This window comes from Schistocerca serialis, unplaced genomic scaffold, assembly GCF_023864345.2.
Source record: "Schistocerca serialis cubense isolate TAMUIC-IGC-003099 unplaced genomic scaffold, iqSchSeri2.2 HiC_scaffold_1402, whole genome shotgun sequence".
NCBI classification, from domain to species: Eukaryota; Metazoa; Arthropoda; class Insecta; order Orthoptera; family Acrididae; genus Schistocerca; species Schistocerca serialis.
In genome coordinates, this window is record NW_026047628.1 from 656532 (window position 1) to 800710 (window position 144179).

Here is a 144179-nt window from a genome sequence, read left to right on the forward strand (position 1 = left end):
GGCGAGCATTAAATTCCACTTAGTTAAGGACCAAACCAATGATATAGGATTTAATAACCAATATCAATTAAGTTAGTTAGTTATTGAGTTAGTTACGTGTTCCATTTATCAATAGCACGGAAAAACCATTATGATGTGGAATGTGTCAAATACACAAGAAATGCCCACAGGAAACAAGTTGCTTTTTTTGTTTACATTATAGTGTTTACATTACCTAAATATTTCTGTTATCTACCCCATTCCCTTAAATGGCACAAAATGCATATATTATATCTCCAGATTTATTTACTCATATTCAAGAATTCATCTATGGTATAGAGGGAGTTGTCAAGGAGTTATGATTTCAATTTGTTTTTGAAACTATTACTGCTGTCTGTCAGACATTTTATTTCATCTGGTAATTTATTGAAAAGTTTTATAGCTGCAAATAGGTTAAGGACAGTGTAGGTCTTTCTTTTTTCTGGTATTGTAATCATGAATGTCACTGTTGATTTTAAACTGGCCCATGTTGCTGAGAAAAAATTTCATTACTGAGTAAATGTACTATGAAGCAGTTGTAAGAATCCCTAACCTTTTAAACAGATGCCTACAAGATGTGTGACTATGAACCCCACACATTATTTTAACTACTTTCTTTTGACCAATGAATACCTTTTGCCTAAGTGTTGAGTTGCCCCAGAATATTATTCTGTATGACATCAGAGAGTGGAACTATGCAAAGTATGTTAGCTTACTAATTTCTACATCCTCAAAATTGGCAATTATTCTGACTGCAAAAGTTGCTGAACCTAGTCGCTTTATGAGATCCAAAACACGAATTTTCCAATTAAGATTATCATCTATATGTACACCCAAAAACTTAGCATGCTCTACCCTGGCTACAGACTTCTTTTGATGTGTTATGTTTATTGAAGGAATTAAACTTTTCGCAGCAGAAAATTGGATGTACTGTGTATTTTCGAAGTTCAGAGGAAACCCATTCACAGAATACCAATTAATAACTTTTCAAAAGACCTTATTTGTATCATTTTCTATTGGACTTTCCTTTACTGGATTAATAATTATGCTTGTATCACCAGCAAACAGTGTCAGTTCAACATCTTGTTTCACATAAGAAGGGAGATCATTCACACATATCAAGAACAGGAGGAGACCCATGATCAAACCTTGTGGAACACCTAATGTAATTTCATTCCAGTTAGATGAAGTGGCAAACTCCTTCCAATCACTAGAAGCATACAGGGAGACTTTTTGCTTCCTGTTCTGTAGATATGACTTAAACCACTCATATGCTTTTCCATTTATACCATAGAATTGTAATTTCTCTAACATAAAGTCATGGTTCACACAATCAAATGCTTTGGATAAGTCACAGAATATTCCTACTGGTGACATTTTACTATTTAAACACTCTATTATGTAGACAGTGAAACTGCATATTGCTGTCTCAGTGGAACAGCAGTTCTGGAATCCAAACTGTGACTTACTAAGTATCCCATTACTGTTGAGATGGCTAACCACTCTTGAGTACATTACTTTCTCAAACATTTTTGAAAATGCTGTAAGCTAGGATACTAGCCAGTAATGATTGGCATCTGTGGTTTCCCCCTTTTGTAGAGAGGCCTGACAATGGATATATCTTAACCTGTCTGGAAAAATTCCCTGAGTCAGTGATGCATTACATATGGGACTCAAAATATCAGATGTAATTGCTCCAAATTGTTTTGATGTCGTCTACTCTTACAGAATATTTATTTTTCAATGATTTAATAATTTTCCTTATTTCACAAGAGTTTGTTAGATGAAACCTAATCTGACTGAAATTTATCAAAACTGACTCTTCCATGTGCTGCCTGGCTTTTTCTTTTGAACTATTCTCACCAATTTTTTCTCCCACGCTTAAGAAGTGATTGTTAAATACATTGGCTACCTGTGTAATGTTGGTTACGATGGTCTCATTCTCTTTATCAGTAATACTACCAACCCCACTGGTTAGTTTTCCTGTCTCCCTTCTAACAAGATTCCATATTGATTTAATTTTATTGCTGGAGTTGTTAATTTGTTCTCTAACATATATATTTCTTGATTTCCTTACAACTATTCTCAGTGTTTTACAATAATTTTTATAGTGTAAAACTACTTCTTGCTGTCTCATACAGTTTTCTTTTTCTTTCTGAAGACACATTAATACCTACAATAATCCAAGGTTTCTTTAAAAATATTGTGGTGTTACATTTAGTAATTTTCTTTGGAAAACAATGTTCAAAAAGGGATATAAATGTATAAGGAAATATGCTGCATTTATCATTAGCATTTGGATCATTATATATATCTTCCCAGTTTACATTTCCCAAACTTTCTCTGAAGTGATCTATAGCTACCGGGTTGAGCACCCTCACACTTTTACTTAATGGTTTCTGAAGTGTACACCCTGTTATGTTTTGTAAGTTAATCAGTTGTGCATCATGGTCAGATAATCCATTTACTACAGGGAAAGCATGTGTTTGTTCTACATCCTCTTGCTGTACAAATACATTATCTATTAGAGTACTACTGTCGAGATAAAGTATATCAATCTCATTCTTATTTTCGAGATCATCTAAATACACTATCAGCTCACCTACTTTTTTTTATTCCTCTGATATTTTGGTGAAGTTGATATCATCCTTAGCTTTATCCTTATTTGCTGTGCATGAAGTTTCTTTTCTTCTATTTTCCTTGGTTGTTGTCTGTCTGGAAATTGACTTTAACTTAAAAAAACCTGTCTGCCTTGGTCGCAGTAACCACAGGGATCACCCCTTGTGTGACTGTGGCCCCCCTTACAGTATCTGCTAATAGAGAAGCTAATTTATCTTCCCCCTTCCTAATAAGGTGCAGGCCATGTGTAGTGTAGCCCCACCTACCAATAGCATCAACTGGACCAACACTCATGTGAGACTTTGCCGGTGACTGGAGCATCCTGTTCAGTTCAGTGTTAACATGCAAAACCCAGGGCTGATCATAGCGCTGAAATACCTCCAAAAACCCAACATTCGTGTGCCCAGTTTCTGCTCCTATTTTATCCAGGTCACTCCTAATACTATACTCTGGATTCATAGCCAGGCTGCTTACTGCTCCCCCAACTATAATTACCTGATTTTCCTTCTCAAAGTCCTTGCATAGCTGACATAAGTTTTTTGTCACCTGGCTAAGGCTAGCACTCAGTTTCACAAAACTTATGACCTGGTACTCTGTCCCTAATTTCTCCTGTAGCTGTTGGCCCACACCCCTCCCATAAGCAGAATTTTTCTTTTCCTATTCTGGTTTGATACCGACCTGTCTTTTTTCTTTAAGCTAATATTCTGCTTCAACCTACATTCAACTAAATCTGAATGAGGCCCTTCCTCCACTAATTCAGGTAGCAAGCCAAACTGATATCCTAACTGAATTTTATAAGTTTTATCAACTGTTTCCCTTTTTCGCCCTTTGCTTGCTACCTTTTACCACCACCCAGAGTCCTTTTCCTCCCTTAGCTTACAGAATTCCAAATTCATGATTTCTAATTCAGCCTTATGGGCACAAATCTTTGCCGCCAGTTCCGCGATTTTTCTATCCTTTCTATCCTCTCTACGTAACCTACACTGCCATGGAAGAGTCTCATCATCTATCCTTGTTTCCTCTCCGCTACACTCTCCCCAATGAAACCACAACCTACAGTCTATATAGAACACTCCCTGTTTCAAATTTCTACGGCAACCACCACACTTGTCACAAATGGTTTGATAGTAAAACGTGACACAAAAGCAGAAAATAACTTCAACAGCACAATAGGTTTTAACCTGTCCGAGTATGTAACTAAACACAAATGTAAACAAACTTATAAACTTGGCTCAGAAACTTTTAATCAACCACACAAATTCTGGATGAGAGACATGAATTAATTTAACTTTGAAGAGCTAAGTCTAGTCAAAAACAAATACCTACACTCGAACGAAATTTACGCCAAAATATGTAAACAACAATGCAACTGCCGGGCTTCACAAAATATTTCCTTTTCGATGTAATTACGTTTAGAAAAGCAAAACCTTCAATACATAGATTAGATAAGAAGTAAATGCACTAGTCTAAAATGTAATATTAACTAAATTAGCTCTTATTTCAATATTAATCGCTTAACTTAGTGAGAGCTTCATACACGCACATCTGCCTGGCTACAGGGCTGTCAACCTAAGTACATGAAATAAGATTTAATAAAACAATGAAAGTGTTACAGTTGTCTTAATGAGATTATTATGGATATATAATCAGTTTGTAATGTATCCTTCAATAACTTCGTAATTTTAACTTTTATACTACAAACTGCAGAGAATATAGGAAAAGTAATAAATCTTATTAATATTATTGAGCTAGACCTCCTTTTGTATCGAAATAACCAGCCAGCCTTGGATGATCCACGCATCTGATGCAGTGTTACAGCCTTTCATGATCTGCGAGGCTAGACCTTCACAACTGGTAACAACATTTGCTGGCCCCAATGCTGTCATTCTGAACCACAATACTCCATCACTGTCCACTGGCATCACCATTGCACCAGATTAGCCACTGCCCAGCTGATGTATCTTGGCAGCCCTCATGATGTCCCTGCTGGCTCAGCACATGGTCAGTACACCTGTTGCCTCGGCACCACCAGACCACTGTATCAGTGCATCATTACAGTTGGCTGCGTGTATTTCTACAACAGCCAAAATTGGCCAATTCGAACTCTAAATTATTGTACTATTATTTGTCACTTCTTAAATACTTTAGTTTTCTATTCCTGTCCACTTTATTTACTGCATTTTGGAAATTATTTGTTTCCCCTATTAGAACGTTGCATCCTTTAGCAAGAGCCACCGGTCCAAAGGAGCATTTTCAAACATCAAACTACTACTTTTGTAATTTTGAAATAATTAGCCTACTGTTATGGAGGGGGAGTGAAGTGTGTGTGGTAGATAGATAGACCGAGTGGGGAACACTTTATGAAATGTTTCACTTCAGAGCTGTGGCTAGTCAGTGGCTAGTTCTGTATCAGTTACCGCTGTATATGCCTTGTTCACATTCATACACTTCTGACAGTGAGGATACTGATGGGGAGACACTTCCGAGAAGCATCCTTAGTGAGGAAAACCTAGAAAACCATCCAGCAACCAATGAGACCGCTGTTAATGGTCACATGGGACCATAGGGCATAGCTGGGATAAATTTGGCTCACTATTGGCAACCAGCTGTCAGTCTGATCAGAGGTGTGCTTCTATCCCATTCTCCAGCACTATGCCCCTCAGTCTTTTAGTGGCCTCAGAAGTAAAGTTCTGATGCAAATAGCAGTTAGTTGCTTTAAATTACTCCTCATTGTTGTTTTTTTAAACAATATGCTTGATTACACTTACTCCTGGATCCACAACCTACAACTGACTTGTCCTTGACAATTCTTATACAACAGTTTATTCTGTAGTGATTAGCTTAGGTTATTATTTTAATAGGTGCAGTTACACTCTTTAATTTATGGCTATGTACAGTGTTTATGTAGACTCAGTTCTTTGGGTGGTTTTCCACACAACCACTGAATATGTTTATTTTCTGCTTACATCTCGTGTACCAGAGAAACACCATATGACCCATCCTTAGCTGACGCCTATAGATATTCAGTCCATATTGTGTACCTTTTTTTAACATGTTACTACAAATTTTACTGTTTCTTAGATATTCATAATATGTATAGTCGCCACACTTTGTAGTACATTTTCAGATTCATTGGAAATGGAAAATAATATTTAATACAATTGTATGTGAATGTTGTCTATTATGAATAACCCATACAGCAGTTGTGGATGTACTATCATGGGAAAGATGAAATACAATGTAATCATATCACTACAAAGTGTCACAGCTGAAGTGTAGCAACACAGAACAGTGCCAATCAATTATAACTATCTCCCATTGTTACACATATGATGAAACATACTAAACCACTTTCAACAATAACAAATAGGTAGGAAATCAAAATTAAAAACAATCGTTCTGAAATTGAAACTGAAGCATAAGTACAATTTTCCAAAAACCTCATGTATATTTACCACAAATTAAGAAAAATACCCACAATGGAAACATCTTTGAATATAACACACGAAATATTTAATGCTCACTTTCTGAGCTCTCCCAAGTGTTGTTCTTGTGTATACATATAACTGGAATCAAATCATAACACCTAATGTTTATTTACATATTTCTTTTTTTTTAGAACTTACGCAGTATTAGATGCAGAACAAGTAATTAAGAGCTTTGGTGGATAACACCTATATTATCTCTGAATTATGTACAGAGCTTTGTGAAACAAAAATATTTCACAAAAAATATAGCTATTGTGCACTAGTGTAAATGGCAACCAAGCATGATGAATTTCTTAGATTACACATTTCTGCATCTGACCCATTTACATGAAGATGCACTGATGGGCAAAAATGTGATGAACACTGTTGATGAGGAGAATGAACGCCATGTTGTATGCACATGATGCAGTAAGCAGATTACAAGTATATAAGCAGACCACAGATTTACACTTTTTGTTCTATCAGTAAGATGAGCCTCGAACATGTAAATTTAATGATGTAAGTGACTTTAGCAAAGGGCAAGTTAAAGTGGCATTGCAGTTGGGAACTAGCACCTCAAAAGTGGTGAAGTTGGTACAATGGATCTATGCTACTGTTGTGAACATCTGAGGAAAGTGGCTGAAAGGTAATAAGTCCATAACATTATGAAAAGATGTAATACATCAATACTTCTTCACAAAGAATGGAGGTCAGAAGCTTGCCTGCTCTGTAAAGCTGGAGATGTGGCAATATGTGGCACATCTAATGACAGAAAACAACGCTGGGGCAGCCATGCACGTTTTGAAACCCACAGTTCAATGTACATTGTTGAATGTGTGGCTCTGGAACATATGGTCACTGTATGTTTCCATACTGATCCACCAAAATGTTCACCTGCAACTGCAGTGGGCAAGGGATCATTGACACTGGAGTGAAGGTCATTTCAAATGTTAACTGTCAGGATGGGTGACATTTCCTGTTACACCAGGTCAGTTGCACATACAGATATGCTATCATCTAAATGAATGGAACCAAATAGAGGGCCCATTATGCTATGGGGGCAGTCACTTTGGCTCCTGTGGGACACCTGTTAGCAACAGAAGGCATCATGACAGTTGCAGACTACATGACATTTATTGCAACTGCATGGATTCCTTCATTCCTGAAGGCATCATGACAGTTGCAGACTACTTGACATTTATTGCAACTGCATGGATTCCTTCATTCCTGGTGTGCTCTCCCATAGTGGAGGCATCTTTCAGCGGGATAATTGTCCATGTCACATGTGCATGGTCTGAGTAGCATGGTAACTAACACTGATGTCTTGAACCATACCATTTAGCTAATCTGAACGTGTGGAATACAACTGGTGCAACATACACCCAGAAACATGTAAATGGTGTGTCAAGTCCATATCATGTAGAATTGTCAAAGTACTGTATTCCAAAGGTGGCCGAACATGCTATTAAGCAGGTTCTTATATTTGTTATGTTTACTAACGCAGGATTAGTACCAACAGAACATAAATGTACACACTATTAATGACACACCAAGTCTCTTGAGAAAACATATCTGAGTACAATAATTGTTATAATCATGTTTCTCCAGTATTGAGCCTCAATGAAGCAAGTGCCATGAATATATTTTTACTGTCACTGTTTCTAAAATACAGAGTTACAAGTACTACATGATGACTTCGTTTGGAATATTAAGCAGCAAGTCATCACATTTCCTTGGACTTATACTGAATATTGCAAGATACTTTTGATTACTGACAAATGTAAGGATTTATCACAATTCACAATCTTCTTGTCGCAAGATCAATAGGAAAAAGCAGCAGTGCTAATGGCAAAAACACATTTGATTCGTGTTTCTTGAGTATTTGGTAATACCATTTCTTGACATCTGGAGCTACAGATATGAACTTTTTGTCACATTATCTGTTAGCGCTCTATAGTACACATCATAACAAATTTTTTTACAATTCTACCAGATTTTAAAGTTATTTCACCGAAAGTACAATTTATTGTCCCCTGGTACATACATTATTTTATAGGCCTTGAGGGCACCAACCACGAAAACCTATTTGCGTAAACTAACACATACTTACATTTTCTTTCTGATGTGAAGTAATGCATGTGTCTTGAGAGTATCTAAGTAAGTGAAACTTTTGTCACAGATACCACATTTGTGAGGTCCACTTCAAGTGTGTTCAAATGCATGTGTCTTGAAATCACCTGATGTAGCAAAACATTCCCCACAGATCTCACATTTGTGAGGTTTCTTTCCAGTGTGAATTAATAATGGTTTGTTAAGATTGCCTAATATGGTAAAGGATTTCCCACAAATCTCACATTTGCGAGGTTTCTTTCCAGTGTGAATTAATACATGTTTCTTGAGATCATCTAACATAGTAAAAGTTTTCCCACAAATCTCACATTTGTGAGGTTTATTTCCAGTGTGAAATAATAAATGTCTCTTGCGATGATCTGCCCTAGCAAAGGATTTCCCACAAATCTCACATTTGTGAGGTTTATTTCCAGTGTGAATTAAAGTGTGTTCCTTCAGATAGCATGACAACGCAAAAGCTTTCCCACACATCTCACATTTGTGAGGTTTCTTTCCAGTGTGAATTAATAAATGTTTGTTAAGATTGCCTAATATGGTAAAGGATTTCCCACAAATCTCACATTTGTGAGGTTTCTTTCCAGTGTGAATTAATACATGTTTCTTGAGATCACCTAACATAGTAAAAGATTTCCCACAAATCTCACATTTGTGAGGTTTCTTTCCAGTGTGAATTAATAAGTGTGTGTTAAGATTACCTAATATAGTAAAAGATTTCCCACAAATCTCACATTTGTGAGGTTTATTTCCAGTGTGAGATAATGTGTGTGTCTTGCAATGATCTGCCCTAGCAAAAGATTTCCCACAAATCTCACATTTGTGAGGTTTATTTCCAGTGTGAATTAATAAATGTTTGTTAAGATTGATTAATATAGTAAAAGGTTTCCCACAAATCTCACATTTGTGAGGTTTATTTCCGGTGTGAAGTAATGTGTGTGTCTTGCGATGATCTGCCCTAGCAAAAGATTTCCCACAAATCTCACATTTGTAAAGTATCTTTCCAGTGTGAATTATTATGTGTCTCTTGAGATTGTCTGCCCTTACAAAAGATTTCCCACAAATCTCACATTTGTGAGGTTTCTTTCCAGTGTGAATTAATCCATGTTTCTTGAGAGCGCCTAACACGGTAAAAGATTTCCCACAAATCTCACATTTGTGAGGTTGCTTTCCAGTGTGAATTAATACGTGTTTCTTGAGATGGCTTGACATAGTAAAACATTTCCCACAAATCTCGCACATGTAAGGTTTCTTTCCAGTGTGAATTAATGTGTGAGCCTTTAGGTAACGTGACTGCGCAAACCATTTCTCACAAATATCACATTTGTGAAGTCTTTTCCCAGTATGAATGGAAACATGTCTCTCGAGATCACCTGACCTAGGAAACAATTTGCCACAAATACCACATCTGTCGGTTCTGTTTGCAGTAAGTAGATCAGCCTGGGCACTGGCATTAACAGCTATAGACAATGTTCCATAATTACTTGTTTTCTCTCTATCATTTGTCATATGTGTGTTACATATGTCATTAGAGGGCTTCTTTGAATCTTTCCAAGTTTCCTTACATGAAGACTGCTCATTGTGTTCTGTGACAGAAACTTCTGGCTCGCTATCCAACGAGGTAGTGGTTTGATGCTCTTCACTATGTCCATATTTTTCATGACTGTCAGCAGTTAAAACTTGACGATTCTCACTCATTCTTATATGCTTTCTCAAGCCAATATTACTGTGAAATACCTCACCACACCACTTACAAACATACAAATGTGGTTGCGTTCCATCATTGTGCATAAACACATGCATTATGAGTCTGTATTTTGAAGGAAAGCTCTGTTGGCAGAAATTGCAGCTATATACATGTAATTCCTTTTCCCTCGTACTACAGTCAAATTGGGTGGAAACTGAGCATTCCTTATCAATAGTCACATCTTCTGTATTGGTACTGAACCCATGTGTTGACTTCTCCATGTCTATCACCAACTCATCCTGGACCAGTCTATGGTGACAAGTTTCTTCACATGATATGCTGCAACTCCCACCAGTAGTCTGAGTAAATCTGAAGAGTGAGGAGGTTACTATTAAATATTGAGATATACAACAAAGAAACAATATTTGAGTGACCATAAATCCAGTACTATAGGCCACAAGTCATAAAAGTGCATAAGAATTGACATATTCAGTAACTGTTACTGATTTAAAATTATAATATTCCACCAGAAGTAAAGAACTGATCAGGTAAAAGTGGTTTAAAACGAAAATAACCAAAGGAAATTCAATAATGATTATTCTGAGTCACTGCCGATTTGATCGGAAATTTTTAGATTAGAACTAAAATACTTCACTTTCACCTGTTACAATCTTTTTTAAAATACAGTGCTACAAGTCAATAGTCTACAACAATTTATGAAATGTATAAAAAAATGAATGTTACATGTTTTAATTCAAAATTTTTAGGTTCAAGGTATTTCAGATTTATTTAAGAGAAATAATTTCTAAATGTTCCTCTCCCATTATGTTAGCTCTGTAAGGGCATTCTCCTTGTTTTGCCAACACTTTCACCTCTAGAAATGGTAAATTTATTTCACCTGGTAAACAATTTTTTTGTTTGATTCCAAATAAATCAATTACTAGTGCAAGCATCAATATTTTCATTAGTTACCTACAATGGATGTTGATCAGCTGGACAATGACTGTTCATGAACAAGAATCAATGTGACAGTAATCAAGGGAACAAATTTGCATACTGATGAATGAATGTGAATGACACACTTGCAGATGGTTTTAGTCTAAAACTGTTTTTGACAGTGCAACTTATATGAAGCCTTCCACAAATGGAAACATTGTCTGAACAGATGGAAATGGTTGCAAATTTGCCAGTACACTTGGAGTGAGCCTTGTTGAAAATTTTTACATCTTCCCAACATCTGGTCTCCTGGCATTGCAGAACACCATTGCCTGAAGGACACACACATAAATGGTCACATCATCACCCATTAAATACTGAAGGGTAACACTACATACTGAGTGGCAGTGATAACAGCTGATGCATGAGCTACACCTGTAGTATCTGGGTTTCATTATTATACCTGCAGTTAAACCCTTTCCCACAGAAAAGAACTGTAATGCTTTTCAGGTCCCCAGTATGTACATGGATCGATATGAAAGATTACAAACTACTGAAGGTGTGCAGGCTACAGAGTTTTCTTTTGTTCTGACTGTACCTTTTCATTTTTTTTGCATTGTGTTGAGTATATAGTATTGTTTGGCATGGTATCTGGTAAATTTCGAGTGTTTTTGAACAATTAATTGGATCACACGATTTTTTTAAAATGTAACTGGTATCATGGTGTGTCAGATTCCAGAAGTTGACAACTGAATCACTAAATATTGTAAATTTTATAACTCAATAATTTACAACTTGTATTTTCATAAACATGTAAGTGAAGTAACTGAACACTAATAATGATAAAACATCAGAAAAATATGCAAATAAGATTTCAAACAAATACCTTTCTGTTTGTCAAACTACTAGAAATAAAACTTACAGTTAAAATTTTACAATATGCCAGTCAACCATAAACCTACCAGAATAAGAAACAGAATTTCTGGAAAGCTTTAGCACTAAATAAATTTTGAGGTTTTTATTTATCAATTGCTTTAGAGACCACCATGTAAGCATTGTGTAGATACTGCGTGCTTGTGTCATATCCCTAATCTTTACTGTAAAGCATTTTGTGTGGCAGGTACATTGATAAACTATTCATCTACATCTACACGATTACTCTGCTATTCACAATAAATTGCCTCGCAGATGGTTCAATGAAGCACTTTCAAACTCACTCTCTACCATTCCACTGTCGAACGGCGCGCAGGAAAAAGGGGCACTTAAATTTTTCTGTGCGAGCCCTGATATCTCTTATTTTATCGTGATGATCGTTTTTCCCTGTGTAAGTGGGTGCCAACAGAATGTTTTCCCAATCGAAGGAGAAAACTGGTGATTGAAATTTCATGAGAAGATCCTGTCGCAACGAAAAACGCCTTTGTTTTCATGATTACCACTCCAATTCACACACCATGTCTCTGACACTATGTCCCCTATTTCGCGATTATACAAAACGAGCTGCCGTTTTTTGTACTTTTTCAGTGTCATCCGTCAGTCCCACCTGACGCAGATCCCACACCACACAGCAATACTCCAGAAAAGGGTGGACAAGCGTGGTGTAAGAAGTCTCTCTAGTAGACCTGTTGCACCTTCTAAGTGTTCTGGCAATGAATTGCAGTCTTTGGTTTGCTCTCTTGTTGTTGTCTTCAGTCCTGAGACTAGTTTGATGCAGCTCTCCATGCTACTCTATCCTGTGCAAGCTTCTTCATCTCCCAGTACCTACTGCAACCTACATCCTTCTGAATCTGCTAGTGTATTCATCTCTTGGTCTCCCTCTACAATTTTTACCCTCCACGCAGCCCTCCAATGCTAAATTTGTGATCCCTTGATGCCTCAGAACATGTCCTACCAACCAGTCCTTCTTGTCAAGTTGTGCCACAAACTTCTCTTCTCCCCAATCCTATTCAATACTTCCTCATTAGTTACGTGATCTACCCATCTAATCTTCAGCATTCTTCCATAGCACCACATTTCGAAAGCTTCTATTCTATTTTTGTCCATACTATTTATCCTCCATGTTTCACTTCCATACATGGCTACACTCCATACAAATACTTTCAGAAACGACTTCCTGGCACTTAAATCTATACTCGATGTTCATACATTTCTCTTCTTCAGAAACGCTTTCCTAGCCATTGCCAGTCTACATTTTATATCCTATCTACTTCGTCCATCGTCAGTTATTTTTCCCCCCAAATAGAAAACTCACCTACTACTTTAAGTGGCTCATCAGCTAATCTAATTCCCTCAGCATCACCCGACTACATTCCATTATCCTAGTTTTGCTTTTGTTGATGTTCATCTTATATCCTCCTTTCAAGACTCTGTCCATTCTGTTCAGCTGCTCTTCCAAGTCCTTTGCTGTCTCCGACAGAATTACAATGTCATCAGCGAACCTGAAAGTTTTTATTTCTTCTCCATGGATTTTAATACCTACTCCGAATTTTTCTTTTGTTTCCTTTACTGCTAGCTCAATATACAGATTGAATAACATCGGGGAGAGGCTACAACCCTGTCTCACTCCCTTCCCCAACCACTGCTTACCTTTCATGCCCCTCGACTCTTATAACTGCCATCTGATTTGTGTACAAAATGTAAACAGAATTCTACTCCCTGTATTTTACCCCTGCCACCTTTAGAATTTGAAAGAGAGTATTCCAGTCAACATTGTCAAATGCTTTCTCTAAGTCTACAAATGCTAGAAACATAGGTTTGCCTTTCCTGAATCTTTCTTCTAAGATAAGACAGAGTCAGTATTCCTCACGTGTTTCAATATTTCTACGGAATCCAAACTGATCTTCTCAGAGGCCGACCTGAAACAGTTTTTCCATTCATCTATAAAGAATTCGCGTAAGTATTTTGCAGCTGTGACTTATTGAACTGATAGTTCGGTAATTTTCACATCTGTCAACGCCTGCTTTCTTTGGGCTTCGAATTATTATATTCTTCTTGAAGTTTGAAGGTATTTCGCCTGTTTCATACATCTTGCTCACCAGGTGGTAGAGTTTTGTCAGGACTGGCTCTTCCAAGGCCATCAGTAGTTCTGATGGAATGTTGTCCACTCCTGGGGCCTTGTTTTGACTCAGGTCTTTCAGTGCTCTGTCAAACTCTTTATGCAGTATCGTATCTCCCATTTCATCTTCATCTACATCCTCTTCCATTTCCATAATATTGTCCTCAAGCACATCGCCCTTGTATAGACTCTCTATACAAGGTGTTACAAAAAGGTACGGCCAAACTTTCAGGAAACATTCCTCTCACACAAATAAAGGAACAGTGTTATGTGGACATGTGTCCGGAAACGCTTAATTTCCATGTTAGAGCTCATTTTAGTTTCGTCAGTATGTACTGTACTTCCTCGATTCACCGCCAGTTGGCCCAATTGAAGGAAGGTAATGTTGACTTCAGTGCTTGTATTGACATGCGACTCATTGCTCTACAGTACTAGCATCAAGCACATCAGTACATAGCATCAACAGGTTAGTGTTCATCACGAACGTGGTTTTGCAGTCAGTGCAATGTTTACAAATGTGGAGTTCGCAGATGCCCAATTGATGTATGGATTAGCACGGGGCAATAGCCATGGCATGGTACGTTTGTATCGAGACAGATTTCCAGAACGAAGGTGTCCAAGCGGGATGACGTTCGAAGCAATGGATCAGCGTCTTAGGGAGCACGGAACATTCCAGCCTATGACTCGCGACTGGGGAAGACCTAGAACGACGAGGAGAATGGATGAGGCAATTCTTTGTGCGGTTGACGATAACTCTAATGTCAGCGTCAGAGACGTTGTGCTGTACAAGGCAACGTTGACCACGTCACTGAATGGAGAGCGCTACGGGAGAACCAGTTGTTTCTGTACCACGTACAGCGTGTGCAGGCACTATCAGCAGTTGATTGGCCTCCACAGGTACACTTCTGCGAATGGTTCATCCAACAATGTGTCAGTCCTCATTTCAGTGCAAATGTTCTCTTTACGGATGAGGCTTCATTTCAACGTGATCAAATTGTAAATTTTCACATGTGTGGGCTGACGAGAATCCGCACGCAATTGTGAAATCACTTCATCAACACAGATTTTCTGTGAACATTTGGTCAGGCATTGTTGGTGATGTCTTGATTGGGCCCCATGTTCTTCCACCTACGCTCAATGGAGCACGTTATCATGATTTCATACGGGATACTATACCTGTGCTGCTACAAGATGTGCCTTTACAAGTATGACACAACATGTGGTTCATGTACGATGGAGCTCTTGCACATTTCAGTCCAAGTGTTTGTACACTTCTCAACAACAGATTCGGTGAGCGATGGATTGGTAGAGGCAGACCAATTCCATGGCTTCCACGCTCCCCTGACCTCAACCGTCTTGACTTTTTATTAATGGGGGCATTTGAAAACTCTTGTCTACGCAACCCTGGTACCAAATGTGGAGACTCTTCATGCTCATATTGTGGATGGCTGTGATGGAATCCCTGATGCGCTGATGCATCCCTGGAGAATGGCGTATTCTATGCGATGGAGGGTGGATGCATGTATCCCCGCTAACGGAGGACGTTTTGAACATTTCCTGTAACAAAGTGTTTGAAGTCACGCTGGTATGTTCTGATTCTGTTTGTTTCCATTCCATGATTAATGTGATTTGAAAAGAAGTAATAAAATGAGCTCTAACATGGAAAGTAAGCGTTCTACATCTACATCTACATTGATACTCCGCAATCCACCTAACGGTGTGTGGCGGAGGGCACTTTACGTGCCACTGTCATTACCTCCCTTTCCTGTTCCAGTCGCGTATGGTTCGCGGGAAGAACGACTGTCTGAAAGCCTCCGTGCGCGCTCTAATCTCTCTAATTTTACTTTCGTGATCTCCTCGGGAGGTATAAGTAGGGGGAAGCAATATATTCGATACCTCATCCAGAAACGCACCCTCTCGAAACCTGGCGAGCAAGCTACACTGCGATGCAGAGCGCCTCTCTTGCAGAGTCTGCCACTTGAGTTTATTAAACATCTCTGTAACGCTATCACGGTTACCAAATAAACCTGTGACGAAACGCGCCGCTCTTCTTTGGATCTTCTCTATCTCCTCCGTCAGACCGATCTGGTACGGATCCCACACTGATGAGCAATACTCAAGTATAGGTCGAACGAGTGTTTTGTAAGCCACCTCCTTTGTTGATGGACTACATTTTCTAAGCACTCTCCCAATGAATCTCAACCTGGTACCCGCCTTACCGACAATTAATTTTATATGATCATTCCACTTCAAATCGTTCCGCACGCATACTCCCAGATATTTTACAGAAGTAACTGCTACCAGTGTTTGTTCCGCTATCATATAATCATACAATAAAGGATCCTTCTTTCTATGAATTCGCAATACATTACATTTGTCTATGTTAAGGGTCAGTTGCCACTACCTGCACCTAGTGCCTATCCGCTGCAGATCTTCCTGCATTTCGCTACAATTTTCTAATGCTGCAACTTCTCTGTATACTACAGCATCATCCGCGAAAAGCCGCATGGAACTTCCGACACTATCTACTAAGTCATTTATATATATTGTGAAAAGCAATGGTCCCATAACACTCCCCTGTGGCACGCCAGAGGTTACTTTAACGTCTGTAGACGTCTCTCCATTGATAACAACATGCAGTGTTCTGTTTGCTAAAAACTCTTCAATCCAGCCACACAACTGGTCTGATATTCCGTAGGCTCTTACTTTGTTTATCAGGCGACAGTGCGGAACTGTATCGAACGCCTTCCGGAAGTCAAGAAAAATAGCATCTACCTGGGAGCCTGTATCTAATGTTTTCTGGGTCTCATGAACAAATAAGGCGAGTTGGGTCTCACACGATCGCTGTTTCCGGAATCCATGTTGATTCCTACATAGTAGATTCTGGGTTTCCAGAAATGACGATACGCGAGCAAAAAACATGTTCTGAAATTCTACAAGAGATCGACGTAAGAGATATAGGTCTATAGTTTTGCGCATCTGCTCGACGACGCTTCTTGAAGACTGGGACTATTTGCGCTCTTTTCCAATCATTTGGAACCCTCCGTTCCTCTAGAGACTTGCGGTACACGGCTGTTAGAAGGGGGGCAAGTTCTTTCGCGTACTCTGTGTAGAATCGAATTGGTATCCCGTCAGGTCCAGTGGACTTTCCTCTATTGAGTGATTCCAGTTGCTTTTCTACTCCTTGGACACTTATTTCGATGTCAGCCATTTTTTCGTTTGTGCGAGGATTTAGAGAAGGAACTACAGTGCGGTCTTCCTCTGTGAAACAGCTTTGGAAAAAGGTGTTTAGTATTTCAGCTTTACGCGAGTCATCCTCTGTTTCAATGCCATCATCATCCCGTAGTGTCTGGATATGCTGTTTCGAGCCACTTACTGATTTAACGTAAGACCAGAACTTCCTAGGATTTTCTGTCAAGTCGGTACATAGAATTTTACTTTCGAATTAAATGAACGCTTCACGCATAGCCCTCCTTACGCTAACTTTGACATCGTTTAGCTTCAGTTTGTCTGAGAGGTTTTGGCTGCGTTTAAACTTGGAGTGGAACCCTCTTTGCTTTTGCAGTAGTTTCCTAACTTTGTTGTTGTACCACGGTGGGTTTTTCCCGTCCCTCACAGTTTTACTCGGCACGTACCTGTCTAAAACGCATTTTACGATTGCCTTGAACTTTTTCCATAAACACTAAACATTGTCAGTGTCGGAACAGAAATTTTCGTTTTGATCTGTTAGGTAGTCTGAAATCTGCCTTCTATTACTCTTGCTAAACAGATAAACCTTCCTCCCTTTTTTTATATTCCTATTAACTTCCATATTCAGGGATGCTGCAACGGCCTTATGATCACTGATTCCCTGTTCTGTACATACAGAGTCGAAAAGTTCGGGTCTGTTTGTTATCAGTAGGTCCAAGATGTTATTTCCACGAGTCGGTTCTCTGTTTAATTGCTCGAGGTAATTTTCGGATAGTGCACTCAGTATAATGTCACTCGATGCTCTGTCCCTACCACCTGTCCTAAACATCTGAGCGTCCCAGTCTATATCTGGTAAATTGAAATCTCCACCTAAGACTATAACATGCTGAGAAAATTTATGTGAAATGTATTCCAAATTTTCTCTCAGTTGTTCTGCCACTAATGCTGCTGAGTCGGGAGGTCGGTAAAAGGAGCCAATTATTAACCTAGTTCGGTTGTTTAGTGTAACCTCCACCCATAATAATTCACAGGAACTATCCACTTCTACTTCACTACAGGATAAACTACTACTAACAGCGACGAACACTCCACCACCGGTTGCATGCAATCTATCCTTTCTAAACACCATCTGTACCTTTGTAAAAATTTCGGCAGAATTTATCTCTGGCTTAAGCCAGCTTTCTGTACCTATAACGATTTCAGCTTCGGTGCTTTCTATCAGCGCTTGAAGTTCCGGTACTTTACCAACGCAGCTTCGACAGTTGACAATTACAATACCGATTGCTGCTTGGTCCCCGCATGTCCTGACTTTGCCCCGCACCCGTTGAGGCTGTTGCCCTTTCTGTACTTGCCCAAGGCCATCTAACCTAAAAAACCGCCCAGCCCACGCCACACAACCCCTGCTACCCGTGTAGCGGCTTGTTGCGTGTAGTGGACTCCTGATCTATCCAGTGGAACCCGAAACCCCACCACCCTATGGCGCAAGTCGAGGAATCTGCAGCCCACACGGTCGCAGAACCGTCTCAGCCTCTGAGTCAGACCCTTAACTCGGCTCTGTACCAAAGGTCCGCAGTCAGTCCTGTCGACGATGCTGCAGATGGTGAGCTCTGCTTTCATCCCGCTAGCGAGACTGGCAGTCTTCACCAAATCAGATAGCCGCCGGAAGCCAGAGAGGATTTCCTCCGATCCATAGCGACACACATCATTGGTGCCGACATGAGCGACCACCTGCAGATGGGTGCACCCTGTACCCTTCATGGCATCCGGAAGGACCCTTTCCACATCTGGAATGACTCCCCCCGGTATGCACACGGTGTGCACATTGGTTTTCTTCCCCTCTCTTGCTGCCATTTCCCTGAGGGGCCTCATTACGCGCCTGACATTGGGGCTCCCAACTACCAGTAAGCCCACCCTCTGCAACTGCCCGGATCTTCCAGACTGAGGGGCAACCTCTGGAACAGGACAAGCAGCCGTGTCAGGCCGAAGATCAGTATCAGCCTGAGACAGAGCCTGAAACCGGTTCGTCAGACAAACTGGAGAGGCTTTCCGTTCAGCCCTCCGGAATGTCTTTCGCCCCCTGCCACACCTTGAAACGACCTCCCACTGTACCACAGGTGAGGGATCAGCCTCAATGCGGGCAGTATCCCGGGCAACCACAGTTGTAGTCCGATCAGGGGATGCGTGGGACGAGCTGGCCGTCCCCGACAAACCCCCATCCAGACCCCCACAGTGATGCCCATTGGCAACAGCCTCAAGCTGTGTGACCGAAGCCAACACTGCCTGAAGCTGGGAGCGAAGGGATGCCAACTCAGCCTGCATCCGAACACAGCAGTTGCAGTCCCTATCCATGCTAAAAACTGTTTTGCAAAGAACGTCTGAACTAATTTGCAGAGAGCACAAACAAATCGACAAATTTTAAACGGTTATTAAAATACAAGATTGCCTAGTAAATGCAGTAATGCTGCTACTTGCGCACTGCTGACACTGCTCGGCGGCGGAAGGAGACTAAGCGAAATTACACTATTCAGGTACTAAAACGCGATGCTACACTCTCAAATACTATAATACGCCCGAAATTTATGAATTAAACAATGCAAGTACCAAAAACACGCAAAGAAATTAAGAATTAAACTATGTAACAAATGAGTGAGCTAGGAGTATACGACTTGCTGCTCAGCTGCTTATCCAACGGCGGCAGGGAGCACACTGACTGTGACCAACCGACCCTGGCCGTTCAAAACAAAAACAGTAGACAAACGACTACGCGAATTTACACTATTCAGGTACTAAAACGCGATGCTACAACTCTCAAATACTATAATACGCCCGAAATTTATGAATTAAACAATGCAAGTACCAAAAACACGCACAGAAATTAAGAATTAAACTATGTAACAAACGAGTGAGCTAGGAGTATACGACTTGCTGCTCAGCTGCTTATCCAACGGCGGCAGGGAGCATATGCGAAAGGGGCATAATGAAGATTACATATATGGATTGAATATCGTACGAGGAGGTGCTGAATCGACATATGTCCACATAACATATTTTCTTTCTTTGTGTGTGGGGAACGTTTCCTAAAAGTTTGGCCGTACCTTTTTCTAACACCCTGTATACTCCTTCCACCTTTCTGCTTTCCCTTCTTTGCTTACAACTGGGTTTCCATCAGAGCTCGTAATATTCATGGAAGTGGCTCTCTTTTCTCCAAAGGTCTCTCTAATTTTCCTGTAGGCAGTATCTATCTTACCCCTCGTGAGATAACCCTTTACAGCCTTACATTTGTCCTCTAGCCATCCCTGCTTAGCCATTTTGCACTTCCTGTCGATCTCATTTTTGAGACGTTTGTATTCCTTTTTGCCTTCTTCATTTACTGCATTTTTATATTTTCTCCTTTCATCAATTAAATTCAATATTTCTTCTGTTACCCAAGGATTTCTACAAGCCCTCGTCTTTTTACCTACTTGATCCTCAGCTGCCTTCATTATTTCATTCCTCAAAGCTACCTATTCTTCTTCTACTGTATTTCTTTCCCCCATTCGTGACAATTGTTCCCTTATCCTCTCCATGAAACTCTGTACGACCTCTGATTTAGTCTGTTTATCCAGGTCCCATCTCCTTAAATTCCCATTGCAGTTTCTTCAGTTTTAATATACAGTTCATAACCAATAGATTGTGGTCAGAGTCCACATCTGCCCCTGGAAATGTCTTACAATTTAAAACCTGGTTCATAAGTCTCTGTCTTACCATTTTTCTCTGTCTTACCATCTATCTGATCCCTTCTAGTATCTCCAGGATTCTTCCATGTGTACAACATTCTTTTATGATTCTTTAACTAAGTGTTAGCTATGATTAAGTTATGCTCTGTGCAAAATTATACCAGACGGCTTCCTCTTTCATTTCTTACCCCCTATCCATATTCACCTACTATGTTTCCTACTCTCCCTTTTTCTCTACCCACAATATTATCTATGTGATCGTTCGAATTTAGGTTATTTGTAATCCCTAAGTATTTAGTTTAATTTACAGCCTTCAGTTTCGTGTGACTTATCATGTAATCGTAATTTAGCACACTTCTTTTAGGACTCATGTGAATAACTTCATACTTTCCCTAATTCAGGGTCAGTTGCCACTTTTTGCACCATACAGATATCTTATCTAAATCATTTTGTAAGTCGTTTTTATCATGTGATGACTTTACAAGACGGTAAATGACAGAATCATCTGCAAACAATTTAAGACGGCTACCCACATTGTCTCCTATGTTGTTAATATAGATCAGGAACAATAGCGGGGAATGCCGGATATTACTTGTTTTACTTGATGACTTTCCGTCAATTAGTATGGACTGTGACCTTTATGACATGAAACATGAATCCAGTCGCACAACTGAGGCGATACTCTGTAGGCACACAGTTTGGTTAGAAGACGTCTGTGAGGAACAGTGTCGAAAGCCTTCTGTCAATCTAAAAATATGGAATCAATTTGACATTCCTTGTCGATAACACTTATTACTTCAGAGTATAAAGAGTCAGTTGTGTCTCACAAGAACGATATTTTCTGAAACCATGCTGACTGTGTCAATAAATCGTTTTCTTCGAGGTAGTTCATAATGTTTGAATACAGTATATGTTCCAAAACCGTACTGCAAATCGACGTTAGTGATATAGGCCTGTAATTTAGCGAATTACTCCTACTTCCCTTTTTGGGTATTTGTGCGACTTGAGCAATTTTCCAGTCTTTAGGTACGGATCTTTTGGTGAACGAGTTGTCGTATATTATTGCTAAATATGGAACTATTTTATCAGCATACTCTGAGAGGAACCTGACTGGTATACAGTCTGGACCGGAGGCTTTGCCATTATTAAGTGATTTAAGCTCCTTTGTTACTCCGAGGATATCTACTTTATGTTTCTCATCTTGGCAGTTATTCTTGATTTGAATTCAGGAATATTTACTTCGTCTTCTTTGGTGAAGGAGTTTCGGAAAACCGTGTTTCATAAATCTGCTTTAGTGGCACTATCTTCAGTGACTTCACCATTGTTATCGCACAGTGAAGGTATTGCGTGTTGCCACTGGTGTGCCTTATGTATCACCAGGATCTCTTTTGGTTTTCTGCCAGATTTCGAGACAGAATTTCGTTGTGGAAATTATCGAAAGCATCTCGCATTGAAGTACGCGCCATATTTCGAACTTCTGTAGAACTTTGCCAATCTTGAGGATTTTGCGCTCTTTTAAATTTGGCATGCTTTTTTCGTTGCTTCTGCAACAACGATCTGACCCACCTAGTATACCACATTAATTTATGTGATATTTATCTCTCAATTGCTATCGATATTATCTCTTTGAAAACATACCACAACTTTTCTACACTTACATGACCGGATCGGAAGGAGTGAAGACTGTCTCTTAAGAGGGCGTTAAGAGCATTCTTATCAGCTTTTTTAAATAGATATACTTTGCATTTCTTTTTGATGGTTGCAGTGATGATGGAAGTGCACATGTATTTTATCAACACACATACTACAGCCTGGACAGTAACACTGCTGATGGTTTACACCACATTCGTTAAAAATTTTGGGATGATAGCTGTTACCTCTATTTTATTCCTTCCTTTGTTCTCTCAGTTTTCCAACCAAAGGGCTGTCATTATGAACAAAAACAGTTTCTTACATTCGATTTATCTACGCCAGTACTCCTCTACCCAACAACTAGTTGGGTTGCGGGATCAATGGGACTTCACAACCTTTACTCAGTCTTTTGGCCGAGGCTGGATGCAGAGTGCCATTCCCTAAGTCCCTCCCCCCCCCCCCCCCCGTTCCGGGATATAATTAGTGAATTAATTTACCCCAACTGTTTCCATCCATTGTAATGCATGGGAAAATGCGAATGTCTGCAAGCTGTGTAACTGAGGTGGAAGGTGGTGACCAGTCTGCTATTCACCTAGCAGGGTGTAGAAAACCACCTAAAAACCACATCCAGGCTGGCCAGCACACTGGCCCTTCGTCGTTAATCTGCCAGGTGGATTCGATCCGGGGTCAGCACGCCTACTGGAATCCAGGAAGCAGTGTGTTAGTTCTCTCGGCTACCCTGGTGGGTCGTTTCTTACATCACTGTGAAACTATTACATCTGGTTCCACCTACTAAGGAAAGATTGTCAGTGCACTTGATGCCAGGGTTGGAGACTGTTGTGAATACAAGCAAGCCTTTTAAATCTTATCTCAGAAACATTAATAACACGCAAAGAAGGTATGTTCTTTTGAACATTTTTATATTATCAAGATTTTTTCATCACTGTTGAATATCTAAAATATCTTCAGGGAAAAGTACACCTGATTTCTAGTTCAATGTCTCGATTCCTGCCCAACACATTACCACTGAGTCACAGGGCAGGAATCTGCAAAGCAATGTTATATTGTCTAGCATAAACATTGCTTGGATTGTGCATGTCTCCATTTGAGTTTCCCCTACAATAAAAGAAGGAGTCATGGTGATATGAGTATGTCCTCCGTTATCATTTTCACAACGACTACTACTATCACCACCACCAAGCCATTTTCTGAATTTGTATCACCAATTTCCATCATTTAATCTTGATGAATATTAGTGTCATCCACAACTTCATAAATCATTTACCGAAATATACGTTGAAGTACAGTTCTCTTACTCTCAGAAGTCATGTATGATGATTGGTTTGTGGGTCACTCAACTGCACAGTCATCAGTCCCAATTTTAAGGTCTTTTTTTACACAGTCCAATGTAGCCACTGTCACGAATGATGATGATCAAATGATGAGGAAAATGCAAACACCCAGTCATTAGGCAGAGAAGGTCCCCAACCCAGCCAGGAATCGAATCCAGGATCCCATGATCCAGAAGCAGCAATGTTAGCTACTAGATCACGAGCTGTGGACAGAACTCATGGAGAAAAGAAGTCCAATCTGACTGGTTTGAATGGTTAGGGAGACATGGGGCACACTGCACAATGTAAGAGACACTGACAGAGGTCACCATAACTATTACACTGTAATAACAATAAACACAAGCTGTTGATAAAAACCCCTGCTGAGTGGCAATCATAGAACGAGTGTGGTATCTGCTAGACGTCATAGCAACTTTATTAGGAATTTACTGAGGGCAAAATTGTCAGAAAAGCACCCTGTTTTCATAACAAGAAATCTATCCGAGGCGTTTTAACTGATTTTAACTAAACAGAGTGTTCTGGGTGCTGCAGTGTGGGCTCTAAACTTTGCAGGATGCTGTAACATTGTAGGATGTATATTAACTGGTGTCCTCAACGAGCATGCTGAAAAATAATTTTTCACTTTCCGCCACCAGGTGAAAATATGGCGCTATAAGCAGTGAGAATGAGGTATCAGGCAGGAAAAGAGAAGAACGATCAGACCAATGATAATGGTGGTTCTGGTACCTTTGTTAGCATATGATCAGAAGTTACATATTCAAAATGGTCTACTGCCTCTGCAACTTGATGCATGCATGACATGACATAGTTAATAGTTGTCTACATCATATACAGTGTAATCAGGTTGACTGTCATCATATGATAGTTTACTGATCAGGGGTAACCGGATACATCCCCAATAAATCTTTCACATATCCCAACATCCACATGTCACATGAATTTATATCAGGGGATCTCGAAGGCCACATATCTTGAAACTGCCTAGATATGATGCAGATGATACTGAAGTTTACATGAAACCAATGGTTCACTCGACAATGACATACCATCAAAATAATGGTACATGTGTTTTCATGAAATGCTGGAATCACGTTGCATAAGAAGGTCCATATAAAATTCAGATGTCACTGTACTCCTAAGAGGTGCATGACTTGTCATTATCTTCTAGGAACACTGACTGAAAATGAAGGGGGCTTGTGAAATCACACCACACTATCACATAAGCTGGGAGCAGTGGATGTTCCTGCACAAGATTTAGGAGGAAAACCCCCATACGTGACAGTTCTGTGCATTCACAGCCCTATGCAGAGTAAAATATGCCTTGTCCATCCAAAGAATATTCCCCAGCTAAAAGTCGCTCATTTCCATATGTGCCAAAAATAAAGGCAAAATGAAAGTGTTGTGGCCTATCTTGGGGCTTCTTTAGCAGCACATTCAGAGCCTTCTAGAGATACTAGTGTAAAATGTGCCACCAAATCTTTTTAACTGCTGACTGGGGGGAGGCAATCAGAGGTAGCCTGTGTGCGGAGGGGGGGAGGGTGGGAGGGAGGGAGGGAGGGAGGGAGGGAGGGAGGGAGGGAGGGAGAGAGAGAGAGAGAGAGAGAGAGAGAGAGAGAGAGAGAGAGAGAGAACGCTAGCATTTACTGCAGAATTTGAGGCATCTGCTGCATGATTAGCTGTAGCTAAAAGCAACTTCAACAACCGCTATGGCAATCTGCTGCACCACCCAATTCACTTATTTCTTCAAATTCCTTGATTGTATTCTTCAACACATTTATTGACATGGGGCCTCTTCACAGCCAAGTATTTCAATGATATTCCTGCAATGCAGTGCTGCTGTTCTGATAAAACAGCTGTACCACCTGTGCACTGCATTCCTTCTCAATAGGCACTTCATTTCATATGAAAGAGATACCTTCTTAACTGGGTGTATATACAAACAAGAAAAAATTTCCAGCTTTCCCAGCTAGAAACGCGCTTGCTAAGGTGAAAAACTTTTTATTGGGTGGAAGTACATTTTTCCATGTTAAAAGATGGTATCATTTCCATAGGAGCTGTAAACCTTATCAATACATTGAATGGTTATGGGTTTATAAGCCTGTATAGAACTTTCTGGCAGTTTAGGAATCTCAACCTACCTGGAGATACGGGCTGGGGAGATACATGGGAGACAGAGAGAGGAAGGGAGGGTGGGAGAGTTAGAGAGAAAACAGGAAAAGAACTAGTGCCTGAGGTGCACAGGATGGAAAGGGGATATGGGAGGGCAGGGGGGAAGGAGAGGGATGAGAGGACCCTTGTGCCTCCTCCCTGTGCTTCTGCTACTTGTAGCTTTAGCAGCTCCTGTTCGAAGTGCCCTCGGCTCTGCATGCACAGGACCAAGATTTCAGTACAATTCAAATGCATATTCACTGTTATGAGCATAAGCATTCAGCCATGAACACCTCCACTCCCATGGCCAGTGCTCCATCAACTATCATGCAGCACACTTTGCCCCGTGCACCTCAACATCTCTGAGCCCATTATGTCATATGACGTTACTGCAATTAACATGTATGAAGTGTTGCATATGTTCGAATTGTTTAACATGCCTGTACATACAAGAAACGTTTAAAAACTGGTCTACCTGTAAATCTCATTATGTTTTGTTACTATTGTATCAGTAGGAGGTTCTACTTTCTTTTTGAAACATCTATGCACAACACTCTCTCAGCATTTGCATCTTGACAATGACTGATTAAGACATCGACTGTACATATTAAAAACAAAAAAGAAATCCCACTGCTAAGCATTCGATTTTCTGTATTCAGTTGATTAACTTTTTGTCCATGGTACACTGTAATGGGAGTGCTGATGATGAAGATATTGACGCAATTTGCTGTTGTTGCTATGGTATTCCAGAAAATGTAATGAGAAGTGTCAGTAAATATGTGAAGAGCAAGTGGCTCTGAGACAATTATCAGCCACACCACCTAAACGTCCGAAGCCCACAAGCATATATGTAAGATGACGATGATGCCTGATGATCTATATCTACATGGTAACTCTGCAATTCACGATTAAGGGCCTGGCAGATGGGCATCGAACCATAATTTTTAATTTACTTCTCTACCATTCCACTCTCATTGCGTGCAGGGTTACATATTTCCATGTGAGCTCTGATTTCTCGTACTTTACTATGATGATAATTTCTCCCTACATAGATGGGCGCCAACAAAATATTATCAAACTCTGACGACAAAATTCGTATTTGAAATTTCACGAAAATCTCTGGCTCTAGCGAAAAACGCCTTTGTTCTAATTACCGCCATCCCAGTTCATGTATCGTATCCATAGCACTCTCTTCCTGATTTCGTGATAATACAAAAACAGCTGCTATCCTTTAAATTTCTTTGATGTCCCACACCACACTGGAATACTCCACAAGAGGACAGACAAGCACAGTGCAAGCAGTTTCTTTAGTAGACTTGTCACATTTTCCAAGTTGTCTGCCAAAAAACCAATCTTTGGTTTGCTTCCTCGAGAGCAGTATCTATATGAATATGATGATTTAATTTACTCATAAGTGTAATCCCTATGTATTTAGTTGAGTTCACAGCTTTTAGGTTTGTATGATTTATCGTGGTAACGAAATTTAGCACATTCATTTCAATACTCCTGTGGTTTACTTCATACTTTCCATTATTTACAGTCAAATGTCATTTTTCACATCTTAAAAACATCTTTATCACTTCACAATTAGTTTTGATCATCTGATGACTTTACAATAAGGTAAATGACAGCATAATCTGCAAACAATCAAAGAGAGCTTCTCAGATTCTCTCTTAAATCGTGTACATAGATCAGGTACAAGAGAGGGCCTATAACACTTACTTGGGAAACGTCAGATATTACTTCGATGACTTTCTGTCAGATATTACGAACTGTTACCTTCCTGGTACAAAATCACGAATAAGAGCAAACAACTAGGATGATACTCCAGGGGCACACAACTTAATCGGAAATCACTTATGAGGAATAGAGTCAAAAGCTTTCTGTAAAACAAAAAATATGGAATCAATGTAATGTCATCTGCCCAAATTAGTCATTACTTTGCGAGAATAAAGAGCATGTTGTGTTTCACAAGAATTATGTTCTCCGAATATGTGTTGGTTATTTGTCCATAAATGATATCTTGAAGGTCATTCACAATGTTCAAACAGATTATATTTTCCAAAATCCTACTGCAAAGTGACGTTAGTGGTATGGGTGGGCATTTCATCGGATTACTCCCATTTCCTTTCTTGGTTTCCGGTCTAATTTGTGCTACTTTCCTGTCTCTGGGTACTGATCGTTCTGCAGTTGAAGAGTTGCTTATGACTGCCAAGTATGGAGCTATTGTATCAGCATATTCTGAAAGGAACCTGGGTGGTGTACAGTCTGCCCCAGAGGCAATGCCATTCTTAACGTGGGTGATGTACAGTCTGACCCAGAGGCATTGCCTTTCTTAAGTGTTAAGCTACTCCAACACATTTAGGATACCCACTTCTAAGTTACTCATATAGGCAGTTATTCTTAATTAGAATTCTGGAATACTTTGCTTTTCCTGTGCAGGGATCGATAAAATCCGTCTTCAGTAACTCGCTTTAGTAGCACTGTCTTCAATAACTATACCATTGTTATCGCGCAGTGAAGGTATTAATGCATCTTGTCAATTGTATACTTTACATACAACCAGAATTTCTTTGGGTTTTCTGCCAGATTTCGACACAGAGTGTCGTTCTGGAAACTATTAAAAGCCTCTCTCATTGAAGTTTGCACTAAATTTCGAGCTTCTGTAAAACTTCGCCAATCCTGTGGATCTTGCATTCTTTTAAATTTGGCATGTGTATTTCATTGCTTCTCAAACACTGGTCTGACCTGTTGTGTGTCAGTACCACTTATTAATTTATTTGATATGTATCTCTCAGTTATTACTTATTTTACTTTAAACCACATCTGGGCTATGTTTAGAAAGACTTATCTGAAGGAGTGGAAACTCTCTCTCTTTGGGATGTGTAAAGTGAATTTTTATCTGCTTTTTCAAGGGCATGTATTATGCGTTTATTTTGGTGAGTTTTGATGTTACAGTATTCACTCTTGTGAACTTTTCATGGCTCAACAACATTGTGGTCACTAATCCCTGTACCTGTTACGCTCCCTGTTTGGCCATGGTTATTAAGATGTCAAAGATGTTTTCTCAAACATTTACACTTTCAGTGCGTTTCTGAACTCACTGTGCAAAATAATTTTCAGACACACCATTCAGTTCGCTTTTCGACGACGTTTTATGCCTACCACTGACATTGAATTTTCGCCAATATATCGAGGGTAGACGAAAGTCCCCACCAACTCTAATTCTACAAGTGGCATACCTATTTCAAATGACAAGTTTTCTTTGAACTGTTCAGCATGTTTCATCCAAGTCAGAGCATTGGTGAAGGGAACTTATTAATTTATTCCAGTTCGTAGGTGTAAGCTCCACCCGTACTTATCATACTGTATAAGCTTTCACAGTCTGCATCCCCATTACTTAAAACTTATGGCCTGAGAAGCCATGGTCAATCTGTAAAACTACTACTTCCTGACGTTTCGTTACCAACTGCGGGCAGCAGTGAGTCAATGACTGGCTGCCAGGCTATGGAGGTCCCAACATTGCCTGTCCATGATTTATTTGGCTGTGAGCACTATGGGACTTAACATCTCAGGTCATAAGTCCGCTAGAACTTAGAACTACGTAAACCTAACTAACCTAAGGACATCACACACATCCATGCCCAAGGCAGGATTCGAACCTGCGACCGTAGCGGTCGCGCGGTTCCAGACTGAAGCGCCTAGAACCGCTCGGCCACCGGAAGCCGTCCATGACTTATTTCCAGTATGATAATGAGTTTCACGAACAAACAGAAGGCGTGGCCATGGGCAGCCCTCTGAGTCCAGCTGTTGCTAATGTTTTCATTGAATTTTTTGAACAGTAAGCACTGCAGCCGGGCAGAAAAAGTCCTTGAAAGTGGTGTCGGTACGTGGATGGGACTTTTGTGATATGGAATCACAGTATAGAGGAACTGTACGGTTTCTTGGTGTATCTGAATAGTATTAATCCAAAGATACAATTTACTATGGAGAAACAGAGAAATGGCAACTAATTTTTTTGGACGTATCAGCAATTAAACAGGCAATGGGATTCTAGGGCATAAGGTGTATACAAAAGAAACACACATCGACTAATACCTCCATAAGCATTCGAACCATCATCCCAGGAAGAAGAGAGGTGTCATTAAAACATTGGTGGACAGAGCTAGTAAGTTTATTTTCAAGTTGATCTAAATCATTTACGAATGGCTGTTAGGAAAAATGGATACGCCGACAACGACATCGAGCGAGCACTTCATCCTAGAAGAAAAGTATGTCACAACATGCAGCAACAACTGTCAGCTGGAAAAGTTTTTCTTCCATTTATTCACAATATTACGGACTGTATTGGGAAAGTTTTGGCCAACTGAACACAAAAGGAACTGTAGACTGGGATATACCGACAAATCAGCTGTACCGAAACATGTTTTTAAGGAAGGTTGTCATGAAATAAAATTTAGTGAGACAAGCGTGTTAGCCAGAACATCGATTATTATGCACGTATGTATAGGAAAGCTATAGAAATTCTGGAACACCACAATGATTCCAACACAAAAGGAGACAGCTTAAAGTTATACAGGATATTGTGGTCGACTTTGTTCCAATCATGTGACGATCGATTACATTCGTTCAAGAATAATGATGTTAGTCAGAGATGGACTTATAGTCTGCCCCACGTGACATATGTTGGTGCCCTTTATGCACACTATATAAACGGGAAATCCATGGCCTGGCAGCCATCGTTTACTCACCTCCGAAGATGTTGGCTGCAGTAGGCAACGAAACGTCAGGAAGAGGTAGTTTTACAGATAGACCATGACATCTGAGATCAGAACTTTTAATTGATCGCTACCCTTACTACCTCACAGGAGCTATCTACTTAAATTTCACTACAAGGTAAACTACTTCGAACAGCAATGAACACTACACCACCAAATGTATTTCATCTATTCTTTGTGAACATGCTTAGGTCTCTTCAAAAATTTCAGCTGAACTTATTTAAATACCTATAACGATTTGACATTCAGTGCTTTCTGTTAGCGCTTTGAGCCCTCGTTCTTTTCTAATGCAACTATGACAATTTACAGCTACGATACTTACTGTGTTGTATCTACCCTCTTTCGGTGTTCTACTTGCAGCCTTTGAAACTGAAGCACTTTCTGCACTTACCTGAGACCCTGTAATTTTAAAAAAAGCCCAGTCCCCTCAACACATCCGCATACTCGTGGAACTGCTTCCTTTGTGTAGTTGACTCCTGAGCCATTTAGCTGAATCCATAAATCCACCACCTTCTGACGCTAGTTGGGGAATCTGCAACCTACACAGCTGCAGAACTGTCTGGGACTCTGATTCAGACTTCATTCCACTCTGTATAGAAGAACCACCTTCAGTTCTGCCCATGATGCTTCAGATGGTGAGCTATGCCTTCATCTCGCACACAAGACTGGCAGTCTTTACTAGCCAGTCACCTGAAACCTGAGAGAACCTCTTCCAATCCAATGTGGCACATATTGTTAGCACCAACGTGAGCCACCACCTACTGCTGGCTATTCCATGTCTTTCATGGCATCCAGAAGCACCCATTTCTTATCTGTAAAGACTCCTCCCAGTATGTACAGTGGATTCCTTCCCCTCCTATACAGTCGTTTCTCTAAATGGTGCCATTACACACCTAACACCGGAGCTTCCAATCACCAGTAATTCTACCCCCTGTCCTGTCTTGCACACTGAGAGGCTTTCTCTGGAACATGGCAAGCGACTTCATCTGGCTCATGGATTTCATCAGCCATAGACAGAAATCAAATTGTTCATCAGACGAACTGAGCAGGCTCTACGATCAACAACATGGAAATTCTTTCATTGCTACCCACACGCTGGAATGACTTCCTACTCGACCACAAGTGAGAGGTTCAAATGGGTCTGAGCACTATGGGACTTAACATCTATGGTCATCAGTCCCCTAGAACTTAGAACTACTTAAACCTAACTAACCTAAGGGCAGCACACAACACCCAGTCATCACGAGGCAGAGAAAATCCCTGACCCCGCCGGGAATCGAACCCGGGAATCTGGGCGCGGGAAGTGAGAACGCTACCGCACGACCATGAGCTGCGGACCAAGTGAGAGGTCAATCTCAGTATGGGCAGTACCCAAGGTGGCCGCAGCAGTGGACCAATTGGTGGACAACACTACCTGGAGCTGTGAGCGAAGAATCACCAACTTCATTCACATCTGAACACAGCAATTACTATATCTGTCCATACCAGAGTTGGCATGGTAAATAAACAGACATATACGAAGTATAGGAGTTGAAGGTAAGGAACACAGACAATATTTAAAATAAGTCACTTCTTATGAAACATGTCAGCTCACAGTACTCTGATGTACTACTGCTGCTACTATGACAGCTTCCACTGGATTGGGCGATCTAAGCGCTGCAAGTAACACAAAACAAAGGAGTGATGCAATTCAGCCAGTGGTTCTATGGGCCACACAGTTTATAAAACTTATAAATGTGCCTGATAAATACACACATGTGCACAAAATACGGGATTTGAAGCTAAATAACAATAATAACAATAACAATAATAATACCATTACAACTATAATAGTAGTAGATGTCGCGAAAATATACTTACAGCAATTGATAAATAATTCGCTCACTTGTGACAAACATCAAAGGATAAGGACGTCAAGTCATGCATCAAAAGTCCCCATTGTGAGCCAATTTAAGTATTAATGCTGACGAACAGAGAAAATGAGCAAATAAGCTTCTAACGAACACTATATGCTTTCCTTGCAGCAAAGGTGAAGTCGTTGCAGCAGCAGGCATCTGGTGTCAACATAATGCCATTCAATCAAACCTACTGTTTGAATACCAGTGGGTGTAAGCATGTTACTGTCAGTGTAATATCGAATAGGGAGTTCTAGTAAGTGGAATTTCTTGAAAACCGTCGATTTAGTGATGACAAAGTAATATTCGCTTTGCATCAATGACACTGACAATGCAATGTCTCAAAGCAGATGTCAGCCTTGTTCCACAGAAAAGTTTGTTCTCCCCTGATGTTACCAGGTGATCATACCATCTCTGTAGGGGATAGAGTTGGTACAGTTAAAATATTTAACAACAGAGGGAGCACAGATCTACAGGAGCTGATTTTTAACATTTTAATGAAATGCGGTACAGCATGAGCTAGAGTGTTGGCAAAGATGGCAGTCACATATTCTACAAGTAATTTACTGTCGATAGCTTGCCAAAATCTCCACTCATTGGAAACTACCATAGCTCGACTCCATGATGCATTCTGTGCATTGATGGAAGTGGAAATGTATGAATCATCATTACCAGATGTGGGCACTGAATTAAGATCTAATTTAAGTTTGTTTATATACCCAGCTGTAAGCAAGAGTTTATAAAACAAACCCATTACAAGGTAAATAAACAGTTACCACCATAACCAAGTGGACGAAACAGTCTCACCACAAGGGTTTTTAAATGACTGGTCCTGCAGTGATGAAGGTAGAAACCTGAAGAACGAGACGAATGGACCATTACTTCCTGATATTAGAGGTGCTTTGGTTATTGGGGTTTCATGCTGCGGAAAATAATTACTTTTTACACTGTTGACATATCCTGTGGGAGTCCACTTAGAGCAGGTATATATTTTTCAAAAATTCTGTTTCACTCAAAATATCAACTACTGCAGGAGATTTTGCATGGAGTTAAGGTACTAACATACTAAACTGCCAGCAAAAGCAGTGATATTCCACCACCTGAAAACGTAAAACCAAACAGCATATTCATTTTTGGCAACAACTGTGTGGAAAATCAGGATATCCGCCGACATTTCTGCTTTGCTCGCCACATGGAAGTGAATATAATTTATTTGAGTGAGACATACTTAAGCATACCCAGCATGTTGTCAAAGAAGTTTAATGTTAAAAACTGAGGTGTGGAAGACAATTTGACAGAAGTTACTTTCGTGAAAGTTAGGTCAACTGCAACGAGACCAGTGTCCCTCAGCAACATTTAAGCCAGTAACTGACAGGCTGAAAGAGGTGTCATGGACTATGGATGAAACCAGAAACAGGAGGAGGAGGAGGAGTGCTGAGTTAAGAAAGAACATATGGGGTCATCAGGGAAAAACCGTATTTGTTTGGTAAGCACTCAATATGTTTAACCAAGAAGGCAATAAGAATTGGGAACAAGGAATTTGAAAGATTGCCTAGGCTGTTACAGTTAATAATTTTGAAAATGTCGACTGTTAAAAATATACCCTGAAACTACAAAAACATGTGGTCCAATATCACATATGACCAACGCATGTAAAACCCCAAAAGGATGAATGGAAGTCTCATAGAGCGACAAATACAGGATTTTAACTGAACCAGCATTAGCAGCTCCACCTAGTGCAGGTAAAATAGTCGAAGTTCAGCCTGAAACACTAAACAGTCTACATCTAGAATATATAAATTATGGTAACTAAATGGAATCATAGATCGATTACGACTGTTTACAGCTTTAGCTGGTGAAGAGATTGCAGATCACATGAACAAAATATTATCGATCTTACCTGGGCTACGAAAATTAGGCATCGTCAAGTAAGTGTGAAGAGAGTTGTTCATGAGCTTCACAGATCTGCATGCAGAATAAATCTGATAATACGAGGAATGGATTATGCATGGCAGGCTGATCTCTTGGATATTCAAAACTACTTACAATCAAATAATGGTGTCAAGTACATTCTCGCAGTCACAGACACATTCCAATTTCGCTTGGGCCTTACCTTTGAATGTAAACACAGGGAAGGAGGTTTGAGAGGTTTCTGAACAGTTGTTGCAGACAGGACTGAATCGACTGTCCATCAACCTTAAAGACATATGATGGAAGTGAATTTTACGATAGACATTTCAAAGCAGAATTCGAATTAAGTGGGATAAGCCACTACTCAACATTCTCATATTTGGAAACAGTATTGCCAAATGGTTGAACTGGACCATCAAAAATGGAATGTGGAAGCAATTTAATCTTCAATGTATGTGCAAATGGCTGAACATACAGCCAAAAATCATCGACGAGTATAATCGCATTATTCACCACAGAATTAAGAGCAAACCTATTGAAGTCACAAAGGAATTACAGGAAAGCTTTGAACCCATTGTATGTTCCTCATAGAGCAGGTCATATGATGTCAAAGGAACAGGGCATTGATGAAATGGCTTAGTTTCTCATCAAAGCTCAACAGCTGGGTGAACACCCACAATTTGCTATGTAATTCGAAAAGCAAAGCTGAAACCATGCAGTAGTGTGACATGAGTGCTACGAAACGTATCAACAAAGTTGGAGGTGGTATTCTCGAGAATCTGCCATCAGAAGTGTATATCTCTGGATACAATTTCTGTGGAGCTGGAACAAAACTAAAATAGCACCTAGCTTATGATGATAAGGGCTTTAATGCATTGGACAATGTATACAAAGTGCACATCATTGCCTACACTACAGACAAAGATCACCGTATTGCAGAGCAAATATTCATTGATAAGGCTACACAGGTATGTCAAGGAACAGTAATTCACGCAGCACAAGCTATTTCTGAATATGTGGTTGATAAGGCAATGTTTGCTCGAACTTAAATTGGGTACTGGACTAACCTTCAAGCATTACTGAATTCAGTTCACTGTATACTAAAGAAGAAGAAAAACGTATGGGATATTTAAAAAATTGGTGACAGCTGCAAAAGGTGCCTTTCGGCAGAAAGAAGAAAGGAAATGATGTGGTAAAACGCCCACGTTCCTACAAATATCAAAGACATCTGGTGGAATAATTCTGTTTCCGATACCTGCATTTGCTGGGCTGTCAGCTACTGGTTTCATTAGCTAGGAGAGCTGATATAATTCAAGCAGTACAGAACGCCCGAAAAAGCGAAAAGTAATTACAAGCAGCTGAAAGGCATAATATGACCATGGAGGCCATTGCTATAGGTAAAGGCCTATATTTACAATACAGGAAATGGCTTTAGTTGTACATAAAGGCCCACAGCAATGATACTGAAAAAAAAAGATTAATAACACAGATCTGGTTAAACTCGTCAGCGAACTTAAAATCACGAGATTTTACAGCGTGTTTATAAAGGATACATTGCCTAAGACAATGTGGAAACCCAAGAAACATGGAACTGTCAATTTAGATGTTGTTTGGGGTATGGAGCTCTTGGTGATTTAAGGCCACCTGAAGAACTGTGTTGTCACTTGACCAATAGGAACCAGCTGATGTACAATGTTCGACGCTACCATGACTTCAGTTCATACCTCTGAGGATATTTCTGCATGATATTTTTCCTGAAAATTGCATAAAAACAAGCAGTATGCAAGTCTCCACGTCATTTGAATCTGCAATGAAATTATGTTCACTCTAATCCTAATTGGTTTAAATTGAAAGCAAACTACTTTCCTCCAATATATGTGCAGGGGGTAGCGATGTACAGCATTGACTGGCTGGAAATATACGAAAGCATAGCTAACGTCACTGAATTAATAATAAATTGCATCTAGAGAACTGGGAAGTTGTGTCAATGCCTCTCGGCACTTGCAACACTGGCAATTCATATGTATACTTGAAACGTTTTGTTAAGGGATTTGAGGTATGAGGTGAAGGCAAACGTTAATATGTTTAAATCAAAGATAGAAACAAAACACATTGCGGACTTCATTCACAAATATTTGATAGGATAATCACTAGGTTTCTCAGAGGGACAAGTGATGGTGCATAATACTGATAAAATTTTTGAGTTATCAACTGATGAACCAACTGCCAGTCAGTACAATTCGTGGAGAGTGTAATATTGTAATGAATTTTGTACCTCGACGACAGATTAGTCCATATTATTTATGCATTTTTTCCTATAGTGAGTCTTGCTTATAAAAGTGAAGAAAATGACGTCCACAATGAATATGGGCTGCTACATGAAGCAAAGGTGGCGAAGGGTTCACAACCATCAGGAATGTGGCAGGTACTGTGAAGTTAAGCTGCAAAGCAGAAGCCAAAAGTCAACTCCACGAGGTAACTGAGATGAATGGCATGACCCATACTAGAAGGCAAGGGAGTCATGGAATGAGAGGGAATAAGATGAGTGATCAGGCGTGAAAGAGAAACGGCACTCCTATCCACTGAGGAGGACATCATGCCAGTATGACTAGTTGTTCAGCATCTTCTGCATTGACTCTCAAACGGGCTCGCGTAAAAGCCACCAGTGGTAAAACATATTCCATGATGGTGGAGTGTGTTAAGACAGCAAATGATGAACAGAAGTGCACAGGAATGAACTAAACACCCACAGTCTAGTTATGAATGGACATGGTACTTAAAAAAAATGGAGGAGGGTGGTCTGATCCGCTCCCCTGGAAGTACCACTTAGGAGATGTAGGACACTGACGAACTGGGTACCATGTACAGCCAGGTAAGAATACATGGGAGGACCAAGTAAGTTTCCTATCAGATATTAGCTACAGGAATTTTCTAGTTTCAATGAATGGAAGAACGAAAGGTGCAAGATGTAAAGATGGTGTAAGAAACTCATTACGCAGCCAAAAATTCATACAAAAGGTTTTGGCAGTGGAAAAGTCAAAGCCACTGTCCATGCTTCACGAGTAAAGAAGATAGGAACGACGCTGAAGACGCCACACAAGGAGACACGTTTGTGTGGAACTGTAACAGAGTGTAAAATCCTTGGCGAAAAGGGAGCTGAGACGCCTGTTGGGTGATTCCATAATATGGTTACTTGGGATAGCAAAGACAATGATACCCAGGACGAGCATTCAGGCAACCCGTTTTCGTGGATAAATGTGTGTGACAAGTCAAACCATATAAACCTTGAGACAACTTTGTCTTTCAAAACTTCCTCTAGTAAATGGGGCAGACAGCTTCTAAAGCCCCACATGTATGGACTACAGAGGATACCAGCCCTCTAGCAGATGTATCAAGACGATGGTTCAAAATGTGGAGAGCATATCTCCCCAAGCGAATCATATCGCTGCATGCCTCAGTCCACCAGGGACCAAGACACACTACAGTAAACTTGAAGTGCACGGTGGGGAACATTCTTCGGCGATAAGGATAACATTTGGAAGATACTTTATGTGGTCATCACAGCTGTGTAAAGGTCGTGAGGGAGGGGTATAGCCTCCAGTCGGCCTTAGGATGTCAAAGTTAGCGTAAGGAGGGCTATGCGTGAAGTTTTCAGTGAATTCGAAAGTAAAATTCTATGTACCGATTTGACAGAAAACCCTAGGAAGTTCTGGTCTTACGTTAAATCAGTAAGTGTATCGAAAAAGCATATCCTGACACTCTGGGATGATGATGGCATTGAAACAGAGGATGACACACGTAAAGCTGAAATACTAAACACCTCTTTCCAAAGCTGTTTCACAGATGAAGACCGCACTGCAGTTCCTTCTCTAAATCCTCGCACGAACGAAAGTATAGCTGACATCGAAATAAGTGTCCAAGGAATAGAAAAGCAACTGAAATCACTCAACAGAGGAAAGTCCACTGGACCTGACAGGATACCAATTCGATTCTACACAGAGTACATGAAAGAACTTGCCCCCCTTCTAACAGCCCTGTACAGCAAGTCTCTAGAGGAACGGAAGGTTCCAAATGATTGGAAAAGAGCACAAGTAGCCCCAGTTTTCAAGAAGGGTCGTCGAGCAGAAGCGCTGAACTATAGGCCTATATCTCTGACATCGATCTCTTGTAGAATTTTAGAACATGTTTTTTGCTCACGTATCATGTCATTTCTGGAAACCCAGAATCTACTCTGTAGGAATCAACATGGATTCCGGAAACAGCGATCGTGTGAGACCCAACTCGCTTTATTTGTTCATGAGACCCAGAAAATATTAGATACAGGCTCCCAGGTAGATGCCATTTTCCTTGACTTCCGGAAGGCGTTCGATACAGTTCCGAATTGTCGCCTGATAAAGTATGAGCCTACGGAATATCAGACCAGCTGTGTGGCTGGATTGAAGAGTTTTTAGCAAACAGAACACAGCATGTTGTTCTCAATGGAGAGACGTCTACAGACAAAGTAGCCTCTGGCGTGCCACGGGGGAGTGTTATGGGACTATTGCTTTTCGCAATATATATAAATGACCTAGCAGACAGTGTCGGAAGTTCCATGCAGATGATGCTGTAGTATACAGAGAAGTTGCAGCATTAGAAAATTGCAGCGAAATGCAGGAAGATCTGCAGCAGATAGGCACATGGTGCAGGGAGTGGCAACTGACCCCTAACAGACACACGTAATGTATTGCGAATACATAGGAAGAAGGATCCTTTATTGTATGATTATATGATGGCGGAACAAACACTGGTAGCAGTTACTTCTGTACAATGTCTGGGTGTATCTGTACAGAACGATTTGAAGTGGAATGATCATATAAAATTAATTGTTGGTAAGGCGGATGCCAGGGAGAGATTCATTGGGAGAGTCCTTAGAAAATGTAGTCCATCAACAAAGGAGGTGGCTTACAAAACACTCGTTCGACCTATACTCGTGTATTGCTCATCAGTGTGGGATCCGTACCAGGTCGGGTTGACAGAGGAGATAGAGAACATCCAAAGAAGTGTGGCGGGTTTCATCACAGGGTTATTTGGTAAGCATGATAGCGTTATGGAGATGTTTAGCAAAATCAAGTGGCAGACACTGCAAGAGAGGCGCTCTGCATCACGGTGTAGCTTGCTGTCCATGTTTCGAGAGGGTGCGTTTCTGGGTGAGGTATCGAATATATTATTGCTTCCCCCTACTTATACCTCCCGAGGAGATCACGAATGTAAAATTAGAGAGATTCGAGCGCGCACGGAGGCTTTCCAGCAGTCCTTCCTGCGAACCATATGCGACTGGAACAGGAAAGGGAGGTAATGACAGTGGCACGTAAAGTGCCCACCGCCACACACCGTTAGGTGGCTTGCGGAGTATAATGTAGATGTAGAAATTTGCCAATTGGATTTGCACTCAGGTGGGGTAGGAGTCGGCGCATGGATAGCACACAGGAAGTGATCACTTGAGTATGTGTCAGAGGGAATGGGTCATTCCAGGTTGATACAGCGCGCATCGCTATCCTGTGATCTCGTTTAGAGCGCACGCTATAATCGATTATAGTTCGCTGTTCTAGTGCGGGTGGCGCTCATGTGGTGATTTGCTATTATGCCGCGGGCGTGTGTTCGTGGTGGCTGGCGGAAAGTGAGAGGGTAGTCGGTTTCTGGATATTGCACGGAATGTGAAGTTCGCTCTGCCTGACCTGCTGGTGACTAGCACTAAGTTGGTTGTACTTCGCAATATGAGCAGAGTGGTCTGGAGCGGATCAACTCGCCGCTGTGCTGGCCATGCGGTAGTGATTAATTGGTGTCTGTGTACTTGTTCTGCCTGCCTGTCCGATGTGGAGGTCCGGTGGGGTCCTGTGATACTCTGGCCCGGAGACAACTAATTGCTAAATTTTGGAGTCGTCTGCCAGGTTAGGGTGTGAGCTCGGTTGGCTCGTCAGATTTTCTGCTGGAAGCTCCAGCTGCGGTTTCTGAACTTCATTCTGATGTGGGACGGCATTATTGGAAGTTTATGCTGTGTGTGTGTGGCACATTATGATATTCATTGGTACTAATTTAATTGCTCAACTGGAGTATCTTCTGTTTATACCGCTGAGTGGGTCGTTACCCACCCGGTCTGCTCAGCGTAACCTTTGGTGGTGCCTGTATGTTCCTTTTTGAAGGAATTCATGTAGGTGGTTCCTGTTACCTGCCCGGAGTTGCATTCATGTATGGTACATTTGGCATTTGACAAGTTAGGTAAAGTCTGCCTAAGGAAGGCGGTTTTGGACAGTATACGCATAGTGAATTACTTCTGCTTATAATATGGTCTTCTGGGACCTGAACAACACGATCTCGTCAATTTGGTTTGTGTCACAGCATTTAGTGGTATGTTCCGTATTTTTATCTTACAGTGTTATTAACTTGGTGGAATAGTCGCGTTTGGTGTTGGTAAGGCACTTCTAAGACTGTGGTTTCACTATTCATGTGCGCTTGGCTTTTATTGTTTTGTTTATTAAGATTTGTGTGTGTTGGCTTCTGGCACCTGTTAAGAGCGCCTGAGTTAACGGCGCTGTGGTTATGTGCTGTCGGGATGTTATATTGTTATTCCATTTTTGAATTTTATCTTGTGTTGATATTATCTGTCGTGTGTTTCAGAACATAACCAAGGTGCAGTTGTGGGAAGCATGTCGGGGAGCTCTCAGCATTTATTTCGGGGACTGTTTCTAGTGGGAAGGCTCTGAAGTGTGAGAGCTCGGTCGTCTGTGATTGTGTTGGGAGTTGCCCTTGCCCTTTCGTTGTATCAAATTATTATTTTGTTGTTATATTTATTGGTTGTGTGTTGCGCTTCTTTTATTTTATGGTGCCAAGTGCCATTATCTTTCTCAAAGTTCTTTTATATAAATGATTTTAAATTGTAATGCCAAGTTAACTTATTATTGGATCTTGGTCTGTGGTATAAAATCTTTTAAAGCACCATTGTAATTTGTTCTTGCAGAATAAATTTATCCTATTTTATGGTGCCAAGTTGCCATTATTATTAATGTTTTTTAGTTTATTGCTGCCCTTAATGTTTTCCGATTTTATGGTGCCAACTGTCATCATTCTTAAAGGTTTTTGTAAATGATTTTAAGTTGTATTGCCAAGTTAACTTATTATTGGATTTTGTCTCTTGGCTAAACTCCAAAAGCTGTTTGGGGATTATTGGGTGGAAATCCTTGGATAGTTGTCCTATAAGAACACACTTCCAAAGATGACAGGCGAGCTGGACAGTGCAGAACAAGAAGTCCAAATGGTAGGAAATGTGCATGAAATCTGAAAGGAACGTGGGTGCTCTAGTGGTAAGAGATGATTCAGAAGGTCAGCTAAGAGGGAACCTCTTGGACAGGTTCTCTAAGAGCCCCAAAGCAGATGGTGGGCAGTGAAGTTGCCAAGCAGCAAAAAGGAGTGAGGGAGCTGACCAATGAGCTAGAGTAAGTCTGACTTAGTAACAGCAAATGATGGAGAGGTGTAGATCTTGCAAAGAGAAAAGGTGAAATGAGGAAGGACAATGCTGACTGCAACAGCTAGCAGTCGCATGTTAAATGAGATGGATGGCCAGCATGGCTCCCACATGAGGAGGAATGCTGTGCTTGGGGGGTAAAGGTCACAGAGGACCAGAAAGAAACATGAAAGGTCAAATGGGTTGTGAGGATAATTTTTTTTCTTGGAAGCAGAAAACAAGCGGACACTGCAATTCCAAGAGCAGCTGTAATCCCTCCTGGGATTTAATGCCATGAATTTTCCATTGGAGAAGTCATAATGGGGATTGGGCAAGAGGGAACAAATTAAGATTAGTCACCTTGGTGGCTGCTGAGTGCCAGCCTTCAAAAATCCACTGTTACAGGGGGAAGAGGCTGGAGAATCCTGTTCCATGAGGTCTACAAACATATTGGCTATCTCCCTGGGTCAGTCTGAATTCCACGACAGAAAATCGGTAGGCAGTGGGCACCAGCAAAATGGAGGTCAGCCAGGTAAGGGTACATATGCCAACACCACTGAAGTGGATCTCCAAGTCAGCGAAGGAGAAGACCATTTGTTTTTGTTAGAGTTCTTAGAACTTTCTAGTTGACAGATGAAGAGTATGTTTTTAGCTGTAGAAAGTCTTTGCACGAGTACTGCTATTGTCCTTTCAGCCTGACAGTTGTGTAGCACGTGATTTCCCCACCAAATGTAAAGATCTGATTGCTTGTTGCGTAGCTGTAGTAGGAGACAGGGATACTATTGTGACCTGTGTGATTTCACTACTGCAACACTGACTTGAAGTTGGAAGTCTTGGTGGGCATATCCTCCGTTACGCACGGCATAGCAAAAATGGTACTGTAAATGCCAGACGGTAAAATGCATGGATTTTGACTAGCTAACAATTGCAAGTGACAGGGTGGGGTTTGATGTCCTTCCATCAGATCTCCTGGATGCTTACTCATTAAGACACTTGGGACATTCACGGGATTACATTTGATACAGCAGAGAGGAGGCGAACAGCTGCCCTCGTGAGCATCTCAGCCAAAAGTAACACACTTGGCCATGTTTTGACTAGATATACGTTTTATTATAACGTTGACACTTGTACGAACTCATCTGGTTTGGAATGTATGGTTGGGCTGTGATTACTTCACAGCCTCCCTTAATCTTTGAGGCAAAAACTACTCGAGCAAATGGTAGAAAATGAGTGCATGTGGGTCCACAGCTCATGGTCGTGCAGTAGCGTTCTCGCTTCCTGCGCCCGGGTTTGATTCCCGGCGGGGTCAGGGATTTTCTCTGCCTCGTGATGACTAGGTGTTGTGTGCTGCCCTTAGGTTAGTTAGGTTTAAGTAGTTCTAAGTTCTAGGGGACTGATGACCATAGATGTTAAGTCCCATAGTGCTCAGAGACATTTGAACTATTTTTTTTTTTTAGTGCATGTGGGCATTAAGTTTGCATCCATCTTTTTCATAAATGAGAAAAATTTCACAGAGTCTCCAACTGCAACACCTTCCAGAATAAGGCATGCATTAACTGTAGCAAAGAAATGACCCTCTTCGGTGTGTGATACCATGAGGAACCAAGGTGCATTTGGGAGGGCCTTCAAATCTATAGCCTCATTCTGTTTATGTTTAGTAGACACACGTTAAGATGGTGATTGATACATAGCAAAAGAATCCCCCATGATTGCCAAAATCTCCAGTGGCATGCTCTTTCCAACTGGGAACCCCCTCAGAGGGGGCTTCACCCACCGTAAATGATTGTTCGCACCTCAGGTCACACCCCCCGAACTCCTGACAGAGGGACAAATTGGCATTTGGGAAGGTAACAGCTCAGGCACTCACCCTTCTGGGCCTGACCTGTATCAGAGGGTACACGAGAACCCTACCCGCTGATCTGGAGCTGCCAATTATGCATTACTTTGTCACCTGTAATGTGTCTAACGAATGAGACAGCCTTCAGGAACACACCAGGACGAAGGAGAAACAAAGAGAATGAGGATTCACCAGTTAAGTCTTCACAGCCTTACTGAAAGTGGCACCAGCTACTTATGTTTCTTCTTGATGGTGGCCTGTAAACCACTGCAAGCTTGTGCGTTACCTGAGCACCACTGCGGCACCGCATTGAGAGAGGTGTTCAACACTATATTCATTAATCTGAAAGGTTCGGAATCAGCTCCAATTTTTGGATATATAGCCATTCACCCTTTCTTCTAACTTGTTCTACTGCAGTATGATATTAGCTTGTGCCCATCAAGATGAATTTCAGTGATTTCATGTGACATTCTGCATTAAACACAATGCAGCTGCTGATATGCCACCTGAACTTTTATTTTCCTGTATGGATATCAGACATTTGCTCTATTTATCTAGGAATAGTCACATAATGGTTGTTGCAAAGAATAGTATTAATGAATCATTACAGTAGTGCATTTTATAACTGAAGTACTCTTACAATTAATAAACTAAAATTTATATTTCTGAAATAGTTCTGCAGTGAATTATGAAAACTTACCTTGCACTATCAGATGCATATCTCGTTGAGGTTTCCACCTGAAATATTTGAAGAAATGGCTAGTGATTTACAACTGATGAGACAGTAAATACATAGAATTCTATTAACGCCCACCAACATGTGATTGGTCCACTAAATGCTGTAAGTTAGGCTTGAAAATATCATTAAAGAGGACATGATAAACTCTTGCAGTTAATGAAACAGAATGTTAGTAAGAATTCATTCTCCATTTTCTCACTGTCTTCAGTACTGTAAATAACTACACAAGCCAGTAATTTGGTTGTAGCCATACTTCCTACTAGACACTTCACAAAGGAAAGTGACCAATAATATTTTTAATCTGTTATGCACTTACACTTTGTGTAAAATTTTCTTTCACTTTTTTTCCGTTATGAAAACTGCCATGCAATGACAGATGAATCCATCATCGTAAGTGACACATTTGGACCTTTGTGCTCTGGACAGCCCAGACCAACTTGCAGAGGTGAGGAGTGACTCCTAAACCCAACCTTAAGTTCACACCAGAACTACATACAGGCTTGGACCATTAAATATACAAACATTAATAAATATTGGCAAACTCAAAATAGTTTCACACATTGTAAATGGACAAGTTAAAATTGGCACTACAAAATATCACATTCACAGATGAAGAAATACCACAATCAGAGAACTGTAGATTCTTCACAGAGAACACAGGGAAGAAATTCGCGAAACTACTACAGAACTAGGCTCTGCATTCATAAATGGCAATTATGTTGCAAACGGTACCAAATTTTTTGGGAGGACAACGGTTCAATCCCACGCCCGACCATCCAGATTTAGGTTTTCCATGATTTCCCTAAATCACTCCAGGCAAATGCCGGGATGGTTCCTTTGAAAGGGCATGGCCGACATCCTTCCCCATCCTTTCCTAATTCGATTAGACCAATGACCTCGCTGTTTTGCCTCTTCCCCCAAACAATCAAAAATCCAAATTTTTCATTACCTCCAGAAGTCTCTCTCCCTGCAATAATTCAATATTTAGGTGAAAGGTACACAATAATTAATGCACATGCACCAATAGATCAGGATAACAATGCAGAAGGTAAAACAGTCCTCAGAACAATGTTGAGAAGCATCTGATGAAGTTCCAGAGGAAAACATACAGATTTTATTTAACTTTTATCCTCAGACTGGCACAGAATGGAGATGAGATCATTATCTGCCCAAACTGCTATTAAATGAATTTATTCACAACTGGAATTTTGACTGTTATGCCATTCTCAAGTGACAGCTTACTATGAACTAAGTCAGTGTTATTAAAGTCATGCTTAGTGCTTGGGGACTGGATATTAAGATGTGCAGTATGACATGACTTTGATAGAAATTAGTACATGAAGTACTACCAATTTCTAGGCATACAGATTACAAAGACTCCCATCTTGTAAAGAAAATGGAATTTGTAAACATGGTTAACACAAGGAAAGTATTACCTCAAAAGGAATTATAAAGGATTCAGACATCCCACTGAGCTACCACTTGAGAATTGTACAACTGCCAAATTAATTTTGAATAAGTACATTCCATATCAGTCCTGGTAGAAAATGTTTTCATTTATGAATGTCTGCCTGACTAGATGTAAGAAAAAAGGAAAACTGCAAAGAAAAAGACATTTAGCATACACCACTAAAAAGATACGAGGACAACAATAATATGATTTGAGAATATCAGACAGCTTGTGTGCCAGTAACAAAACACAATTCCAAAAAGATGATGAATTCCAGAGTCAGACATAGATACCTGTTGAAATTGACCATTATCACTGAATAATAAAAGTAAGATTGCTGGCCTAGAATAACTGATAACCATGTTCACATAAGATTCAATGAAATTCCATGAAAAGTTCAAGGAGACAACAGCAGAATTCTAAAATACAAGATATATCAGAGATGGCTTAGGACAGGATGGTCCTGTGAAGGCCAAATTCATAGAGGACTAAAGGAGCAAAATACTATTGGAATACATCTATAACATTTTAGAAGGCCTATGACTATAAAGCAAGACTGCTTTATTTAAAAATTCTTAAAGAATCTGAAATACAGAAGACAACATGGGTCTTCTTAAAAGAACTACAGCCTCATTTGAGATAAGAACAGACTATAGCCAAGGCAATGTACTAACTCCATTCTTCTTTCAGACTATACTAGAAAAGTGAATATTGAACAGATGGAGCAGTTGTCAGAATCTACTACCAGAATCTGAATACTACTTGGTTAGAAAATTGATAATTTCAAAATTGTTTGTTCAAATTTTGTAGATAATTTAGCAATGCTGACAATGTAGAGAAACCACAGAACAGAGAGAAAGAAAAACAGTAGGAAAAGCATGACTACTCGTCTCCTCTGATAAGCAGCAGTGAAGCAGTAATGGGTAACTACAGGACTGCAACATCCCTATCAAATACGAAGTGTGGGAGGGTCAGGGGAAGACAAATTTGAGGATCTATGAGAAGTCATGTAGCCAAATGGTGGGGAGACTGGAACCACAAGAGGAAGACTATAAAAGATGGACTCTGCATTTCAGTTAACAGAAGATGTTTATAGTAAAAATTCATTCTCCAAAATTGCAGAACCTCCAACTTGCAAGGTAGTCATTTGGCCAAAATACACATCTGTATCACACAGAATACACATCTATATCACAAATACTAATTTTAGAACCAACAAAAGATAGTGAAAATTACGAAAAGGAAAATAGCTCGAAAGTTTGTAACTTGCCTTGATGGTATGGTATCCAGTAACTACTATGACTGAGGTATTCACTCAGTGATTGTTTTCTTGCAGAGAACTAGAAGTATAGCAAAACAGAACACTCGCTTGATGTGAGACAAGCTGTTTTGCATGTCTTCAAGATTGGGAGTACTTTTAGGGACTATGGCATATCACAACCACAAACAAGTGAGCACAGTCAATAGCAAAAACATGGAACAACAGTAACCAATAAGCCAAGGTCAGGTCATCCCTGAAGAGAGAGCAGGAAGGACAGAATGATTTGTACGCAATCAGCTGGTGTTCCAAGAGAAACATCTCAACAAAGCTTGTGAATCCCTGTAACATGTTCATTGCACTGGTGCATTTCTTCTGCCAATTGAATCCAATGTTACTAGATAGAAATAGATTTCCTGCTGCATTGAATATATGGCCATTTTTAAGGCAACCGGGAATTTTGACTGGAATACTGGACTTGTTATATTAAATTTGAGTACAACACACCTCAATTTTGGAGGTAATTTTTTGAAGAAACAAATGAATTTTATAAACTGCGATATATGGTATCAAGTCTTTGTAAGCACCACTGGAAATTAATTTGAACAAATAATGAAGGTAACTGAAAATCTGTCATGCATTCAAACTTTCAAATATTATACGTGAGATAGTAATGTGAATCTACCATCAAATGCACAGGATTGATTGACACTGAACATTTCCCATTTAACATTGAAACATGAAAATCTATACATTTAATATTTTGCTCTGGTGAACTATGTTCCTTCTAAGTCAAGAGAAATGCCCTTAACCTACTATCCATTGAGGTTACTTTCCCGTGAGAAAAGGCCGACAGCTGTGAGGCAGTATTTAAATTCACATTTATGTAACTTTTGCATTTGAATCTTTAAGAAATTTTAGGACTTTCCCAAGGTCAGTGCTATGATGGCAAGCAGAATTTTTGTCACACATTTGAACATAATCATAAACTCATTGACAAACAAAAGATGAATGCGGCCAAAATTAGTGAGGGACAGCAATAAACAAAGGATGCAACAAATCAAATATTCTAACTCTGCTGACTGATCTCTCAAAAAATCAGATGCATAGCCAACTGCTAATTTGTCACTTTCCAGCTATAAAATATTATTCACAAATATTATATAGAAAAACACTAAAATTGAATTCAACAGTACTATTTCAAACTGTGCAGCCCAACTTCAGGAGTTAAATAGAGCCCTGTATAATTTTTCATTAATTAATTTTATAAACACTGATTACAATAATGCTAAATAGTACTACATGTAAGCCAAAACTGCCACAAGCATAAACAATACATCAAACTCTACAGTGAATACATAGTTTGACTGGAACTCAACTGGATCCAGGGTATCTACAATTTGATTAGAACTACTCAATTAATTTGACCAGAGCTAAATGTACTCCACAATTCCATACATCAAAAGACAGCATATTTTACACTACACCCTTATCCTTATCAAATGTGTATTAGATACTTTTTTGACAAATTAACTATTATGCAGTGTGATCAAGATGTGTCAAGTTCAATTGGTTGTAATTCAAACTTGGTAAGTGCTACGTAGTAACCTAAAGCACCATGTAAATGAGCAGGAAATTACAATCTCACCTGATATGGCAAGTTTGCTTGTATAGAAATATTTCCTTGTATTTAATTACTGTAACAGTTGCATATGATGGCAATTTATCATGTTTTAACTGATAATTAATGTAGTATTTATCTCAGAATGTTTCATAAGGTTCTAAAGCGACCAGCATGGGAAGGTACTTATCTCAAGCCAGGCTTCACAAAATCCTCACCGGAGTACCAACTAATCCAGGAGGTTAATTGAGGAAGGACAATGGGGAAAATACAGAGACAGCACATGAGACACTGGAACTGCTCCTCAAAACTCATTTTCCTCAATATGCTTGGGCGGATAACATAGAGCAGAAAGCGAGCCCTGAAAGACAATAGTTCTCAGGCACTCAAACAGAGAACTGGGAATCAGCTAAGGAGTGTGCCAATTTCAGTAAAATCCAATGGGCGGTGGCAACATTCTAATCGGTCAAGTCACCTGATCCAGATGGAATCTTTCCAGCTCTCTTAAAACAAATAGGAGACAATCTTATGAGAGTCCTCTGCTCGTTATTCGGGGTTAGCCTAGCAGTGGGAGTCATTCCCAATGCCTGGAAGGCAGTGAAGGTTGTCTTTATTACAAAGCCAGGGAGAATTGATCATACGAAGGCCAAGGATATGAGAGCAATCAGGGGAGAGGAGGCTAACTAGGGCTCCTCTACATTCAAACTAACACACATAACCAGGTAAATCAAGTGAGACAGCTCTCCAACTATTTGTTGGGAGGGTGGAGAAAGCACTTTCCTTTCAAGAAACAGCCCTCTGCATCTTCCTGGGCGTCAAGGGGGCTTTTAGTAACACAACCTTTGATTCCATGGTTAGGTCAACAGAGGTGCATGACCTAGTGACCACTATATGTAGGTGGACTAGGGCCATGCTTAGTGGAAGGAGGGTAGAGGCCACATGATGAATGAAAAAATAGTAATTAACACCACTAGAGGTTGTCCACAAGGAGTTTTGTCCACTTTATTGTGGAATCTACTGGAGAACGAACTCATTGAGGAACTAAATTACAGACAATGCTTTTGCCACGGATACGCAGATGACCTTGTCATAGTGATACCCGGCAAATTTGCTGACACGGTTAGGAATATGGCACAAGGTGCACTGGATATTGTGCAAGACTGATACATTACATAGGACTTAAACGTTAATCCTAACAAGACTGTTGTGGTACCAATCACGAAACAGCACATCTAAAGCTTTTTGATGAAACATCTGTGAAGGGGATAGTGAAATATCTAGAGATAATCTTAGATGAGAAACTAACATGGACCCTTCACATTAAGAGCATCTGCTCCAAGGCGAATTGTACTCTAGTGAGTACCAGAAGGTCTTGTGGCAAAAACTGGGGCCTAAGATCCTGATGTATGCACTGGACACACACAACAGTGGGTAGACTTAGGATCTCCTATGGGGCCGTAGTGTCGTGGAAGAATGTACAACAGCAGGCTGCAGCTAAGGAGCTTGCTAAGGTGCACAAACTGGCCTGCTTTGCCACAACAGGCTGAATTAGTAGCACACCAACCACTGGGATGTAAGTCATGCTGGACATGCCTCCACTACATCTTTGGGTTAAGATGAAGGCAGCAGCTGGTGCATACACACTCAAAACTGGTAAAAACTGGATCACATTGGATATCCAGACTCACACACTAAAATATAGGAATGGCTTGAGAAATGCCGCCTGACTATGTAACAACTCCCAACTGCTTCAACAAGCCTTACAATACAATAATCAGAAGCAGGGAACAGTGGAAAAACAGTTTGACACCATGCAGAGGACACTGTCTGGTTCACTGATGGGTCAAAATCAGACCAAGGCGCTGGGGGCGGGGTGTACAGGGTTCAGCCAAAACTGGAGGGCATCATCTCTCTAGGAAAACTGGCCTCGGTATTCCAAGCTGAAATTACTGCAATCAAGGCGTGTGTGGAGGAGAATATATATAGGTGCTACAAGGACCATAGCATATACATATATTCAGACAGCAAGGTAGCCCTGAAATTATTGGGAGCTCCTGCACCACAATATACACTCCTGGAAATGGAAAAAAGAACACATTGACACCGGTGTGTCAGACCCACCATACTTGCTTCAGACACTGCGAGAGGGCTGTACAAGCAATGATTACACGCACGGCACAGCGGACACACCAGGAACCGCGGTGTTGGCCATCGAATGGCGCTAGCTGCGCAGCATTTGTGCACCGCCACCGTCAGTGTCAGCCTGTTTGCCATGGCATACGGAGCTCCATCGCAGTCTTTAACACTGGTAGCATGCCGCGACAGCGTGGACGTGTACCGTATGTGCAGTTGACGGACTTTGAGCGAGGGCGTATAGTGAGCATGCGGGAGGCCGGGTGGACGTACCGCCGAATTGCTCAACACGTGGGGCGTGAGGTCTCCACAGTACATCGATGTTGTCGCCAGTGGTCGGCGGAAGGTGCACATGCCCGCCGACCTGGGACGGGACCGCAGCGACGCACGGATGCACACCAAGACCGTAGGATCCTACGCAGTGCCGTAGGGGACCGCACCGCCACTTCCCAGCAAATTAGGGACACTGTTGCTCCTGGGGTATCGGCGAGGACCATTCGCAACCGTCTCCATGAAACTGGGCTACGGTCCCGCACACCGTTAGGCCGTCTTCCGCTCACGCCCCAACATCGTGCAGCCCGCCTCCAGTGGTGTTGCGACAGGCATGAATGGAGGGACGAATGGAGACGTGTCGTCTTCAGCGATGAGAGTCGCTTCTGCCTTGGTGCCAATGATGGTCGTTTGCGTGTTTGGCGCCGTGCAGGTGAGCGCCACAATCAGGACTGCATACGACCGAGGCACACAGGGCCAACACCCGGCATCATGGTGTGGGGAGCGATCTCCTACACTGGCCGTACACCACTGGTGATCGTCGAGGGGACACTGAATAGTGCACGGTACATCCAAACCGTCATCGTTCTACCATTCCTAGACCGGCAAGGGAACTTGCTGTTCCAACAGGACAATGCACGTCCGCATGTATCCCGTCCCACCCAACGTGCTCTAGAAGGTGTAAGTCAACTACCCTGGCCAGCAAGATCTCCGGATCTGTCCCCCATTGAGGATGTTTGGGACTGGATGAAGCGTCGTCTCACGCGGTCTGCACGTCCAGCACGAACGCTGGTCCAACTGAGGCGCCAGGTGGAAATGGCATGGCAAGCCGTTCCACAGGACTACATCCAGCATCTCTACGATCATCTCCATGGGAGAATAGCAGCCTGCATTGCTGCGAAAGGTGGATATACACTGTACTAGTGCCGACATTGTGCATGCTCTGTTGCCTGTGTCTATGTGCCTGTGGTTCTGTCAGTGTGATCATGTGATGTATCTGACCCCAGGAATGTGTCAATAAAGTTTCCCCTTCCTGGGACAATGAATTCACGGTGTTCTTATTTCAATTTCCAGGAGTGTATTATTATTGCAGAATGTCACAGGGCTTTGGTGGAGTTAGGGGATTCAATAGCAGAAACTTAATATGGGTCCTTGGTCACTCAGGGATCACTGGCAATAAAGAAGCTGACAGATTGGCCAGGATGGGGGCAAAGACTCCATTCAGTGGACCGGTACCTGTTCTGATAATCACCAATGCTATGATCAAACGAACTATGGAACTGGCTTAGAAGAAGCACATAGAATACTAGACCAAGGTCTAGAAGCAAAAACATGGTAAGGTAACGATGCCAAAGTTGTGCTTTAAAAGATGCTCTGTAAGATTAAACTCATGTTTTGACTGATGACCAGTCATGGGAATTTAAAAACCTACATACAATGGGTATAATGGAAGAAGACCATAAATGTAGCATCTGTGATGACAGTGAAGAAACTGCATCACACCTAATCGTCCAATGCATGACATTGGAGAGCAAAGAGACAGAATTTTCAGTGCAACTAGAAGTGAAGAAATTGTGTCTAACAAATAATGGGTAGAGAGACTCCTTGCACTATCTAAGGGCACTGGTTGGTTTTACTAGATATACAGCAAGCAATACTGCACAATAAACTGTTTCGGTGCCAGGTTAGACCAAAGCTGTCTTAGCTTCTCTGCCAAAATCAAATTAAATCCATCATCCTGAGTGAATTTGTGTTCAGGTACTTTTGACAAATTAACTATTATGCAGTGTGATCAAGATGGGTCCAGTTCAACTGGTTGTACTTCGAATTTGGTATGTGCTACATAGTACCTTAAAGCACTATGTAAATGAGCAGGAAATTATGATCTCATCTAATATGACAAACTCATTTCTATAGTAATATTTCCTTGTATTGACTTATTTTAACAGTTGCATATGATGGCTGTTTATCATGTTTTCACTGATATTTAATGTTAATATTTATCTTAGAATGTTTGGTAAGCTTCCAAAGTGACCAGTATGGGAAGGTGTTTATTTCAAGTTGATTAGTTTCAATAAGCACAATGTACTTTCAAACACTTATTTTAATTAAGTTTTGTAAGATGTTTTGAAAATGACTAGCATGGTATGGTTTCTTGAGGTTTTAAATAAACAATGCTGCTGTGCCTCATGGTCTTTGGTAATGTATGTGTGTTTCTCGCATAGTCTGGGCCGGTGAACTGTTACTGTTAAGTCTGCATAGGTTTTCACAGTAGTTGAACCGAAGTCTCTGGGCAGCCAACCAGTTGTGTCATTTCAGCTCTCTAAAATTGTATAGATGATAAGATTTTGAGCAATACATGAGGATTTTGGCATTTTCTCATTCCATTAAATTGTTGTATGTTTTTGTGACTGACGAACTTTCACTTTGCGCAACTGATAGATCTGTTTTGTACTGAACTTTGATTGACACTGACACAGCATCACTGATGATTAACACCCAGCTGGACTTAGTTCCGATTTCACATTAGCTTATGTAACTGGGGAATCTGTCAAATATTCATAATTATTCACATAATTGAACTGCATTATCTTCAATCTAACGTGTTTAACCTTGCTATGTGATCCTATATAATTCAATTTAATGATTTTAAGGATGGCCATTTCTATTTTTGTGTCTTACATTGACAGTACACCATTCAACTTAACTTTGTCACTGTGTTTACATTTCCTTATTTAGTTGTCATTGCATTTAAATTCGTTTAAACAACTTGTTCAAGTATACATTAACTATTACAAGATATGCCTAACTTCATACTTTTACATGTTGCTTGACTGACAGGTGGTTTTAACAGGGTAGATACTCAGTGGTAGATGGCCTTGACCCATGCATGGGACTGTAGAGAGACATTCTGAAATCAGTTCTGTTCACTACCCTGAAACTCAGTATATCATTGGACCAATTTCAAAGCATTAACATTACACATCTTGATTGAATTTTCACAGTAAGCAATCAGCACACAGTGTCAGTAGCTGGACTGAAATCACTATCAGTTGCCCTATTGGCATACAGACTGAAGATAACAGACACAAGGCCAAATATTCAATTTTCTCTTTCAAATCTATTTAATTGTGGAATATCATAATGGAGTTCCTCCTTTCAGTACCGGCATAAACATCATAATGACAGATTCTGAGATGATCAATTTTTGCTGATTTTATACTGTGTACTCACTTAATAGAGAAAAGGCACCTGGGCAATATGAGATGGCTGTACAATACCACTCATATTACACTAAACTTGTTCCTTCTCTAACAGCAGCATATCAAACATCTCTGAGCCCATGGAAGTTTGCTAGTGGCTGGAAGAAGGTACCAATCAATCATATTCTCAATTAGTGTCACCTGATAGATGTACATAATCATAGCAAAATGAAACATGTGCATGAATAACACTGTATGGTATATTTCCAAGTTTTTAGGAAATCGACAAAAACTGTTAATAAAAATGTAATAGCAGATATTTATTGTTTGCAGATGCAGACTGTTGAGAATAGTTGGTTGTGCTTTTTAAAATTGCACTAAGGATAGGTTTTAGAAAATACATAACTGTTAAAATGGAAAAACAGTGTATAGCAACTGATATACAGCATTGCAGTATATCACACTCTACTAGAACTATAAGGTTGCCTAGAGTCTCAAAGTTTTAAATAAAAAAATTATATCAAGATACAAACTAATATTTATAGTAAACTGATTGCTTTGGTCTTAAATAAGTAATAGAACATGAGTTTGTTATGAAGTTGAGCCCAAAGCTGGCACATTACACTCAGTTCGCACACTGAATGTTTTCAGAAAGTGCCTGGATTTTGATTCCCTGTATTTCATCACATCCAATAGATTGCCTTTCTTCTCCTTACAAGATTCAGTACCCCATTGTAGAGCAACCAAAAACCAAAATCCAATTGAATTTCTTTTACTTCATGTTCAAAAACATGTTTCACAATACAATGTCTTTCACATGGATGAAACCGCTTATGCCTTGAGAATCATCACTGCATAGCTTCAACCAGAGCACAGCAGTAATTTTCAAAGTAGGTGGCATTTTGAGAACCAGCTCAACAGATCCGATGCCCTTGTCTTCCATCATCTCCTGTATGGTCAACTTCGAAGATTCTACAGTGGCCTAAGCAATGACATGCTTCCATTCTAAAGGAGCCATAACTTTTGACACTTTCTTCCCTCAATCACTGCAAAGTTCCTGTCACAAGGCAGGAAACTATCACTCTAACATAAAAACTTTTTATGTATTTTCACACAGTACTTGCAGTTGACCAAATAGAAATAAAGTGCTAAAATTCTCCAGTTATCATTCCGCCCAACATGGTGGTCAGACCATATAATTAGTTTGTGTCCCATACCTTTTTCAAGCATCACAAATTTAATCAGACAGGAAAATATTTTGGCTGAACCACACCTTGCACCAGATCCATCCCCTAAATTTACAGTGTTAGTTAAGTACCAAAGTCATGAACCATGAAATTATATGACGGCAACTGTCTCTGGCAAAATACCATGGAATGTGCCAATTTATGACAAAGTAGAACGTGTTGTATGTCCACGCATGTAACATATACAGGGTGATTCAAAAAGAATACCACAACTTTAAAAATGTGTATTTAATGAAAGAAACATAATATAACCTTCTGTTATACATCACTACAAAGAGTATTTAAAAAGGTTTTTTTTTCACTCAAAAAAAAGTTCAGAGATGTTCAATATGGCCCCCTCCAGACACTTGAGCAATATCAACCCGATACTCCAACTCGTTCCACACTCTCTGTAGCATATCAGGCGTAACAGTTTGGATAGCTGCTGTTATTTCTCGTTTCAAATCATCAATGGTGGCTGGGAGAGGTGGCCGAAACACCATATCCTTAACATACCCCCATAAGGAAAAATCGCAGGGGGTAAGATCAGGGCTTCTTGGAGGCCAGTGATGAAGTGCTCTGTCACAGGCTGCCTGGCAGCCGATCCATCGGCTCGGGTAGTTGACGTTCAGGTAGTTACGGACAGATAAGTGCCAATGTGCCTCTCCATACAGTTGATTGTGGAATTTGCAGCTCTCTGCTAGCTCTGCGAGTCGATTTTCCTGGGCTGCGAACAAATGCTTGCTGGATGCGTGCTACATTTTCATCACTCGTTCTCGGCCGTCCAGAACTTTTCCCTTTGCACAAACACCCATTCTCTGTAAACTGTTTATACCAACGTTTAATACACCTCCTATCAGGAGGTTTAACACCATACTTCGTTCAAAATGCACGCTGAACAACTGTCATCGATTCACTTCTGCCGTACTCAATAACACAAAAAGCTTTCTGTTGAGCGGTCGCCATCTTAGCATCAACTGATGCTGACGCCTAGTCAACAGCACCTCAAGCGAACAAATGTACAACTAAATGAAACTTTATAGCTCCCTTAATTCGCCGACAGATAGTGCTTAGCTCTGCCTTTTGTCGTTGCAGAGTTTTAAATTCCTAAAGTTGTGGTATTCTTTTTGAATCACCCTGTATATTGTTCCTTTGTAGCCATTTCTGTGTTGTTTTTTAGCACTTTGTATGCTCAGTCTGCTTTTGTATGATAACTGACTAAGTTCTATGTTGTGAATTTGTATCTCATTTGAAGCTGTGATCATAAAGAATCATTAATTTCTGCACAGATTGAGATTGTGGTACAGACATTCTTTCGAAGATTTATTCTTACTTCGAGAAACTCAAACTGAGTTCTTGAATCAGGGACCTGTCATCATTTGATATGACATGTGACCTACACAAATATTTTCCTCAACCATCTTCAGGAGTGGTCATTCCACTTTCCAGTTTATGTTGAAGAGAGAGTTTTCATTGCTGGGTGATGCAAAATATGTCAAGCAATGTTTTTTGACACACTTCTTTTGAGTGGACTTCATATTTGAAAGCAGCTTGTTTCAAAGAAGTACTGTCTGTCTTACCTTCCTTTCGTCTGCCTGGCACATCTATTTACGTAGAGTTTATCAAGTAAATTGCCTTTTCATTGTGCATCAAGGCATGGTATTCTCTGTACAGCCTTAACTTAATTTACATATTTATGTCCTAGAATCCTTCCTTTGAACACACTTTTGTGTTGCACACATGGTGCTGAATCATGCTGTCAATACTACTACCCAATATTCAACTGAATTATCATACTCCACATTCTCTTTTAATAATATAGCAGTGTGTTTTCTACTTTTTCATCACTGATAAAGACAGAACTGCAGTTAGTTTTATTCATGGTCTTAGAATTATGGGACAAATTTCAAATTTGGATCAACAACAAGTAATGTAAAATCCGGGAAGGAATGTAACAATATTATAAAGAGAAAACTTGATCGGTTGGTTGGTTTTGAGTATAAAGGGACCAAACTACAGGGTCATCATACCCTTTTTTCCTGACAAAAGCAAGGCTCAAGGTACAAAAACACTCAGCAGCACACCTAAAAAGAAAATGAGTGGAATGAACAAAAAATGGGGAAAACGTGCGCCACAAAGAAAAGCAGAAGAAGGTATTAAAACCATAGAGCATATAGTCTGGGCTGGCTGATCACAATAATAAATGAGGATGAGCCAGCCACTCTGCAACATATTAAAACGTCCACCTCAAAAAGACAAGGCGAGAAGAGCACATGTAGGGTAAAGATGACAACGAAGACAAACAAATGCAAAGAAAGTGCGACAGAATTACAATGGAGGGAGGGTGGCGACCTCAGAGAAAAGGCTAAATGCCCACCCTTGGATTGTATGACGAAACCCCCTCACAAATAAAACCTAAAATTAAATCTGCAGTTTGAAACATTGTTACCCAACACCAAAGGTGGGGTTCTAGGAAGGTTAAAAGTCTGCCGTAGAGTGGTTAAAAGTCAGCAGTCCAGCAAGATGTGGATGACAGTCATATGTGAGCCACAGTGACACCGACGTGGGTCCTCACGACAGAGGAAGTAGCCATGTGTTAGCCATGAATGGCCGGCATTTGTTTGGTTTGGTTTGTTTTGGAGGAGGAGACCAGACAGCAAGGTCATCAGTCTCACAGGATTAGGGAAGGAATTCGGCCGTGCCCTTTCAAAGGAACCATCCCGGCATTTGCCTGGAGCGATTTAGGGCATGTATGGCCAATGCAGAGCCAGCAGACAACCACAGAGTCCCTGCGACAGGCTTGCATGGAGTCTTTTACACATTTGTAGTCTCCTTAAGGGCACAGAGTTTGTTGTGCATACTGCCATTCGGTCTCCCAAACCTGAAAAACCTTGTGGTGTAATAATGATCACAGGTCAGTTACAGGGATGCCGACCTCCGTAAGTGGTTTCCGTTTAGCCCGTTTGGCCAGCCTGTCGGAAAGTTCACTTCCTGGGGTTCCAATGTGGCCTGGGGTCCACACAAACAACATGGAATGACTGGACCATTCCAGAGCATAGATGGATTCTTGGATGGTCACTACCAAACGATGGTGCAGGTAGCACTGGTCGATAGCTTGTAGGCTGCTCAAGGAGTCAGCACAGAGAAGAAACGACTTGCTACAGCACATTGGATGTGCTCAAGAGCACGAGAAATGGCTGCTAGCCTTGCAGTCCAAACACTGCAGCCGTCTGACAAGGAGTGCTGTTCAGTATGTTCTCCATGAACATATGCAAAGACAATGTGACCATCACCCATGGAGCAGTCCGAGTAAACCACTTCACAGTCCCGGTACTCGTCAAGAATCGAGAGGAAGTGACAGCCGAGAGCTGCACAGTTAACTCATCCATTAGCACCCTGTGAATGGTCCAGGCAAAGCTTCAGCTTCGGTGTACACCATGGAGGTGTACATGGATGGACCTTGAGCATAGGTGGTAAAAGCAAGGACTTCACTTCAAACAGACAATATCAGTTGCGAACTGCAGTCATAAGCCCTGACCTGGGTCTCCGATGCAGGAGATGAAATACCGTGTATGGGATAAGGAGATGGTAATGTGGATGCTCTGGAGAACTATGAATGTGTGCAACATACCTGGCGAGCAGTTGTGCATGTCTAACCTTCAATGGAGGGACTCCGACCTGGTCACTGGACTCGTCCTGAAACCTCCTGTTGCCAGTCAACATATCGCTGAGGGCGCCACCAAACAATAAACCAGTTTCCCATAGTCAAGACGAGATTGAACAAGGGCTCTATAGAGGTGCAGCAGCTTAGTGCGATCTGCACCCCAGTTGGTGTTGCTCAGGCACCAGAGGGCATTGAAGTGCTGCCAGCAGTTCCACTTCAGCTGACCAAGATGAGAAAGCCACGTCAATCACGTGTTGAAATCCAGTCATAAGAATCGATATGTCTCCATTACAGTGAGTGGATCATCTTTAAGGTAAAGTTCTGGCTCCGGATGAATGGTACGACACTAACAGAAGGGCATGACACACAACTTCGCAGCTGAAAACCAGAACCTGTGGGCTAGACCCCATGACTGCACATTGTGAATGGTTCCCTGTAGGCACTGCTCAGCAACACCAGTACTGAAGGAGCTGCATGAAATACATAAGTCATCTGCGTACAGAGAAGGCGAGACCGATGGCCTGACAGTTGCTGCAAGGCAGTTAATGGCCACTAAAAATAGAGATACACTCAATACAGAGCCCTGCAGGACCCCATTCTCCTGAACGTGGGGCAAACTACGGGAGGCACCAACTTGGACACGGACAGTACAGAGCGATAGGAGATTTTGCATAAAAATCTGGCACGGGCTCTGGAGACCCTAATCATATAATGTGGCAATGATATGATTTCGCCAGGTCGTGTCTTAAGCTTTTCATAAATCAAAAAAGACGGCAACCAGGTGTTAGCGTCTGGAAAAGGCTGTTCAGATGGCAGACTCAAGGGAAACTAGATTATCAATGGTAGAGTGACCCTGGCGGAAACTGCCCTGGCATGGAGCCAGTAGGCCACATGACTCCAGGACCCAACACAACTGTCGACTTACCATACGTTCTAGCAGCTTAAAAAGAACGTTGGTGAGGCTGATGGGCCAATAACTATCCACATCACGTGGGTTTTTACCGGGTTTGAGCACTGGAATAATGGTGCTCTCCCACCATTGCGATGGAAAGACGCCATCGCACCAGATCCAGTTGAAGATGATAACGAGATGGCGCTTTTAGTCCAACAATAGATGGAGGAGGAGATTAGTGTTTAACGTCCCGTCGACAACGAGGTCATTAGAGACGGAGCGCAAGCTCGGGTGAGGGAAGGATGGGGAAGGAAATCGGCCGTGCCCTTTCAAAGGAACCATCCCGGCATTTGCCTGAAGCGATTTAGGGAAATCACGGAAAACCTAAATCAGGATGGCCGGAGACGGGATTGAACCGTCGTCCTCCCGAATGAGAGTCCAGTGTGCTAACCACTGCGCCACCTCACTTGGTCCAACAATAGATGTTTGATCATCTGACTGTGGATCTGATCTGGCCCAGGGGCTGTGTCAGGGCAATGTGCAAGGGCGCTGAGGAACTCCCACTCTGTAAATGGAGCATTATAGGGTTCAATGTGACATTCTGTGAACTAGAGTGCTTTCCTTTCCATCTGCCATTTGAGGGTGCAGAGGCTCAACCGTAGTGCTCGGCAATTGCCTTTGTGTCGGTAGATAACACACAATTGATGTTAGTGCCAGTAACACTTGTCGTGGTCTGGTACGCACATACATGTCCGATCTTCTTCCCGACTTAGGAAGGTGACGTACGGCACCAATGGTCGAGACATACCTCTCCCAACATGCCTGTTTCTGTCTTTTTATAAGCTGGAGAATGCGAGCATGAGCCCTTCCAAAGCTATTAACTGTGCTAGGGAAGAGTGTCACTTACGTCACTGTAGAGCTTGTCGATGCTCTTTAATGGCCTCAACGATTTCTGGCGACCACCAAAGTTTTCGCTGGAGCACTATAAAGAACAAGGGATCGTTAATTCTGTCACAGAAACGATCGTTCTAGAGACCTGCTCAACTACCACATTGATGGTACCATGTGATGGAGTTTCAATGGTGACAGCAGAGGTGAAAGCTTCCAGTCTGCATTGTTTAAAGACCATCTTGGTAGACATCTGGGGAGAATGGTGCTGGGGGAGTGACAGGAAGATGGGGAAGTGGTCACTACCACACAAGGCATCATGGGCTCTCCAGTGGACAGATGGGAGAAGTCCTGGGATGCAGAGGGATAAAGCAATGGCCGAGTAAGTGCCATGAGCCACACTGAAACGTGTGTGGGCCCCTAGTATTTAAGAGGCAGAGGTCGAGTTTCGACATCTCTAACTTGACCAGTAAGCATAGTGCCACCCCACAAGGGGTTATGGACGATTAAATCTCCCATAAGTAGGAAAGGTTTAGGGAGTTGATGAATCAGTGCAGCCAATGCTTTCAGGGGTACTGCACCATCCGGATGATGATATATGTTGCAGGCAGTTATTTCCTGCTTTGTCCTTATCCTGACAGCCACAGTTTCAAGAGTGGTTTGAAGGGGCACAGGTTAACTGCATACTGAGTTCAGGCCATAGACAAGAACTCCACCTGATGCACTATTATAGTTGCTACAGTTCTTGTAATACCCCCAATAGCCATGAGGGGCAGGTGTCCGCATTGCCAGGAACCAGATTTCCTGGAGGGCAATGCAGAAAGCAGGTGTAAACCTAAACAGTTGCTGTAGCTCAGCCGGGTGGTGGAAAAAGCCGCTGCTGTTCCACTGGAGGATGAGGTTATTGTGAGGCTGGGAAGGCATGAAGCATGCAAAGAGGCAGGTTACACTTCAGCGTCACCTGCTGCCACCGATTGAGTATTTGTATCCGTTCCTATTGTGAATTAGCCATCAAGTGAGATCCAGGTCCTCAGTAGATGCTGAGATCTCCACCTCACCCGCAGGTATAGAACTGGTAGCTAGTAGTCGTGTTGAGGCCACCTGAGGGTTCTTTTTCTTAGCAGACTTCTTTTTTTTGTTTTTTTGCCCTCACTTCTCTGTAGGGGCTTGCTGGGAGGACTTCTCTGAAGTAGCTTCAGGCATGGAGGAAGACCGTGCATCTCCTTGACCAGCAGCTTTTGGCTCCTTTAGCCACTGGCGAGTGTCCGCTGTAGCATTAGTGGAGACCTTGGGAGAGAGAGACCCAAGCGACCGCTTCCACACGAGATGAGCCAGAAGAGGCTGTTGCTTCTCTGGCTGGTGGGTGGGGACTGATGTCCCCTGCATTTGGGGATGAGGGGGGCCTTGCTCCTAAACTAGGTACTTGTGATGGCGATGGTAATGTAGCTGCAGCATATGTCGACATCAACCATATGGGTTGTAATCATTCAAATTTACATTCAGCTTCTTGGTAAGTCAATCTGTCCAGGGTCTTGTACTTCATGATTTTCCACTCCTTTTGGAGTACTGTGCAGTCTGGCGCGCCGGGGGAGTGCTGCTTTCCGTAGCTGATACAAGTGAGAAGGGGCACACAGGGCGTATCTGGATGCAGTGGACATCCGCAGTCTCGACATGTGGCATTGGAAGTGCAGCGGGAAGACATGTGCCCTAATTTCCAGCACATAAAGCACCGCATATGGGGAGGAACATTTGGTTTAACATCACAGTGGTAAATCATCATGTTGACCTTCTCAGGCAATGAATCATCCTCAAAGGCCAAGATGAAAGCACCAGTAGTGACCCTGTTGTCTTTGGGTCCCCTGTAAATGCGCCAGATGAAAAAAACACCCCACCATTCAACATTGGCACAGAGCTTGTCAGACTGCAAGAGGAGGTCGCAATGCAAAATAATCCCCTGGACATGTTGAGGATTTTATGGGGAGTGACAGAAACAGAATTATCACCCTGACGGTCAGAAGTGAGTAATGCCCGGGACTGGGCTGGAGCTGCTGTCTGAATCGAGACTGCACTGCTTCTCATCTTGGACAGTGCTGCCACTTCCTCAAACTTATCCTCAAGATATTAAAAAACTGAGGCTTCATGGGTAGAAAGAGTCCCTGTCCATTCTGCTACAGACTAAATACCGAGGCGAATATGGCTATCTTCTTTCTGTAGCCCTATTTTTCTCCCATGGTGTAGCAAGGGAGGGAAAAGATTTAGGATAATATCTGTCAGCTTTGTACTCGATCTTGCCTTCTTGGAGACAGCTGGTGTCTTACAGTCACCAGCAAGGGATGACTTAGTCCGCTTCATTGTGGGTCATCTGCCCTGATGCCACCCATTCCAATCATGGGCTCTCCTCATGGGTGCTACCCAGTGACAGCAAAGGCCACATAGCATGCTGGCCATTGCCAGGAGTCCTGATGCCTCAGGAAGACAGGCATCTACTCCTTGGCATACATGGGGAGTTTACAGCTCAGGCATCAGCAGTGTGATCCCTGTGTTGTCAGGGGACTACCACCAGATGGGTACATGATTGTCCCACCACAACGTAATGGCTACCGTGCTGGATATTGGGTGCAGAGAAATCCAAACTGCCATGAGGGTGAAAGAGTACAGGAGAAAATGGAAGAAGATGACATACCCCGCAAAGTGTGCTCATCCAAATAGTTGAATTGCTGGTGGAGATGCAAAGCCAAGACAATAGGCTCAGGACATCCAATCTAGGGGAACTATGGATAACTCATGCACCACGTAAGGCATCCTTCCCCATATGGCCCGCACTTCAGTAGAATTTGGAAAGTGGCAGGTCAATCCATAAAATGGGACCTGAAGTTATAGGGTCGAAGAGTGAGAGACTTCTTTTAGTCACGCCTTACGACAGACAGGGATACCTTAAGCCTATTCTAACCCCCAGACCTGCAGGAGGAAGCAAAGTTGACATTTGCCATATTGCAGAGATGCTAAGTTGCAGATCGGAACAACAAAAAGAGTGTGACAAATAAAACTTTTGGCCCATAAGCCTTTCGTCAAAAATAGATGACACACACACACGACTGCAGTCTCGGCAAGTTTAGCCACACTGTGAGCAGCAGCACCACTGCATGATGAGAGTAGTGACTGGGCAGGGGTAACAAGGAGGCTGGAGTGGGGAGGGATAGTTGGGTAGGGGTGACTTACAGTGCAGTGCTGCTGGGGAGCATGCAAGGATGAGGTGGAAAGAGGGTAGGGCAGCTATGTGCTGTCAGGCAATTAGACAGTGGGCAGGGGAGAGGTGGGAAGGGGGGCACCAGCAAAGGAGAGAAGTAAAAAGACTGGGTGCAATGGTGGAATGATGAGAGCTGCATGGTGCTGGAATGGAACAGGAGGCTGAATGGGTGAGGACAATGACTAATGAAGGTTTAGGCCAAGAGGGTTATGTGAATGTAGAGGAAGTTCTCCCTGCACAATTCAGAAAAGCTGGTGTGGTGTGAAGGATCCATATGGCACAGACTTTGAAGTAGTCACTGAAACAAAGGATGGCATGAATAGCAGCATTCTCAGCAACCAGGTGGTCCACTTTTTTCGCTGGCCATTCATGCAGACAGATGGCTTGTCGGGTGTCATGCCCACATAGAATGCAGCACAATGGTTGCAGCTTAGCTTGTAGATCACATGACTAGTTTCACAGATAGCCCTGTCTTTGGTGGGAGAGGTGATATTTGTGATGGTGGTGGGAGGATGTACAGGACAGGTCTTGTATCTAGGTCTGTTGCAAGGGTATGAGCCATGAGGTAAGAGGTTGGGACCTGGGGTTGTGTAGGGATGGACAAGTAGATTGTGAAGCTTTTTGGATAGTGGAATACCACTGTGGGAGGTGTGGGAAGGACAGTGGGCAGAACATCTCTCACTTCAGGGCACAACAAGAGGCAGTAAAAACCCTGGTGGAGAGTGTAATTCAGTTGCTCCAGTCCTAGGTGGTACTGAGTTACATGTGGAATGCTCCTCTGTGGCCAGACAATGGGAGACTGGAAAGATAAAGCATGATATATTTATTTTTGTACAAGGCTGGGAGGAAAATTACGATCAGTGACGGTCCTCTGTATATTTTACAGACTATAAGATGCTACAGGCTATAGGGTACACATTCATACTTAAGCACTTTTTAAAAAGTAACATTTTTACAATTTGTAATATTAGATTGCAAAGCCAGGCTAACAACAATTCTTAGTGTATAGAACCGCACTGACCTAAAGGCCCCTGAATACCAAAATTGAACTTCTCCTTCATAATGACTGTCTTCTTCATATAAGAGATGGTCTTCACCGCCCACCAGAGCATTACCTATGCAGTAATTATTGACATTTTGGACAAATATTTCTTCTCTTACGCTAGACAACAACTTTTTTCCAGTGACACACTGGTGTGATTGTAGGTCCTTTCAATGCTCTCTCTGGTGTAAGTCCTTGTTGGGTTTCATCTGTAGCATGTCAACTGAATTTGGTCAGAAAATACGCCAGAGCAGAAGTGAGCCGCAACAGTGCCAGCTGAAGGTGGGTGGGAGTATTACATGCTGCAAAGCAATACACAACCAACTGGTGTTGCGAAGCTGAGTCAGTTGGGCGTGATATAGCAACAGCCAACGGTGGAGTACATTAGCAGATGGTCGGGAGTGTTTCCTCACCTGCCACCAGTCGTGTTTAAAACATTTGCCTGAAGCACTAAATGAACATAGTCTGGAACGAATAAACATTCAGCTATTTGTGTACTAAATGATTCTTGTCTCAATATCAGAGTGAACAACACCCACAAGCCTGTGACACCCAGAGTGACATCCTAGAATGCACTATGGGGTCTGCCGTTTGACCACTACACAGGGTAGCCTGCTGTGAGGCACGAGGGAGCTGGCTGCTCACTGGAGGAAGTTTACGGCCATCATCAGCTGCATCGCTGTCTCAGCCAGAGTGACTGCTGACAGCAACACTGAGTGACCCCATATTCAGCCTTGCTCCTTGACCTGTCAGCAATGACAGATGTCTACTATTTCACTTAAGAGGCAACTGGAAGCCTCTACCAAGCTGTTCCTGATTTACTACAGCTGAAGGCTGGAAAAAAGAAAGTAATTAAACGTATCTACAGTCGCCCTGACACCTCATTTCACCCTCCACATGTGACAATCCAAGGGTCATGCAACATTGATGTCAGAACTTTGTCATCACTTCTTAGAGCAATGTTTGAACCTACACCCTATGTTACAGTGAATTAAAGAAAAAGAAAATCCTTATATTTTGGTCATAGAAAAGCCATCTGGCAGTCGTGAATTTTATAACGTAGATTTTATTGCAGATAGAGAACCAGTTGATTTTTCTACTCTTAGAGGTAATGGAAGGTAGGACTAGTTAGTGACTGTTAGATGTGCACAGTGTAACCTCAAGGGTCATAAGTGCAATGTATGAAATCACTTCTAGGAAAATGTTACACATGTAATCATTTGGGCCATACGGCTAGGCAGTGCTGGGAGACAATATGGCTCATAATTACATGTAAGAATTAAGTTAATGTATTTTGTCTTCTGGTCTTGTGAATGTTAGTTCTCGAATTGAGTGTTGTCAAGGACAAAGCTTGAATAGGACCAGAGATACAAGGTGTACCACAATCAGAAGTAGTATGCATATTGTTCGAGAAGGTAACAGAATTACCAGCAGAAAATAAAGGAACTTTGTGGGTTAACAGGATCACGATCATTCAACCCAGTGTAAATTTGTCAGACAAAAGTTTAATTGGTCCTTGTCCTGGTGAAACAACAGACCGTGAGCATGTCTTGACCTTCAATATCTGGCTCAGATGCATGGTTGGTCTAATTAAGTATTATTGACTGTTACAAAACTGATGCTAACAAAGGAAGTAAAAACATATTTAGGGTATACAGGAGCTGTGAAGGGAGCCACAATATTTGAAGAATTTAAAGAAGGGTTAATTCTAAGATATATGGATCAAAATAGTGCCAGACACTATAGGGAACAATTCACAGTAATAACTAAGAGAAATAAAGAAACTGTGGAAGAATTTGCAGATAGGATAAGGAAAATCAATGGACATACCTGTGCATTGGGGCAGGATGCTGAAGTTAATGACATTATTTTGCAAGAAGCATAGCAGAGGGTCTTCAAAGCTTTTTTAAGAGGGCTGCATGCAGAAATGTCAGAATGTGTGTGGACAGGGTGTCTGACAGATTTGCGCACAGCAGTGCGGTAACTACAGTGTGTGAGGAGATCAATTTGTCTACTGGAATACAGGGCAAATGGACACTGTTTGCAGCTAATATAAAACATTTCAAGTTTGCACAAACAGGCCATGTAAGGACGAAGTGTCGCCAGCCTCAGGGTGATGTGAATAAAGAAAGAAGTAGTAACAGTTTTAAAAGTAGAGGAGCAGGTATAAATAAGGTATTGAACACTAGCTGGGACCCCTGGTCCACCTATGGTCTTCCCAGTAAGACTAGATGCTACAAAATTGTATGCAGATGTGGATGCCATAAGATCTGTATGGGATAAGAAGAATAGGAACAAAAATGATTCCATGATATCATTGGACACAGGGGAGAATGTTTCGGTCACCAGTAGTGATCTGGTGAAATGTACGCAATTGGACCCACCACAGTACAGACTGAGATGGAGTGGGAATAAAGACATCATCACACCATTAGGACTGTGGACACAGGCATCCACCTGAATACGGCTTAATTTAAACAATGATTAGAGATTGTGTCACATTCAATTGAGGGGTGCAACATGATTCTGGATTAGATTTCCTTATCAGCATTGTGCCATACTCAACTTCCAGCTACATAGGGTGGAACACGGCAGAAAAATGCTTCAGTTAGGTTAAGTCATGGTAGAGAGGTGGCAAGAAGAGTCTATTGCGAAAGATGAACCAATTAAACCACGAAAACTATACTAAGACTCGATTCGCATGATTATGTATCCAAGGGTACTGGGAAATTTCATTGGGTCAGTGTCGAGTCCAGCTTGCTGGCAGGAATTTTGTGTGTGATGGAACCATTAGAAGAGAATTAAGTATTAGATCAGGTGGGTTGTTTATTTAACAGACATATCATGCCCATACCTGTTTTTACATACCATTTCAGCACAGAGGGCACATGATTAACACACCAGTTGTTAATCTCCAATATGAATGTCTTGGAGGAAGAAGAATGGAACATATGGGGTGTCAGCTACAGAGAATTACCAGACATCACTGAAACTGTATGAGGAGCAAAAGTGAAGCATCTAGAGGGAAGCAAGAGCAAACAGATGACAAACTACTTTTGGAATTCAATGGTTTATTTTTTCCAGAAGGACCATTATCAGGTACGCATATTGCACAACACTGCATACCAATATCATATGAGTCATCAGTCTACCACAAACCATACAGAAGAGCTAGCAACTTTCACCCAATTTTGAAGTTGTAAATCTATCAACAGCTGAAAGATGGAATACTTGAAGAATGTGATGTCGACAGTGGGCAGGAATATTTGTGCCAAAAATATAGGTTTGGTTTGATTATAGGCACCTAAATGAGAAAACCATAATGGAAGCCTACCATTTCCCAAACATCACAGAAACTATGGATCATTTAGAGCTATCCTAATATTTTTCAACAATGGATTTGCAGAGCGAGTATCACCAGATACAGCCTGTATCATAGGACTGACACAAAATAGCATTTCTGGAACCATGGGGACACTACCAAATCAGAAGGATGCCATCATCATTAAAAAATGCACCTGTATAAATTTCATAGATTGTTGGAAACAATTCTCAGAAGTTTGAAACCATGGAAATGCTGTGTATCTTGATGGAATAATCGTCTATGGAAGTGACAGCAGACAGTATATGCAGTGCTTAAGGGAAGTATTCCTAAGGTTAAAAGCAGTGAAGTTAACAGTGAGTACAAAAAATTGTGACTTTTTGATGGAATAGATGGCATACCTAGGACATATTAAAAGATGGATGTAACACAGACCAAGATTAATTAGAGCTGTATGGGAATTTCCCGTACCACAATCTGTAAAAGAGTTGCAGTCACTCTGGACTTGTGAACTATTACCACCAGTTCGTAAAAGGATGTGTGGATACTGTCAAAAGGTTGACAATTCTTAGAAGAAGGGTACTAAATTTGTGTGGTCAGAACAGTGCCAGCATGCTTTTGAGGGGCTAAAAGAAGCTTAAACATTGAGTCCAATTGTAGCATTTCCAGATTTTAATACAGAATTTGTTTTATTATGTGATGCGTAAATTCATGCACCAGCCTGTCTCTTATCAGAAGAGGTAGAATGTGTAGAACATCTAGTAGCTTACGCTCAAGGCAACTGAATTCTGAAGAATGAAGTTATTCCACAATGGAGAATGGGAAGTTAACCTTATTTATGGACTTTCATACTTCAAATTTTATCTGTACAGTAAAACATTCAGAGTAATAACAGATCATACGACATTAAAATAGTTGGGGTTAAAGAATCCTTCCCAATAGGTTGACATGATGGGCAGCAAGGCTAAGTGAATTTGATTTTGAACTTATTCATAAAACTGAGAAGAAGCATGGGAATGCAGATAGCTGAAGTAGAAAACCAGCAGTATTACATATTACTAAGAATATCGAAGAACTACAAATCCAAGTAGAAGTCTTAGAGAGGGAAGTAGTTATTAAAATTGTTGCAGTCTGCAGAAGATAGTGTTCCAGCTAGGGGTAAATTTGTTGCAAGAAGGGAAGTATTTAAAGGGTCTAAGGAAAGTACAGAAGGAACTATCACCAAAGTTGAGGTTCGTTTCAGAACCTGAGCACAAAGGCTTGCCCTTTAATTTGGAGTAGCCAAAGTATCATTGAGAACTGATGGAAGAAAAGTTTCTCTTTCCATTTCTGTAACAGTAGCAGGGAAACAAGAACATCATGAGTGCTACATAATTCATGCATAACTCGTCACAAGGGGAACACTGCAGAAATTTGTAAGAGTAAAAACTCAACGACTGTCATTAACTGCAAAATATGAAGGAAGATATGTAGAAATGGAGGAAGCAAAGTTACAAAAATGCCACCGAGAGAAAATCATAGTCTGTCTGCATATGGTAATATGAGTGGGGCAAGATTCCTGTGCAGTGAAATTGATAATGGGAGAAAGGAGGAAATAGAATACAATTAAAAAGTGGTCCAGCCAGAATTGTACTTTCAGCATGTCGAGGCACATGGGCTTTGTCAAGATGGTAGTAGCAGCTAGTTGTTACAAAAAGTGGAAGGGTACATCAGCAACGAGGGTAGAATGAAAGGTGAATGCTTTCTTATTAAATGGAACAGCGTAGTAATGGGGCGTACTTTCTGCCTGTCCACCATGATTGCAGGGATAACTCACTTGAGCATTTCCCAGCCACATTTGTACTGGCCAGAAGAGCCCATGGAAGTGCCACCTGCTGCAAACCACCCAGCTTAAATCAAACTCTAGGGCCAGAACTAATGTAATCTGTAAACACACTTCTGAACTGGCAGGAGGGACCAATATCCCTGGAAACGTTATTGCAACATGTAAATTCATATTGTGAAAAATCAGCACCAGAATGAGACAACACTCACCATTGTCATACCAACCACTGCAGTGGCACTTGTTCTGCTGAGCCTGGTGTTCTTCTGGTACACAAAAGACAAAGAACACGACCGAGTTCGGACCCAGCCATAGTTCAGGTTCCACTGCGTTGGATAACCCAAGCATAAAAGTAGCAGAATGCACAGTGATATAGTATGAAGAATAATCGATTTATTTTCACTTTTAGGTGAGACGTATAGAGTTGGAAAAAATTGTACAAGAGGCACAGTAATGAAATTAGTACCATGATGTTTGAGTCAAGGTGCAGGGCAAGGCGCCCTATGGAAATTTATAAGATTCAGTGAAAGGGCTAAGGTAACTAATTGTTAGAATGATACATAAGTGGCGAAATAAGGCCGGAAATACTTGTCGCCAGTAACTCTGGTTTAATAGGTAGTATAGTTTGATCAATCCGAGAGAGAGAGTCTTGATAAAAAGGTCAATGTAGCGTATTGACCACAACTGGTCAAAAAATATGCTAGAGCAGCAGAACAGCCAGCTGCACATGGGTGACGGTGTTATGCATTGAAAAGCAAAACATGGCCAACTTGCTTTGCAAAGCAGAGCAAGCTGGGCATAGTATAGCAACAGCCAATGCTGCAATATGCTAGTGGAAAGACGCAAGTTTTTCATCACTTGCCACCAGATTAGTATTTACAATACATGCCTTAAACACTAAACAAACATAATCTGAAATGTAGAAGTACTAAGCAGTTCATATGATACTTGTCCCACTATCACAGCCAACACCACACACCTGTGACACCCACAGTGACACCCTGGAATGCAGCATGGAGTCCACCATTCAAACACAACACAGGGCAGGCTGCCCTTAGTCACAAGCAAGCTGCCTGCTCACTCTTGGCATTGCCTTCTGTGAAGATGTGTCAGAGGTAGACATACAGCAGGTCTCAAACAATAAAGGCCACTCTGCCAAAGCCATCTGCACACAGTTTACCTTGATACAACATGTCCAGCAGATGCTGCAGGCTTATATGCCAGCTACCGTGCAGTACAAAGGCAGTCTGTTGTAACCTTACAGCCAAATAACAGTCCTCTCTTCAGAAGTCACATGTGGTCGACCCTGCCCTGGACTTTGGGATACAGTTTCAGTCTCTATGAACTGTCGTTACATCCAAGAAACAACAGCACAATTCACACTAAGCCATCAGGCCACATCAATTTTTGACTGTCCTGCTTCCTTTCTTTCTATGGCCCTCCAATGCCAAGTCTAGTAGGCATTTTCTCTGTGTCAAACTGCACTGTCTGTAGCTGTGTACATGGTGATTGTGAATGTGGGGTTACCCAACAAACACTACCTCGTTTCATACAACCCCTGAAATCACTGGCAAAGTTGTCAGTTGACCGGAATGCCATCTTCCATGCAGAACACGATCATACGGACATCTGGTTACAGTTTGTAGGATTGTATTGTGAATGAAACACAAGATGGGGAAGTAGTAGTTTGTTGCTTTAATTCTGGATATAAGATTAGTTTAGGCCATTTTGCATTCAGTCCTCAATTGGCACATGTAGTCTCACTCATTTTTTCAGTTCTTCCTTACTGGCAAGCCAATCACGAATGGCTCTTTCTGTTAGAGGAGGACCAAAATGCCACTCAGCTGCTCTGTTTCCATATTGGTCTGCATATGCTATTATCTTCAATTTATAGCCCGCATCATATGAAAACCCTATTTTTTTCATTAATAAACTACTAAATAAAATACTCTTCTGTTATCAATAATACAAATCACTTTCAGTTCAAGTTCACTGGCACTGTAGACTGCTGTGATACATCATAGGCTTGACAGTGTTCTAGGTTTGTGATGGCGGGGCAGGAGGGGGACAGTGTTAACAAGCTTGTTAAGCTCTACAGCTGATGTTCCTTGCATCGGTGCACTGCTACTGCCAGTTGAATCGTGTTGCCAGATAGTTATAGGTTTCCCACAGCACTGAATATATGGCCTTCTTTAAGCCTGGCAGGAATTTTAAAGCAAATACTGGACATTTTAAAATTAATTTTGAGTATAAGACACACCTGAATGATGTAGGAATTTTTTTTAAGAAAAACGTGTGTCGTACTCCATGAAATATTGTATGCTTTTGTTCTGTATAAAATATAAAGTGAAATTGGTGATGTTTCGTTGTGAGTGACACACTTTAGGTCTCAGTGACCTGCCCTTCTTTCCTAACCTTCCTGTATCTGTTACTAACTCTTTCCAGATGAAGGAAATAATAATTCCGAAAGCTAGGCAAGTTCCTTGTACCTTTGTGTGCATGTATTGTCAGTATTAGCTATTTCAACTCCTTAAGTTAAGTGAAGACCAGCCATTTTGTCTGACAAATTTGTAGTTTTGAGCCAATCCAAAATGTGAACACGAGAGTAAAATATAATTTTCTGAACCTTATCTGTGTTTTTGCATCAAGGTTTATCTGTAGTATCTATTTTCCTGTCTGAAGAGCAAAACTGTAAATAATTTCCCCCATCTATTTTTTGAAAGTTAGAAGTAGAGGTTACAATGATATGAAGAATCTTTGTCTTCACATTACATACCTGATGTACTGATCAGTATGGCACTTCCTGTGTGCTGATTTGAACTGCGTAGACCATGTTACAAAATACATTTTGTTTGGCTACAGTGTTAGAGGCATTTTAAGTTAAAAATTCATCATGTTTGCTGCCAGATATGGAACTAAAAATACTGATTAAATTGTGATATCCAAAGAATTTAACATCAAGGATTCTTACTACACAGAAGGTAGGTCAGGAAGAATATTTAAATTTTTTGTTAGGTAACTTTAACCTAAACAATTTAAAAAAGACGTGCTGTAAAGCAAAGAATTTATGGTGGAATTAATTTGTGGATGAAACAATAAAAGTTTCATTTACTGAATAATTTACATAGTAATACATCTGTATATGAAGGCTGGTGCATTGTTACACATTATTATTACTAGCTTTCTGTTAAAGATAATGGATAGTAAATTTGAGAGAGAGAGAGAGAGAGAGAGAGAGAGAGAGAGAGAGAGAGAGAGAGAAATTTTGCAAAACTGTAAGCAAATCAATTACAATTGGTTCAGTGTAGAGAAAAAGACAAGAAAATATCACAAGACTCCATAAGAAAGGAAAGAGAACAACTTCGCAAATGTCTAGATTTAAAATAAAGGTAAAGAGGAAAAAGAGTTGTGAAGAGTATGTACAAGTAATGTAAACGCACAACCACTCATGTCACTGGAGTGTAAACATCAGAACCCTATTTACGTTCATACTAATCCTCATAAACTTTAGGAAAAGCAATGAAAAGATTGAAATAACTACATCCAGAGAGCCCAACATGGAAATATGCAGTAACAAACAAATTAATTGTTCCAGTGGAACAACTTCCATAATGTTTAAGCACACATTAACAACACGAACTGGATAACAAGGTTTCAGAAAAAAAGAAGCAAACAGTTGAATTTTTTTACAACAGAGATGACAATCTGTCAAGCACCTGACAGATTATTTAAATATCAGAAGACAAAGACGCACAGAGTTTTGCAAAAAGTACTACATGGTATTTTCAGCTCAGGGAGCTTATAAGCAATTTTAGGCAGATACAGAAATAGGACAAATAAAAAATACTTTCATTTATTACACATTTTGTTCGTTTTGAATACACCTCAATGTATGTATGAAGGTATCATGCCAACTCTTATTATCTGGTGAATGCACTGAAAAGAGCATTTTTTATGAGGTAAGGAGTTACTGGAACATGTAGCCTACCGATAATTCATGTGTACTACGAACTCATGTATAAAGTGTAAAAACTGTATTCCTAAACTTCACTCCACATTAAAGAATGAAGTTGACTGACAAACAAGTAAAATGGAAAAAAATGGATTGATGTTGACAGGCAACAAAAATATGCAGAAGTTAATGGTAGCATCACTGACAGCGTCAGAAATTTATAAGGAAATTTTATATTTAATAGTTCACTGCTTCATAGAAAACTCACAATCTGCTGAATTGGGGATATGTGCAAAATGGATTTCTCTAATCTGTAGATCTACAGACTGACTTTGTAGATAGTGTGTCTATGATTAACGAAGGCCAAAGTCAAAGTGCTGATTCATAACATGAATAAGTACAGGCTTTGCAGGTTGTGCCTGTATGCTGCAGGAACATTTTATCATGCCATCATCACTAATGAGATCTAACACATGAAACAGTTTCTGTTGCTGTGTTCTCATATAAATAATACCTGATGTAAATAAGAAGATCTCACATCTAAAAAAATTTGACAATTCGTTGAGATGGCTGTACTACTTCTATATTTGAAAAAAAAAAAAAAAAGTACACATTATCCAGTTTGTGTTCTAGAGTATTTAAAGTGGAAATGGACTGTTATTCTTTGCTGCGTGACATGGTAAAGTCGTCATGGATGCTATTTGTGGTACAATGAGGAGAGGAGTGTGGAACCAGATGAAACACATAAAATGGTATGCTGGCTGAGCTACAGATTTTTATAAATGGCACAAACTCGGATTCAAGTAAAAACCATGTTTTATGGTACTGGATGATGGTTTCTGGACAACTGAGTGAGTGTAACTCGCATTCAGGTCAAACGTTTTTGCTCATATTCAAAACTATTATTATTTTTTACCTTAAGCTATCATAATATTGTTGTCACAACAACCCTGAAGCTTGATAAAACCAAACATCTTCTCGTAACTAAGGATGCAACCCATCAAATATGTGCCTGGTATTCAGAGGTGGAAAATGATTCTTGTGGGGATCAAATGCTGCAGACGAAGACACAATAGCAACACATGCTGTCAAGAATGTGCATACTGATCTGATAAATCCTGGACTTTTGTCATTGTAGAAATTTTAAATGAGAGGTATAAAACAATTTCTATGGCATCTCTGAAAATACAGAACCTATGGTAATGTTTTTGAAACCCATTCCAAAGGCTACAATTTTTTCACAAAATACAAAAGTGACAGCACTTTTTGTTAGAACTGAACAAATTTGAACATTAATAAATTAACCAATGATCATTTAAAAAGCATCAGATATTACTTATGTCTTTAGAATTGGGACCTATGACTGTGTTGCAAGATGAATCTTTTAAGAAGAAAATGTAATATAATGAAAAACTGAAAGACTCATGTGTTTAAATTGTATGATCTATGTATAGTTTTAGTTTTTTTTTAGTATCAAAAATTGCATTATGAATAATGCTATTTGTGCGAGCTATGTATAGAATCTATGGTGTCCCGAATGCAATTAGTTTTTGACTTTTATCTTCAAGATTTCAAGTTTTAGATTCAATTATTGCATGCCTAATTTAACATATTCCTTATGTATTTGGATTTTAAAGGATGGGTGCAATTCAAATAATTTCTGATTTAAACATTATTTTAAGAAATTCTTTCAGAAGCTATCTTTAATTCCACATGGCCAATTGTGTGAACCCATTATCAATCATTTAGAAAAGGAACTGTTACTATAACAATGAATGAAACTCACTTTTCAAACATGTGATTGCCCAAGAGAAAACTTGGAATCGATCTTTCCTCAGCTGAATTGTACTTTCGATTCAACTAACATTTAATGAGTAACTATACTATTGTATTCCATTAAGAAATAATTGCAGCTCTATCCACTGCAACTACCAGGCCTACTGATCATACAACAAAATCAAATTATTTCCAACATCAATTGGTGGATATTTAGTAGTTCAGTCATTTCTACAATGAAGTAAACAAATTTAGTTGATAACCTACAAAATATTTCAATGCACCCTATGGGTTGTTCATTAAAATTATTTAAACCAATACTTCACAACAAGAGTAATTATCTTTTATGTTGGCTAACTGTCACAACACAGCTGACCCAAACACTACTACTCAAATATTATGAGAATCAATAGTGGACAGATTACATTAACCTCTCAACAGAGCCACATCATTTTATGACAAGAAATTAAGAATGTTCTGACATTTACTCAGCCATAACCTTACTTGTAGATCAGAATTGTTTTGAGAAAATATTAAATTCTTTATAAACTTGACAACTAAAGACAATATGATTCATCATTGAAGACTTAGCACACATACATTGAGTTAACTGTGTTGCAAAAGATATGTACAATACCAATCCGTGTTTGCGACATCTGTATTCAGACACTGGGCTTAACAGACCACGTTTTGTTTTGAACATTATACATACTGGTTAGATAGTGATGAAAGGAAACACAGTTTACCAATAAAATGAAAAAAGGTAAGGCATATGTACCCATTTCCAGCAATTATTTGGTTGGTATATGGTTCATGGCATATTTACCTAATTTTAATATATAACAGATACAATTAAGAGACTTAAATAATCAACAAAATGTTCTCCTTCACTATTTACAGCAGTCCCCCAACGCTGGGATGACTTTTTCATTCTGTAACTATACAAGGCACATAGAAGTGGAGAAAACTTATTGGCATCACATTACAGCCTTAATCTCCCTTTACTCGGGGAAACTACAAGTGTTGTCATGTTAAATGAATTACACTTACAAGAACTGAATCTTAGCTTAGCAACAATAAATTGGGTCATAGTGATAAATGATACCTTGGGAGGAAAACTGAATACAGAATGGGGAAACAATACATATGATGTCCCACAGGACTGACCTACATAAATGTTGTGCTAAAGCCATTGGAAATGCCTTCAAAATCTGCAATGCTTGCCGATAATTAGTACACTGATAATGGCCAAACACATTCATACTAGAAACAGCCAGAAGAATAATGGAACATGCTTGCAACTGGTTTACAGGCAACAGCACAAAAATTCAACCTTTATACTTACAAAAACATACATCATGCAATTCCAAACAAATTCAAATGACTTCCAGATACAAGGAGATATCAATGACAGACACTGGATGAGGTTCCAAGAGTTAAGTTCTTAGGCATTCAGATCGATAACAAATTAAGGAGACACCAGCATGAGAATGAGATAACCAAAAAGCTCATCTCTCTCTGCCCTGTAATTAATGAATGTTCCTCCAGAGCAGGCTGTTCCAGCTCGTCAGCTCCATCGTGAGCCGCAGAGCGCTCCCTGCTCCAGGGAGCCGCGTCGCTCGCTGTGACCATTCAAGTGGGCTGGCACGCCGGCATGTGGCATGGCTGGCTCAGGCAGGCGGCAAGGCGAGTGTTTTGATGTGCCAGCATCGACTTACAACCTCATTCTCTTAGCTGCTGAGACGTGGTGACATGCTACACCAGGAAATATGATGTTCAGGAAATAAATAAGAAACAACTATTGTACAAGAAATTGCATACTAAATTTATTGGGCCTCTGTAGCTTGAAATTTCCTTTTCATTACAAGATCGGAAATATCAGGCGTCAAAGTGTTCCAGAGTTAATGTGGAGGATGGCCTTCATTGTTGCATCCCGAAGAAATGATCGTTCCTTACTTTTTACTCTTTTCATTGCTGCGAAAAGCTGCTCACAACAACATCTAGATCCAAACACGCACATGATCTGAGCGGCATTTTTCTGAAGCTTGGGAAATGTTTTTTGCTCTAATGAATGATACCATCGTGTTGTAGTACCTCTCTTTCAACAAAGTTGAAATCAATAATGTCAAATGGAAGTGACGATGACAAGTCATCAGGGGAAACTGAAAAAGGAGTGCTGAACACCTTAAGTTCCATATCCAAACTAGTGAAGTCTCGGAATTGTGATCAAACGACGCAATGAGCTGCTTTAACTTTGCTTGGTAATAGCTGAAAGTAGTACCCTCAGGTAATTTTAAAGAAGCAAAGACGATAGAAGAATGTTAAATGTCCATTACTCATCTGCCTCTCAAATAAACGTAACTTTTCCATGAACGCTTGATCTGGTCGTGTATGTCAGCGAGTAGCTGCCCTTTGCCCTGCAATGACAGATTTATATTATTCAGATGCATGGTTATGTCAGCTAGGAATGCCAGGTCTGATATCCATTTTATATCTTTCAGACAATGCATTTCTTCCCCTTTCATTTCGAGAAAAAGGGATATTTCCTCACGAATGGCAAAGAAAACATCAAGAACTTTTCCCCAACTCAGCCAACGAACTGTATGTGGTAAGGTATATCCCCATACTCCGCTTCCATATCTTTCAGGAATCCTTTGAATTGGCGATGATTCATACCGTGATGACGCAAAAAATTCACACACTTCACAACATCTTTCATTACGCCACCTAGCTCTACTGTTTCAGCACACAGTGCCTGTTGGTGAATAAAACAATGAAGAGTCAAAATGTCTTTCCCGAATTCGTCCCTGAGTTTATTTTGCAAACGAGAAGCAAAACCTTGGTGACGCCCGATCATTTGTGGTGCACCTTCTGTCGCTACAGAATGGAGCTTATCTCACTGCAAATTCATATTGTACACTGATTCACAAACAGCTTAAAAAATCGCACGTCCTGTTGCGGTGTAATCAAGTGGTACCACATCCAAGAGTTCTTCAGTTACTTCCAGCTCCATGTCGACACCACGCACAAAGACTGCAAGCTGAGCACAGTCCGATATGTCAGTGCTTTCGTCAGGCGCTAGTGAAAATGCAACAAAGCTCTCCACCTTTTTCATGAGCTGTGTCTCTAAATCTGCTGCCATGTCCAGAATTTGACGAGACATTGTTTGCTTCGACAGGCCAACCCCTTCAATTGCCAGTACCTCCTTTGGAAACAAACATTCTGCAACTGCTGCCATGCACTATTTTACGAGTGGTCCCACCGAAAATGGCTTGCCACTAGTCCCAATGAAGTGAGCGACCTTGTAGCTTGCTCGAATTGCAGATTCAGTAGTGTTTTGTCCACTCTCATTCACCTGAATATTATAAAGGCATTACAGAACACTAACTATGTTGCATGTCTTGATACACTCAGTATTACGAAACCGATTTTAAACTTACGTCTCCTGGTTTGTCGTTCTTAAGCCTGGCTACCAGTTCCCTGCGTGCAATGCCTTCTACCTGTGCACTGCATGAAGACGTGTATAATGTCGTTGTATATTGTAGCTCTTCCCAGAATTAAATACTTTATGACATACAAGACACTGCGGACGACCATCCCTCTCAATGAATAGAAAAGTATCATCCTCCAATAGAGGTAAAGGGCTCCCGCCCCTAGTCATAGCTGTCATTGAACATGGATTATTGCGTCAGTTGCAGCTGCATGCAGCCAGGGGGCAGTGAGTTCGCTTTCCCCCCTCCATGCGGGCTCCGAGCTGCCGCAGTGAGCCCTCTGGCTCCCTGGAGCTCGGTTGGAACAGCCTGCTCCAGAGTGTCTACATGCAGAAATGCTTCCCAGCACGCTTTCTCTCAGTCCTAGCCTATAGGATAATCTTATAGAACATGGCAGCAATGAACAAATTAGTATTTATTTTATACAAGCTTGTAGTAGGAATGTGATGTGAACACTTTGCATCTACATGTCACTATGGAACTCCCTATTGCCTTTCACATTAAATAACATTAATATTTTATTTATTTCTATTTGGCTTTCCCAGAAGACAATTCCAACAACAAGTGAAATCTCCAAAAGATGCCATTGAAATTGCCTGTAGGTGAGTAATGCTGAAGGGATCAACTTGACAATTTTACGAATTTGTCGACCCCATTTCAATTGAAACCCAAGCAGACACCAAGGAATTGGATGCAGTATGTTTCATTCAGTGTGTGACCAGTAGTGTCTACTTCTTCTAGTAGCAGGCCATTTCTGATTGCTTTTCCATCTTATAAAATGAGTCTTCAAGGGATGACTTGAACTGGTAGCTGCAACATTAATAAGGGTAAAGTGCTGTGCAATATGGAGCAGGAAGTTTGTTGGTAGCGATCAGGAGTTATTACTAAACGTAAGTAATGTGATGAACATATCTAAAAAGAAAGATGATGAAACTTACCAAACAAAAGCGCTGGCAGGTCGATAGACACACAAACAAACACAAACATACACACAAAATTCTAGCTTTCGCAACCAATGGTTGCCTCGTCAGGAAAGAGGGAAGGAGAAGGAAAGACAAAAGGATATGGGTTTTAAGGGAGAGGGTAAGGAGTCATTCCAATCCCGGGAGCGGAAAGACTTACCTTAGGGGGAAAAAAGGACAGGTATACACTCGCACACACACACATATCCATCCACACATACACAGACACAAGCAGACAAATGTCTGCTTGTGTCTGTGTATGTGTGGATGGATATGTGTGTGTGTGCGAGTGTATACCTGTCCTTTTTTCCCCCTAAGGTAAGTCTTTCCGCTCCCGGGATTGGAATGACTCCTTACCCTCTCCCTTAAAACCCATATCCTTTTGTCTTTCCTTCTCCTTCCCTCTTTCCTGACGAGGCAACCATTGGTTGCGAAAGCTAGAATTTTGTGTGTATGTTTGTGTTTGTTTGTGTGTCTATCGACCTGCCAGCGCTTTTGTTTGGTAAGTTTCATCATCTTTCTTTTTAGATATATTTTTCCCACGTGGAATGTTTCCCTCTATTATATTCATATCATTAATGTGATGAACAGTTTGACGAGATTAGCACTGAACTGAATCTGAAGAGGAGCAAATTCTGTAACAAATTGAAGAAAGTTGACTATGTTAGAAAACACATAGATGGCCAAAAAACAGAAGAGATGGGAAATTATCAGAAATATAATTTTTCATACAGATGGTATACCACTGCATTGGAAGCAGCATTCATCAGCTAAAGGGTCTGCAGACCTGACCATGAAATTTGCTTCATCTCACAGTATGGTATCTTTTTTATTGGTGGGTGTTTGTAAAAGGCTCCACCTATGTGTTCCAATAACACTGGATGAACTATGATGCTACATGGGAACAGCATTGAGTTTCCTAAACTGACATGCTTGCAAATGCATGGATCAAGTCTATTGTCTGGATGCTTAAATGTGTAGAAAAGGATTTTGATACTTGTGATCAGTAAATGACGAATCTGGTCCTAAACATAGCTGTGAAAAGTACCTTAATGATGTATGTGCACACACACAAAATGTGAGCAACATCAAAACCATATGGTTCCTTTGGAAATAAAGGCTTTGCAGGCATGTATAGAAATAAAAATCTGACCCCAATTCTGTACCTTTGTAATAAATAAAGTTATAGCCTTGTGAAATCTGATGATTTTAAACATCCTTGAGGAATTGCTTATACAGGTATAACTTCTTTCAGTGAAATATGATGATCTTAATTTGTCTTGATGGGTTGCACCTATTATTGAATGTTTCAGAATGTTTTTCAGAAAATTAAATTTTCTTTCAACACTGTTCTGGCTAGAGATATGGTGTGAATGTTATTCATTTGTTCATTCTTGAATTTACACATTGCATTCCATAAATGAAGATGTGGATGGATGTGGGATGAGCCACACTGCAAATCTTAAGGCAGAAGCTACCACAGGGATTTATCTCTGAAGTGTAGTGACAACAAGCTGTTTGTGACTAGTGCTAATCTACTCGCACGGCTAATTAAGGGAACTAGTAATAGATTATTTTGTATGTATGTATATGTACATTTACTACTATGAAAAATATCGTTGTTGCTCCTACTACATTGGTCAGCTACTTATTTTACCTAGAATTTCCACATACATCTATACTCCGTTATCCACTTAATGGCACATCGCAAAGGGTACCCCATAACCCTGCTGGTGATTTCCGTTCCCATTCCACTCACAAATATGAGTGAAAAAGACTGTATATGTGCCTGTCAATCAGCCCTGACTTCTCAAATTTCACCTTCATAGTCCTTATGTGCTGTGTATGTTGGAAACAACAAAATCGTTCACCAGTCAGCTTCAAATGGCAGTTCTCTAAATTTTCTCAATAGTGTTTCTAGAAAGAACATCACCTTCCCTCTGGGAATTCTCATTTGAGTTCCTGAAGGATCTCCATTACACTTGTGTGTTGTCTGAACCTACCAGTAACAGATGTAGCAGCCTGGCACTGAATTGCTTCTCCAACAAAGTATTAATTTGCTATCTTGCTAGCTTGCTCTAGCTTCTCATGCAATTACGTAATAAAATTCCCAATTCCACAATTACTAGAGAATCTTGCTGGCCATGTGCCAGTATCAAAATGGTCAGCCCTATTTTTCTGCATCATTATTAAGCTCTTGCATTTTATGCTCCCAAGACCACAAAGGTTGCATGTCCACTCTAGCTGACAGAGCTAACACATTTGCTGCACAATTACATGTACTACCCAGCATCACTGTTATGGTCACACATCCTATTCGTAGATTTCTCAGGTGTCTACCACTGTTTAATCTAAGTTACGTATTTTCCAAGTAACAAGTGGGGTACAACATCAGTGATTTCAGTGCCAACCACATGACATGGTATTCCAGACCACACAATCAGCAACACACTGTTCTTCACACTTGCTATGGGAGCAGCACTCCATGCAGTGGACACTATCCCTGAACCTCTGGCCCTGGTGCCATGGAAACATCTTGTTTGACCTGTGATATCTTGGGCTGCATATGAAGGCCAGTATGGCCTTTTGTATTTTCATGGTAAGTGGTCACCAACTACAATCCAGCCACTTTGACAACTACAGCTATGCCCTAGGACACCCTACAGATCACTGTTTTAGCCAAACTCCTCATATGCACATCCCTGACTACTATGTGCAGCATTCTCATTTCTGTAAAACCCTTCTTGTGGAACAACACTACTACTGTTTCATTTACTGTCCTGTCTACTTGTGATGCCAATGCATCCCTTTCATTTGTTTAAAATGGCATAACATGAGTCCCTGTGACATTTAAGTCTTGGCCTGTTAGCTGTGAATCAGCTACACTCCTTTATATATTCTCTGAGCTGTCCCTAGCATGATAGTTTGGATCCTAGACCTGTATGCTTGTATAATCACCACACATTCCAGTGTCTGAAGAAGCTAACATTTCACTGCCTGAAAAAATCCTTTATAACTTCAGAAAGTTTGTTTATGAACAATCAGATCAAGAGTGAGCCAGTACCTAACGTTCGCAAATGCGTGTTGAATATTCCCCAATATTTGTCTAATTTCATTCTTGTGACATGTTTATCAATGCGAGCTTCTCCTTCCCTTAGCAAGGTCATAAAGCATATTTAAAAAAATAATCTTTCTTTCTTCAGATCTGCCAGGACTCGAATGGTGAGGCCATACATGGCTTCAGCTATATACAATCATTCACTAAAAGCTATAAGAGTTTTTCTATTAATGAAAATTTTATAAGTAATACAACAGGTACCACAGAAGCTGTCACAATATGTACAGGTTGTGGCCAACATATTGGGGCTGATCTAGAACCCACAAATTTCATCTCTGTTTTTCAAATCCTAAAAAAATATTTAGGGCAAACTCAAGAATAACTATGATTCACACAAAAGATAAGAACAGCCAGTGTTCTTTTGAATTCTAAGTATCAGAAGTTGTTGAAAGTAGGAATATTTCTCAAATCACCTACACTATTAGAACTTACACTTCATCTAAATGTGAATTTCGTGACCATCACAGACAACCATTATACAATGTAGTTGATAACAACAAGGGCTACTGAGAACAGCATTATACCAGCCACTAGTCCCCTTCCACTTCTATTTAAAACAGTCAGAATGTAAGAGGTGATATGAAAGTCAAGCGCAGAAGTACAAGAATACTCTACAATTACAAACAGCAACAAATTCCAGAAAACTGACAATCAGTGACAATTCCACTGCAATGCATCTTTTACTCTACACACTTAACAAAAGACTTACTACTTGAATACATGCAATACATCAGAGATGTAAATACTTACAGTATTCTCAGTTATATTTAATTCAGGATCCTCCTTGATAAAATCAGTGGACAAAGATATTCCCAATGGAGCTTCAACAGACTGAAAGAAGAACACAATCTGTGAATTATAACTGCTTGCAATCTTCTGTGCGTATATGACAGCTCTCAATATTCTTTTCTCATTAGTATCATCCACCTTTGCAGAGATTCTTATCAATTGGGAAGAGAGTGTGTCAGAATGCATCCAAACCAGTTCTATTGGGCCTACTGTATCGGATGGTTGTACTCCCATATACAAATTTGATATATGTGAGTGTGGCAACATTTCAAAATTAAACTCAGATAATATAAAGATGCAAATAATCTTCCAACAGTAAACCCATAAACAAGAGGAATTTTTGGTCATTAATCAAATGAATGTGGCATTCCACACATCATCAAAATTACCCAAATTTAATGTTATATACATAGCTTCATGCCATATCACCATGTATTTTCAGTGCCTGCTCTTTAGGGAACAATGAAAATTTATGTCGTGTACTGGATGAAAATCATAAGGAATTCCACAGCAGGATTTCAGTAATGATGTAAATACTACAGTGACTAGTGACTGGGAACTGTAGAATATACATCCATCACATGTCATAGTTCCGAATATGTCACAGCACTGTGACACAGAGATGTAACAAGTTTAACAATTACTTCCAAGAGAAAGTCTTCCTTGCTCCGTTGACACCAAATATGTACTTAAGGCATTCATTACATAGAATCACAATAAAAAATTAATGTAAGAGTAATGGTTCATAAAGATATGCTTGTTGCAAGTGCTGTTAAAATACTATTGGTAATACCCTACAAATAACACATCTAACTAGAGTTTCTTACTACACTTCCTGCACAATACAGTGCTTGTGTGAAAACTTACATTATGCTCAGATCCAGCAGCACGGTGTTTCAGTTCGGGATCTTGGTTTACGCAAAAACTAGGGTCGCCAGCCTTTAATGGGTCTTCAAGAAACTGAAAAACCAAGAAACTGACGTATCAGGGCATCTGTCTCTTGTTCCTACACGGCACTGTCATAGAGGGGGAGACAAGGGGCCGAGACAGGGTGGTGGTGGTGGTGGGTCGGGGCGCGGGGCAGGGGGACAGGGCGCGGGGGCAGGGGGACAGGGCGCGGGGGCAGGGGGGCAGGGGGACAGGGCGCGGGGGGCAGGGGGACAGGGCGGTGGGGGAGATAGAGGGTGGGGGTAGAGGGTGGGGGGTGGGGGTAGAGGGTGGGGGTAGAGGGTGGGGGTAGAGGGTGGGGGAGAAAAGGGGAGTTTCTTATCAATCTATTTACACCAAGTGACATGTGCATAACATATCCAGTCAGCAGTTAGCAAAATCTTACAAGACCATATCTTGGGCATTGAGCAATGGCAAAAGCAAAATTAGATTCGACATTCATCATAATGATGATGCTACGACATATTAGAAAGTAACTTTTTATTCCAACACTGGACCATGTTACAACTGGAATGAGAGAGTGTTTTGCTGAAGAAAATATTTATCATTTTAAATTCAACATCCTTTTTCCATCACAATTACCGGACTATGATGCTAATGATCTTGCGCACAAACTAAATCAGTGCTTAACCGAACTACTGTATTTTGAAGACGAGTCACACTTTGTGATTAAAAAGAGACTAATGGGACAGTCTCTTCAATACAAGCAATGAGCATAAATGCCCTTAATGATTGTGTTTTTGTTATGCAAGCATTGTCTCTCTATCCTATATCTGACTATCCTACTTTGCACACGCTGTACAAAATATTTGTCTACCTGCATCTATTGTTGCAGTAGAAAGAAGTTTTTCAACACTGCAGTGTACAAAGACATGGCTGAGGTCAACAGTGAAGGAGGATCGACTTAATGGCTTAGCTGTGTTGGACACTCACCCTGAGATTGCTTGTCGTGCTGACAATGTAATTAACCAATTTGTCAGGAAGAGTAGGTGCATAGAATTCATCATTTAAAGTACAGAACCACAACTGTAACTTTTTTATATCATGTATATGTGTATAATCAGTTTAAATAAAACTTTCTTACATTTTCCATACGACTTGATTAGCTTTTATTACAGTAAAAGTAACTCACGATATCTTTAGTGAGCCCTCCTTGAGGTTTTTCTGTATCTGCCACTGTCTCATATGAGATATGGTGTAAGTTCTATTGGCCAGCTGTGAGCTGAGGCTCGTGTGCAACAACAAAATCTGTTGGTTGGGCTCAGAGGACACCCTAGGCTCACTTTTTGGCTGTTGACTGAAGAGGCAATGAACATTTGTAAGTGAGGCAAGAGAACATCTTTTAATTTGTAGAGTCAAGCTGTGGATGAACTACTATCACCCAATTTTGAGCAGAGTTTAAGACTCAGATCAGACCTTTCATTAGTTTTGTGACCTCCACTACATATTCTCTGGAAAATGGTAGGGTCCCTATGTAGCAACAATGAGTAAGTTTCTGAGATGTAATCTCACATTTACAAAACTGTAATGCATAGATTCGTGCAGTCTATTACAGAGTTGTCTTTTGTTTGTTTTGAATGGTCAGCAACTGCTTGTCTCAGAGGCTCAAACTGCAGTATGTGACACCAGCAGAGCACAGTAGGGGATGCATAATTACCTACTGAAAGGTAAGCATATTTCATTCAAACCAGTAGAAAATACAAGGTATCGGTAGTCAATCACTTAATGCTCCCAGTATGCACTGTTGCCCCTTTCAGATGCATTGATGAAGCTGCACAATGAGTGAGTGTTAACCATAATGGCACAGTGAGAGGAGGAATATCACACTGGCTGAATGTTTCTCCCCATTGTTGTGGGTTGATCCCAGCAAGCAAAATTATACCATATTGTGAAAATTGTTTTTACCAAGAAATGGTCACAAACAGGGAATGCTGATATTACACATTCACGTCCACAACGCTGGACAAATGATTGCAGTAAGGAAAACATGTTCAGATTGTTGGAACATGATGTGATGATACATCGACATATTCGAAAGAATGGACACCACATATGTAATTAAGGTGATGTCAGCCAATGATCCTTTCAGTGTAGGTGCACACCACACTATCTCTTACAGGAACCAGTGAGACACCATGTGTAAGGAGGATCATGAGCATGAGCACTGCATCAGTGGTGAGTAAGTTCAGAATTTGGGTCTGACAGGAAGCATGCTAGAGTAGACCATGCAGATGTGATGATCACTGCGTCCAGATGGCATAGTTGTCACTGCAACTGCCCAGTCCACATGAGACTTGGGTTCAATTCCTGGTCCAGCACAAATTTTCAACTCTCCTCATTGATGTAAATTAATGCCCACAGACAACTAATGTCTCTACTTCCTTTGTCCCTGAGTCATTGTGGCTGCAGGATCAAAATGCTGTCTGTCCCCTTGGACATGTCCAAAAGAACAGACAACACATGCATATTTGACATGTTGAGGTTAGATATGAATAAAAATTTATTTTGCAGTGATAGTGATTCCTTCCATTTATGTTTAACCAAAAATATGTAACTTTACCTCAGCCTAACTTTCATGACCTTCTTTAGTCAACAATCCCTGCTCCTTGAATGTAGCATTATTGAGCAGCCAAATTCTGCCCGAAATAACACCCATAGCACTCAAAATCAATTAGCATGTATGATATTAGGTTACCGTTACTTGAAACAAAGGTGAAGCCCGTACATTATTTGACTGCTAACAATACCCTGATTTAATCAGGGTTGTTTCAGAATCAAGTTACATATGAAGGGCTTATTTCAATAGTGGTAAAAGTCCATTTTCGTTCATCTTGAGATACAAAGTCCTAAAGTTAAATGAGGCTGAAAAATCTGCAGTTGAGATACCACAAATGTATTCAAGCATATGGCTTTTTGCTAGACATGAACCTTTCTTTCTCTTTGTTTGGATCATTAATTTCAGAAGCATTATAGGCAGAAAAGTGGAGGTAATGGACTTTTACCACTATTGAAATAAGCCCTTCATATGTAGCTCTCGCTCTCCCTCTCGCTCTCTCTCTCATTTTATGATTACATTCCTTCCATGCTTTTGTAGTAGAGAGGTGCAATCCCATATTTTACAAACTTTAAAGTGTATTCGTGGTCTGTTGCACAGATCTTAATTATTTTGAATGAAAAGCTACACAGTGCAATAATGCATTAGCCTCCACTGGTGAAACATCAGAACAATAGCCAGCTACATATATAGCTTTCTCTGTGTGTTTTACTGTTAATTCTTGAATAGTAGTACTGGAATGGATATAATGTGTGCACACTGTGTGCAGATGGAGGAGCTGGCCTCAGTTCACCAACAGCTGAAGATGCGTTTCGCCATATTCAGCAGCATTCACGCCGCTGCCTATTGTAGTAGTGGGGGCCGAGAATCTGGCTCATCACATAGGATGCCTAAGGTGCCACCTATTTTTCCCACTGGCTCTGTTGTCAAGACACCTTGTGGTGTACCCAACGTGGCTGAGTTGTCCTCACCAAGTGGTGAGGGATGGGTCGTAACAGTTAGCGCTGTTTGAGGCAGAGAGTGATGTGGAGGCTGCCTCACCCATTGACCCTGTGAGTGGACTGGCAGGTGTTCATTCATCAGGGTCCAGACAGGCCCAAGTGGAGAGAAGATTTCTAGTTAATCAGGACCTCCAACGTCAAACGCATTATGGAGCTTCTTACGGAAATGGCATCCAGGACTGGAAATTAATCCTATGTGTACTGAATCTGTCTGCCATGGAGCCTCATCTGAGATGTGGAAAATGTCCTGCATGTGGCTACGAAACACACAGGGTGTGGCTGTCTACAAGTTGTGGCTGATGTTGGTGCCAATGATACCCATCGTTTGGGTTCTGAGGCCACCTTCAGTTTATATTGAGAGGTAGCACAAATGGCGAAGAGCCCTTGTGTCACACATGAGTGCATGCAGCACACACAGTTTGTATCAGCATTCCCAGAATTGATTCAAGTCCTTTGGTTTGGCGTGAGTGGAGGGTGTCAACCAAAGGCTTCATCGATTCTCTGACTGCCCAAACTGCAGACTGCTGGAAATGCATTACGAGGTGGAGAATTGTAGAAATACTTGATCGGTCAGTGGTGCACTACACAAAGCAAGTGTTTTTTAGGCTAGGCAATTGTTTGAGGTCCTCTGATGAATGCACACTAGTCAGACTGCATACAAAGTAAAGACCATACTACCATCAACATGTTAACAGTAAATTCTTAATGTATTTGTAGTTCCTGAATGTAATGCCCTCCAAGAAAGTTGTCATGTTCAAAATACTCTTCGACCAAAGCTGGCCGAAACATTGAGCAGAAACCCTTGAAATATTTAGCAAGCCATGGAATGTACACTGAAGAGACAGATGACACACCTGTGGGATGGTAGCATCAGAAGAGTGGAGGGGAGACGAAGGGCAAGAATGAATATGGGTGAAATTTGTGCAATAAATGAAAGCGCATGCTATTGGTGGTAACCCCCAAACAGTAGTGAAAGTAGGATTCTCAGACTCAATAATAGTCTTATATTGCCAACATATATAACTATACTTAAAATACTTTTTGCCACAAATAAGTAGGCAGTTATGCAAACATTCATTTTCATTCCATATGTTTTGTGGATTAGCTATGACTGTTGGACACCATAACAAGAGACGGTACTTGTATAGTTTACAATTTGGTAATGACAGATACATCACACCTATCCATTTGTACCAATCAGTTCTAATGTATCTTACTGTTTTCACGTAATTTAAGGCATAAAGTAATGACTAACTGCATAGCAGAAGTACTAAGTCATTGAAAGGCACATCAACTTTGCTAGCTTTCCCACAGATACTGCTTCAGAACTATGGTCTCATTTTACAGGCTGACTACATTGTGGCAGCACTGTGGAGAAGCAGACTAAACAGTTTCACATGACCAGTAATTATGGGATCCATTTTCATTCTTGCAGCTGAATTGATTTTTTTTTCAAGAGCCATCATACAGCATCACAAATACATTCAAGAAGATTTTTGCACCAACGAGGTATGTCTGTAGTTTTGCACGTATTTCCTGTGACTTTTCTTACAAACTGGAATGACCTTTGCCTGTTTCTATACATGTGCAAACCACTGTTCCACAAATGAACAATTCAGATGGCAGAAAGGTGTCAGTTCAGCACCGTTTTTTGTGTAACTGAATCTGCTAACTACACTTTATGGTCATGTGACCTCTGGTGTGTTCATCATCTAATTTTGGAATGCATTCCATATGGAATTATAAGGATTATAGCTCTGGACTTTACTGCAAAATGCTTCTGCCTTTTTCTAGTACTTGGTGGCTCAATGGGTAATTGTGACACTGCAAATCCAAAGGTCCTTGATCATTGAACAGCAGGTACTTTGTAACTAGTTGGGTAAATCAGTTCAGATGTAGAAAGAGGGTAACAGCACATGGTAGTCAGTAGGACTGTGTGTAGTAGAGAACTCCGGTGTTTAAAACCTCCAGGCTGATGACAGCTTTACCTCTAGTTTATATTTATGTTTACCTTTCTGTCATGTATTCTCTTCATGACACAAGTAGATGACTGATCCTTGGCTCTGTCACATACGCCAGTTAACAACTTATTAGCCTTACAAACGGGCTTTCCAAACTTATTAAGCTTGAGAATGCATTTCACATGGAATCTGCAGCTTGATTACCTTCTTTCTGGCTGCTGTGCATGTACGTTTGCATTAAAACTGTGCAAGCCACCAAACGGTGCATCGTGGATGGCATCTATTACCACAGCAACAACAATTACTACTACTAGGCACTTCTATGGTGTTCTGTACATAGTGTCCCTTACAAATGAACCACTGTTTTTCAAATACAAAAAAAGTTGATTATTCCCCATCCTACTACCATCCTTATGTGTTTGTTCCACTTTGTATCACTTCGCAATGTTATGGTTGAAATGGCTCTGAGCACTATGGAACTTAACTTCTGAGGCCATCAGTCCCCTAGAACTTAGAACTACTTAAACCTAACTAACCCAAGGACATCACACACATCCATGCCCAATGCAGGATTCGAACCTGCAACTGTAGCGGACGCACGGTTCCAGACTGTAACGCCTAGAACCGCTCGGCGATTCCGGCCGGCCTCTGCAATGTTATACCTAAACATTTTATTGACCAGACTGTCAATCTGTAGAGTACTGATGTTGTATACAACATTATGGGATTTTTTTTCCTACTCATCGGCAGTTACTTGAATATTTCTGCATCTGCCATTCATCACACCACATAAAAAGTTTGTCCAAGTCATTTTGTATCCTCGTAGTCACTTAGTGATGATCCTTCCCCACACACAATGCCATTAGCAAACAGGCACAGAATGCTGCTCATGAGATCATTTCATATATAGATATGGCACCATTCTCTGTGGCACTATTGATGATACTCTTGTCTCTGAAAAAACAGTTGCTGTTGAGATGAAAGTACTGGCCTCTGTTACTTGAGAGGTCTTTGCACCATTCATATATCGGGAAACCTATTCCATATGCTCATACCTCTATTTACAGTATGCAGTGGTGCACTGTTCAAATGCTTTCTGGAAATATAGGAATGTGGAATCTAGCCTGTTGCCAATCATCCATGGTTCACAGTATGTAATTTGATAGATGACTAAGATGAGTATTGCAAAAAATCAATGCTGATTTGTGGATAAAAACTTTTCTGCCTTAAAGAAATTAATTATATTTGAACTGAGGATATGTTCAGGAACTCTGGAGCAAATAATCATTATGATATTGTTCTTTAATTTTGCAGGTACATTCTTTTACCATTTTTATATACAGAAGCCACCTGAACTTTTTCCCAGCTGCCTGACTCTTTGCACTAGGCGAGAGATTTGTAATAAATGCAAGCTAAGTATGAGACCAATGCTGTAGAGTACTCTCTGGACAAATGATTTGTGATTCTGTTTGGACATGGCAACTATTATGTTTTCAACTCTTCCAGTTGCTTCTCTACTCCAGGGATCCTATTACTATGTTCCTAATACACGAGTCTGTGTGACAGTGAAACAACAATATGTTGGTATGATCCTCCTGCACAAACTTGATAACTAAATGCAGAGAGGGGTTAGTGACCACCCTCTGCTTTCCTCCAAAGCCACACCAGACCGGTCAATGACTGCCTGGATAGAAGTCTTTGACCAGAAATGTCTCATGTTCTCTGTAAAATCTGTTGCTTATGTATGATGATGGTAGTTGTATGCTTCACGCATAGATCTTTTTACAGACAGAAGAATTTCCATTAGCACTTGCCTGTCACCAGTGTGCATACTTTTTTGAACTGAGTGTACAACAGTCTGCTTCCTCAGTGTTTTCTGAATTCTGACATTAAACCACAGTGGGTCTTTCCTGTCTGTAATCCAGTTACTCACCACATACATATTCAGCGTGTGATTTACAGTCCATTTAGCGTTTGTCCATCTTCCTCTATGTAAATCATATTGGAAGTAAATGACATTCTCATTGTTTAAATGGGATGCTAACAACTACTTAACTCTTTCTAGCAAATCTATTCACCTAGCCCTCTTAAAGGATTCATTAACTTCATTTACCATCCAGAATGAGATTTTCACTCTGCAGCAGAGTGTGCGCTGATATAAAACTTCCTGGCAGATTAAAACTGTGTGCCGGACCGAGACTCGAACTCAGGACCTTTGCCTTTCGCGGGCAAGTGCTCTACCATCTGAACTACCCAAGCACCACTCACGCCCCGTCCTCACAGCTTTACTTCTGCCAGTACTTCGTCTCCTACCTTCCAAGCTTTACAGAAGCTCTCCTGCAAACCTTGCAGAAGTAAAGCTGCGAGGACAGGGCGTGAGTCGTGCTTGGGTAGCTCAGATGGTAGAGTACTTGCCCGTGAAAGGCAAAGGTTCCGAGTTCAAGTCTCAGTCCAGCACACAATTTTTAATCTGCCAGGAAGTTTCATTTACCACTGTTGCTGTGCTGGCATCATGATCACTAGCCCCTCTCTGTACTAATACCATCTGTAAGGACAAGCCTTTTTATAGTTGCAGGATTTCAACTATTTCAATTTTGTGTGAGCAATTAAACTAGCAGCTTACGACAGCTTTCAGAAAACTGTTCAAAAGTACTTTACAAGACTGCCTGTCCATACCACTTGCAATGTATGCACAGACATCTTAGTCTCTACTCAGTAGGTTAGGATCACCTACTTTTTCTGCACTACTTTGTGTAGATTTTTCTTGAATAATTCTGTAACTGTCACAGCAGTATCACGTGGCGAATAAAAACATCCAATGCTGGAGTTCACATACATGGAACCATTAAGGGAACTACTCATTAAAACAGGAAATCATAGCTTGAGTCTTCAGACTTGGTACCAATTTTCATATAACTTCATCAATGCTATCTCATTTAATTTTTATTTGTACTTATAATGTAAAGAAGCAACTCTACAAACTCACAAGCTAAACTACTTCACCTGCTCAAAGATAATGTTTAAATACATATGGGTAAAGTGTAACAAAATATTCTATTTTACCGGTTTCCTCGTTTCCAACCTGGAGCATACTGTAATACTGTCACCCTTGTTATCTTTACCCTAAAGCAAAAACAGGACTGCTAAAGTGAATACACACACAATTGATTACCATCTCATTATTTTCATCACAGCTCAACAAGATTACTTCCATGTAGTCATATAAATTCTAAAATTACCTCTTTATTCACACCCTCCTCCAACTCTTCTTTTACATTCATGCTGCATGGATAATCTTGCGCCTGTGGCAAAAATAACAAACTGTAATAAGTACTTTTAAGCAGTCACAGTCCTCCCACATTATATAAAATGTATCACACAGATAAACCCCAACCATCACACTACTTTATAACTAAATAGTAGTTATTGTTAAGTGTTCTCTTTTGAGTTCAAAATTCTCAGTGATGAGTTCACTATGGTATAGTTCACTGGGAGGCAGCAAAAAATTGTAAGACTGATTAATGACAACGCCTTTGAAAATTCATTATGACCTTTCATTTCAGCCTTCTCCCTATGCTATTGTTTTCAATCATATTTTCTAGCTTCATTATCTACATATGCATATAATGGTAGTGTAATGAAGTAAAATAGCACAGCTACTACCTGAAACAATGACTTCAATGTTGTTCATAAAATCGATGTTGTTCATATCAAATTACAATACAGTTTACACCAACTGTGTGGGGGAGAAGAAACTGGACTGTCAAGTGCCACATCACTCATACTACTTTTATGATTAGAATAATAAAATGTCTAGAACAGTTACATCAAAACCTTGTTGCACTGAATGCTTATTTATGATAAAATTATTAAACGCACACACCCTACGTTGGCACACTACTTAATATTATTCTAACTTCATGAATTCCTTTTGGTGGGACAAGCACGTTTCTAACGGAACAAAAAGAGAGAGTAGGCTACAGGCTACATCAGTCCTATTCTATGGATCTGAACTATGGGTTTTACTTGCTGATCTCAAAAGAAGACAAAGTTCTGGAAATATTATTTATGGAACAGCACCAGCATATCAAGTCTGAAAAACCCATAATGTCAAAGGAAGTGCTGGAATGAGAACAAATGAAACAGTGATAGCATAGGACGAAAATCATTAAACTGATATTGGAATCTGTTGAGGATGTTAGATAATTAGCAGCCAAAGAATAATTTTTTATTGGAAATCATTTTACTGATAGAAACAAAGTAGACCACTTAACTTTCAGAAAGAGTATATCAACAAAATAATGAAGCAAAATGGTGTACGCAAAGAAGATGCCTTGAAGAGAGATGCTGGGCAGAAGATAGAAAGAATACAGCAACATGTTATTAATTGACCTTTGTATTAATTAACTGCCTACAATAATACTAATATACTAGTACAAATAATGATCATTATGATTTTATTATTATTACTATCTGAGGCATGGTGGGCTACCTCTTTGAATTCCCATCCTGCACCTGGTGATGTCACTTCTTTGGCTTGGAGCTCGGGGTACCATGGGGCACAATAAGAGCCACGCAGGGTACATCGACAGTATTTGACATTCAGCCATAATTGACAGAATGGAGTGACTAGTAGCAATTCAAAAGTTCTGTCAAGTTATTAATTGCAGGCACAGGTGTTAATGAAAGACAGTACATTGGTGTGGTCTTGGCTATCTGTATTTGCTATTTGTTCTTCTCTGTGGAAGTCACATTATGCAACAAGCTTTCTCATCTGAAAAACTGCCCGATTTCAGTTGTGTTACATGACTTAATACCTTGTGGCATTGCCTTGGAAGGGGTTAGGGTAGTGTCTAGCAACTAGACAAGCTTGTTATTGGTATTCTGTTCCCCATGTTCAGCAGTGGATTCGATGATTTGGTAATCCTGAATACTGTTTTAAGTGTGACCATGTTTAACCTTAGACCGAGTTTTTGATGAGACTCATCTGACGAGTCCATTGATCTACCCAACTATCGTGGCCGTGCAGTTGTATTAAGTGAGAATGACAGTGGAATTTCGATGCTCCTTAGTCTGCTCCAGTTTTCTACTGTTGTGGCACACTTTGACTGTTTTGGACTTGGACTCAGGGCATGCTTATCATGCTGTGGCTGTTAACATTGCCTCTGTATATCAGCCTCAGGGAGTTCACCACTGCCAGCTACCGATAGGCTGCCTTCACTCAAGTTACGTAAATCACTATTCGAAATTTGTACTAAAATTTTGTACATTTTGATTTTTGGGGGCTTGTTGGGTCGAGTGCCTTTGTTGTACATACTGTCGAGCACTGTTAGAATGGTCACATGCTGATCATCTCTATGTGAATCACATGTCACATTCAGATGTCATCCAGACTTGTGAAAATATAGCCTGTTGGTAAGTAACTAGCACATTTGACGCTCAGAGACTGGAAAAAGGAAAAGTGTGTAAAACCATTAAGTGTTACTGAGCTCTGAATGTTTTTCGTGTTCGTTCACTGGCCATTTGTGAGGTGGAGAGTGAAAGAAATTTAGTCTCAGGGTGAGTTACTGCTTACCAGATTTATTTGTTGAAGTGTTTGTTATTTTAAAGTTGTCATGGAATGAGCTTTTCTCACCTGTTATTTATTTACTGCTACAAGTAGGTTCTGACTACTAATTACTGGTTTTCCTTTTTAAAGGGTGTTCTTGAGCTGCTGTGCATGCACATTCACATACTGAATCACTTAGGGATTTTCTACAGTATGCATTAGAATTTTCACTGTGTCTGAAGCCAGTTATATCGATCTGTGCATGCTCATTCTCTTGTTAATTACTTAACTGCTCACTGGTGCAAGATTTAGAGAGACTTGCTCTGTCTGCCTGAAGGTAGCTCTAGAAATCAGTGCACCTGTTTACTTTATTAAATTATCTAGATGCACTTTGAGGTGTATTTTAAGAATTTCCTTTTTCTAAGGGTCCCGAGGCAGCTATAAATTGCTCTGTCTTCCAGTATAGCTATTCAGTTTTAACCTTTGAGATGAGTTATGCTTCTGTGTTGTATTAAAGAGCCATCTGTTTCCAGATAATTATTTGTTCATTTGTTGAAGCATTTTCTCATTTGCGGTTTCTGAAGATGGAAATTTTGAATCTAAAATCTAAGAACTGTGTCAGACACAGCTTTAGTCGTTAACTATTGCCTTATTTAAATTGTCACTAAACTAAGGTGTGTAATGTCTTAAATTTGAAAGTTCGGAGTGTTGCTTGTAATCCTGCTAATGTATCTGACTTTAGTTATTTTTCTTAAATAAAAACATTTTAATAAACAATGGAGACTCATGTGAATCCCAACCCATCAGGTCCTTCCACTTAATTTCCCCTTTTCCTGCTGGATGTTTGGTTGGTAACAGAGTATGGTTATTTTCCTGGAAATAAAGGGGGAAGGTGTCATACTGTCATTCACCACGAGGTGTGTGTTTGCAGGTATCCACTGCGGAACATGGGGTCCCACAACTGTCCCAGTTTGTCCTCACTGAAAAATCAACAGTTTATCTACGAATTAAAAGTTTGTCAGCTTCCATGTAAGGGCGGTGTGCCCAACTTGTGGACGACCCCTTATGTGATTAGTACCAACTGCACCATGGAGGTATATGTTGCACTAGCTGCCTGAGCTCCGGCCATGACAATCTTGTGTCAGAATGTAGTGTGTTTAGAAAGTAGTCAGCCCCATCATACGCAAATACATATAATTCAGGCACAATTGATCCATTGGGATAATCACTTGTGTGGTACTGCACAATGTAATCTCTATTCTGAGCAGATTACATTAGCTCTGCAGTTACAGGGACAGCTGCATTTATTTAGACAAATTAGGAGCAATAGGTGGTGAACAAGATTCTCCCACCGATATATAACTGCTGGAAGTAGTAGGAATGCTACGGACACCTTTAAGGACATCAGGAGAATTCATTTGGGAAATTACCATACCAAATATTGTTACTGCTGCAAGCTATAATGGAACTTTCAATGTAGAATTTAAAGACAGGTAAAATCCATCATATGGATCATAGTCAAATTTATGTTCCATGATGACACTTTGGCCATTACTGACAATGTTGTTGTTCAGACGCTGTACCCCCTGTGTTAAGCCATGTTTTCAATCAAATTTTACATGAAAGTGCAACATCAAGGGAGTTGTAAAAATCAATTATTGGCCTGAAATTCTCACCTCATATTAAGAGGCTACTCAGGCATAAACATTTTTGGCTATTGCAGTTTCCTCATGAACCTTTTCCCAGGTTCATAGATGAATGCATATGGCCATTCCATACCTGGAATTGCATGTCACAGAGATACAAATACTCAATAATATATAACAGAAAATGTGGCCACAGGACTGTTCATGGATTACCTTCGCTAATAAATGCACATCTTTTACTGAATTAGAGGCTTTGGTGTCCGCTATTTAAGTCCGAGTTTCGCAGACCAGCAGTGATGGGGGTTTAAGTGTCATTATCAGGATGGGGATTGAGATTCCAAGCAATTTAAAAGGGGACCACCCATAAGGAAAAAGTGTAGGATGTGTTTCCAGTGTAACAAAGAGGGGCATTTTGTATGGCGATGTCTGGTTACATGGAAGGAGAATCAAAAAGCCGACATCACACAGAATGGAAGAGGCACGGAAGTGTTCTACTGCCTAGGGGCTGGATCTGTGCCAAGTCCGAGGTACGGGAACCCCTGCCTTATTTTTGGGTACAACTTAACCAGGAACGAATGTGCGCCCTCCTCAACTCTGGTAGTTCAGTTTCTCGTTTAGATTATCTGTGGCATTTGAAGTTCTGCCATACCTGTGAATTGCCTTGTTTGCATCCGTCCTCCCAATGTTGAGCTCTCACTGGGCACATGTTGCCTCTGGTTGGCAAAACTGAGTACTGGAAAATTTTCTTGGCCTGTGAAGTGGATAGTAACTAAATATCTTTCAGTGAACTTAATTTTGCAGTGTGTTTTTGTAAGTGGTAGTGGGTTTGTGCTAGTTTGTCAGGACTGGGTTGTTTATTTTAAATTTAACCCAGCTGAAACATTCACATTGTGCTCCTGTCAGGTTGCCACAGGAATTCATAGTGTGTTACCGTAATGTTTGCCATTTCAGCTCAGTCACCTTCATCCAGTAGAGGTGATGCTGGTACTGGAAGTTTTTGATCGGTTACCACAGATGTTAACTAACAGATTGGACATCACTGATAAAATCCAGTACAAGATTTGCCTTATAAATGACATTCCGGAGAGGTTTTCTCCATGAAGGATGATATGTATGTGTATATGTATATGTATATGTACTTTGATTAATAACGTGTTGTTCAATGCGGTTATCAGGACCTCAACTTCAGCCTATGCTTCTACCATATTCTCAGTATCTATGGGCAGCAGTGGGGTGTTTCATCCTGTTATGGGTTATTGTGCAGTTAATGAGAACGTAGTTTTGGAATCTGTGCCACTTCCCAATCTGCATAATTCTTTTACTTGGTTCAGTCAGGCTCAGTATTTTGCTGTCCTGGATCTCAATCTCGCATATTATCAGATCATGTTAACAGAGGATTCCAAGTATATTACTGCCTGCTGTACAGATTGAAACCTCCACAATTTTAACAGGGTGTCCTTTGGTTTTTCAACGGGAGTTACCATTATGTCTTGCCTTCTAGATTGTGTTTTTGGTGATGTCACATTCAAGTGTGTGTCTAATTATCTAGATGGCATGGTTGTTTACAGTTCTAGTCTGTCTGAAAACCTGCAACATCTTGAGGCAGTTCTGGTTCACCAGAGGGAGGTGGGACTTACTGTGAAACCATCTGAAATGACACTCGCACATAAGTTTCATCCTTGGGACATCTTAGTTTCACTGATTGGGTTGAAATTGACCAGGAGCATACTAGTGATTTGTGAAAATTTCCAGCTCCTAGAAATAAGAAAGGTGTGGCACGGTTCATAGGCATGACAAATTTTTTTCGAAAGTCTGTGCCGAATTTTATTAAATTAGGGGGGGTGCCTTAATGATTTAAGAAATTTCATATGGGATGAAAGTCATCCAGAATCTTCTGAAGCCATTAAGCTGGTGCTTAGTAACCCACTAGTATTAGACATACCAAATTTTGAGATCGTGTTCTTGCAGACAGACACCTAATTCTTCTGGAGTAGAAAGTGGTAGCTGTCCTCCTGCAGGAACGGAATGGTAGGGGAGGTGTTGCATGTTGATGCCCTATAGCAATGCACTTTCACCTGCGGGGATGAAATATTCTATGTATGAATGGGAAGCTTTGGCGGTTATGTTTGCTCTTAAGAAATTCAGATTTTATTTTGAACACCAGGAATTTTGTTTAGAGACTGACAATCAAGCTCTTAGTTAGGTTGTGGCTCATTATTTCCCTAATACCGTCTTAGGCATTTATAAAACTGTTGTCAAGATCAGACGACACATCACCTGGTCCTCCCTGTATAAGCAAGCCTGGAGGTTGGTGGGGTCAAGATCACTCAACATGTCACCTGGTCCTCCCTGAATAAGGCTGTCCAGAGGTTGGTGGAGGAGTGTGAGAGCGGTAAGGGAGCTGAGCCCAACTTGAATTCCCTCAAGTGGCTTTTAGAGTCTACCCATTAGGAATGCCTGATGGATTAACTTTGTATGGATTATATAGGTCCACTTCATCAAGTGTGTGTGTGTATTAGGCACCTACTAGTTATCACGGATGACTTTTCTCATTTTTTTGACACATTCCGAGCAGAGAAATGACCATCCTGGCAGCTGGCCAGCATTTGTTATGAATTTTTTCTGTTTCCAGGCCACCGAGGATGTTTGATAGCTTCTGTTTCCCAGCTATTTGTGAGGTTCTGCTTTGACAATGGAATTAAAGATGTGACCACAAATCCTTTTACCAGCATACTTTGCTGACCAGGTGAACTGCAAGTTGAAGGCTGTGCTTATCTTTCACAACAAGGCTCAGACAACATGGCTCAATTTTATCTTTAACACTGCACAACCCAAGTCCCTGGAGGCTGCTCCAGTATCCCTTATGTTAGCACATCCAGTCAATTTTCCTTTTGTCAACCTGTAGTCAATCAATGATTTGCTTCAAGAACAAGTCACCCTAGCAGTAACACAGCGCAACTGGAGCCAGGCTAGACATAATACCAAAATTGCCTGTCACAGGTTATCCATCTGTTACAGTCAGGGGCTAAATGGTTCATTGGAAAGGCTGGGGACACAGTGTTAGTCCGAAACCCTAATATTGCTGAAAAGGGGGAGTTAGGGTTCGATAGCAAGCTAGCTTCTCAGTTGTTGGGACGCTGTTAGATTGTCAGAGTGGTGAGCTCGGCAAACCTATTGGTTCTGAATTTATAGATGAGTAAAGCCTCACACATGCACATTATTCATATCAAGGAGACGCATATGTAAAGGGCTCCTTAATAGTGGGGAAGGAGGATTTTGGTTTGGCGGAGGAGGCTGAACCACGGTGGGCTCCCTCTTCGAATTCGTGCCCCATGTGCCTCGCAGATGTCACTTCTCACAGCTCACAGCTCGTGACACCAGTGGGCATTGTGGAGCAACAATGGGTGTAGAGGAACAGCACTGGATCTCATGGGCAGTCAGTGTCTTGAAGCTGGACTGGAGGGTGAGTCATGCAGGGCTCGTGGGCAGCACGTACTGTTTAGCTGAACTTTATGTGGCAGTATCATTATACCATCACAATCATTACAATAAAACAATCTTCTTTCAATAATGGTAACTGCCATAGGCTGATCAGCTCAAGATTATCATCACTCATCTAAAAGCTGGTATGTACACCTCTGGCACAGACAACAGTAGGGAGACATAGTGGCACAGAAGCAATGAGGCCTTCATATATCACAGGAGGAAGTTGGAACCATATTTATACAATCAGGTCACCTCATTCCCATTAATTCTGGAAGGGGGGATGATCTCTGACGTTATGTTAAATCACATCCCAGATCTGTTCGGCCAGGTTCAGGGCTGGTGAGTTGGGTGGCCAACACATCAATTGGAACTCACCACTGTGTTCCTGAAACCACTCTATCACACACTCATGGCATTGTGAAATGGTGCATTGTTTTCATGAAAAATGCCACTGCCAGTGGGAAACATGATCGTCATGAAGGAGTGGACCTAACATGAACCATGGACTGTGGCACTGGTAGCGAGGCTTGCATGCCTCAGCGATACAGATAGTCGTTCCGTAGGTGCAACCCCAATGGAGGGGTATCTGTTGTGGGGCCAGACAAACATGTGGTCCTTTAAGAGGGGCAGTAGTCTTTTCAGTAGTTGCAGAGGCGACAGTCAGGATGAATGACTGATCTGGTCTTGTAACATTAAACAAAACAGCCTTGCTGTGCTGGTACTGTAAACGGATGAAAGCAAGGGGAAACAATAGCCGTAATTTTTCACGAGGGGATGCAACTTTACTGTTCATTAAATGATGATGGTGTCCTCTTGGGTAAAATATTCCGGAAGTCAAATAGTCCCATATTCAGATCTCCAGGGTGACATCGTTATCAGGAGGCAGAAAACTTATGTTCTACAAATTGGAACATGGAATGTCAGACCCTTTAATCAGGCAGGCAGGTTAGAAAATTTAAAAAGGGAAATGGGTAGGGTAAAGATAAATATGGTGGGAATTGGTTAAGTTTGATGGCATGAGGAATAACACTTCTGGTCAGATTAATACAGGATTATAAATACAAAATCATATAGGGGCAATGGAGGACTGGGTTTAAAAATGAATAAAAAACAGGAGTGCGGGTAAGATACTATGAACAGCATAGTGAATGCAGTAATCTAGCCAAGATAGACACAAAGCCCACACTTACCACAGTAGTACAAGTTCATATGCCAACCTGGTCCCCAGATGATGAAGAGATTAAAGAAATGTATGATGAGATAAAAGAAATTATTCAGATAACGAAGGGAGACAAAAATTGAATAGACATAGGGGATTGGAATTCAATAGTAGGAAAAGGGAGAGAAGGAAAAGTAGGAGGTGAATATGGAATGTGGGTAAGGATTGAAAGAGGAAGCCGTCTGGTAGAATTTTGCACAGAGCACAACTTCATCATACACTATGTGCTCAAAAGCATCGGGCCACCCCCAAAAACTTACTTTTTCGTATTTGGTGCATTGTGCTGCCACCTACTCCATATCAGAGACCTCAGTAGTCATTATACATCGTGAGAGAACAAAATGGGGTGCTCCGCGGAGCTCATTGACTTTGAATGTGGTCAGGTGTTAGGGTGTCATATGTCTGTATGCGAGCTTTCCACACTCCTGAACATTCCTGCGTCCACTGTTTCTGATGAGATAGTGAAGTGGAAGCATGAAGGGACACATGCAGCACAAAAGCATACAGGCCAATCTTGTCTGCTGACTGAAAGATACTCCCGACATTTGGAGAAGGCTGTAATGTGTAATAGGCAGATATCTATCCAGACCTGAAAGAACTGCAAAAAGGTAGGAATTGTAAGAGAAAGTGGATAAAGTGAAAGGATCAGAGATTGTAGAGTGTTTCAGAAAGCACTAGGGAACCATTGACAAGGACATGGGTAAGAGATACAGCAGAAGAGGAAGGGTAGCTTTGAGAGATTACTAGTGAAAGTAGCAGAGGATCAAGTAGGTAAAAAGACGAGGCTAGTAGAAATCCTTGGGTAACAGAGGAGATACTGAATTTAATAGATGAATGGTGAAAATATAAAAATGCAGTAAATGAAGCAGGCTGAAAGGAATACAAACGTCTCAAAAATGAGATCGACAGGAAGTGCAAAATGGCTCAGCAGGGATGGTAACAGGACAAATTTAAGGATGTAGAGGCATATATGACTAGGGGTAAGACAGACACTGCCTACTGGAATACTGAAGAGACCTATAGAGGGTCTATACAAGGGCGATGCACTTGCGGGCAATATTTTGAAAATGGAAGAGAACGTAGATGAGGATGAAATGGGAGATACGATACTGCGTGAAGAATTTGACAGTGCTGAAAGACATAAGTTGAAACAAGGCCCTGGGAGGAGACAACATCCATTAAAACTACTGATAGCCTTGGGACAGCCAGCCTTGAAAAAACTCTGCCATCTGGTCAGAAAAATGTATGAGACAGGCAAAATACCCCCAGACTTCAAGAAGAATATAATAATTGCAATCCCAAAGAAAACAAATGTTGACAGGCGTGAAAATTACCGATCTATCAGTTTAATAAGTCATGGCTGTAGAATACTAACATGAATTCTTTACAGTCGAATGGAAAAACTGGTAGGTGCCGACCTCAGGGAAGATTAGTTTTGATTCCGTAGAAACGTTGGAACACATGAGGCAATACCGCCCCTATGATTTATCTTAGATGATAGATGAAGGAAAGGCAAACCTACATTTCTAGTATTTGTAAACTTGAAGAAGCTTTCGACAATGTTGACTGGCATACTCTCTTTCAATTCTGAAGGTGGCAGTCGTCAAATGCAGGGAGTGAAAGGCTGTTTACAATTTGTACAGAAACCACATGGCAGTTATAAAAGGGGAGGAGCGAAAGGGAAGCAGTGGTTGGGAAGGGAGTGAGACAGGGTTTTAGCCTATCCCTGATATCACTCAGTCTGCATATTGAGCAAGCAATAAAGGGAACAAATGAAAAATTTTGAGTAGGAATTAAAATCCAGGGAGGAGAAATAAAAACTTTGAGGTTAGCTAATGACATTGTAATTCTGTCGGAGACAGTAAAGGGCCTGGAAGATCAGTTGAACAGAATGGACAGCGCATTCAAAGAGGGATATAAGACGAACATCAACAAAAGCAAAACAAGGATAATGGAATGTAGTTGAATTAAATTGGGTGATGATGACAGAATAACATTATAATAAGACAATTAAGGTAGTAGATAAGTTTTGCTATTTGGGGAGACAAATAACTGACGAAGGTTGAAGTAGAGAGAATATAAAATGTAGTCTGGTATTGCCAAGGACAGCATTTCTGAAGAAGAGAAATTTGTTCACATTGAGTATACATTTAAGTGTCAGGAAGTCTTTTCTGAAAGTATTTGCATTGAGTGTATCCATGTATGGAAGTGAAACATGGACAATAAATAGTTTAGACGAGAAGAGAACAGAAGCTTTCGAAATGTGGTGCTACAGAAGAATGCTGAAGATTAGATGGGTAGGCAATGTGACTAATGAGGAGATACTGAATAGAATCGGGGAGAAGAGGAATTTGTGGCACAACTTAACTATAGGGTGGCGTACAAAATGTATTATCAATTGTTTCTTTTACAATTTACACCACACATTAGATACTCCGCTGGGATCTCTACAGCAGTACCAGCAGAGCTTGGAAAAACAAATGAGTTACAAAATGACATGTAATTCACGATACTGCCACTAGGAGACTAGTAACCAGCAATGGCTGACAATGGAAGACTGACGACACAGCAACGATCGGCAATTGTGTTACTTTTCCATGAAACAAAAAGCCTTGTTGTGACTCAGAGGTGTTTTTGACAACAGTTTAACACACGATGGGTCCCTTGCAAGAAGACCATTCACAGGTTGTAGGATAAATTTGTACAGGAAGGAACAGTATTGGATCCGAAGCGACCTTGGCCTAAGCCTGTTTGCTCGCCGGAGAATATTTAAGCAGTATGAGTTGCAGTACAGAGAAGTCCCGGGAAATTGTGTAGAAAGGCAGCAGTGCAACTGGGAATATCCAGTCGCTCCATTCAATGCATTCTTAAAAGTGGCCTCCACATGTACCCATACAAGATGACCTGTGCACAGAAGCTCACTGAAGAACACAAGCAGCAGAGACTACTGTTTGCTCAGTGGGTGGAGGATAGGGAAGAAACTCTCAACAACGTTTGGTTTTCAGATGAGGCGCATTTTCATTTAGATGGTGTGGTTAACAAACAAAATGTACACTTTTGGGCCACTGAAAACCCGCAAGTGCTTCATGAACGACATTATGCTCCGAGGATTACAGCGTGGGCAGCAATTTCCAGTCACGGACTTACTGGACCCTTTTTCTTTGAAGAAACTGAACAGCGAACGTTATTTGAGCATGCTTCGCAATAGATTCATTCCACAGCTTCTTGCTACTGCCTTGCCCTTCAACACACAGTGATTCATGCAAGATGGAGCAAGGCCACATACTGCAAACACTGTGTTGGAGTTTTTACACGAGCATTTCGACATGCGGATCATTTCACTCAGGTTTCCAGATCGCTTCAATGACGGACAAAATTGGCCCCCCAATAGTCCAGACCTCAATCCATGTGACTCTTTTCTTTGGGGGTACCTAAGGGAAAAAAATTTTCTGAAACGTCCATGTGATTTAATGGAGCTCAGAAGACTTATTCTTTAAGCTTTCAGAGAAATTAGGGAAAACATGTGCCATAGGGTACTCACTAACTTCAGCCTTTCTTTGAAAAAAGTTAGGAAACGAAATGGTGGACATATTGAGCATGTACTGAGTTAGAACAAATCTCCATGGACAGCTCTTCATTGTAGTATATGTTCCTTTCAGATTGTATTGACAATAAAGTTTATATTAAAAAACAAAATGGTAACACATTTCGTGTGCCACCCTATAGAAGAAGGGACTGGTTGGTAGGACAGGTTCTGAGCCATCAATGGATCATCGATTTAGTATTGGAGGGAAGGGTGGAGGGTGAAAATCAGAGGGAGACCAAGACATGAATACACTAAACAGATTCAGGAGGATGTGGGTTGCAGTAGTTACTCAGGGATGAAGTAGCTTGCACAGGATAGAGTAGCATGGAGAGCTGCATCAATCCAGTCTTGTCACTGAAGAGCACAACAACAACAACAACAGAAGGGGTGGATGTGCTTTGCAACCAGTTTACAATACTTCTTTTGTGACACAGTGCCTCACACGAGCTCCGCTGTACAGTCTGACACCTTTGATTCATTCTTATTGATCATCCTCAATACTGACCCGGTTTGAGCCAATGAATTTTCAACTGTTTGCAAAACTTAAAGAACACCTTCAGGGACTCAACTTTGATAGTGATTAACTAATATGAGCGTAGGTGAGGCTGTGGGTCTGCCAATGAAGTCAAGCATTCTACAGTGACGACACCAACAACCTGGTGTCTCACTGGGAGAAAGGTGTTCAGTGCCACGGTGACTATGTTTGAAATAAATATACAAACACGAAGAATAAATATGTTAAATATTAAGTTTGTTTTAATTAAAATGCTTCAATAATTTCCAAATAGAAATTTTGTGTCATTACTTTCCAGCATGTGCTCATGCACAAAATATACACCAATTAAAAATTAACATTTAATTAATTTGGCAAAGAAGGTGGCTTTCAACTGATACAATGTTAAGGTCATAGGGAAGTTCAGTTCATGAACTAACACAGCACACAGAGTATGAGAAGACTTCTTGTAGGTAAAAAGTTACATTATGGGCACCATTTGGATGTTTTGGTTAACATTAGGCTGTGCTACTGATCAATTTGTTACCATATCCTTTACTTGGCTTTCACATTTCTAGACTTTGTCAGCTCACAGCCACACTGCCACCTTTGAACATAGGCTAAGCCTTGAGATGCACTATGAATCAGACTCCCACTACAACCAATGTTACAAGGGGGGAGTGGGTCTAGAACCACATTTTAACCTTGTAGCCTTTGAATAGTTCTCCAGTTTAGGTCCAAAGTCAATGGATCTTCAAACTGCTTTTCGTTTACATGATTTGTGTTGTGCATACATATCATCCTGAATGCCAAACCATCATTACATCAGGGGTCAAAGCCAAAGCCTGAACTGTGTTGGGTCTAACCACTCTTTTACTGTATTTAATAAAATTTAGTATATTTATTTTCGTATCATTTCCTCACAGTGATTGTTTAGGATTACTGTTGTGATAATGCTTGTCAAATGAATTGCAGGCTGTTCACATAGTTTGTATAATCTATAATGATGTACTCATATATATTCAAATGCAAATGCTGCATTAATGCTATCCCAGTACTTCTGCAGTTGCACTCAAGATGGATGTTGAAACAGATTTTTTCAGCACAGATAGTTCACAAGTAGTTTGCATGATTGTGTCGGTGCGCTCAATTCTCATTTGCAGGATAAAAATACTAGTGGCACCAAGTGAATTTGTTTGCTGCTGATAGGTGAATACCCTACAACCAGTTGCACTACATCAGATTTCAAGTGACATGTATATGTAAGATTATTTACACCAGTAACTGTAACATTGTGACAGTTTCACAAACAATATGCGTAACAATGTGCAGCAAATGCAGAAAGTGGTTATGAACAAACCTGTCAATATTTGATGTGTAGCCCCATGGCTTCATCAAAACTTTGCTGCCAACACACAAATTCATTCTGCTGTGTAACAATTTATGCTTCCATGTGATATTTGTCTGAAATTTAACTTTACTGCTGAGAGTTCTACTTACATATGGTTCAATATTCAAAGTAAACAAAATGTACTTCTCAGATTAGTGACCATGCGAGTGTCACTTCAAAATTATTTATAAATAATTTATTTTACATTATCAGTAAATAAATTACAATTCTCATTCCATACCATGATACACTGCAATAATGCATTAACTGCAGCCATACTATTTATAAATTTAATGGCACTGCTAAGGTTCACTACAGTCATAATTATTCTTAAGTTGCACATTAAGGTTGTCATTCAAAAGAAGTGTATGAGCAGAATATACCCACTTTATGGCAACCAGTTTATCAGTATAATTGGGTTGTGCATTAAAAAAGTTTTCCATGTTTACTAAACATTAAATTGAAACTCTTGCTCAATTCTATGTGAGGTTTAATACAAGGCTTATTTCAATGCACTGTGTAAAATGTCATATTTAAGACAGTAAGTTCATGAGTTTAGTAAACCGAATTATTCATGTTTCCAGCTGTATGACATCAATTGTATGTATTCACAGATCACACTGCACACAGAAATTAATGAAACCCTGTTAAGAAATACAAGTAAGCCACTTACTATGAAGTGTAACTCAGTTTGTACTTCATCAGTTTCCTCTTTTTTTATCCACTTAGTTGGCTCCTGGTCCATCCCTTCAGTTCTACAGTCTGAGAAAAAAAAAAAAAAAAAAAAGAAAATAAGAAAAGTTTTTCGCCCACTCAGTTTCTGTTTTTACCATGAGGTATAGCTCAAAGGCAGTATTTTCACTCATATATTGCATGCAGTAAATGGGTGATTACACAGGAAACAGATTCAAAGTGGCTGAGGAAAAGTGTGTTCATTGATATAAACTCATTCACATTTTGCAGGTCATGAAGAGTGAGAACAATCATAAAATAACATGCAATGGAAACCGAGCATTTAAATTTGCTACTGCTTCTTTGTAACACTGGCTCATGGATACCATCCTGTTGTGACAATTATGGAAGATGTGTAATTTTGTGTACATGCATTAACTTCAGCATTACAAACAATCACAGCAGTCAATAGATTGCAGCGATATTACTCAATAACATCAAATATTTCATTCAATACTTGGTTCATTGTGTTAATTTCAGTGTGATAGGGACATGAAGAAAATCCGGACATATGGACTGTTTATGAGTGAATATGCATTTTCAACATAGGCATTACCTTGAAACTTACTTCATCTGTATTCATTCACGGATGTATGCCCAATTTACAGGAAGCGTCATCATTTTAGAATCTTTACCTGCTATTAAAGGAAACCAATACCTGCACTGTAGACTGCACATTGCAATGCGGAAGTTCTCATTCTTGATTACCATCAAGATTAAACATTGGTTAGCATTTTCTAACAAAACTGATTTACTGAAACGACTTCATACTAACAGTAAATATGATGAATGATCTATTGAGTTCTGATGACATGTAATGCTTTTTATGTTAGACAGATTATAGTTAATCTGTACCTTGTATTTCGCCAGTTCGTAAATGATGTTGCAGTACTCTTATACAGAACTCCATTAAAACCCACACACTACAACAAACTGGTATTTACATATGATTACACGAATATTAACGACACGAATAATCAAAGCACAGTGAAAACTAACAAAATGCAACAGAATTGCAGCATTTCCTTTCATCCGAACATACTCAAACCATGAAATGATGTAACTGTGGGCACTTTACAAAATGCTTACGTTAGCCCTAAAATCTGGAGCCGCTATGTGTCTACATCACATAACAGAAAATTATCATCGCAATCATTATTACTGCTAAGTAAGTCAAAATAACCGTACTAACATGGACAACCTTTGAATTTCACTGTCCGCCTTTTCTCGTTAGCCACGAAGTATATGAGGAGATGACTTCGTAGACAAACTGCTCCTGACAGCACGTCACACACTCAGCCGTTTCTTTTACGAAGATACACGTAGCGATTTTACCGGTCAGACCAAAAACAAGCACTAACAACTCAGGTATTTAGTAGTTATGAACATAACCTGAAAAATTACAACATTCACACACCGTCACCTAGCACACTATAGGTGATGTGATCACAATTAAATACAGAATAAAATCTCATCCTTATGTACCCATTAAAATTTAAAACATAAAAAAGACAGCAGCCTCAAACAGCAGAGTCATCACAAGATATTCGCGAACTAGTACACTCATCAAACTCAACTGTTACTGTGATAGAAATTAAGTACCATGTTAATTTACTTCCGAAACACATTTCTTCACTTATTCTTATTTGCAGATTATTAACGCTTATAAATTACCTGGAGAATGTCACACACAAATTTCCACAACACCATGAGGTTGCTGCTGACTACACAGTGCACGAAGGGTGACAGTATCGCATCGCAGAACCAGCAGATGCATTCAAAACCAGCGTTAGTGATGGGCTAAACTGCGATTTTCCGATATCAGCGATTTCTGTGAACGCTACTTTTCAGTATCTGTTATTCTTATCTGTAATTGTTGCAGTTAAGAGTCGCAGTTAAGGAAAATAGGTCGTGTATCCCTCCGCCACTGCTACTTCTGCGATTTCTGCTGCTTCCGCGATTTCTGTGACTGCTGCTACTTCTGCGATTTCTGCGACTTACCACCGTATGAAAGAGTTACATCTGTCAACACAGAAAATTGCATCGCAACAAACCTGTCATTGGCAAGTATGTTTTACGTTTTTTCTACAGTTGGCTTTAATTTTGTATTAAAGAAACAACTGTGAAAATATTAATAGTGTAATTAATATGTAAGTAGCCGTACAGTACCGTAATAGTTCGTGTTTAGAAAATGAATTCTAACATATTGTTATGCTCACAGGTACCTGAACTACATTTCAGTCACTCAGTAAAGTGATAACTCAAAATATCATTGTCAACAGATCAGAAGAAATTGCCACTGCGTCTTTAGACCGTTTTTGTCAGACGAGAGGTTAGTTTCTAAGCGTTTCGATGGACTTAATTACTTCAGTGAGATCGTTCTTGCAAATGTGACATTCATTATAGCAAATATTAGCAATCTACTCTTTCAATTATATTGCTAGTAATTAGTGACAGCAAAAAGTGTATAATAATCCTTGTGTTTTTGCAGACGCAATTCTGACTCTGATTACTGGTTTCTGTACGTATCTGAGGCTGTTGAGAGAGACTCGTGAAGATTCAAGACAGCTCCTAGAGGATTTGCAGTTTAAAAGTGAAATAAGTGTGTGAATGATTAAACTGTGTTTTATTGAAGTTGTTGTGCGATTTTAAAGGCATAATAAATGTTAAATACAGTGAGTGAATAATAAAAATCTCATTTTCCACATGTTAAGCCGTCCAATACCCGTAATTTTCCGCCACTTACTTATTGGTAAACACTTGTTGGACAGTGACATGCCCCCCTCCGCCCCCCCCCCCCCCCCCCTCTAACTCCACAATCTTGGTGTGACACTGACCTGTAACATATCCCGAAGTCTACAATATGCATTTTGAGGCTGTTGATGTGAAAGTGGGAAGTACAGATCTTCCAGTTAAATCGGGAATAGCTTAAGTGCATTACTTGAAAGTAACACAGGAAAAGCATACTTATGTAGGTGGTAGTAGTGTCGGCAAAAAGTTCTTGTGTGTGAAGTTGCCATGTAGAACACCAGGTGTAAAACTTTTCTCCCGAGTCTTGAACTGTGTCGGAACAAAAGTGAGGCATTCATATGACTGTTTTCATTTCACTACACTTATACAGATGTCTGAGTTCTGCTGTGTTAACATTGCAAAGTCCTGTAGGCATGTGGAGTATTAACCAAAACTGTCATATTGGAAGCAGAATCAAACACATTTGTTACGTTACTTGATATTTTCAGGAGAAAAAGGCAATGTTGCTTCTTATTAATATAATACATTCAGAGTCACAGCAGTATTTGACCAACCATAGCTGGTGCTGAATGTGCATGTCGTCATATAATATGAAGGGATTATTTCAATTGTGGTACAAGTCCATTACCTCCACTTTTCTGTCTATAATGCTTCTGAAATTAATGATCCAAAGAAACATAAATAAAGGTTCATCTCTAGCAAGAAGCCATATGCTTGAATATTTCTGGTATCTCAACTGCAGATTTTTCAGCGCTCAGGTAACTTTATGACTCTGTATCTCAAAATGAACAAAAATGGACTTGTACCACTAATGAAATAAGTCCTTCATAAGCACACACAGCACACCGATCTCGTGAGGCACAAGGCTCTCATAACGAAGTACGTACGTCGGTCAACAGATGGCACTAGGAAAAGTATGTTAACTGCGCTTTTTAGTTGCTACTTGCGACTCTTAGTTGCGACTTGTCACGGAAATCCCAGTTTCACTCGATAGCGTGTCGCAGAGATGAGCGTAGTACGAACTTTGGCCTACAGATGGCAGTGCTAACTGCGCTTTTTAGTTGCTACTTGCGACTCTTAGTTGCGACTTGTGACGGAAATCGCAGTTTCACTCGTTAGCGTGTCGCAGTGATGAGCGTAGTACTAACTTTGGCCTACAGATGGCAGTGCTAACAGCGCTTTTTAGTTGCTACTTGCGACTCTTAGTTGCGACTTGTCACAGAGATCGCAGTTGGACTCGATAGCGTGTCGCAGAGACGAGCGTAGTACGAATTTTGGCCTACAGATGGCAATGTTAACTGCGCTTTTTAGTTGCTACTTGCGACTTCTAGCCCCGACTTGTTACTGAAATCGCAGAAAGGAGTATGGAATTCGGCCAAGAAATGGCTCACGGCATTGAATGTGAAATGCTACTTGCGACTGCTAACTGTGACTGAAATCGCAGTTAGATTTTGTAAAGTTGTTGTAATATCTGCGAGTTCTCAATCACTGTGATTTCTAACAGAGATGCGATTTCCTGCCCACCACTAACCAGCGTGAATCTTGTCGCTCGTGGGGCCAACAGCAGAATTTTTCGTCTTCTTCAGTGAGTGTTACGAGATACGTAATTAATAGTTTTTTCTGTATTTTCTATAGTATTTGCGTGCATTAGTGTGAAATAGACTTGACAAATTGAAGGTTTCAGTTTTTATTTGCGTCTGAATAGGAAAAGCGAAGGACAGCTTCGCGTGTAAGCAAACGTTTGTTTACATTCTTAAATTACATTGTTAAATGCGCGGGATCATCAATTAAGTAGTGCACAATACTCAGTATTTACGTTTATTAGTGTCATTTAGACTCGATACATTGAAGATAGCAGTTTTTATACATTTTATTAGTTCATTTTTCGCGTGTACGTGAACGTTTCTTTACATTATAAATACGAGGGTTAATAAGTTTAAGTTATTGTTGGATGCTCAGTATTCACGCTTATTAGTGTCATTTAGGCTCGTTACATTGAAGGTAGCAGTTTTTATACGTTTTATTAGGAAAAGTGATACTGAAGGTGAACTCTAACGCCACTTGCATACGTTTGACTAGCGCAACCTGCCAGCGCTAACAGTTGAGTAGACGTAAAATATGTGGTAAATTAGTGTTACACTAAAATGTCTGAATAAATCAATGTTACAATAAAACTTCTGAGCCCTTCTTACATACGGTTTAGTTAGCAGAAAGCTAATACTCTCCTCGCCGTCTGCTTATTTTCCTTAGCTTGTTGTGGGCATTAGTGATCGTGTACTGTGAGCCTATGGGTTCCTATAAAGTAGAGCTCATATTTGTGCTTTTCATTCTAAACTCTAATTGTTAGCGAAAGGTTTTGTTTTGTACCTGCATCTGTCAGTGTACAATACTCAGTATTTACGTTTATTTGTGTCATTTCCACTCGATACATTGAATGTAGCCGTTTTTATAGTTTTATTAGGCCATTTTCGCGTGTACGTAAACGTTTGTTTACACTGTAAATGCGAGGGATAACCAGTAGGTGTAGTTTACCGCTGGTTACTGTTTAACATTTATAAATAACATTCACTATAGAGCCCCTAGCAGTATACTGTAGGTCACTGTTTTTTCCTGTAGTATCCACTTAATAGCCCCTAGCAGCAAAATAAGCACCAGATCTAGCTTCTACCTTAAATTTTTATTGTTTTTCATTTTTGAGTGTCCTTTCTGCCACCTAGAGTGTAGTTGTTAACCTTGTGTGGCAGTAGATTTCCTTAAGTTTCTTATAGTAAATCACACATTAGCTAGATGGATAGGGACTGTGTCTGTTGTGTGCGGATGCAGGAGGAGTTAGCCACAGTCCAAATGCAGCTGGAAGCTTTGTTGGCCACAGTCAACTGGCTCCAGAGTGCCACCTTGAGGTGCGGTGGGGATGGGGTACCTGGGGCAGCCGTTGCTGTACTAGATGTGCGGGGAGGGGGGCAGGGGAGAGATGTCACGGCTCTCTGTCACTGAGCTGACCTACACTAGTAACATAAAACTGTTTATTTGCTGCCATTAATCATCAGTGAGGAAAGAAGTCAACAAACCTAACTCAAAAACTTCATAAAAAGACTGAAAGTATTACAAAAACACACACATGGAAAAATATCCTAAATGTAAAACCAAAATGAACTCCCAACACTGAAAAGATAGTCAACTAAAATGTGATAAAAGGAGAAATTTTTAAAAAGAGAATGTGAAACTAAATATAATGTGTCATTTCCTATTAATGTGCTCTATTTGTATGTATACAGTCAATTGAATAAAGCTGAAAAAAGGTTCAAGTCATGGCTGTCATACAAATTTTAATTAATTTCGTCAGCTTCTATCATTATTAAAGATAAAGCTGAGACTCATACACTTCAAGGAAACTTTAAAACCATCAGTTCATGAAATGAAAGAAAATGATCTGTTTTATGGCCAATTGTGCAATAAAATCTACAAAGAAATGTAAATCCAAGTGTATGAAATATCTTTATTGATTTATGAATATTTCAATACCATAAACAGAGGATCATTTATAATTTTTGTCTCTCTGATGCAGTGTATGCAGTACTTTCACTCCTGTGCACTTCACACGTGTAAAACAGACATCAAGGGACTCCAAACCTCCTGTTTGTGTATTAGTCAGTACAGTATCTTCTCTGAAAAATAACATGAAGAATGACAGAGAGTGTGGATCATTCCCTGGCTGATTGCTGTGTCCTCAGGACAAGTTTTTAAATGCGTGATTAAGTGGACTAAAATGATTTTTTTTCTAGTCAAATTTGTCACCACCCTTTCTTCCTCGGACAGACTATCAATTACATCTTGTAGACACAAGACTACACGTTACACTTGTTGAGGTACATGACTTCAAGACTGTCATGGTAAGAATCTGTGGAGGAGTTACCACTTGTATCAACATCGAATAATTCATCCCCACTGTCATGCTTCATATCTTCATAATTTCTTCCTCAATAGAAGGGAATAACAACAACAACAACAACAACATATTCAATAGAAGGGCTGAAGATAAAAACATTTGGATAAACAGAGGCGTCCGATCCCACCCGTCGTCTTTGATCCGTGACATAAGGATGTTGTGGTGTGTGACGTCATGATGGTGCGGAGTTTAGTTTATGGGTGTGTTGTGTTTGTAGCTGTCGTCTTGTTGCAGTTGGAGGTGTCCTCAAGTGGTGTGTTTATGGTCCGCCTATTATGTGGTGTATTGGGTTTATTTGGTTATCACTGCTTGAAGTGTGCATTTATCGGTCATGACTGTTATAGAAGAACAGAAATTTGTTTCAGTGAGTTAAGAATTAAGTTTGTGTTGTGTTTATGTTATTGTGGTGTCATTTGCTGTTTGTCGAGTGGTAAGTCATTTAATTTAATTTGTGGCTTCTTTTGTTTGGTATGGATATGTCTTCTAAGTTTAATTGGGTTAAGGTTGAGGGGGAAGGGGCTGGTTTGTTTTGGATGTGTTTTTGTTTGTTTGTTTGGCGTAGGTGGGGGGATTGGGGTTGCTGACCTAGTATGTAGCACTGGAACTTTTTTGTGGTAAGTAGCCATTTTTTTGGATCTATTGTTTGCATGTTATGATGATTGGTGGAGTATTTGTGTGTTGTTGGGTCAGTGTTATTTACTGCATGTGTTGGTGGTTGGTGTTTTGTTATCAGCACTTGTGGTTGATTTATGTATCTTAGGGGAAGTACTTTATTTCAATTTTTTTGGTATCGTCAGTTGTATTTGAGCTATATAGGTCAAGGGAAGTGTCCGATTCCAATGACTCATCATAGCTACGTGTTTTGGTATTGTGAGCTGCTGTTGACCTATATAAGTCAAGTGAAGTGTCCGATTCCCATTTTTGATGGTATGTGTAGTCGCAGTGTTGCAATTTTTCTAGATGTCAATTTTTCTTTTGTGGTATTGGCAATTGTGGTTGAGCTATGTAGATGAAGGGAAGTGACAGATTCCTGTGAATATTGTGAATGTAGTGGAATTGGGGAAATTTTGATTGGTTTTATGTTGTCATCGTGTGTGTGTGTGTGTGTGTGTGTGTGTGTGTGTGTGTGTGTGTGTGTGTGTGTGTGTGTGTGTGTGTGTGTGTGTGTGTGTGTGTGTCCACCCAAAAACCCCCAATTTCCTGCGCTGGTCCCGTTAGTTTGATTATATTTATGGATTTTGTAATCATGTTTACATAATGACCTCATAGGCGCCATATTGGAGACGTTGTGAATGGTTGTGTCCACCATATTGGTGACGTCACTGGTCAAAGTATACGGGTGGAATCGGACATTTCCGTAACCCCAAACATTTTTATTCTATTTTTGATGAACAGTAAGATGAAGTAAAATTGAATGCAGTGAAATAATATCGTAGTAGACACAGTACTACTACCAACTCAGTAGCCAGAACTGTGGGGAAACTGCTAAAAAGTAGGTTCAAAGCTCTATTGTGCACTTAAATTCATGAACAGTACACAGCTGCCTGCGAAGTTGCACATTTATACTTGTAATTAGTGGTCAGGGGGCAGCAGGATGGCTTAAGTTAACTCATCAATAGTGCTCAAGGAAAACCCACAAGCTGTGCTTAAACTCGTCAAAAGTACCTGGTGACCGGCAGAACATGAAGACAGTACTCAACAACAACAGTTAAAGGACTAAGGACAGATGAGGCAGTGGTTGGCCAAGAAATTTATTTGGAGGGTAGGCCCTGAAATTGTCATTTTGTATATAGCTCAGTTGGTCAGTTTCATACTGCGTCATGCCCAAAAACAAGTGTGTCCATTCATAGTAGTGAATCATATTAAAAAAAACTGTGTTAATAAAAGCCAAGTTAAGGAAAAACAGTAGTGTCCTACGATTTCGAACCGAGCATCACAAGAAGTGAACCAAGTATGGCTTATCCCTGGACAATAAGAATAACAATAAAGATGATGATGATGATGATTGATGATGATGATGATGATGATTGATGATGATTGATGATGATGATGATGATTGATGATTGATGATGTATTCCACATTAATATTAAAGGAAATAATTTTCAACAGACAAAACATCATGCTGCGTTAACTGAAGCATGTGTCATTCGAAGGAAATAATTAATTCATTGTACATGTGCTATGCCAATCAACGATATCAATTCATTTTGAAATGTGAATTGACCACCTAGTATCTGTTAATGAGCAACTTTAGTGGCAACCACTGAACAATGCAACTAGCTGATAGTAATAATTTGAATCTAAGCTTGCTTGCTAAAGAGACTTGATTTTGTAACCCCAAATACAGACTCACATAAGTGCCAGAGTGGACATTATCAACAAATATTGACTGAAATATCAGACAGTTCTGTGTCGCCTCGCTTTCATGTAGTGAAGAATTCTGCCTGGGCATAGAAGAAGGACATTACAATTTTGCTGATCTTGGAAGTGCTAGTAGGTAGCAGTAGGAAGTTTGACAGCCAGAAACCACACTTTTGAGAGTAGTTGTTTGCTGATGAGACTTGTGTTCTGGAATAAGTTCATCAGTCTGTTTCCGTTTGATCTTGCAATTTCTCTTATTTTGTGTAGAGCTGATTGCCAGTTTTTGGTTGCCATTTTCACTGGCATTTGTGTGTCTCAAGTACCATGTGCTCCCTTTGTTAAGTTTGTGGTTTCCGATAAATACAAGTGGAGTTTTGTGTGGATTTATTTTGGGCCTTGCCACTTTTTCAACATTTTGGAGGGCTCTTGTATTCTTGGAAAGTCTGTCTTGTCTTTATGAAGGATCCTATGTTGTCTGTGTAAGCTTTACATTTCACTGTAGCGCCGGGCAACTTGATTCCGGTGATGGTGTTGGTTTTCCGCTGCAGGGGATCCAGGGCCATTGCAAATAATGCCACTGAGAGTGGGCAGCCTTGTTTCACCAACCTCTGAACTTCCATCAGTTTTGTGTTACGGACGTTTATTTATGGCCTGGAGGTGGTGCTCTTAAGTATATTCATTATTATTCAGATGAAAGAGTATCCAGGCATAGTTTTTCTAGAATCTTGTAAAGATAGCCGTGGTTCACTCTAGAGAAGGCCTTATCAAAGTCCATCGGCACAATCGCAGCGTCGAATTTGTTTACTGCTGTAATGCCTATGACTTCTCTATATTTGGCTAAAGCCTCATAGGTGGCCCTTCTGGGCATGGCACATGTCTGGTGAGGGTGTATCATTTTCTTCATCAGCACTTTTAATTTGTCTGCCATGCATTGTGCTGCTATTTTGTAGTCAGTGTGATAGGTCTGTAATCCTCTATTTTTCACAATGCTGCTTTCTTCAGCATTAAGATAGTGTGTTACTTTTTAAAATGTGGTATTTTCTGACCACCAATCACATCATTTATGATTGGTGAAGATGTCCCTGATGATATCCCAGTACGTATGGTAGAATTCAATGGGAATCCCATGTGTCCTGGCGATTTTCCAGCTGTGCTGGATTTAACGGTGGTATGGACATCATCCTTTTCCCTACTTCTTTCCAGGTTCAATTTGTCTTTGTCCATCAGAATGACATGCAAGATCTATAGGAGAACAGTTGGCTGAGGTATTTATGTACCTGCTCCAGGTACATAAATTGTGTTGTGTGCACCAGAAAGTACTTCTGTTGAAGAGTCTCAATCTAAGATAAAACATGCTGTACCCTGTTTACATAGAAAACATCAACCCAGTCACATATGTTGTCTGATACCCATATCACCATACTTTTGATAATAAACATTGGTGCAGTATTAAGTCGAATTGTTTTTATAAATCAGGAAATATTCCATCTACCTTATTCCCTCAATCTTTGTCTTTGAGGATGGTATGTGGAGAAAACAAATAAATAAATTCAAAAAAAGTGTAAGGGGGTGTTGTGTGATGGAGGTTTTTAGAATTCGTGCTTGTTGGTTTGGAGGAGGTCATTCTGCTTGAAATAACTGTAAATATTTGTAGAGGTGTTATACCTCAACAGCATCTGAGTGTTGGTCCATAGGTTCAAGCGATTGCCACAGTATATCTCTTTTTTATTTTTAAAACCAGTTTTAATATAATATTTGAGTTTCCTTTAATACCTGTAGTATTATTAATTTTCTTATTTGCTACAAAGGCTACACTTGAATTTTCTTCCACTCTTTTCATCTGTAATAAAACATACGGCCTGATTTTAATTCCATTTGGTCTGGATTTTTTCAACGCTTCTGATAACCTTTCTACATATTATTTGGTCTTAATTAACTCCTCTTGCAACTCCACTAACCTAGATCGTGATCCCAGAGTTCTGCAGTTTGTCACTGGTTAAGAAGTTGTAGAAACTGTTGTGGCATTGGCAAGACAGCCAATCCACTATGAGGAAGCCGAAAGGCACGCATTTAAGCTCACGCAGGCTGGCGTGAGGTCTGGAACAGAACAAGGAAGTTACCCTTCAGCAAAAAAGGTCGTAGCTGTTGGAATACTTAACTTTAATCCATAATTGGTGAACATAGCTCTTGATGGTACAAGTTTTACAGCATCCATAGTAACTGGTAATGGCACCTTGCTAGGTCGTAGCAAATGACGTAGCTGAAGGCTATGCTAACTATCATCTCGGCAAATGAGAGCGTACTTTGTCAGTGAACCATCGCTAGCAAAGTCGGCTGTACAACTGGGGCGAGTGCTAGGAAGTCTCTCTAGACCTGCCGTGTGCTGGCGCTCGGTCTGCAATCACTGATAGTGGCGACACGCGGGTCCGACTTATACTAACGGACCGCGGCCGATTTAAAGGCTACCACCTAGCAAGTGTGGTGTCTGGCGGTGACTCCACAGAAACATTTGTGTTTCTAAGGTCCAAGTGATCAAATGCAGAAGTAGCTGTATGGGCCCTGTGGTCTGAGGCTATTGCCCGAGTTTCCTAAATACAGTTTTATATATTCAGCATTACCCATTCTGTATAAGAGTATAACTCTTGATTCTTTAGATACTTTGGAAAGTTGAGGCGAAATTGATGTAAGATAGCACTTATACTGTGCATGCTTTTAGTGATGACATAGCATCACGCTCAAATCTTAACAACTTTTTTTTCCATTTATGGACTTCTTTTTTACTTTCTGCTCTGTTGTGGTTAATATAAAATTAGTACCAGACCTAAAATTTTGACAGAGCTAAGTCTCTTCTTGGAAAGTTTTGTGTTGAAATTTCAATGCAAGCGAGAAAAAGTTTATTTTCTACCAGTTATAAATTTTCTCTAGATTATTTATTAATGTACCATAAACCTTGTTATAATGTTGTATTTTTTATCTTATCTTGTGTCCTGTCTTACATTTGTAACTTATTTTACATATATACTCCTCTACTTCATTGTGTGCAGTAGTCTGTTACAATATCTTACTTATTGATAGTAGTAGTTCCTTTTACCCTATTACTAATTGTTTCACCTCTCCATTCATTTGTTATTTCAAAATAACTTCTTTCTTTTATAATCCCATGTTAAGGGTTTCAGAGTCTTACATGCTTACAGATTTGTTTTGTTACATTACTGATTACCAGAAAATTACTTCTGAAATGTTCACTTTCTATACAGAATGATTCATATTTTGTGTACATGGTTTGAGTTACACTAAAACAAACAGAGTAATGTCAGAAATTTGAGCCCATGTTACTTATACAGTAATTGAAAAAGGTAGATGAAATATCTCATGTATAAAATTTACTCTGTGAGCTATTGATTGATACTGTTTTTGGAGATAGCAATATTATGTAGATCAAAATATGAAGTGACATATGTACAGGCACATCAATGCTGCCCCTAATGCATTGTGTGCGTGCTGTGGTGCCAGTGATGGAAATGAAGTAGCGAGGCATGTCATTATTGAGAAATAGCATCTCAAATGAAATGGCAGTCAATTAGATACATTGTCATGATGGTTTTTGAGTCTAGTAGGCAACCTGATAAGAAAACTATGAATAATTATGCTGGAAAAGTCAAAATGGTTATTATACAGGGTGTTACAAAAAGGTACGGCCAAACTTTCAGGAAATATTCCTCACACACAAAGGAATAAAATATGTTATGTGGACATGTGTCCGGAAACGCTTAATTTCCATGTTAGAGCTCATTTTATTACTTCTCTTCAAATCACATTAATCATGGAATGGAAACACACAGCAACAGAACGTACCAGCGTGACTTCAAACACTTTGTTACAGGAAATGTTCAAAATGTCCTCCATTAGCGAGGATACATCCATCCACCCTCCGTCGCATGGAATCCCTGATGCGCGTGATGCAGCCCTGGAGAATGGCATATTCTATCACAGCCATCCACAATACGAGCACGAAGAGTCTCTACACTTGGTACCGGGGTTGCGTAGACAAGAGCTTTCAAATGCCCCCATAAATGAAAGTCAAGAGGGTTGAGGTCAGGAGAGCGTGGAGGCCATGGAATTGGTCCGCCTCTACCAATCCATCGGTCACTGAATCTGTTGTTGAGAAGCGTATGAACACTTCGACTGAAATGTGCAGGAGCTCCAGCGTGTATGAACCACATGTTGTGTCGTACTTGTAAAGGCACATGTTCTAGCAGCACAGGTAGAGTATCCCGTATGAAATCATGGCGGTGAATTGAGGAAGTACAGTACATACTGACGAAACTAAAATGAGCTCTAACATGGAAATTAAGCGTTTCCGGGCACGTGTCCACATAACATCTTTTCTTTATTTGTCTGTGAGGAATGTTTCCTGAAAGTTTGGCCGTACCTTTTTGTAACACCCTGTATAACCTGCTCTCCTATTATAAGGCCTTAGTATCATGATTATGGTGATAGTTTTCTGCTTCATACAAAAGGTGAAAAGGAAAGGATTAAAAGGAAAAAAGATAAAAATGAGTCATTCAATGTCAGATAAACACAGAAAAGTACAATTTTCAACCTGACCTATTTCAATATTCATGAAATTTGGTGTGTTCATTGCTCATAACAAGAGAATGAAAAATAACAAATTACAGAATTTTAGCACAAGTAACACAGGAGTAATGGCCACTTGAAGCTCTAAAAATGTGCTGATAATTCGACATGTACTGCTGACAAAAACAGCTGAAATTTCCATTCTAATAAAGACACAAGAGTGAACCAGGTAATTTTGGAAAGGTCTTGAAACAAGCTTCTCAAGGACATGTGAGATTGCCACAGTTGAAGAATGTACACAATTAACGTCAGTGACCTTGACCTTTGACATTGAATATTGAAAAACATGCCACCTATGAAACTGATGAAATAATATATTTTCTTCTTCATGTTACAGTGTACAACAGTAAAAAGTCAAGTTGGGGTGATAATGGGTTTATGAGGTATAAATTAATACATACAGGAATGTGTTCTTCATGCAAAATAAATTGTGTTCAGAGTCTGACAATATGACACAAAGCACTGAAAAACATGTTTATTGTTAAAAAGGTGGTGGTCTAACAATGCACTGGAAGGTAACGATGTAGGCGGGCCATTAACAACCTAACAAATATTGGATGGTAGCGTGCCTGCAACGTGTAGACAGAAAGTTGCTGCAATAGGTCTTGTGTGTTGAAATTATACAAATCCACCTGGAGATGAAGTTTGAGATCATCATGTATTGCTGTAACCCATTCAGGGAAGATGGACACAGCAGATGTAAGAAAAATCTATGTAAAGTGCAAATGCGGATGATTAGTGGCATAATGACAGATTACAAAATATGTGGTAAATGTAGAAAAAAATTAACTCAGGGACAAGGGTGGGTGGCCGACCCAGCTACATTGAAACACGTGGAAACCACGAACCAGTATTGCTCCTCAGATGAGTCACACATCTGCAGCCCCAAAAGTTGCTTTAGATGCATTAAATGATAGTTTATTATCTCTTGGCAAATTCCCAGTGAAAAAGAACAGACTGGAAAAGAAAACATATGCGCAGAAAAACATTGAACAGGTTCTGAGTTATTGCAAAGTAAATACATACCTAGTGTGGAAAAAAATGCAGATTATGAAACAAATGTTGAATCTGAAATGGTAAAGCAATTGAAAGAGAAATTCAGTACCAGCACTGCAGACAGTGAGAAGATGCAGATGCTGACACATCTTCTGAAAAGTTGGAGCTTTCGAAGGATTGAAAATGAATTTGGATCCTCTAACTATTTAGTGAGAAAAGCAAAACAAATGTGGTATCTTAGAGAATCCCAAGCCAAGACCTACATGTGTCTTAAGTGAACAATTGTGAATGGTGTCATATTCTACAACAGACATAATAAGCCACTATTTGCCTGGGAAGAAGGATTTTGTGTCTGTTAATGAGCAGGGTTTCAGGGTTCATACACAAAAATGATTAGTGTTGGGAAACCTGCATTAACTGTATCAGGCATTCATAGATTAAAACCCAGGACTGAAGATAGGACTATTGAAATTCTGCCAGTTGTGACCCAAGAACTGTGTTTTGGCTGGTGCAGGCAGAGTACCATAGCTGGTAGATGCGCAGACAATGGGGTAAGTGTGGGGAGATCAGTGGTGGTGGGGTTCTGGGCAGGCACTGTAGGGTAAATACTGAGTGCTGGAGGGCAAGTGCTATTCTAAACGGAAGCCTACACTCACATATTTTGTAAATATTAAGAGAGGCCCCTCATGCCCACATTTGCATGGTGCCTATTCAAAAAGATTTGTCACCTCTTCTGTGGTTAGTATCGAAAAAGAATTCCACCGAAAATACAACGATTAATTTTCTCCTTGTTTGTTAACCATTTGTAACTTTCAGAGAAGTGTCATGAATGGGAAATTTTGAGGAAAACCTACACATTTCTCTTGTTGCCAAAACTCATCAGAGTTGACACAGTCTAACCTCACTAACGTGTTGTGCAGACGCAGTTGTGAGAGAATCCTTACACAGTGGTTCATTAAATTTATCAAGAGAGGAACTGGGGAAAACTAAGGTGAGCATTTTATGAAAAAGCACATACATGGTATGAAATAAACATGCAATGAGTTCATTTATGTTGTTCCAAAGCCCATACCATTTCTTGCTTCACCAGGTTGATGGCTCTTAAAAATAACATTCCTTCACTGGAATTGTCTGTAGTTAGTAGAACAATATGGTAGATAATGAAGAATTACATAATAACCATATGGCAAAATACTCTCCTGTTTGTGTGCTGTCGTTTGTTGATCTCTCATTTTGATATCTCAAACCATTTATGAAATATGAGGAATGTTCTGGATATATCACCTTAGCTTTATTGCTGGCACTGTGTGATCACAAATGAGTATGCTACGTCAGATCAATTTTCTCAAGATTGGTGACAATTACAGATCTCCACCAAGAATAAAGAAAAATTCAATATGTTAGCTAAATTTCAATACACAGCAACATATTATGTAACATGCACCAATCACAAAGTCATAGCGACACCAATTTTTCATTGCAAACTTTTTCGAATTTCGTGCTGTGTCTTACTTCCACGTAAATATCACAACAATTATGACCAGTAATGAAATGTTGGGCACCTCATAATGAACCTGGCATATAAAGCTGCAAGTAAAGCAAAAATGATTTTTTTTTAGCAAATAGATTCTGTAAAATCATTTAAAAAAGATTGCAGGGCATGTGGCTCGATTCTGTCATCACCGACCGGCTGGAAGATCGACGTAGATTAAAAGTTCTTCCAGTAACTGACTGCTAAGAGCTTGACCTAAGGCTTTTATAAGTACTGAAACAAATATATTTAGCCCAAATGGTAATACTTTAAACTGAAAGTTTATTCCATCATATAAAAAGTGAGTATGGTTTTGAATTGTCATTTAATCTAATCTGCCAATTGCCAAATCCGTCAAACTAAAGTACTTCGCTTCCTCAAAATGTACTAATATTCCATTGATATACACTGATATATCTCCCTCAGTCTCTATATGTCTATGGAAAGTATGTGCATGTAGCACGAGGTGAACCCTGTCTGTAACCTTTCGTACTATCAGTAAAGTATTGTTGAAGGCACTTATGCTACATTCTATATCATTATCTGTCATCTTATTAATATCTTCTTGTGCTTAAGGTTTTAAATGTATCAGTACTGGTTAGGATTTGCAGAAAAATAGTCCTTTATTCTTAAATTTAAAATTACATGTATGATTGCCTATGACCCCTAGTTTGTTGGAAACATTTTCTCATGGGTACATAAAACATGGTACAATGCTTCCTTTTACATATTAGTTAATAAATCAGACTTGTATACAATTTTTATGAATGTAAGTGATGTTTATTGTAGCTGATTAACATTTTCTTTCTCCACTACTTTTGTATTATTTACTAAACGGATGTGATTTAGCCTCACATATTTAGTACTTGCTAAGGTGGTGATGTAAATTGTATTCAGTCGTGGTTATTGTCCACATTGCACTTCACTGACGATGCATGGAAATCTAATATCACTTTGTACTTCTTCAACCAATCTGCTCCATATAACACCTGAATATTTATATTAAATCCACTAATAAAATTCATGGAAATGTAAATGGTCTAATTTTGATAGTTGCCCTTGTTTCCTTTTAATTAATTTACTCTTTGTACCTTGCGCTCTGATAATATATACTCCAGTTAATGGTAGTATTGGGAAAAAAATCTTTCCATGTACTTAAAGATATTAATTCTTGGGTCAGTCCATATCAAGTGGTCCAGCGTTGGTAGCTTGACCATCTCAGAAGAAACTGATATTCAGTTGGTGAATTCCCTCATGTTTGGTGGACTCTAAATTTTTTTAAAATTTGTTATCATGTAGAAAGAGCATTCATTTTGTTTCGGGCTGCAACCATTCTTTTGCATTTAGAAGCATCATGTTTTTAAAAAAATTATACAGTAAGCAGTTGCCCCAGACCTTTCAAATAAGCATGTAATTCAACATACACTGGATTGTAAATTAAAACCATGATCATCTAACTAAATGTATTTCTTAATATATTTTTAATGGGTCAGATTTATTGGTTGCAAATTAAAAAAAACTAAATTTTTTAACAGTATTTCTCCAAAGAAGGAGTAATTTGTTGGTCTTAATATTTTTGGTGCTATACTACATAGTGTAGTTACTTTCTATGGAGTGTCAATTGTGAGAAGCTTACACTTAAAAAAGTTCACTATCTAAAAAAAAATTGTTTTTGTTGATTCTCTGGCCAGCAGTATCTTTGTTGGGGGACCATTTAAAAATCTGAAAATTACACACTTAATAGACCTTTATTATGATGTCGAACTTCAGTATAAATTTCAACCTTGGGACTCAATGGGAATCTACTAAAAAATTACCAGTATGAGTTGGAAAGACTTTTCTTATTGTCGGCAGTATCTGGACTAATAGATAAAGTATATCAGTTACATAATTTAAGCATATCTATGATCACTTTTTTAAAAAAAATGAGCCAGCTAATTACTTTGATCTTGTTCTCACCTTATTTGTTTTTACTACATTGTTCATCCACCCATGAACAATGGACCTTGCCGTTGGTGGGGAGGCTTGCGTGCCTCAGCGATACAGATAGCCGTACCGTAGGTACAACCACAACGGAGGGGTATCTGTTGAGAGGCCAGACAAACGTGTGGTTCCTGAAGAGGGCAGCAGCCTTTTCAGTAGTTGCAAGGGCAACAGTCTGGATGATTGACTGATCTGGCCTTGTAACAATAACCAAAACGGCCTAGCTGTGCTGGTACTGCAAACGGCTGAAAGCAAGGGGAAACTATGGCCATAATTTTTCCTGAGGGCATGCAGCTTTACTGTATGATTAAATGATGATGGTGTCCTCTTGTGTAAAATATTCCGGAGGTAAAATAGTCCCCCATTCGGATCTCTGGGTGGGGACTACTCAAGAGGATGTCGTTATCAGGAGAAAGAAAACTGGTGTTCTACGGATTGGAGCGTGGAATGTCAGATCCCTTAATTGGGCAGGTAGGTTAGAAAATTTAAAAAGGGAAATGGAAAGGTTAAAGTTAGATATAGTGGGAATTAGTGAAGTTCGTTGGCAGGAGGAACAAGACTTCTGTTCAGGTGACTACAGGGTTATAAACACAAAGTCATATAGGGGTAATGCAGGAGTAGGTTTAATAATGAATAGGAAAATAGGAACGCGGGTAAGCTACTACAAACAGCATAGTGAACGCATTATTGTGGCCAAGATAGATACGAAGCACACACCTACTACAGTAGTACAAGTTTATATGCCAACTAGCTCTGCAGATGACGAAGAAATTGAAGAAATGTACGATGAAATAAAAGAAATTATTCAGTTAGTGAAGGGAGACGAAAATTTAATAGTCATGGGTGACTGGAGTTCGAGTGTAGGAAAAGGGAGAGAAGGAAATGTAGTAGGTGAAAATGGATTGGGGCTAAGAAATGAAAGCGGAAGCCGCCTGGTAGAATTTTGCACAGAGCACAACTTAATCATAGCTAACACTTGGTTTAAGAATCATGATAGAATGTTGTATACATGGAAGAACCCTGGAGATACTAAAAGGTATCAAATAGATTATATAATGGTAAGACAGAGATTTAGGAACCAGGTTTTAAATTGTAAGACATTTCCAGGGGCAGATGTGGACTCTGACCACAATCTACTGGTTATGACCTGTAGATTAAAACTGAAGAAACTGCAAAAAGGTGGGAATTTAAGGAGATGGTACCTGGATAAACTGAAAGAACCAGAGGTTGTACAGAGTTTCAGGAAGAGCATAAGGGAACAATTGACAGGAATGGGGGAAAGAAATACAGTAGAAGAAGAATGGGTAGCTTTGAGGGATGAAGTAGTGAAGGCAGCAGAGGATCAAGTAGGTAAAAAGACGAGGGCTAGTAGAAATCCTTGGGTAACAGAAGAAATATTGAATTTAATTGATGAAAGGAGAAAATATAAAAATGCAGTAAATGAAGAAGGCAAAAAGGAATACAAACGTCTCAAAAATGAGATCGACAGGAAGTGCAAAATGGCTAAGCAGGGATGGCTAGAGGACAAATGCAAGGATGTAGAGGCTTATCTCACTAGGGGTAAGATAGATACTGCCTACAGGAAAATTAAAGAGACCTTTGGAGATAAGAGAACCACTTGTATGAACATCAAGAGCTCAGATGGAAACCCAGTTCTAAGCAAAGAAGGGAAGGCAGAAAGGTGGAAGGAGTATATAGAGGGTCTATACAAGGGCGATGTACTTGAGGACAATATTATGGAAATGAAAGAGGATGTAGATGAAGATGAAACAGGAGATACGATACTGCGTGAAGAGTTTGACTGAGCTCTGAGAGACCTGAGTCGAAACAGGGCCCCCGGAGTAAACAACATTCCATTGGAACTACTGACGGCCTTGGGAGAGCCAGTCCTGACTAAACTCTACCATCTGGTGAGCAAGATGTATGAAACAGGCGAAATACCCTCAGACTTCAAGAAGAATATAATAATTCCAATCCCAAAGAAAGCAGGTGTTGACAGATGCGAAATTTACCTAACAATCAGTTTAATAAGCCACAGCTGCAAAATACTAACATGAATTCTTTACAGACGAATGGAAAATCTAGTAGAAGCCGACCTCGGGGAAGATCAGTTTGGATTCCGTAGAAATACTGGAACACGTGAGGCAATACTGACCTTACGACTTATCTTAGAAGAAAGATTAAGGAAAGGCAAACCTACGTTTCTAGCGAAAGGCTGTTTACAATTTGTACAGAAACCAGATGGCAGTTATAAGAGTCGAGGGACATGAAAGGGAAGCAGTGGTTGGGAAGGGAGTAAGACAGGGTTGGAGCCTCTCCCCGATGTTATTCAATCTGTATATTGAGCAAGCAGTAAAGGAAACAAAAGAAAAATTCGGCGTAGGTATTAAAATCCATGGAGAAGAAATAAAAACTTTGAGGTTTGCCGATGACATTGTAATTCTGTCAGAGACAGCAAAGGACTTGGAAGAGCAGTTGAACGGAATGGATGGTGTCTTGAAGGGAGGATATAAGATGAACATCAACAAAAGCAAAACGAGGATAATGGAATGTAGTCGTGTTAAGTCGGGTGATGCTGAGGGTATTAGATTACGAAATGAGACACTTAAAGTAGTAAAGGAGTTTTGCTATTTGGGGAGCAAAATAACTGATGATGGTCGAAGTAGAGAGGATATAAAATGTAGACTGGCAATGGCAAGGAAAGCGTTTCTGAAGAAGAGAAATTTGTTAACATCGAGTATAGATTTAAGTGTCAGGAAGTCGTTTCTGAAAGTATTTGTATGGAGTGTAGCCATGTATGGAAGTGAAACATGGATGATAAATAGTTTGGACAAGAAGAGAATAGAAGCTTTCGAAATGTGGTGCTACAGAAGAATGCTGAAGATTAGATGGGTAGATCACGTAACTAATGAGGAAGTATTGAATAGGATTGGGGAGAAGAGAAGTTTGTGGCACAACTTGACCAGAAGAAGGGATCGGTTGGCAGGACATGTTCTGAGGCATCAAGGGATCACCATTTAGTATTGGAGGGCAGCGTGGAGGGTAAAAATCGTAGGGGAGACCAAGAGATGAATACACTAAGCAGATTCAGAAGGATGTAGGTTACAGTAGGTACTGGGAGATGAAGCAGCTTGCACAAGATAGAGTAGCATGGAGAGCTGCATCAAACCAGTCTCAGGACTGAAGACCACAACAACAACAACGTTGTTCATTGAACAACAGATAAGTTTCCTCACTCAGTTTGGGCATTAGGTTAAAAGTTCAGCCAGTTGCAGTTGTAAATTCCAGGGGAGACATGTTCTTCAGTACATTTTTAACAGGTGTCCAGGCAAGATCCTTTTCAACTTTATTAAACAAGATCCTTTGTCCTGGTAGGTGTAAAATGAAACATGCACATATTGATTTTTACAATCAGTATTAACTACTTCACCAATTCATCATTGTTCACCATTAAACCATGCCACTATGTCCTTATTTTTAAGTGTCAGTGGTACATCTTTTCCACACTGGGGAAGTTCACTATCACGGAATGTTTATGTGATCGTACACTTCAGCAAGTTATTTGACAAAGTATGAAACAATGAAAAGATCAGGTGCCTTTGATCTTCTGACAAGTTTTGAATCTTTCCTCCAAGATATTGGTGTAGAGTTCTTGTATTTCCTCACATTTTAAAAACATTGGTAAATCTTTTACCTCTGCTTTACATAATTTAAACATTTCTTGAGGTGTCAAGATTTGGTTCTCTTGGGTCTACTGCAGACTAGATTTTGTGACAACTTGTTTTGTTGCACCCCCAACTCAATCACATGCATTTTTCCTGAAGCATAATGCAAAAATGTGCCATTCAGCATCAAATCCATGTCCTTCTCCTGCAAAGGAGATGTTAACAATTCTTTTGTTTTGTTTTTATATTGACTTGCAGCATCATCAGAGAAGTGGATCAGTTTGTTTATGGAAGTTCTGTCCAGTTTTATCTAGTTTGTTAATTGCAGTTGAAAAGCATGCACTGCTGTAGCATTGTGCTCAGGGTAGTCACTTATGACACAAAAACTGTGATTTTATTTTGATCTTTATAATAGAACACAAATGGATGAATTGTGGGTTCTTTGTTTATCCAGTTGTACTCTTGTACTTCATCTTGAACAATAAAGGAATTGTTTTCTGAAAAGTCAGCAAGAACTAAGCACTCAGCTGCCAAGATTTGCTTTTTGTCTTTCAGAAATTTGTCCTCAACTTTGGCAATAAAATGGTGTAATTCAGGTTTTCAAGGTTTGCTGGTTAACACTACAAAAAACGCTGTGTGGTTTTGTAATTGTCACCATTTCCATTCTGTCTTTATCACCCATTGTTTATAATGTATATTTTCAGGCATCAAACCATCTTCTGATGCTTCACACACGTCAAGGAAAGCTTGTTTGCCTGGACAGTCTTGACATTTTCCCATGATCATACAATTGTAACAGTTAATATTGCAAACGAGAACTTCCAAAAAGTCTTTATAGTCAACTCTTTAAGATTAGCGCCATCTATCATGAACTTTGCATTCTGATGATACAAACAAATACAAACATTATGGTTATTAGATATTGACTCTAATTAGTCCTCTGTGAGATTATAAAGTTAACCTTTTAATCAAATAAGCAATACACGATATTGCCAGGACCACACATTTTTAGAGACCATTGATTCAACGGTGTACATAACGAAGATCAAGGAGAAAACATAAACTACCATACATATAACACACCAAAGAGTAAAATATGAATGTTCCCAACACCCCCACAAGTTCTCGAGATGTCAATTCGTGAACTCTGAAAGTTTACCTTTAGGCAGTGCCTTTGTCAAAAAATCAGCTTTCTGCTTATCGGTACTTACAGGTTTCACACTGAATTTTCCTGTTTTAATTAAATGATGAATATAGTGGTGCCTCACGTCAATGTGTGTTGTTCGAGCGTGATGCACACCATTGTGACTCAGTGCAATGGCACCTCTATTGTCACAGCATACACTGACTGGTTTTTCACTATGCGAAACACACAATTCACGAAGCAATCCTTGAAGGTATACCGATTCTTGCGCTGCTGCTGATAGAGCCATATACTCAGCTTCTGTAGTTGATAGAGCGACGGTTTGTTGTCGTTTTGAAGTCCAGGAAACTGCTGTCACATCACACAAACCTTCAGTTTCAGTTGTTCCACTTTTTCAGAAAGTTATACCTACATTGACTGTGCCTTTAATGTATCGCATAATTCGTTTGACCGCTTCCCAGTGGATTTTCCGATAATTAGAATTGAATCTACTTAGAACCCCCACAGCGTACGCAATGTCCAGTCTTGTGCTTTGATCTAAATACAGTAGTGATACTACGGCTTGCTGATAAAGAATGCGATGTAACACAAGGTTTTCCTCATCTGTCAATTTAGCTTCACATTTTTGCAGCTTTGAGCCAGGTTCAAATGGATATGCAACCTGATTACAATGTTCCATACCAAATTTCTTGAGTATGTTTGCTGCGTATTTGCTTTGATCAATACTAATCGTCCCGTGTTTCCTGTTACATTTTATTCTCATGCCAAGACACCAACTAAGTTCACCAAGATCTCTCATCTTAAACTGATTCATTAGTCCTTTCTTCAAGTCTTCCTTCCACCTATTATTTCTATTAGAGAAAATGATCAAGTCGTTTACATAAACAGCTATAATGAGTATATTTTGTTTCTCAATTCTGAAGTAAATGCAAGAATCATATTCTGACTTCTTTAGGTTCATTTTATGTAATGTCACATCTAATTTCATATTCCAAACGCGTGACGCCTGTTTTTGACCATAAATTGCCTTCGTCAGCTTGCAAACCTTCATCTCCCCCTCCCTCCCCCCCTTCTTCATGTAGCCTTCAGGTTGACGAATGTGAACTTGTTCATCGAGATCACCATATAGGAACGCAATTTGAACATCCATATGTTCAATGTCAAGATCAAATTCAGCTGATAAAGCTAACAGGATGCGAAGTGAAGAATGACGAACAACAGGCGAGAACGTTTCATCAAAGTCTATTCCTTGTATTTGGGAATAACCTTTCGCTACAAAACGAGCCTAATAGCGTTCAATTTCGCCATTTGACGTTTCTTTCACCTTGAACACCCATTTCGAATTAATTTCCTTCCTGCCTGGTGGTAAATCAGTCAAAATCCATGTTTCATTTTCAAGTAAAGATTTATATACATTATCTGAGGCTTCCTTCCATTTTTCACAGCCACCACAATTCATTGCTTCGTCATACGAATTTGGTTCAGAAATACAAGGAAGACAAGCAAAATCGTCATTAAAATATTTAGTATTTGGTTTTCTTTCACGTGATGATTTGCTAATTTCTGGTTGCATTTCTCGCTATGCAACTTCCCTTCGACTATATACGTTGCTATTTACTGTTTTCTCAGTGTCACTTTGTGTTAATTCAAGATAAACTGCATTTCTGTCAACTTCAGCAGGTTGTGTCAGTTCAGTTGCCCCTTCAGTGATGTTAGTTGCTGGCGCTAGTTGATGACTGTCTATACGATTATCGTCAATTGGGTTACTGTTTGGATTACTGTTTCTACAAGTGCACTTTGAGTTTTCGATGAATTGCACATCACAGTCTTTCACAATTGTCTTTGATGAATTTGGATCAGTCAGACGATATGCTTTAGAATCTTTGCAATATCCAACAGAGATAAGTTCCTTAGATTTGTCTTCTAATTTCGTCCTTTTTTCTTTTAGTATATGTACAAATGCTCGACGTCCAAAAATTCGTAAATGACTCAAATTTATCCGACGACACAACTCCATAATTCCTCAGGAGTGACATTCTTAACAGCTTTTGTTGGAGATCGATTCTTCAAATAAATTGCTATGTTTTCAGGTTCAGCCCAAAATTGTCTACTTAGACCTGCATCTGTTAACATTGATCTTGCTTTTTCAATGATTGTCCGATTTAAGCGTTCAGCAACACCATTCTGTTCTGGCGTGAAAGGAGTTGTTGTTTCATGTTGAATTCCATTCGTCTTTAAAAATAACTTCATGCGCCGATTGACGAACTCTTTCTCATTGTCTGTTCGAAGTATTTTGATTTTTCGCCAGTTTCATTTTCTACTCGTGCTTTGAATTCGATGAAAGTGTCACTGTTGTTGATTTTAACATATAACCAAAAGATTTTCTTGACAGATCATCCGTAAAAGTGAGAAGATATCGTGATCCTCCCCACTAATTCATGCTCATTGGTTCACAAACATCAGAATGCACAATGTCAAGTAGATCTTTTACTCTTCTACCTGATGTTTTAGGAAAAGGTTTTTACCTTTTATGCAGGGAATATACGGATTTAAATTGACGTTAGACCAGTTCAGTCCATCAGCCATTTTTTTTTTTTTTTATAAATAAATGCATGCTTACACGATTCAAATGTCCCAATCTTACATGGCACAATTCATAACTTTCAATTCCTACAACATTTGCGTAATGGTGCACTTCATACCATTTATTTGAGTTGCTGTTGCTTCCAGAAACAATTACATCACTTATATTGTATACACCGCACTGCGCATTGTCAAACAATACACGTCTTGTCATCTGACTAAAGCCCGGTCCACACGCAACGATCTGTCTGCGCAGACATCGGCGCAGATGTCTGTACATGCAAAAGATCGCTGCAAATGTGGTGTGTTCACACGACACAAACCCCAATCTACTACTCGCCCGCCATCTGTCGGTATAGAAAAGAAATATCAGTGGCAAGCGACTACGCTCCCCGTGAACGTCAAAAATTTAATTCAGTTATTTTGAAATATAGAAACGGAGGAAGTTCTGTTGTGGTCTGTGTTCGCAACTTATGTTGCAAAAAAATCCAGACCAACCGCAGGAAACAGAGAAAGCGGTCAAAATGGTGTAGACAGTGGCTGCTAAAGTGAAAGCAGTTTTCTCACGTAAATTTACTGCGGGAGTTGCCGGGCGAACCTAGCGACTGGCGAAATTATTTGCGGATGGATGTCGAAACTCATAATTATCTCTTAAAGCTTGTAACCCCTCATATTATGAGAAAAAATACTTGTATAGAGAAGGGCAATTTCTCCTCATGAACGGCTGGCGGTAACATTAAGATTCCTAGCAACAGGAAGGAGATACAAGGATTTGGAATTTTCAACTGCAATATCGAAACAAGAGTTGAGTGAAATAATACCCGCAATTTTTCAATTAGAGCACTGTATGCTGCTGTCTTTTTGCCTGTGTCACTATATTCTTTACTTTAATCTTCCACAAGCATGGGTGGTTTCTATATATTTCAGTGAATTCACTTACAAACTCTCGAGAACACTGACGAGTATCAGCCATTTTAATGCCCTGTACGCACAAATACAAACACTAGACTAAGCAAACAGCTGTTTCGCGCCAGATTTGCGGCGATCTCCTGTCCACACGCTCCAACTTGTCTGCGCAGATGTGATTTGAACCCACAGATTTGAGAGGTTTCGCTCAAACCTCCAACTTCCAGGTTTGCACACATCTCAGGTTGGTGTAAATCTTCTGTCCACACGCAACGATCTGTCTGCGCAGATGTGATGTGCGCAGACATTTGCGCAGACAGATCGTTGCGTGTGGACGGGCCTTAACCGACAGTAGGTTGTATGCAAGGCGTGGAACATACGCAACATCATTAACAGTTATCTGTTTATTCTTGTCGTCACAAGTAACTCGAAAATGAACATCGCCTTCTCCAATAGCCTGAAGATTGCTATTATCTGCTACTGTCACTTTAGCAGCTGTGGTCGATTGGAAAGTGTTGAACGAGTTTCTTAGATTCGTCATGTGTCGCGAATACCCGAATCCACATACCGGCCATCACTATGATACGAAGATGCAGTTAGAGCCATTAACACAGTTTCGTTTTCAGTACTCACTGCATTCGCCTGCACTGCATCCTTTGTTCTACACCCATTCGCCTTATGACCAGGTTTCTGACAATAACACTTAAAAGGCTTGATATTTCGAACATGACGTTCGATATTCGTTTTCTGGTTGGTTGGTTGTTTGTTTGTTTGGGGAAGGAGACCAGACAGCCTGGTCATCGGTCTCATCGGATTAGGGAAGGATGGGGAAGGAAGTCGGCCGTGCCCTTTCAGAGGAACCATCCCGGCATTTGCCTGGAGTGATTTAGGGAAATCACGGAAAACCTTAATCAGGATGGCCGGACCCGGGATTGAACCGTCGTCCTCCCGAATGCGAGTCCAGTGTCTAACCACTGCGCCACCTCGCTCGGTTTCGTCTTCTGGTGTTTACTGTCCTGCTTACTAGCTACCAGCGCCGAATCTGTGGTCTCATTTGTGGATGCAATTTGACGTTTCGTCGATTCTTGAATTAATCGCTGACTTACTAAATCACTAGTAATCTTGACACCCGAATTCTCAATTGCCATAATCAAGGGTTGGAAATCTGCTGGGAGTCCACTTAGCGTAATTGCAGCTACGAAATCATCGTCCATTTTCTTACCAAATATCAATGCTTCGAATTTGTTGCGAAAGTGACGTAATTTTCGACAAATACGCCTCCATATTTTTCTCAGAAGCTAATCGTACATTCATTGAGCATTGTAATAGCCCAATATAACTAGATAAACTCCTATTTTCAAATGCAAATTGTAAATTTTGCCATGCTTCTTTAGCAGTCGTTGCTCCACGAAGTTTTGGATACACAGATGAATTTACAGATAAACATAATTTTTATAATACTTTCTGTACATTCTTCACATCTTCCTCAGTGCCAGCAATTGTTTCCCATAGTCCCTCATGTTTCAGGTATATTTCCAACGTGAATTTCCAGTCGTTGTAGTTTGTCATACTGGTCAACTTTTCGAAATTAAACAGTGATCGTCCACCCAAAGCCATCTTGAATACATTCAGATAGTTAAACAAATAAATCTTGAAAGTTTCTAAGCAAAAAAAATACGATAGCAACCTTGATTTATCAGTTTATTCCCTTGGTATGAAAAGTTCACTAATCTCTCCTGGGCCCTTAACCTATTAGATATTGACTCTAATTAGTCCTCTGTGAGATTATAAAGTTGACCTTTTAATCAAATACGCAATACACCATATTGCCAGGAACACACATTTTTGAGACCATTTATTCAACATCGTACATAACGAAGATCAAGGAGAAAACAAACTACCATACATATAACACATCAAAGAGTAAAATATGAATGTTCCCAAAAATGGGTGCCAGATGCCGCTCCAACAATACATAATTTTGATCTCAACTCAATATTTCGACCTTCCAATTTTAACTTCAGAATGTTCTTTTTTGAGTTCAGTGAATAGTTAATTTAAATTACACAATATCAACCTTTTTCTATATTTGAACCTTAGTACCATTTTCTTTCACAGAAACAACCTTTTTTGCCATCCATCAAACAGTTGTTGTTGCTTCATTCATAAAATGTAATAGCATTTTCAGTTGTGTTTTCATCTATGGAATTAGATGCATTTTTATTTTGTAATGCAGGTAAAATTCTGTGTTCTTTTATTAACTGCCATGTTAATTTAACCAATTATTTTGACACATTAAATTCATTACTAACTTTTGCTCGACTCCAAGAATTTTGTAGTGAACTGATAATCTTAACTATATCCTCTTTGTCTGAAATACAATTCTTAGCTTTAGCTTTTCTGTCAAATCATCATATTTGATCAGAGAATTCTTAGAACTTCAAACTGGTTTAGTGCAACTTTTCTTTTGAAATCAAACTTCCAAATTCTTTGTGACAGTAATTGCCACATTCTCAGTTCTTACATTCAAATCGAAAGGTCTTTTTTCTAATTTTACTAGCAAGCAATACATATAGGATTTCACAATCTTGATCCTTTTTTATAGTTTCTGATAAGTCACAAAATTCTTTATCTAGACCATCACCATTCCTTTCTTTGTTAATAACAAATATCTTAGAATAACATGTTGGACATAATGACTTCCCTGGTATTATATTGATAAAACAGATTTTAAAAAAAAATAATTATCAGATGTTATTTCTCTCAGACCTTTTGTTAATAAGGGCCCAAGCAAGAGTGGTCAAAAAGGTGATTTGTGTAAATATTTAATTTCATCGTACTTGCAGGTTGAGTTAACCTCTGAGCCAATTTGTAAGTAAAGCAACACTTTTTCTTCATCACTATAATCTTCAATTAATGTAATGTCTTTAGGAAACAATCCATACACACCTTTATGCCAAGCTTGATTAATAAGAACACCAATAGAACACTAAGACTCCACTGGTAAATGCCACACTTCAAGAGCTCATTGTTAACTAAGTTGAGTAAACAGATGATGGTCGAAGGGGAAGACAATTCACAGACTTGTACAGGCTCATCTGTGAGCTTGTACAGACTTTAAGATGCTGTCACCTAGCCTGGTGAAACTGTCTGCAGAGGATTGGGTGAAACTGTCTGCAGAGGATTGATTCAACAAGTACTCATTTATTTTAATTTTATGCGTTATTCTTGTGTGTAAATTATTTAATTGATCTATTTTATTCCATTTGTTCTGATATTGCAGATCTTAAGAAACATATTTTTGACTCTTCATGTTCAATTTTTTCCCCATTCCGTAAATTTCCATTCAATCTCAAAGTTGAAATTTGTACTGAAGTTTGATATCATGAATGTCTATCAAGTGTGTAATTTACAGATTTTTATCTGGTCCCGTAACAAAGATATTGCTGGCCAAAGAATGAAAAAATTCAAAATCCTTTTTTTTAATAGTGTATATTTTATGTGTACTCTATAAAAAGTAACAGTAATGTGTAATGTAATAGCAAAAAAATATTAAAGCTGAGAAATTCCTCCTTTAGAGGAATACTGTTAAAAAAAATTGAGGTTTTTCATTTGTGACCAGTAGCTTTGAGATATTAAAAATTAAGGAATACATTATGCTAGGTGATCACAGTTTTAATTTGTAGTCCAGTGTGTGCTGAATTAAATGCTTCTTCTTTGAAAGGTCTGGGGCAACTCATTATAAAATAATTTAAAAAAATCCTATAACGCATGTTAATGCAAAAAGCCACTTACAGTGTGAAACAAAAATGGCCACAGTTTCCAATTGATAAAAAATAAAAAGAAATTAAAATTTTTTTGAGCTGACTGAACATTAGGGAACTCGCACAGTAAATATCAAATTTTTGAGATGGTTGAGCAACCAGTTATTGTTTTCCTAGACCACTTGGTATGGAATAACCCCGTAAGGTGCCATTCAGTAAAGCTTTTTGTTCATGCCCCAAGAATTGTTGTATTGTTTTGGGTCTAATAATTTTAGTATCAATTTCTCTTGAGTGCTAGGAGACCAGTACTTAGATTTAATACTCTCCTGAAAATCATTCCACGACTTAGTCCTCTGAATGGGTGTTACCCCTTCTGCTGAATTTCCCACTAAATAATCTAGTGTGAAGTCTACCTTTTTGAAGTCATCCCCCTTATTAGGTAGTGAACATCAGAATACACCTAAGAAATACATTAGTTGAACAAACCCCCCTCCTCCGACCATCACCCCCAGTTTGCAGTTTAAATTTGGGAAATATGTTTTCACAAATTCATACTATTTCCTAGCTGTAAATATTCAAAAAATTCTTTCAGTACTGCCAGACTTTCTAGAAATTTTCTTATTTCTAGAGCTCATTTAATTTCCTCTAACACATCCCAAATCTTTTCAGATTCATTTTTGTGATCAGTACTGCTTTCCACAAAAGTGGTTTTGCTCTAGTGGATTACACCTCACATTCAACAAACATTTGCAATCTTTCCTCTAAGCCAGTTAAGGTAGACTGAGGACTCGACCGTTTCATGTTGCAAGACTACGTGCTCTTTCATATTTGAAATACCAGTTTGTACTGTATGAAAATGTGTATTTCCATCTGTGAAATAATGACAAAACTCATTACAAGCAATATTGTGCACTCATGATGGTAAGTTCTCCTCTAGTACATTAACTTTATATTCTAAGTAATCATTCTGTTATTTTGTTTTGACAATTTAGACAGAGTCAGATTTAATTTTGTCTCCCAGTTTTTAAGGGTCTTGTCTTCTAACACTTCACTGTTATCATCTAGTAACTTTTTGAAATTTTGTACTTATTCTTTTTTATTATTATTCCTGTAATTTATGACATTCCTCCTGTGATCACAGTCACAGATGTGTAATCATGTGCAACACAACGAATAGGAGAGGTAATTGGTCACTTCTCACAGGATTAAGGTGAGAAGTTATGTTGTGTCAGATGTGTTGGCGATAACTAGCAACCACAGTGCCAACATCTGCTCGGTGGCTACGGGTGCAATGAATATTGCACTGGGCATGTTCGACATGTAGTCCCATAGTCGACGGATGTGCTGAGATGGTAGATGTTTTGTCCATCAGCAGTAAATAAGTCAGGCTGTCTTCTCTGTCACACTCACCTAATTTTCTTCTAAATCATAGTTGTGTTATATCTGTGTTGCATATCTGTAATGCATCCGTGCTGTTGTTATTCGTGGCTGCCAGTTTTGTACCCTCTATTGAAGTATTTTGTTCATGAATGAGGTTATTGTGAACTTTTCAATAATAATTCCTCAGTATCCTTCATTAATTGTCAAAATATTTAGCCAGTGTAATGTGTCAAGTAATGTAACTTCGTTAATTCGCAGTTGCGAATCTTCCCAATATTTCTTGAAAATTGGTATACTTTCTTGTGAAACTTGGAATCTTTCCAGCATAACAGTTTCATCTCCCCTCATGGTTACCAAGTAAAGTGTAAAATCTGAGAAATGGCTGTGGTAAAAGCTGTGGGTATGCATTACATAGCTTGAGTATTCCTAGAACACCATTTTATATTGTTGTCTGTTACCTCATATGTCTCTTCATGATGAATTATTGTCTTGGTAATTCATTCTAGCTGTCTGGATCCTTCAGGCCATGGCCATGCTCAAACATCCAATTCTTTTAGACTTTGTTCCATCTTGTAGGGAACACTAAGTGGAAGATAGCAATCTCTGCTCTGAGCCACAAAATGACTTAAAATGAACTGTCATTTCAACTCTTCTATAGTTTAAAGTGAATTACTTCTTATTAACAGCCGCTCAAATAGGCTATGTGGTAACAGACATCAGTCATTAGAACACTTCAGACTTAAAAAGGCTGTACAGATAATCATTGGTACAGTAAAAACTAATTCATTTGGCATAATGATGAAACTTGTGTTTTCGGTAAGGCATGTGTTCCAGGTAGTCTGTGACAACTTCAACTGGAGGCATCATAACATGTGCGCCCAGCTGATAGGTGCTGTGTGGTCACTGCCAATGTCTGTGCCAAAACAGAGCAGCGCAGAGAGTCTGTAATTTTGCATTACACATTATTTGTGCCTATTTCATCTATTGTGTTCATCTTTTGCTCAGCTGATTCTTCATAGTCGACCAGGATACTTGCTAAACCATTCTGATACACTGCAAATTGTAGCTGGGAATGTTAGTGTTAAACATAAAAGTGTTTGTGTACTTCAGACTTCAGTTGCTGCCCATGTACCTGTCCATGCTTCTGTCTTGAAACTGAATGTCAGAGTGCCGTGGCACATTTACCTTCATCTACGGGTAGCATTTAATAGATTTGAACATCCCGTCTATCTAGATGTGGAATTGAATTTGCGGGTTATTTATACATCTTTGAGAAATCTTATCTTTCATACTGAACCATCCATGTCCAGCTGATTTTGTTGTGGAGTGATGTAACAGACTAACACAGAGTTCAATGATTTGACGGTCCTTCAATACAACATGACATATTGACTTATATTGTAAATGTTTTGAAAATGTGAACAGCAGCTCCTGCATCAATATATTTTTGAGTCCCACATACATCTTTTCGTCCTAACACCACCACCCAGCGTACTTCAGTAGGATTATGCCCAGCCACGTGTGACAAGGAATGCAGAAAACCTCTTTGAATAATATCATATACGCAGTGTACTTGACTGCACTTTCACATGACACGTTAACTGGAAAATGTGTCCTGGATATGTTTTGGTTGGCAACTTGTTTGTCATGGGTACTTGATTGAACACTGTAGACTATTTGTAGACTCTCATAGAAACTGTATGGAGAGAGAGTCCCCATAACATTTCCAGTGTCTCCTTGATTGTGTTCCACAGCTTTTGTATTTTCTGATTTCAGTGTGCAGGGTCTTCACAATCCTCAAAGCCACAGATAATATTCAGTGCTGTGATTGTAATCATTTGTGTATAGTAGCGTACATAATTGGTGATAGAAAATGCAAGCACATGGGACTCTTTTGGGGATGCAATGATTGCACATGTTTTGTGTGCAACAGTTCTTTAAGTACTGATTCTTAAGGTACCAAATCTTGTTTAGTACATTTTCTATGTATCCATAAAATTAGTTTATTAATCATATCAGTTGTTCTGAATTATCCCTATTTTTCTAGTAGGCAATTCTTGAAACCTTTATTGAAATTTTCACTTTTTGTGGTTTTTTCTTTTGAGATAAATTCTGCTCTGATGTTCTGAGAATTGTGCACTGCAAGAGAATGCATGTTAACAAATTGAGTACTACTTCGATTCTGTAAAAGATTAATGATGATGATGATGATTGGTTTGTTGGGCGTTCAACTGCGCGGTCATCAGTGCCTGTACAAAGTCCCAATTTTTACATAGTCCAGTTTTTTACACAATCCATTGTAGCCACTGTCACAAATGATGATGATACCGATACCACGAACACCCAGTCCCCGGGAAGAGAAAAATCCCCAACCCCACTGGGAATCAAACCCGGGATCCCGTGTAAAACATTAATGAAAATGAGCCAGTAAAACGTGTAAACTTCACTCTTGCTCAGGGCATTGTTTTGTGATTAATTATCTTTTAAGCATTAGAAAGGAATGCTGGTATGTAATTTATTACAATTTATTTAATACTGGCTGCGTAATTAGAAGTAAATCTTGTATCACACAATGCACTGTATGCTTATTCATTCATTTCAGTACCTGCTCCTGATGAATGATTGCCACCTTGAAAAAGCCATAATGGTTTCCACTAAGGTTAGCCCACAAGATACACACTACAATGCAAGACTCAAGTCTTCTGTAGCATCTGCTTCCCCATCAACATCACTTTCTTCACAACAGTCTAAATGCAGTAACTATAGCTATGCTGCAAGTTTATACAAAAGTGTTATAAGTAACGGTATTTTATACAATGACTCAAGAGGTCTGCATGGTTCTTCTGAATTACACAGTTCTGTAAAGAAGTTTGGTGAAACTATGTGGCTTGAGTATTTAAATACTGCCATTGAGGTAAGTGCTTTTGTATATAGCTTTATTTTGTGATTTAGAAAAAATAATTTCTGTATTTCTGCACAGTGGCCAGACATTAATGTCACTAGCATTGCTCAGAAGAGAAGGGTGTTACATATTTTGCTACTACACCTTCTTTATTTGTGAATTATTTTCAACATTCTACAAGTACTGCTAGGACATTTGTGCATATGGTATTGAACAATGATGTAGTTGTCAATCCTTGTAAAGTTTGGCGGTATTATTCGTCCTTTGTGCATAGTGAACTACATTGCAAGATCTGATTTAGGTGTTCAGTTTATAATTGAAAGGGTAACATGAAACTTTTCTCAAACAAGTGAAAACATTG

At 39.9% G+C, this 144179-nt stretch overlaps 1 protein-coding gene across 1 annotated transcript; it reads right to left on the reverse strand.

Annotated features, from left to right (window-relative positions):
• Positions 1–8306: 8306 nt before the first annotated feature.
• Positions 8307–111185, reverse strand: LOC126442757 (zinc finger protein 708-like). Its single transcript, XM_050090791.1, has 7 exons — positions 110942–111185; positions 109209–109297; positions 94407–94469; positions 85571–85663; positions 84665–84745; positions 44539–44576; positions 8307–10284 (listed from the first exon to the last, which is right to left on the reverse strand). Exons 2-7 carry the CDS (start codon positions 109278–109280, stop codon positions 8307–8309), a joined length of 2325 nt encoding a protein of 774 aa, XP_049946748.1. The 5' UTR covers positions 109281–109297; positions 110942–111185.
• Positions 111186–144179: the final 32994 nt, after the last annotated feature.

Excerpts from the sequence above, each read along its gene's own strand:
- LOC126442757 (XM_050090791.1), bottom strand. The coding sequence starts at position 109,280 with ATGGACCAGGAGCCAACTAAGTGGATAAAAAAAGAGGAAACTGATGAA. Across the intron at positions 94,470-109,208 it reads AAACTGAGTTACACTTCATA|GCGCAAGATTATCCATGCAG; the intron begins GTAAGTGGCTTA and ends TTTTTGCCACAG. Across the intron at positions 44,577-84,664 it reads TAAATATAACTGAGAATACT|GTGGAAACCTCAACGAGATA; the intron begins GTAAGTATTTAC and ends CAAATATTTCAG.